Source organism: Bubalus kerabau, chromosome 23, assembly GCF_029407905.1.
Source record: "Bubalus kerabau isolate K-KA32 ecotype Philippines breed swamp buffalo chromosome 23, PCC_UOA_SB_1v2, whole genome shotgun sequence".
NCBI classification, from domain to species: Eukaryota; Metazoa; Chordata; class Mammalia; order Artiodactyla; family Bovidae; genus Bubalus; species Bubalus kerabau.
The window spans coordinates 36,618,901-36,749,238 of record NC_073646.1 but is presented as its reverse complement, the minus strand read 5'-3'; the positions used below and the strand labels follow the sequence as shown (position 1 = coordinate 36,749,238).

The 130,338-nt window shown below is 55.2% G+C and overlaps 3 protein-coding genes across 3 annotated transcripts; all 3 read left to right on the top strand.

The window, feature by feature from the left end:
* Positions 1-25,331: 25,331 nt before the first annotated feature.
* Positions 25,332-30,424, top strand: LOC129637674 (mucin-3B-like). Its single transcript, XM_055561889.1, is given in 11 exon segments — positions 25,332-25,485; positions 25,587-25,688; positions 26,614-26,729; positions 26,846-26,904; positions 27,513-27,661; positions 28,045-28,110; positions 28,467-28,629; positions 28,801-28,992; positions 29,070-29,152; positions 29,453-29,505; positions 29,673-30,424. Coding segments are annotated over 11 exon segments (1,179 nt in total). The 3' UTR covers positions 29,715-30,424.
* A 30,907-nt stretch (positions 30,425-61,331) lies between these two features.
* On the top strand, positions 61,332-66,040 carry LOC129637673 (mucin-3B-like). Its single transcript, XM_055561888.1, is given in 11 exon segments — positions 61,332-61,485; positions 61,587-61,688; positions 62,614-62,729; positions 62,846-62,904; positions 63,513-63,661; positions 64,045-64,110; positions 64,467-64,629; positions 64,801-64,992; positions 65,070-65,152; positions 65,453-65,505; positions 65,673-66,040. Coding segments are annotated over 11 exon segments (1,179 nt in total). The 3' UTR covers positions 65,715-66,040.
* Positions 66,041-67,161: 1,121 nt separating this feature from the next.
* LOC129637672 (mucin-12-like) lies at positions 67,162-129,785 on the top strand. The gene is made up of 14 exons (XM_055561887.1): positions 67,162-67,218; positions 67,528-67,621; positions 75,869-75,917; positions 76,644-76,795; positions 121,314-121,415; positions 121,874-122,001; positions 122,331-122,395; positions 125,180-125,331; positions 125,693-125,764; positions 125,869-126,031; positions 126,761-126,922; positions 127,543-127,622; positions 129,246-129,334; positions 129,524-129,785. The coding sequence occupies exons 1-14, from the start codon at positions 67,162-67,164 to the stop codon at positions 129,563-129,565; spliced, it is 1,407 nt and encodes a 468-aa protein (XP_055417862.1). The 3' UTR covers positions 129,566-129,785.
* The last annotated feature ends 553 nt before the right edge of the window (positions 129,786-130,338 follow it).

Sequence of the window (130,338 nt, the reverse complement as noted above, 5' to 3'; positions counted from 1 at the left end):
CCTCGGCCAGCACGCCGGCCGCCCCCTCCATCTTCACCACTCCCCGCAGCACGGCGGCTCCCTTCCGCTCCAGCGCCATTCCCGCCACATCGCTAGGCGCCTCCGCCCCGGCCTCCGGCCGTACCAGGGCCAGTACCACTCCGGCCGAGGGTGCCAGCCCACCTGCCCCGAGCGCCAGTGTGCCGCCCCCGCACCCCACCACCACGGGGACTCCTCCCAGTGACACCTCTAGCCAGCCTGTCGCCACGGGGGCGCCCTCTCCGCCGTCGGTCACATCCTCCGCCACGCCCAGCAGCACACTCTATGCTCCCGCGTCCACCACCTCCACTCCCGTGGCCACCAATAGCCCGACCGCGTCCACGGGGGTGCCTCGCTCCCCTCCACCTGCCCCCAGCACAGAGCCCGCCTCCGCCTCCACCCCGAACACCAGCCCTCTGCCCACCGACACGACCACACTCCCCACCACCCACACCACTGCCGGCCCCTCGCCTCCCGCCAGCACGCCCACCCCGCTCCACCACGCAGGTCGCCACTCCCAGGGACACCGCAGCCCCGGCCACCTCCCTCACGGCCACTCTGCCCTCTGCCGCCGCCGCACACACCACCGGGGCTGCTAGCACCCTCCTGGTGACCACGCCCAGGCCCACCGCACGGCCCAGCGCTCCGGCCCTCACCTCTTCCACCATCTACTCCAGCGGGGGCACCCTCACTTCCGCATTCACCTCACCCCTCCCGGCCTCCGCCACGCTGCACACATCCACGACTCTCCCTCCCTCCTCGGTCAGGACGGGAGCCCCCAGCTCCACGCCCGCCACCACCGAGGCCGCATCCACCGGCCCCGCGGCTCCATCCACCACCGCCCCCTCCGCCGTGGCCCTCGGCTCCACACTCGCTCTGGCCAGCACCTCAGCCACCCCCGCCCCCGCCCCCGCCCCCGCGGCCACGGCCACGCCCACGGCCACCCCCGCCACCGGGATCATCTCCTCCGGCCCCACCACCCACCGCACACACAGCACCTTCCCTGTCCAGGCAACCTCGGCCAGCACGCCGGCCGCCCCCTCCATCTTCACCACTCCCCGCAGCACGGCGGCTCCCTTCCGCTCCAGCGCCATTCCCGCCACATCGCTAGGCGCCTCCGCCCCGGCCTCCGGCCGTACCAGGGCCAGTACCACTCCGGCCGAGGGTGCCAGCCCACCTGCCCCGAGCGCCAGTGTGCCGCCCCCGCACCCCACCACCACGGGGACTCCTCCCAGTGACACCTCTAGCCAGCCTGTCGCCACGGGGGCGCCCTCTCCGCCGTCGGTCACATCCTCCGCCACGCCCAGCAGCACACTCTATGCTCCCGCGTCCACCACCTCCACTCCCGTGGCCACCAATAGCCCGACCGCGTCCACGGGGGTGCCTCGCTCCCCTCCACCTGCCCCCAGCACAGAGCCCGCCTCCGCCTCCACCCCGAACACCAGCCCTCTGCCCACCGACACGACCACACTCCCCACCACCCACACCACTGCCGGCCCCTCGCCTCCCGCCAGCACGCCCACCCGCTCCACCACGCAGGTCGCCACTCCCAGGGACACCGCAGCCCCGGCCACCTCCCTCACGGCCACTCTGCCCTCTGCCGCCGCCGCACACACCACCGGGGCTGCTAGCACCCTCCTGGTGACCACGCCCAGGCCCACCGCACGGCCCAGCGCTCCGGCCCTCACCTCTTCCACCATCTACTCCAGCGGGGGCACCCTCACTTCCGCATTCACCTCACCCCTCCCGGCCTCCGCCACGCTGCACACATCCACGACTCTCCCTCCCTCCTCGGTCAGGACGGGAGCCCCCAGCTCCACGCCCGCCACCACCGAGGCCGCATCCACCGGCCCCGCGGCTCCATCCACCACCGCCCCCTCCGCCGTGGCCCTCGGCTCCACACTCGCTCTGGCCAGCACCTCAGCCACCCCCGCCCCCGCCCCCGCCCCCGCGGCCACGGCCACGCCCACGGCCACCCCCGCCACCGGGATCATCTCCTCCGGCCCCACCACCCACCGCACACACAGCACCTTCCCTGTCCAGGCAACCTCGGCCAGCACGCCGGCCGCCCCCTCCATCTTCACCACTCCCCGCAGCACGGCGGCTCCCTTCCGCTCCAGCGCCATTCCCGCCACATCGCTAGGCGCCTCCGCCCCGGCCTCCGGCCGTACCAGGGCCAGTACCACTCCGGCCGAGGGTGCCAGCCCACCTGCCCCGAGCGCCAGTGTGCCGCCCCCGCACCCCACCACCACGGGGACTCCTCCCAGTGACACCTCTAGCCAGCCTGTCGCCACGGGGGCGCCCTCTCCGCCGTCGGTCACATCCTCCGCCACGCCCAGCAGCACACTCTATGCTCCCGCGTCCACCACCTCCACTCCCGTGGCCACCAATAGCCCGACCGCGTCCACGGGGGTGCCTCGCTCCCCTCCACCTGCCCCCAGCACAGAGCCCGCCTCCGCCTCCACCCCGAACACCAGCCCTCTGCCCACCGACACGACCACACTCCCCACCACCCACACCACTGCCGGCCCCTCGCCTCCCGCCAGCACGCCCACCCGCTCCACCACGCAGGTCGCCACTCCCAGGGACACCGCAGCCCCGGCCACCTCCCTCACGGCCACTCTGCCCTCTGCCGCCGCCGCACACACCACCGGGGCTGCTAGCACCCTCCTGGTGACCACGCCCAGGCCCACCGCACGGCCCAGCGCTCCGGCCCTCACCTCTTCCACCATCTACTCCAGCGGGGGCACCCTCACTTCCGCATTCACCTCACCCCTCCCGGCCTCCGCCACGCTGCACACATCCACGACTCTCCCTCCCTCCTCGGTCAGGACGGGAGCCCCCAGCTCCACGCCCGCCACCACCGAGGCCGCATCCACCGGCCCCGCGGCTCCATCCACCACCGCCCCCTCCGCCGTGGCCCTCGGCTCCACACTCGCTCTGGCCAGCACCTCAGCCACCCCCACCCCCACGGCCACGGCCACGCCCACGGGCCACCCCCGCCACCGGGATCATCTCCTCCGGCCCCACCACCCACCGCACACACAGCACCTTCCCTGTCCAGGCAACCTCGGCCAGCACGCCGGCCGCCCCCTCCATCTTCACCACTCCCCGCAGCACGGCGGCTCCCTTCCGCTCCAGCGCCATTCCCGCCACATCGCTAGGCGCCTCCGCCCCGGCCTCCGGCCGTACCAGGGCCAGTACCACTCCGGCCGAGGGTGCCAGCCCACCTGCCCCGAGCGCCAGTGTGCCGCCCCCGCACCCCACCACCACGGGGACTCCTCCCAGTGACACCTCTAGCCAGCCTGTCGCCACGGGGGTGCCCTCTCCGCCGTCGGTCACATCCTCCGCCACGCCCAGCAGCACACTCTATGCTCCCGCGTCCACCACCTCCACTCCCGTGGCCACCAATAGCCCGACCGCGTCCACGGGGGTGCCTCGCTCCCCTCCACCTGCCCCCAGCACAGAGCCCGCCTCCGCCTCCACCCCGAACACCAGCCCTCTGCCCACCGACACGACCACACTCCCCACCACCCACACCACTGCCGGCCCCTCGCCTCCCGCCAGCACGCCCACCCGCTCCACCACGCAGGTCGCCACTCCCAGGGACACCGCAGCCCCGGCCACCTCCCTCACGGCCACTCTGCCCTCTGCCGCCGCCGCACACACCACCGGGGCTGCTAGCACCCTCCTGGTGACCACGCCCAGGCCCACCGCACGGCCCAGCGCTCCGGCCCTCACCTCTTCCACCATCTACTCCAGCGGGGCACCCTCACTTCCGCATTCACCTCACCCCTCCCGGCCTCCGCCACGCTGCACACATCCACGACTCTCCCTCCCTCCTCGGTCAGGACGGGAGCCCCCAGCTCCACGCCCGCCACCACCGAGGCCGCATCCCCCGGCCCCGCGGCTCCATCCACCACCGCCCCTCCGCCGTGGCCCTCGGCTCCACACTCCGCTCTGGCCAGCACCTCAGCCACCCCCAGCCCCCGCCCCCGCCCCCGCGGCCACGGCCACGGCCCACGGCCACCCCCGCCACCGGGATCATCTCCTCCGGCCCCACCACCCACCGCACACACAGCACCTTCCCTGTCCAGGCAACCTCGGCCAGCACGCCGGCCGCCCCCTCCATCTTCACCACTCCCCGCAGCACGGCGGCTCCCTTCCGCTCCAGCGCCATTCCCGCCACATCGCTAGGCGCCTCCGCCCCGGCCTCCGGCCGTACCAGGGCCAGTACCACTCCGGCCGAGGGGTGCCAGCCCACCTGCCCCGAGCGCCAGTGTGCCGCCCCCGCACCCCACCACCACGGGGACTCCTCCCAGTGACACCTCTAGCCAGCCTGTCGCCACGGGGGCGCCCTCTCCGCCGTCGGTCACATCCTCCGCCACGCCCAGCAGCACACTCTATGCTCCCGCGTCCACCACCTCCACTCCCGTGGCCACCAATAGCCCGACCGCGTCCACGGGGGTGCCTCGCTCCCCTCCACCTGCCCCCAGCACAGAGCCCGCCTCCGCCTCCACCCCGAACACCAGCCCTCTGCCCACCGACACGACCACACTCCCCACCACCCACACCACTGCCGGCCCCTCGCCTCCCGCCAGCACGCCCACCCGCTCCACCACGCAGGTCGCCACTCCCAGGGACACCGCAGCCCCGGCCACCTCCCTCACGGCCACTCTGCCCTCTGCCGCCGCCGCACACACCACCGGGGCTGCTAGCACCCTCCTGGTGACCACGCCCAGGCCCACCGCACGGCCCAGCGCTCCGGCCCTCACCTCTTCCACCATCTACTCCAGCGGGGGCACCCTCACTTCCGCATTCACCTCACCCCTCCCGGCCTCCGCCACGCTGCACACATCCACGACTCTCCCTCCCTCCTCGGTCAGGACGGGAGCCCCCAGCTCCACGCCCGCCACCACCGAGGCCGCATCCACCGGCCCCGCGGCTCCATCCACCACCGCCCCCCTCCGCCGTGGCCCTCGGCTCCACACTCGCTCTGGCCAGCACCTCAGCCACCCCCGCCCCCGCCCCCGCCCCCGCGGCCACGGCCACGCCCACCGGCCACCCCCGCCACCGGGATCATCTCCTCCGGCCCCACCACCCACCGCACACACAGCACCTTCCCTGTCCAGGCAACCTCGGCCAGCACGCCGGCCGCCCCCTCCATCTTCACCACTCCCCGCAGCACGGCGGCTCCCTTCCGCTCCAGCGCCATTCCCGCCACATCGCTAGGCGCCTCCGCCCCGGCCTCCGGCCGTACCAGGGCCAGTACCACTCCGGCCGAGGGTGCCAGCCCACCTGCCCCGAGCGCCAGTGTGCCGCCCCCGCACCCCACCACCACGGGGACTCCTCCCAGTGACACCTCTAGCCAGCCTGTCGCCACGGGGGGCGCCCTCTCCGCCGTCGGTCACATCCTCCGCCACGCCCAGCAGCACACTCTATGCTCCCGCGTCCACCACCTCCACTCCCGTGGCCACCAATAGCCCGACCGCGTCCACGGGGGTGCCTCGCTCCCCTCCACCTGCCCCCAGCACAGAGCCCGCCTCCGCCTCCACCCCGAACACCAGCCCTCTGCCCACCGACACGACCACACTCCCCACCACCCACACCACCGCCGGCCCCTCGCCTCCCGCCAGCACGCCCACCCGCTCCACCACGCAGGTCGCCACTCCCAGGGACACCGCAGCCCCGGCCACCTCCCTCACGGCCACTCTGCCCTCTGCCGCCGCCGCACACACCACCGGGGCTGCTAGCACCCTCCTGGTGACCACGCCCAGGCCCACCGCACGGCCCAGCGCTCCGGCCCTCACCTCTTCCACCATCTACTCCAGCGGGGGCACCCTCACTTCCGCATTCACCTCACCCCTCCCGGCCTCCGCCACGCTGCACACATCCACGACTCTCCCTCCCTCCTCGGTCAGGACGGGAGCCCCCAGCTCCACGCCCGCCACCACCGAGGCCGCATCCCCGGCCCCGCGGCTCCATCCACCACCGCCCCCTCCGCCGTGGCCCTCGGCTCCACACTCGCTCTGGCCAGCACCTCAGCCACCCCCGCCCCCGCCCCCGCCCCCGCGGCCACGGCCACGCCCACGGCCACCCCCGCCACCGGGATCATCTCCTCCGGCCCCACCACCCACCGCACACACAGCACCTTCCCTGTCCAGGCAACCTCGGCCAGCACGCCGGCCGCCCCCTCCATCTTCACCACTCCCCGCAGCACGGCGGCTCCCTTCCGCTCCAGCGCCATTCCCGCCACATCGCTAGGCGCCTCCGCCCCGGCCTCCGGCCGTACCAGGGCCAGTACCACTCCGGCCGAGGGTGCCAGCCCACCTGCCCCGAGCGCCAGTGTGCCGCCCCCGCACCCCACCACCACGGGGACTCCTCCCAGTGACACCTCTAGCCAGCCTGTCGCCACGGGGGTGCCCTCTCCGCCGTCGGTCACATCCTCCGCCACGCCAGCAGCACACTCTATGCTCCCGCGTCCACCACCTCCACTCCCGTGGCCACCAATAGCCCGACCGCGTCCACGGGGTGCCTCGCTCCCTCCACCTGCCCCCAGCACAGAGCCCGCCTCCGCCTCCACCCCGAACACCAGCCCTCTGCCCACCGACACGACCACACTCCCCACCACCCACACCACTGCCGGCCCCTCGCCTCCCGCCAGCACGCCCACCCGCTCCACCACGCAGGTCGCCACTCCCAGGGACACCGCAGCCCCGGCCACCTCCCTCACGGCCACTCTGCCCTCTGCCGCCGCCGCACACACCACCGGGGCTGCTAGCACCCTCCTGGTGACCACGCCCAGGCCCACCGCACGGCCCAGCGCTCCGGCCCTCACCTCTTCCACCATCTACTCCAGCGGGGGCACCCTCACTTCCGCATTCACCTCACCCCTCCTGGCCTCCGCCACGCTGCACACATCCACGACTCTCCCTCCCTCCTCGGTCAGGACGGGAGCCCCCAGCTCCACGCCCGCCACCACCGAGGCCGAATCCACCGGCCCCGCGGCTCCATCCACCACCGCCCCCTCCGCCGTGGCCCTCGGCTCCACACTCGCTCTGGCCAGCACCTCAGCCACCCCCACCCCCACGGCCACGGCCACGCCCACGGCCACCCCCGCCACCGGGGATCATCTCCTCCGGCCCCACCACCCACCGCACACACAGCACCTTCCCTGTCCAGGCAACCTCGGCCAGCACGCCGGCCGCCCCCTCCATCTTCACCACTCCCCGCAGCACGGCGGCTCCCTTCCGCTCCAGCGCCATTCCCGCCACATCGCTAGGCGCCTCCGCCCCGGCCTCCGGCCGTACCAGGGCCAGTACCACTCCGGCCGAGGGTGCCAGCCCACCTGCCCCCGAGCGCCAGTGTGCCGCCCCCCGCACCCCACCACCACGGGGACTCCTCCCAGTGACACCTCTAGCCAGCCTGTCGCCACGGGGGTGCCCTCTCCGCCGTCGGTCACATCCTCCGCCACGCCCAGCAGCACACTCTATGCTCCCGCGTCCACCACCTCCACTCCCGTGGCCACCAATAGCCTGACCGCGTCCACGGGGGTGCCTCGCTCCCCTCCACCTGCCCCCAGCACAGAGCCCGCCTCCGCCTCCACCCCGAACACCAGCCCTCTGCCCACCGACACGACCACACTCCCCACCACCCACACCACTGCCGGCCCCTCGCCTCCCGCCAGCACGCCCACCCGCTCCACCACGCAGGTCGCCACTCCCAGGGACACCGCAGCCCCGGCCACCTCCCTCACGGCCACTCTGCCCTCTGCCGCCGCCGCACACACCCACCGGGGCTGCTAGCACCCTCCTGGTGACCACGCCCAGGGCCCACCGCACGGCCCAGCGCTCCGGCCCTCACCTCTTCCACCATCTACTCCAGCGGGGGCACCCTCACTTCCGCATTCACCTCACCCCTCCCGGCCTCCGCCACGCTGCACACATCCACGACTCTCCCTCCCTCCTCGGTCAGGACGGGAGCCCCCAGCTCCACGCCCGCCACCACCGAGGCCGCATCCCCCGGCCCCGCGGCTCCATCCACCACCGCCCCCTCCGCCGTGGCCCTCGGCTCCACACTCGCTCTGGCCAGCACCTCAGCCACCCCCGCCCCCGCCCCCGCCCCCGCGGCCACGGCCACGCCCACGGCCACCCCCGCCACCGGGATCATCTCCTCCGGCCCCACCACCCACCGCACACACAGCACCTTCCCTGTCCAGGCAACCTCGGCCAGCACGCCGGCCGCCCCCTCCATCTTCACCACTCCCCGCAGCACGGCGGCTCCCTTCCGCTCCAGCGCCATTCCCGCCACATCGCTAGGCGCCTCCGCCCCGGCCTCCGGCCGTACCAGGGCCAGTACCACTCCGGCCGAGGGTGCCAGCCCACCTGCCCCGAGCGCCAGTGTGCCGCCCCCGCACCCCACCACCACGGGGACTCCTCCCAGTGACACCTCTAGCCAGCCTGTCGCCACGGGGGTGCCCTCTCCGCCGTCGGTCACATCCTCCGCCACGCCCAGCAGCACACTCTATGCTCCCGCGTCCACCACCTCCACTCCCGTGGCCACCAATAGCCCGACCGCGTCCACGGGGGTGCCTCGCTCCCCTCCACCTGCCCCCAGCACAGAGCCCGCCTCCGCCTCCACCCCGAACACCAGCCCTCTGCCCACCGACACGACCACACTCCCCACCACCCACACCACCGCCGGCCCCTCGCCTCCCGCCAGCACGCCCACCCGCTCCACCACGCAGGTCGCCACTCCCAGGGACACCGCAGCCCCGGCCACCTCCCTCACGGCCACTCTGCCCTCTGCCGCCGCCGCACACACCACCGGGGCTGCTAGCACCCTCCTGGTGACCACGCCCAGGCCCACCGCACGGCCCAGCGCTCCGGCCCTCACCTCTTCCACCATCTACTCCAGCGGGGGCACCCTCACTTCCGCATTCACCTCACCCCTCCCGGCCTCCGCCACGCTGCACACATCCACGACTCTCCCTCCCTCCTCGGTCAGGACGGGAGCCCCCAGCTCCACGCCCGCCACCACCGAGGCCGCATCCCCCGGCCCCGCGGCTCCATCCACCACCGCCCCCTCCGCCGTGGCCCTCGGCTCCACACTCGCTCTGGCCAGCACCTCAGCCACCCCCGCCCCCGCCCCCGCCCCCGCGGCCACGGCCACGCCCACGGCCACCCCCGCCACCGGGATCATCTCCTCCGGCCCCACCACCCACCGCACACACAGCACCTTCCCTGTCCAGGCAACCTCGGCCAGCACGCCGGCCGCCCCCTCCATCTTCACCACTCCCCGCAGCACGGCGGCTCCCTTCCGCTCCAGCGCCATTCCCGCCACATCGCTAGGCGCCTCCGCCCCGGCCTCCGGCCGTACCAGGGCCAGTACCACTCCGGCCGAGGGTGCCAGCCCACCTGCCCCGAGCGCCAGTGTGCCGCCCCCGCACCCCACCACCACGGGGACTCCTCCCAGTGACACCTCTAGCCAGCCTGTCGCCACGGGGGTGCCCTCTCCGCCGTCGGTCACATCCTCCGCCACGCCCAGCAGCACACTCTATGCTCCCGCGTCCACCACCCTCCACTCCCGTGGCCACCAATAGCCCGACCGCGTCCACGGGGGTGCCTCGCTCCCCTCCACCTGCCCCCAGCACAGAGCCCGCCTCCGCCTCCACCCCGAACACCAGCCCTCTGCCCACCGACACGACCACACTCCCCACCACCCACACCACCGCCGGCCCCTCGCCTCCCGCCAGCACGCCCACCCGCTCCACCACGCAGGTCGCCACTCCCAGGGACACCGCAGCCCCGGCCACCTCCCTCACGGCCACTCTGCCCTCTGCCGCCGCCGCACACACCACCGGGCTGCTAGCACCCTCCTGGTGACCACGCCCAGGCCCACCGCACGGCCCAGCGCTCCGGCCCTCACCTCTTCCACCATCTACTCCAGCGGGGGCACCCTCACTTCCGCATTCACCTCACCCCTCCCGGCCTCCGCCACGCTGCACACATCCACGACTCTCCCTCCCTCCTCGGTCAGGACGGGAGCCCCCAGCTCCACGCCCGCCACCACCGAGGCCGCATCCACCGGCCCCGCGGCTCCATCCACCACCGCCCCCTCCGCCGTGGCCCTCGGCTCCACACTCGCTCTGGCCAGCACCTCAGCCACCCCCGCCCCCGCCCCCGCCCCCGCGGCCACGGCCACGCCCACGGCCACCCCCGCCACCGGGATCATCTCCTCCGGCCCCACCACCCACCGCACACACAGCACCTTCCCTGTCCAGGCAACCTCGGCCAGCACGCCGGCCGCCCCCTCCATCTTCACCACTCCCCGCAGCACGGCGGCTCCCTTCCGCTCTAGCACCATTCCCGCCACATCGCTAGGCGCCTCCGCCCCGGCCTCCGGCCGTACCAGGGCCAGTACCACTCCGGCCGAGGGTGCCAGCCCACCTGCCCCGAGCGCCAGTGTGCCGCCCCCGCACCCCACCACCACGGGGACTCCTCCCAGTGACACCTCTAGCCAGCCTGTCGCCACGGGGGTGCCCTCTCCGCCGTCGGTCACATCCTCCGCCACGCCCAGCAGCACACTCTATGCTCCCGCGTCCACCACCTCCACTCCCGTGGCCACCAATAGCCCGACCGCGTCCACGGGGGTGCCTCGCTCCCCTCCACCTGCCCCCAGCACAGAGCCCGCCTCCGCCTCCACCACGAACACCAGCCCTCTGCCCACCGACACGACCACACTCCCCACCACCCACACCACTGCCGGCCCCTCGCCTCCCGCCAGCACGCCCACCCGCTCCACCACGCAGGTCGCCACTCCCAGGGACACCGCAGCCCCGGCCACCTCCCTCACGGCCACTCTGCCCTCTGCCGCCGCCGCACACACCACCGGGGCTGCTAGCACCCTCCTGGTGACCACGCCCAGGCCCACCGCACGGCCCAGCGCTCCGGCCCTCACCTCTTCCACCATCTACTCCAGCGGGGGCACCCTCACTTCCGCATTCACCTCACCCCTCCCGGCCTCCGCCACGCTGCACACATCCACGACTCTCCCTCCCTCCTCGGTCAGGACGGGAGCCCCCAGTTCCACGCCCGCCACCACCGAGGCCGCATCCCCCGGCCCCGCGGCTCCATCCACCACCGCCCCCTCCGCCGTGGCCCTCGGCTCCACACTCGCTCTGGCCAGCACCTCAGCCACCCCCGCCCCCGCCCCCGCCCCCGCGGCCACGGCCACGCCCACGGCCACCCCCGCCACCGGGATCATCTCCTCCGGCCCCACCACCCACCGCACACACAGCACCTTCCCTGTCCAGGCAACCTCGGCCAGCACGCCGGCCGCCCCCTCCATCTTCACCACTCCCCGCAGCACGGCGGCTCCCTTCCGCTCCAGCGCCATTCCCGCCACATCGCTAGGCGCCTCCGCCCCGGCCTCCGGCCGTACCAGGGCCAGTACCACTCCGGCCGAGGGTGCCAGCCCACCTGCCCCGAGCGCCAGTGTGCCGCCCCCGCACCCCACCACCACGGGGACTCCTCCCAGTGACACCTCTAGCCAGCCTGTCGCCACGGGGGTGCCCTCTCCGCCGTCGGTCACATCCTCCGCCACGCCCAGCAGCACACTCTATGCTCCCGCGTCCACCACCTCCACTCCCGTGGCCACCAATAGCCCGACCGCGTCCACGGGGGTGCCTCGCTCCCCTCCACCTGCCCCCAGCACAGAGCCCGCCTCCGCCTCCACCCCGAACACCAGCCCTCTGCCCACCGACACGACCACACTCCCCACCACCCACACCACCGCCGGCCCCTCGCCTCCCGCCAGCACGCCCACCCGCTCCACCACGCAGGTCGCCACTCCCAGGGACACCGCAGCCCCGGCCACCTCCCTCACGGCCACTCTGCCCTCTGCCGCCGCCGCACACACCACCGGGGCTGCTAGCACCCTCCTGGTGACCACGCCCAGGCCCACCGCACGGCCCAGCGCTCCGGCCCTCACCTCTTCCACCATCTACTCCAGCGGGGGCACCCTCACTTCCGCATTCACCTCACCCCTCCCGGCCTCTGCCACGCTGCACACATCCACGACTCTCCCTCCCTCCTCGGTCAGGACGGGAGCCCCCAGCTCCACGCCCGCCACCACCGAGGCCGCATCCCCCGGCCCCGCGGCTCCATCCACCACCGCCCCCTCCGCCGTGGCCCTCGGCTCCACACTCGCTCTGGCCAGCACCTCAGCCACCCCCGCCCCCGCCCCCGCCCCCGCGGCCACGGCCACGCCCACGGCCACCCCCGCCACCGGGATCATCTCCTCCGGCCCCACCACCCACCGCACACACAGCACCTTCCCTGTCCAGGCAACCTCGGCCAGCACGCCGGCCGCCCCCTCCATCTTCACCACTCCCCGCAGCACGGCGGCTCCCTTCCGCTCCAGCGCCATTCCCGCCACATCGCTAGGCGCCTCCGCCCCGGCCTCCGGCCGTACCAGGGCCAGTACCACTCCGGCCGAGGGTGCCAGCCCACCTGCCCCGAGCGCCAGTGTGCCGCCCCCGCACCCCACCACCACGGGGACTCCTCCCAGTGACACCTCTAGCCAGCCTGTCGCCACGGGGGTGCCCTCTCCGCCGTCGGTCACATCCTCCGCCACGCCCAGCAGCACACTCTATGCTCCCGCGTCCACCACCTCCACTCCCGTGGCCACCAATAGCCCGACCGCGTCCACGGGGGTGCCTCGCTCCCCTCCACCTGCCCCCAGCACAGAGCCCGCCTCCGCCTCCACCCCGAACACCAGCCCTCTGCCCACCGACACGACCACACTCCCCACCACCCACACCACCGCCGGCCCCTCGCCTCCCGCCAGCACGCCCACCCGCTCCACCACGCAGGTCGCCACTCCCAGGGACACCGCAGCCCCGGCCACCTCCCTCACGGCCACTCTGCCCTCTGCCGCCGCCGCACACACCACCGGGGCTGCTAGCACCCTCCTGGTGACCACGCCCAGGCCCACCGCACGGCCCAGCGCTCCGGCCCTCACCTCTTCCACCATCTACTCCAGCGGGGGCACCCTCACTTCCGCATTCACCTCACCCCTCCCGGCCTCCGCCACGCTGCACACATCCACGACTCTCCCTCCCTCCTCGGTCAGGACGGGAGCCCCCAGCTCCACGCCCGCCACCACCGAGGCCGCATCCACCGGCCCCGCGGCTCCATCCACCACCGCCCCCTCCGCCGTGGCCCTCGGCTCCACACTCGCTCTGGCCAGCACCTCAGCCACCCCCGCCCCCGCCCCCGCCCCCGCGGCCACGGCCACGCCCACGGCCACCCCCGCCACCGGGATCATCTCCTCCGGCCCCACCACCCACCGCACACACAGCACCTTCCCTGTCCAGGCAACCTCGGCCAGCACGCCGGCCGCCCCCTCCATCTTCACCACTCCCCGCAGCACGGCGGCTCCCTTCCGCTCCAGCGCCATTCCCGCCACATCGCTAGGCGCCTCCGCCCCGGCCTCCGGCCGTACCAGGGCCAGTACCACTCCGGCCGAGGGTGCCAGCCCACCTGCCCCGAGCGCCAGTGTGCCGCCCCCGCACCCCACCACCACGGGGACTCCTCCCAGTGACACCTCTAGCCAGCCTGTCGCCACGGGGGTGCCCTCTCCGCCGTCGGTCACATCCTCCGCCACGCCCAGCAGCACACTCTATGCTCCCGCGTCCACCACCTCCACTCCCGTGGCCACCAATAGCCCGACCGCGTCCACGGGGGTGCCTCGCTCCCCTCCACCTGCCCCCAGCACAGAGCCCGCCTCCGCCTCCACCCCGAACACCAGCCCTCTGCCCACCGACACGACCACACTCCCCACCACCCACACCACCGCCGGCCCCTCGCCTCCCGCCAGCACGCCCACCCGCTCCACCACGCAGGTCGCCACTCCCAGGGACACCGCAGCCCCGGCCACCTCCCTCACGGCCACTCTGCCCTCTGCCGCCGCCGCACACACCACCGGGGCTGCTAGCACCCTCCTGGTGACCACGCCCAGGCCCACCGCACGGCCCAGCGCTCCGGCCCTCACCTCTTCCACCATCTACTCCAGCGGGGGCACCCTCACTTCCGCATTCACCTCACCCCTCCCGGCCTCCGCCACGCTGCACACATCCACGACTCTCCCTCCCTCCTCGGTCAGGACGGGAGCCCCCAGCTCCACGCCCGCCACCACCGAGGCCGCATCCCCCGGCCCCGCGGCTCCATCCACCACCGCCCCCTCCGCCGTGGCCCTCGGCTCCACACTCGCTCTGGCCAGCACCTCAGCCACCCCCGCCCCCGCCCCCGCCCCCGCGGCCACGGCCACGCCCACGGCCACCCCCGCCACCGGGATCATCTCCTCTGGCCCCACCACCCACCGCACACACAGCACCTTCCCTGTCCAGGCACCCTCGGCCAGCACGCCGGCCGCCCCCTCCATCTTCACCACTCCCCGCAGCACGGCGGCTCCCTTCCGCTCCAGCGCCATTCCCGCCACATCGCTAGGCGCCTCCGCCCCGGCCTCCGGCCGTACCAGGGCCAGTACCACTCCGGCCGAGGGTGCCAGCCCACCTGCCCCGAGCGCCAGTGTGCCGCCCCCGCACCCCACCACCACGGGGACTCCTCCCAGTGACACCTCTAGCCAGCCTGTCGCCACGGGGGTGCCCTCTCCGCCGTCGGTCACATCCTCCGCCACGCCCAGCAGCACACTCTATGCTCCCGCGTCCACCACCTCCACTCCCGTGGCCACCAATAGCCCGACCGCGTCCACGGGGGTGCCTCGCTCCCCTCCACCTGCCCCCAGCACAGAGCCCGCCTCCGCCTCCACCCCGAACACCAGCCCTCTGCCCACCGACACGACCACACTCCCCACCACCCACACCACCGCCGGCCCCTCGCCTCCCGCCAGCACGCCCACCCGCTCCACCACGCAGGTCGCCACTCCCAGGGACACCGCAGCCCCGGCCAACTCCCTCACGGCCACTCTGCCCTCTGCCGCCGCCGCACACACCACCGGGGCTGCTAGCACCCTCCTGGTGACCACGCCCAGGCCCACCGCACGGCCCAGCGCTCCGGCCCTCACCTCTTCCACCATCTACTCCAGCGGGGGCACCCTCACTTCCGCATTCACCTCACCCCTCCCGGCCTCCGCCACGCTGCACACATCCACGACTCTCCCTCCCTCCTCGGTCAGGACGGGAGCCCCCAGCTCCACGCCCGCCACCACCGAGGCCGCATCCCCCGGCCCCGCGGCTCCATCCACCACCGCCCCCTCCGCCGTGGCCCTCGGCTCCACACTCGCTCTGGCCAGCACCTCAGCCACCCCCGCCCCCGCCCCCGCCCCCGCGGCCACGGCCACGCCCACGGCCACCCCCGCCACCGGGATCATCTCCTCCGGCCCCACCACCCACCGCACACACAGCACCTTCCCTGTCCAGGCAACCTCGGCCAGCACGCCGGCCGCCCCCTCCATCTTCACCACTCCCCGCAGCACGGCGGCTCCCTTCCGCTCCAGTGCCATTCCCGCCACATCGCTAGGCGCCTCCGCCCCGGCCTCCGGCCGTACCAGGGCCAGTACCACTCCGGCCGAGGGTGCCAGCCCACCTGCCCCGAGCGCCAGTGTGCCGCCCCCGCACCCCACCACCACGGGGACTCCTCCCAGTGACACCTCTAGCCAGCCTGTCGCCACGGGGGTGCCCTCTCCGCCGTCGGTCACATCCTCCGCCACGCCCAGCAGCACACTCTATGCTCCCGCGTCCACCACCTCCACTCCCGTGGCCACCAATAGCCCGACCGCGTCCACGGGGGTGCCTCGCTCCCCTCCACCTGCCCCCAGCACAGAGCCCGCCTCCGCCTCCACCCCGAACACCAGCCCTCTGCCCACCGACACGACCACACTCCCCACCACCCACACCACCGCCGGCCCCTCGCCTCCCGCCAGCACGCCCACCCGCTCCACCACGCAGGTCGCCACTCCCAGGGACACCGCAGCCCCGGCCACCTCCCTCACGGACACTCTGCCCTCTGCCGCCGCCGCACACACCACCGGGGCTGCTAGCACCCTCCTGGTGACCACGCCCAGGCCCACCGCATGGCCCAGCGCTCCGGCCCTCACCTCTTCCACCATCTACTCCAGCGGGGGCACCCTCACTTCCGCATTCACCTCACCCCTCCCGGCCTCCGCCACGCTGCACACATCCACGACTCTCCCTCCCTCCTCGGTCAGGACGGGAGCCCCCAGCTCCACGCCCGCCACCACCGAGGCCGCATCCCCCGGCCCCGCGGCTCCATCCACCACCGCCCCCTCCGCCGTGGCCCTCGGCTCCACACTCGCTCTGGCCAGCACCTCAGCCACCCCCGCCCCCGCCCCCGCCCCCGCGGCCACGGCCACGCCCACGGCCACCCCCGCCACCGGGATCATCTCCTCCGGCCCCACCACCCACCGCACACACAGCACCTTCCCTGTCCAGGCAACCTCGGCCAGCACGCCGGCCGCCCCCTCCATCTTCACCACTCCCCGCAGCACGGCGGCTCCCTTCCGCTCCAGCGCCATTCCCGCCACATCGCTAGGCGCCTCCGCCCCGGCCTCCGGCCGTACCAGGGCCGGTACCACTCCGGCCGAGGGTGCCAGCCCACCTGCCCCGAGCGCCAGTGTGCCGCCCCCGCACCCCACCACCACGGGGACTCCTCCCAGTGACACCTCTAGCCAGCCTGTCGCCACGGGGGCGCCCTCTCCGCCGTCGGTCACATCCTCCGCCACGCCCAGCAGCACACTCTATGCTCCCGCGTCCACCACCTCCACTCCCGTGGCCACCAATAGCCCGACCGCGTCCACGGGGGTGCCTCGCTCCCCTCCACCTGCCCCCAGCACAGAGCCCGCCTCCGCCTCCACCCCGAACACCAGCCCTCTGCCCACCGACACGACCACACTCCCCACCACCCACACCACCGCCGGCCCCTCGCCTCCCGCCAGCACGCCCACCCGCTCCACCACGCAGGTCGCCACTCCCAGGGACACCGCAGCCCCGGCCACCTCCCTCACGGCCACTCTGCCCTCTGCTGCCGCCGCACACACCACCGGGGCTGCTAGCACCCTCCTGGTGACCACGCCCAGGCCCACCGCACGGCCCAGCGCTCCGGCCCTCACCTCTTCCACCATCTACTCCAGCGGGGGCACCCTCACTTCCGCATTCACCTCACCCCTCCCGGCCTCCGCCACGCTGCACACATCCACGACTCTCCCTCCCTCCTCGGTCAGGACGGGAGCCCCCAGCTCCACGCCCGCCACCACCGAGGCCGCATCCCCCGGCCCCGCGGCTCCATCCACCACCGCCCCCTCCGCCGTGGCCCTCGGCTCCACACTCGCTCTGGCCAGCACCTCAGCCACCCCCGCCCCCGCCCCCGCCCCCGCGGCCACGGCCACGCCCACGGCCACCCCCGCCACCGGGATCATCTCCTCCGGCCCCACCACCCACCGCACACACAGCACCTTCCCTGTCCAGGCAACCTCGGCCAGCACGCCGGCCGCCCCCTCCATCTTCACCACTCCCCGCAGCACGGCGGCTCCCTTCCGCTCCAGCGCCATTCCCGCCACATCGCTAGGCGCCTCCGCCCCGGCCTCCGGCCGTACCAGGGCCAGTACCACTCCGGCCGAGGGTGCCAGCCCACCTGCCCCGAGCGCCAGTGTGCCGCCCCCGCACCCCACCACCACGGGGACTCCTCCCAGTGACACCTCTAGCCAGCCTGTCGCCACGGGGGCGCCCTCTCCGCCGTCGGTCACATCCTCCGCCACGCCCAGCAGCACACTCTATGCTCCCGCGTCCACCACCTCCACTCCCGTGGCCACCAATAGCCCGACCGCGTCCACGGGGGTGCCTCGCTCCCCTCCACCTGCCCCCAGCACAGAGCCCGCCTCCGCCTCCACCCCGAACACCAGCCCTCTGCCCACCGACACGACCACACTCCCCACCACCCACACCACCGCCGGCCCCTCGCCTCCCGCCAGCACGCCCACCCGCTCCACCACGCAGGTCGCCACTCCCAGGGACACCGCAGCCCCGGCCACCTCCCTCACGGCCACTCTGCCCTCTGCCGCCGCCGCACACACCACCGGGGCTGCTAGCACCCTCCTGGTGACCACGCCCAGGCCCACCGCACGGCCCAGCGCTCCGGCCCTCACCTCTTCCACCATCTACTCCAGCGGGGGCACCCTCACTTCCGCATTCACCTCACCCCTCCCGGCCTCCGCCACGCTGCACACATCCACGACTCTCCCTCCCTCCTCGGTCAGGACGGGAGCCCCCAGCTCCACGCCCGCCACCACCGAGGCCGCATCCACCGGCCCCGCGGCTCCATCCACCACCGCCCCCTCCGCCGTGGCCCTCGGCTCCACACTCGCTCTGGCCAGCACCTCAGCCACCCCCGCCCCCGCCCCCGCCCCCGCGGCCACGGCCACGCCCACGGCCACCCCCGCCACCGGGATCATCTCCTCCGGCCCCACCACCCACCGCACACACAGCACCTTCCCTGTCCAGGCAACCTCGGCCAGCACGCCGGCCGCCCCCTCCATCTTCACCACTCCCCGCAGCACGGCGGCTCCCTTCCGCTCCAGCGCCATTCCCGCCACATCGCTAGGCGCCTCCGCCCCGGCCTCCGGCCGTACCAGGGCCAGTACCACTCCGGCCGAGGGTGCCAGCCCACCTGCCCCGAGCGCCAGTGTGCCGCCCCCGCACCCCACCACCACGGGGACTCCTCCCAGTGACACCTCTAGCCAGCCTGTCGCCACGGGGGCGCCCTCTCCGCCGTCGGTCACATCCTCCGCCACGCCCAGCAGCACACTCTATGCTCCCGCGTCCACCACCTCCACTCCCGTGGCCACCAATAGCCCGACCGCGTCCACGGGGGTGCCTCGCTCCCCTCCACCTGCCCCCAGCACAGAGCCCGCCTCCGCCTCCACCCCGAACACCAGCCCTCTGCCCACCGACACGACCACACTCCCCACCACCCACACCACCGCCGGCCCCTCGCCTCCCGCCAGCACGCCCACCCGCTCCACCACGCAGGTCGCCACTCCCAGGGACACCGCAGCCCCGGCCACCTCCCTCACGGCCACTCTGCCCTCTGCCGCCGCCGCACACACCACCGGGGCTGCTAGCACCCTCCTGGTGACCACGCCCAGGCCCACCGCACGGCCCAGCGCTCCGGCCCTCACCTCTTCCACCATCTACTCCAGCGGGGGCACCCTCACTTCCGCATTCACCTCACCCCTCCCGGCCTCCGCCACGCTGCACACATCCACGACTCTCCCTCCCTCCTCGGTCAGGACGGGAGCCCCCAGCTCCACGCCCGCCACCACCGAGGCCGCATCCACCGGCCCCGCGGCTCCATCCACCACCGCCCCCTCCGCCGTGGCCCTCGGCTCCACACTCGCTCTGGCCAGCACCTCAGCCACCCCCGCCCCCGCCCCCGCCCCCGCGGCCACGGCCACGCCCACGGCCACCCCCGCCACCGGGATCATCTCCTCCGGCCCCACCACCCACCGCACACACAGCACCTTCCCTGTCCAGGCAACCTCGGCCAGCACGCCGGCCGCCCCCTCCATCTTCACCACTCCCCGCAGCACGGCGGCTCCCTTCCGCTCCAGCGCCATTCCCGCCACATCGCTAGGCGCCTCCGCCCCGGCCTCCGGCCGTACCAGGGCCAGTACCACTCTGGCCGAGGGTGCCAGCCCACCTGCCCCGAGCGCCAGTGTGCCGCCCCCGCACCCCACCACCACGGGGACTCCTCCCAGTGACACCTCTAGCCAGCCTGTCGCCACGGGGGCGCCCTCTCCGCCGTCGGTCACATCCTCCGCCACGCCCAGCAGCACACTCTATGCTCCCGCGTCCACCACCTCCACTCCCGTGGCCACCAATAGCCCGACCGCGTCCACGGGGGTGCCTCGCTCCCCTCCACCTGCCCCCAGCACAGAGCCCGCCTCCGCCTCCACCCCGAACACCAGCCCTCTGCCCACCGACACGACCACACTCCCCACCACCCACACCACCGCCGGCCCCTCGCCTCCCGCCAGCACGCCCACCCGCTCCACCACGCAGGTCGCCACTCCCAGGGACACCGCAGCCCCGGCCACCTCCCTCACGGCCACTCTGCCCTCTGCCGCCGCCGCACACACCACCGGGGCTGCTAGCACCCTCCTGGTGACCACGCCCAGGCCCACAGCACGGCCCAGCGCTCCGGCCCTCACCTCTTCCACCATCTACTCCAGCGGGGGCACCCTCACTTCCGCATTCACCTCACCCCTCCCGGCCTCCGCCACGCTGCACACATCCACGACTCTCCCTCCCTCCTCGGTCAGGACGGGAGCCCCCAGCTCCACGCCCGCCACCACCGAGGCCGCATCCCCCGGCCCCGCGGCTCCATCCACCACCGCCCCCTCCGCCGTGGCCCTCGGCTCCACACTCGCTCTGGCCAGCACCTCAGCCACCCCCGCCCCCGCCCCCGCCCCCGCGGCCACGGCCACGCCCACGGCCACCCCCGCCACCGGGATCATCTCCTCCGGCCCCACCACCCACCGCACACACAGCACCTTCCCTGTCCAGGCAACCTCGGCCAGCACGCCGGCCGCCCCCTCCATCTTCACCACTCCCCGCAGCACGGCGGCTCCCTTCCGCTCCAGCGCCATTCCCGCCACATCGCTAGGCACCTCCGCCCCGGCCTCCGGCCGTACCAGGGCCAGTACCACTCCGGCCGAGGGTGCCAGCCCACCTGCCCCGAGCGCCAGTGTGCCGCCCCCGCACCCCACCACCACGGGGACTCCTCCCAGTGACACCTCTAGCCAGCCTGTCCCCACGGGGGCGCCCTCTCCGCCGTCGGTCACATCCTCCGCCACGCCCAGCAGCACACTCTATGCTCCCGCGTCCACCACCTCCACTCCCGTGGCCACCAATAGCCCGACCGCGTCCACGGGGGTGCCTCGCTCCCCTCCACCTGCCCCCAGCACAGAGCCCGCCTCCGCCTCCACCCCGAACACCAGCCCTCTGCCCACCGACACGACCACACTCCCCACCACCCACACCACCGCCGGCCCCTCGCCTCCCGCCAGCACGCCCACCCGCTCCACCACGCAGGTCGCCACTCCCAGGGACACCGCAGCCCCGGCCACCTCCCTCACGGCCACTCTGCCCTCTGCCGCCGCCGCACACACCACCGGGGCTGCTAGCACCCTCCTGGTGACCACGCCCAGGCCCACCGCACGGCCCAGCGCTCCGGCCCTCACCTCTTCCACCATCTACTCCAGCGGGGGCACCCTCACTTCCGCATTCACCTCACCCCTCCCGGCCTCCGCCACGCTGCACACATCCACGACTCTCCCTCCCTCCTCGGTCAGGACGGGAGCCCCCAGCTCCACGCCCGCCACCACCGAGGCCGCATCCCCCGGCCCCGCGGCTCCATCCACCACCGCCCCCTCCGCCGTGGCCCTCGGCTCCACACTCGCTCTGGCCAGCACCTCAGCCACCCCCGCCCCCGCCCCCGCCCCCGCGGCCACGGCCACGCCCACGGCCACCCCCGCCACCGGGATCATCTCCTCCGGCCCCACCACCCACCGCACACACAGCACCTTCCCTGTCCAGGCAACCTCGGCCAGCACGCCGGCCGCCCCCTCCATCTTCACCACTCCCCGCAGCACGGCGGCTCCCTTCCGCTCCAGCGCCATTCCCGCCACATCGCTAGGCGCCTCCGCCCCGGCCTCCGGCCGTACCAGGGCCAGTACCACTCCGGCCGAGGGTGCCAGCCCACCTGCCCCGAGCGCCAGTGTGCCGCCCCCGCACCCCACCACCACGGGGACTCCTCCCAGTGACACCTCTAGCCAGCCTGTCGCCACGGGGGCGCCCTCTCCGCCGTCGGTCACATCCTCCGCCACGCCCAGCAGCACACTCTATGCTCCCGCGTCCACCACCTCCACTCCCGTGGCCACCAATAGCCCGACCGCGTCCACGGGGGTGCCTCGCTCCCCTCCACCTGCCCCCAGCACAGAGCCCGCCTCCGCCTCCACCCCGAACACCAGCCCTCTGCCCACCGACACGACCACACTCCCCACCACCCACACCACCGCCGGCCCCTCGCCTCCCGCCAGCACGCCCACCCGCTCCACCACGCAGGTCGCCACTCCCAGGGACACCGCAGCCCCGGCCACCTCCCTCACGGCCACTCTGCCCTCTGCCGCCGCCGCACACACCACCGGGGCTGCTAGCACCCTCCTGGTGACCACGCCCAGGCCCACCGCACGGCCCAGCGCTCCGGCCCTCACCTCTTCCACCATCTACTCCAGCGGGGGCACCCTCACTTCCGCATTCACCTCACCCCTCCCGGCCTCCGCCACGCTGCACACATCCACGACTCTCCCTCCCTCCTCGGTCAGGACGGGAGCCCCCAGCTCCACGCCCGCCACCACCGAGGCCGCATCCCCCGGCCCCGCGGCTCCATCCACCACCGCCCCCTCCGCCGTGGCCCTCGGCTCCACACTCGCTCTGGCCAGCACCTCAGCCACACCCGCCCCCGCCCCCGCCCCCGCGGCCACGGCCACGCCCACGGCCACCCCCGCCACCGGGATCATCTCCTCCGGCCCCACCACCCACCGCACACACAGCACCTTCCCTGTCCAGGCAACCTCGGACAGCACGCCGGCCGCCCCCTCCATCTTCACCACTCCCCGCAGCACGGCGGCTCCCTTCCGCTCCAGCGCCATTCCCGCCACATCGCTAGGCGCCTCCGCCCCGGCCTCCGGCCGTACCAGGGCCAGTACCACTCCGGCCGAGGGTGCCAGCCCACCTGCCCCGAGCGCCAGTGTGCCGCCCCCGCACCCCACCACCACGGGGACTCCTCCCAGTGACACCTCTAGCCAGCCTGTCGCCACGGGGGTGCCCTCTCCGCCGTCGGTCACATCCTCCGCCACGCCCAGCAGCACACTCTATGCTCCCGCGTCCACCACCTCCACTCCCGTGGCCACCAATAGCCCGACCGCGTCCACGGGGGTGCCTCGCTCCCCTCCACCTGCCCCCAGCACAGAGCCCGCCTCCGCCTCCACCCCGAACACCAGCCCTCTGCCCACCGACACGACCACACTCCCCACCACCCACAGCATTGGCAGCCCTTCACTTCCCACCAGGTATACCTTGTTATTGTCCCCTAAGGTACCTTCATTCACTCATACCACAAGCACAGATTCATGCTCCAGTTCCACCAGCAATAGAAATTGCCTATCCACGTTTACCCTCAATATCGTTTCTCCCTATGCCACTTCTCTTCTTTCACCTCCTACCCGTTCTGTCCTCACTTCCTCGACAGCAATCACCGGTCTGACAGACACTTCAAATTTAACCACCTCAATCACAGCCCCTCTGCCCTTGCTCTCCACTGCAGAAACCAACCAGTCTGATAGCATTCACTTGGTGACCACAGTCATCCCCACAAAACACCAAAGTGCTCTGAACATCACCTCTTCAACCACCTCGTTTCCTGGGAACATTTCCAGGTCGGCTTTCACTGCATCTGTTTCTAGCTCCACTATTGTGCAGACATCCACGACTGTACCTGCCTCCTCTGACAGTATAGAAGTGTCTACCCTGTCACCAGCCTCAATCCAGTCCACATTCATGAATTCTGCTGGTTCTCCCACCTCCAAGGCCGACCTCAGCTGGACACTTTCCCTGTCTGGCACCTCCCCCCTCCACCACAGATAATATCCCATCTTCTCCCCCTACCCATAATACAGGAACAACCTCTAATATCGTGACAACCTTGGCCACTAGGCCCAGTGAGACACCTGTGTTCTCTAACATCCAAAGTACAGCAACTCCCTTCCTCTCTACCAGCATTCCAGGTCCATCTTTAGGTCGTTCTCTCATGCCTAGCAGCAGTACCTGGACCACTCAGGCAGACAATACCACCTCATATGCAATTAGCATGTCTAATTCAATGCAGGAAACCGCTGAAAGCACTTTGGCACCCACCAGCACTGATCTATACCTGTATCAGTCCAGTTCCATGGGACTGTCCTCCGCTGCAGCTTCTAAAGAAACAGCCACGATGAGGGACACAACCCTGCTTGCTTCATCCACTTTGAGAACCACAGTTACTCCTATCAGTACCCTTTCTGTAGAGTCTCTGACAACAGACATTACTTCTGTTTCTCCCATCACATCCTCAGCCACTCAAACAAGTACAGTCCATTTTCAGACATCTCCAGTCTCTATGCCAGTGACCAGTAGTTCCTTGACAGCATCCAGTTCGCCTGTATCATTTCCATCTTTCCCAACCACAGAACCAGTACCCACTGAACCCACAGCCTCCACCCATCTGTTTACCCTACCCACGATCCCTGCCACCCAGTCCACGTCCACCCCTTCATCTCTGACTGGGACGTTTACCACAACCAGAACTGAGGTCACCACTCCCACGCATATGTCTCCCCCTGCCACATTGATCACAGCATCCTCGAGCACTCCCTCAACCACAGAAGTTGCCAAGACTGGGACCACAAACATGGCAACAACACCCACCTCCATAACAGCTCTCAGGACTTCAGGTGTTTCTCCCTCTTCAGCTTTCCCTATATTGAGTACTTCTACTAATGCGATAAGTACCCCTTTTGGTACCATCATCTCCTCTTCAATACCTGCAATAATGTCATCTTCCATTAGCCCAAGTTCAGAGGTCTCTGCGACAAGTAGTTCTTTTTCTATCTCCTCTCATATGTCCAGTGCAGAGAACACAGGCCCTTCCTCTCTCACTGCTTTTCCCACCTTTTCATCAACTGAAACGACAAAAACTTCTTCCACCATGACTTCCATAATGACATCTCCTACCCAGACGACCACCATGCTGACTCTGTTTTCCACCACCCCGTGTCCAGAATCCATATCAGTTACAATAGTGTCTGCTTCTCCCACTACACCATGTGTCGAAGTGGGTCCAAATGCTGAAGTTACCTCTATGCCCACTGTCCCATTATCAGTTTTTACCTCTACTACTGAGATGGTCACCTCTCCCAATTCCACAAGTATGACAACTCTGTTCCCTGATAAACTGGGTACTTCTTCTCCCAAGCTGGACACTAACCCCTCCAACAAGACTGCTGCTCCTAGTTCTATCAACACTGGAAGAATTCCCATCAACACGGTTTTCCCAAGCAAACTAAGGCCTAATAGTGGGACCTGGATCAACTCCAACTTTGTAAATACTCGGCCTGTGCCTGGCCTCATTACCTCCCCATGCATCGTGAAACGCAGAAGGAGATCTTCATCTTCCATGATGGCTACACGCAAGTTGACACCTCAAAGCCTACCAATCACCAGAGTTCCACGGATACTGGTGGACACCAAGACTCTCTCTACGCATACATCTCGCTGGACAACTTTGACGACTACTCAGATGACCACACAGTCCAGGTTTACCAGCAGCCCAGGTTGGAGCTCCTGCCTCCTTTTTACGCCTTCTCATTCCCTTGCTGAATCCCATGACCATGGTCAGTCCTGGCCTGAACTTCCCTTTTCACTCGCCACCCAGGCGCTTGTGACAATGGTGGCAGCTGGACGCAGGGCCAGTGCTTCTGTCCCCGAACTTTCTATGGCTCCCACTGCGAGTTGGCTGCCAGAGAGATATATCTGGGTGAGTTGCTTTTTGCACTTTCTCTTGGGAGGTGTCACTTTAATGAGACCAACCATTTTGCCAAATCTCTTTATCCCTGTTTTCTCCCTCATGCTCTCTTCTACCCCATACCATACCTATCCTCCACTCTTACCTCCAGGAGGTCACTGGGGCCACTCTCTTTCCTAGGACCTCCTCCCAGTCTGTGTTGCTAATTTCTGCTGTATCAAATTACCACAAACTCAGCAGATGAACCATGCAAATGTATTACTGTAGAATTTTGTAGAAGTCCAACCTGAGTCTTTCAGGGCTAAAATCAAGGTGTTGGCTAGGGCTGGGTTCTTTTTGGTAGCCCTAGGGGAGAATCCATTTCTTTGCCCTTTCCACATTCTCCAGCCTCCTACATTTCTTCCTCAAGGCCCCCTGGCTACATCTTTGATGCCAGCCACATTGCATGTCTGTTCCTTTTTTCCATACTTAACATCATCCCCTGAGTGGTTCTCATTTCTTCTGAGTCCCTCTTCCCCTGCTAAGGACTCTTGTGATTACACTGGGCTCAATCATATATTCCACGTTAATTTTCCCATATTAAAGTCAGCTGATTAGTACCCTTAATTCTTTCTGCCACTTTAGCTCCTCCTTGTCATGTAGCATAATATATTTCCAGGTTCTGGGGATTATACATAGACATCTTTGGGGCCACTATTCTTCTTCCCACTGGGGCAGACTAGAGAGGGACTACAGAACTGACTGTGGGACATCCCACTTCCAGTATTTCTCACATCTCAGGACAACACATCCCAGAAATCCTACCTCCTTCCTTCTGCTATTCATTCAGTCCTCAGGGAACATGGAGAGGGGCAGTGGGAGCAGCTTCTGGGTTAGGGTGGTGACGTCAGACAGGAATGGACGTTGAAGTGACCAGAGCAGGGCATGTTGTGTACAGATATGGTGGACAGTGAAGTGGGCATGGAGGTGTCTGTCAACCAGGAGTTTTCCCTGGACCTCAATGACAACAGTTCCAAGGTCTACAGGGATTTCACGAACACCTTCCGGGATCAGGTGAGGAGGAAGGGGTGGGGGAATTCAAAACTCAAATGACCTTGGAGTGGAGCTTGGGCCTGGGGGTGCCCTCTGATTGGAGGTTCAGATGTGAGCCAGGATCCTTCACATTTCAGATAAAGAAGATTTACCAAAATGTGCAGGGGTTCAAGGAGGTGCAGATCCTTTCTCTGAGGTAGGACCCCTTTCCAGGGCTATGGAAGCAGTGTCAAGTGTGTGTGGTGGTGGGTGGAGAGCACAAAGAAGGGCCAAAGAAGCCATCCCTTGCTTTTGGAATCATTCAATGTCATAAAGAGAGGGATGGACGGAGGAGGCAAGGAAACTACTCCATGGAGGGTGTTTGGGGATCACTTTCAGGATTCATTCCTCTGTAGGAGGGATGGCTCCCCTCTCCTTGAAGCATGCTGGATGCAGAATGATTGGGATCTACAGGGAGGTGGTGCCTGAGGCTTGGTGCCTGGTGTCTGAACCATAGCTGGTCTCTCTGGTTGGCAACTGGCCTAGTGGATGGGTCAGCAAGAGGGAGGCAGAGAGCCCAGAAGGGCCTGGTTTGATTATGGCTTGAGGGAACACAAAGAGAATGTTAATCATTCCTTGTCCCGCCTACCCAGGCTAGCAGCCCCTTCTGGACATAATCAGTCTGGAATCCCATCTCATTGCCTCTGCCCCTTCCTGCCAACACCTGCATAGCTGTGGCTGGTCCGGAAATGCCCTTCTACAGTTGTATGGTGGCTTGGGCCTGGGCCCCTTTTAAGGCTCTCTGCACCCCACCCCTGCCCCCAGGAATGGCAGCATCGTGGTGGAATATCTAGTCCTGCTGGAGTTACCCTTCAGCCTCCAGCTGGAGGAGGAGTATGAGAAGGTGAAGGTGGCCTTGAAGGAGGAGCTCCAGAATGTCAGCCAGGATGGGAACAGCTGCCAGAATGACCAAGGTGAACAGAGGCTGGGGGCCTGGGGCTGGAAGGAGGGGTCAGGGTCACAGCCACCATCCCAGCCTGCTCCAACTCACACAGGGGTCTTCGGGGGGCAGGTGTCAGCCCTGTGGTACCTCAGGCAGGATAGGAGAAGAGAGACAGGTCCACAGAAAACCGGGTCAAGGGTGAGCCTAAGGAAGGGTTGTCAGAACCCAGGAGCTGCAGAAGAGAGAGTTGCTCAAGGTCTCCCGGGTGGCTGAGGACCCCTGGCTATTCAGGGGACATGAGGGAGGCCCAAGGAGCCTTCCTTCATGGCCCATCCAAACCTCCCCCATACTGACAGAGCGCTCTCTGTCCCTTCCTGTGCCTCCCCCGATTCCACCTGTGCCTGTGCCCCCCAGTCCTGTGTTTTAAGCCTGACTCCATCAAGGTGAACACCACCACCAGGACGGAGCTGTCACCTGAAGGTGAGAGGTGGGGCAAAGGGCTGAGTGGCCCCAGGTGGCCGGGACCCGTCCCACAAGGGACATCTGTCATTGAAATTCCCAAGGAGGAGGGGGAGACCTTTTGGGGACGCAAGTGGTACCGACCTGGCAGGGCTGCCTCTCAGGTCCTTGTTGGTAGCTTCCGCGTGGGCAAGGATCAACAGGGAAGGTGAGGAGAGGGTGACGAGCCTACCCTGCACTCATAATCCCACGGTCTACCCGCTGACACGCCACCCGCGGAAATGCAGTCCTCTATCGATTTTCAGAATTACCATAGCCAGGCCCCAGAGTAGAATGGATGAGGTCTTTACATCTGCAACCCCCTACCTACCCCCCAGCCATCTGTCGCCGTGCTGCTGCCGAAGGTTTTAAGGATTTCTACTTCCCTTTACTGGAGGAGAACCAGCTCCGCTGTGTCACCAAATGCACGGCAGGCGTGAAAGGCGCCATTGACTGCCATCAGGGCCAATGCGTTCTGCAGAGGAGTGGTCCTTCTTGCCGGTGAGGCCCCGCCCACAGCCAGCTGGGCCAATCATCTGGCCCCTCCGGCACCGCCCCCTCGTCTCCTGGTGGAGCCCCTCCCACTTGCCAGGACCTGGGTTGTCTAGGGGCACTTATTGTCCTGGCGCGGGAGGTGGTGAGGTGGTGTTGACCTGTGACCCCGTCCTCCAGCTGCTTCTCCACGGACACGCACTGGTTCTTGGGCCCGCGCTGCGAGGTGGCCATCTCCTGGAAGGCGCTGGTCGGGGGCCTGGCGGGAGCTGGGGCCCTGCTTCTGCTGCTGCTGGTGGTGGCGCTGAGCGTGTTCGTTGTGTGCTCCCAGAGGAGGGACAGGCAAGGCCGAGGCAGGTGAGTGAGCTGGGGGTGGATGGGTGAGGGGAAAGGCGTCCCAGACCAGGTTACCCTGCTCTGACAACGCGGCGCCCTTCTGGCAGGTCCAGGGACGACAGGAAGTGGTTCGAGACCTGGGATGAGAGTGCAAAACCGGCTTTTTCTAACTTTGCCTTCCAGGATGACAGAAGAGGTGAGTCTTGTCTCCTGGAGAAGGTGGGGGCTGGAGGGTGCTTCCCTGGGCACCATTTTGGTCTGGGCAGACCAGAGGACTTCTCTTGTCCAAGACAGGCGTCTACCTCCTGCCCTAGAGTTTACTTCGCTGCTTCCACGCACCCCTCTAAGGCCCAGGTCCTGCACAGGACCTCCCTGCAGGGCAGGCCCAGGGGCCCAGGAACGCCCTGAGGCCCTGCCTTCCTCACTTTCCTTCCCTCCCCCTTTTACTCCCCACCTCTTCCTCTTCCTCCCCCTGTTCTCTTTTCTCTCTCTCTAGTTAACGAAGAAAACTTCCCTGTGGCCTTGGACACCGTGGACACCAATGCCAGGGTGAGGGGTCGGGATGGGTTGATGGGAAGGAGCTGTCACAGGTCCAGCTCCTGATGCCCCTCTCCCAGGGCAGAGGGCTGGCTGGGACAGGAGGCAGTAACCTCCTAGCCAGGCCCCTGCAGGATGGTTCCTTATTCTCACTACCCGTCTTGTGAATTCTATGGCAGGTGCATATTCACAGACCTGAGGTGGTCTCGTCCTCACTGTGAGCCCACACAGCCCTCTCCACCTGCCCGGACAGCAGAGAGAACCATCTGCACTGCCTTTGGAGAGATGGCCACGGGCTCGTGAGGCTCAGTCTCCTGGTTTCCTAGGGCATAACAGACCTCCGCCTACCCTCATCCTTCCCCCAACTTGGGTGAAACCCACCTGGAGACCCAGTTCATATCCATGCTCTTCCACTGTGGGACCTTGGGCAAGTCAGTAACTTCTCTGAACTTTGGTTTTGTCACCTGCAAAATGCAAGTGGCCCACTCCTCCTGGTACTTCCTGTTGGTTATAGTGAAACCAGATGTCTTGGGTCTGACCTCTGTCCCAATGCACCTTCCTGTGTCGGCCTTCATGCTCATATGGCTTCACTCACATCCCCAGTCCCCGTGTCCTTCCCTGAGGCTCAGGCCTCTGCCTCTCCTTTTCCCGTGTGCATCCCTACTGCCAGCCAGGTCTTCCCCCCATACCTGTAAGCAGCCTGCAGCCTGTCCCAGCCTCCTACCCTGTCCTTCTGTAACTCCCTGCTGCACCCCTCCACCACTTCTTAACCCTCTCCCCTCTGAAGCTGCTGCTGCTGCTAAGTCGCTTCAGTCATGCCCGACTCTGTGTGACCCCATAGAGAGCAGCCAACCAGGCTCCTCCATCCCTGGGATTCTCCAGGCAAGAATCCTGGAGTGGGTTTCCATTTCCCTCTGAACCCACTTCTTCTTAAGTCCCTCCTCCCCCACACTCCCGCCGTGTGTCTCCCTGTTTCCATACTTTCCCCTTCCTCATCTTTCTACCCTCAATCCTAAATCCCCCCTGCCCCCCACATCTCCATGCCCCACTGCTAAATCCTCCCTCCTCCCCACCCCCTCTCCCTAGGTAGGTACAGATGCCCTCTGCATCTTAGGACCCCCAACTGGGGTTCCCTAGGCCAGGTCCCCCATTCTGAGTCCCCATCCTTCCTGTCACCCCTAAGGGCCCTGGATCCCGGTGGGTGGGGGGTGGCAGGTAGGTTCCCAGGCCCCTGAAGATGAGGGGAAGAGGGGACCTGAGGTGGGAAAGCTCCCTCAGCACCCCCTCCCCATTCCCCTAACTCTCCCTCCTCTCCCTTCATGGCCCCCACTTCCTACCCCTCCCCCACCTCTCCTCACCCTTCCTCTCCCTGGCTCACCCCCATCTCTGCTGTAACCTGTGAAGCCAGAAGCCCAGCCTCCTTTGCAGGAAGACCTCACCTGGGGACAGGAAGTCTGCAAGTCTCCAGTTCACCCAATTGATCATAATATAGCATTGTGGTTTAATATAGCATTTTCAAAGAAACTGCTGTATGTCTTTTTATTTCTAATGGTCTGGTCTCTTCACTCAGTTGAGGAACAAGGATATCAGAGGATATGTCTAGGGGCCTCAGAGTGCTGGTTTCTCCCTGGAAGGAAGGGGTCCATGGCTGGCTCTCTGGGTCCATGACCATCCTCAAAGGGAACATCAAGGTTGGAGGACTCATTTTTCTCAAGGAGCGGGTGGGAGCAGGGGGTGGGAGTCTATTGGGTTTGTTGTCTGTTCCCCCAGACGTTAAGAGTTCAGGGCTGGCTCAAGGAGGTGGGTGACTCTGGCTAGGTCAGCTTCCATTGGTTCTGATGGGTAAGCCTAGCTCCTCCAAAGACCTGGAGACTCCATAAGACCTTGGGGTCAGGGTGAGAGCTGCTAGGGTATTGCCCCAGCATTCTGAGGGGCGAGAGCCAGGGCAGGATGAACTCTGGGGGAGAAGGAAGGTGATGCTGTCTGCAGTTTCCAGGAACCTCACACCTCCACCCCACTCCTACATCCAGAGAACTCTCCAGACGGCAGGAGATGACAGCAGGATACTGCCCTCCTCTGCCAGGCCAGGGCCTGAGGGCATGGGATTCCCAGACCTCGGCTGTGGTCAGAGAAGGTTAGCGTTTTCTGAGCAGTTCACAGGACCCACAGTCCAGCACAGCCCCAGGCCCCAACTCTCTGACCACTAATGCAATACTGCCTAGTTCTTTTGGTTTAGAGAGATATGTGTTCTCTTTCTTTGGTCTAATGCATGGTAATGTTTGTGCTGTTGTATTGGCAGCTGCTAAGGAGATCTATTCTCTGTTTTCAGGACGCAGTATTCATTATATAGATCGATTGGACTTGGCCTATCGTGTTATTTAGGCTCTTGTGATTCTGTCAAACCCTTTCTACATTTCTTTCTTTTTAGATCCATTTGATTTTTCCTGGGCTAAGAGGAATGAATTAGTTTTCTATTGTTCATATGCTTCTGTCTGTTCCTTCTTCTATTTTGTATAAGTATAGTTCTAAAAACATGAATGCTTTGCAAATTGGTACATAGATAACTTTCTTATCATCATTGTGAACTGTACACCCTGCATTAGAACGCAGACCCAAAATGCCATCTGTAGAAGGAAAAAATTGATAAATTGGGCTTTGTTAAAATTAAAAGCTTTGGTCTCTGACAGACACTGTTAAGAGAATGAAATAAACTACAAAATGGGAGAAAATATTCACAGATCATGTATCTGACAAGGGGCTTGTATTCAGAATACATAAAGCACTCTCAAAATTCAACTGTAAGAAAATACTAAAAAATGAGTAAGACGTGAACATATACTTCACCAAAGAGGATATATAGGTAGTAAGTAAGAATATCACAAGATGTTCAACATCACTAGTCATTAAGGAAGTGCAAATTAAAACCACAATGAAGCACCACTACACGCCTATGAGAATGGTAAAATTAAAAAGCGCTGACAGTTGGTAAAGTGTTAATGGGGATGAGGAGCAAAACGCCTATACATCGCTGCCAAGGCGCAAAATGCTGCAGCCACACTCTGGAGAAGAGCTTGGCAGTTTCTCACCAAGTGTCATCTTAAAAAAAATTCACCATCTAAACGTCGAGAGTTATGTTTTATTCGGTGGGAATTTTTAGAGGACTACAAGCCTGGGAGACAGCATCTCAAGTAACCTGAGAGATGGTTCTTGAGAGAACCTGAGAGAACTTCTCCCAGGAGGTTAAGGGAGGAGCCAGGTTATATAGAAGTTTTGCAACAAAGGGCAGGTAGTCTCAACAACAAAAGATTATTGTTAATTAAAGGAAGCCAGAGATCCCAAGTTAGGGACGTTAGCGCTTTTCTAGGTATGGGAAGATGCAAGAGTCTGGGCTCCCTGGAATCATTCCTCTTATATCCATCTCAGCAATCCAGGGCCAGTAGCCTGTTTCTGTTTTGTTTTACAGCCTGAGCTCCCTTGGGGGTCGCTGGTAGGGATGGCTGCAGTCTGCGATGACTGCTAAGTCTCAGGTAGTTTTCTCCTTTCTGAGTGTCCTTAGGGCTCCAGGTTAGACATTTACAACTGGCCTTCTGTTTGCATTTCATGGGACATGAAGAAGTGAGCTTCAGCCTGGATACTTAAAACTGTTAGAATTTCCTGAGACAAGAGTTAAATGGGCTCCAGTTAAGGCATTTACAATCAGCCTCCTATTTGCCCTCTGAAAAGGAAGTAACAACAGAAACTGGGTAAATAGCTAGCCTTTTTTTCTTGTAAACATCCTAAGGTAATAGTCATGGCAGGGACAATGAGGGGCAAAACTCTGTTTGAGTAAAGGGTTAAGGAATCTCCACTTACCCCCTTTTGGGGACAAGGCTCCTTGGAGGTCAAAAGTCAGGATATCTCCAGGCCATAATGAGTCTTGCTCCTCCCAGAAGCCGTCACTTTGAGACCCATCCTGGCTGAGGGGTAGGTGCCCACCCAGCAGGGTAAATCAGATGTGGAAAAATAAACCAGATAACTAGCCTGAAGGAAGACAAAGATCCAGAAGAACTGACCTACATAAACGACTTAACTGCTTCTTTAGGGCTTCCTTAATAGCTCAGTTGGTAAAGAATCCTCCTGCAATGCAGGAGACCTGGGTTCGATCCCTGGGTTGGGAAGATCCACTGGAGAAGGGATAGGCTACCCACTCGAGTATCCTGGCGTGGAGAATTCCATGGACTGTATAGAGCCCCCAAACTCACAAAGAGTCGCACACAACTGAGCCATTTTTACTTTTCAACCGCCTTTATACAGCGCTCCCCCTCGCTAGCAGTGACACCCACACCCTTTCTCTCTAGGTGTGCCTCTCTGCCTTTTGTTCCTATTTTAACTGAACAAACTGTTTTTCTATGTGCTCTCCCACTTGTTGTGCTATGTCTCAGGTAATGAACTTGGTACCTGCATTTACAGTTTCTGCCTCTGTGATAAATGCATTTTTCATTAGGGGCAAAGGTTCAGGGAAAAACAGCTTCTAGCCTCTGGCCCTTGCTAGTCTGGTGGCTAGGATTCCTGGTTTTCATCCAGGCTGAGAGTGAAAGTGTTAGTAGCTCAGTCATGTCCGACTCTTTGCGATTCCATGGACCGTAGCCCGCCAGGCTCCTCTGTCTATGGGATTTCCCAGGCAAGAATACTGAAGTGGGTTGCCATTTCCTTCTTCAGGGGATCCTTCCAACCCAGGGACTGAACCCTGGTCTCCTGCATTGCAAACAGATTCTTTTTTTTTCTTTTTTTAAAATTTTATTTTATTTTTAAATTTTACATAATTGTATTAGTTTTGCCAAATATCAAAATGAATCCGCCACAGGTATACATGTGTTCCCCATCCTGAACCCTTCTCCCTCCTCCCTCCTCCCTCCTCCCTCCCCATACCATCCGTCTGGGTCGTCCCAGTGCACCAGCCCCAAGCATCCAGTGTCGTGCATCGAACCTGGACTGGCAACTCGTTTCATACATGATATTTTACATGTTTCAATGCCATTCTCCCAAATCTTCCCACCCTCTCCCTCTCCCACAGAGTCCATAAGACTGTTCTATACATCAGTGTCTCTTTTGCTGTCTCGTACACAGGGTTATTGTTACCATCTTTCTAAATTCCATATATATGCGTTAGTATACTGTATTGGTGTTTTTCTTTCTGGCTTACTTCACTCTGTATAATAGGCTCCAGTTTCATCCACCTCATTAGAACTGATTCAAGTGTATTCTTTTTAATGGCTGAGTAATACTCCATTGTGTATATGTACCATAGCTTTCTTATCCATTCATCTGCTGATGGACATCTAGGTTGCTTCCATGTCCTGGCTATTATAAACAGTGCTGCGATGAACATTGGGGTACACGTGTCTCTTTCCCTTCTGGTTTCCTCAGTGTGTATGCCCAGCAGTGGGATTGCTGGATCATAAGGCAGGTCTATTTCCAGTTTTTTAAGGAATCTCCACACTGTTCTCCATAGTGGCTGTGCTAGTTTGCATTCCCACCAACAGTGTAAGAGGGTTCCCTTTTCTCCACACCCTCTCCAGCATTTATTACTTGTAGACTTTTGGATCGCAGCCATTCTGACTGGTGTGAAATGGTACCTCATAGTGGTTTTGATGTGCATTTCTCTGATAATGAGTGATGTTGAGCATCTTTTCATGTGTTTGTTAGCCATCTGTATGTCTTCTTTGGAGAAATGTCTATTTAGTTCTTTGGCCCATTTTTTGATTGGGTCATTTATTTTTCTGGAGTTGAGCTGTAGGAGTTGCTTGTATATTCTCGAGATTAGTTGTTTGTCAGTTGCTTCATTTGCTATTATCTTCTCCCATTCTGAAGGCTGTCTTTTCACCTTGCTAATAGTTTCGTTTGATGTGCAGAAGCTTTTAAGGTTAATTAGGTCCCATTTGTTTATTTTTGCTTTTATTTCCAATATTCTGGGAGGTGGGTCATAGAGGATCCTGCTGTGATGTATGTCAGAGAGTGTTTTGCCTATGTTCTCCTCTAGGAGTTTTATAGTTTCTGGTCTTACATTCAGATCTTTAATCCATTTTGAGTTTATTTTTGTGTATGGTGTTAGAAAGTGTTCGAGTTTCATTCTTTTACAAGTGGTTGACCAGATTTCCCAGCACCACTTGTTATGCAAACAGATTCTTTACCATCTGAGCCACTGGGGAAGCCCTACCCAGGTTCAGTTCCTGGGCAGGGAATTGATCTTGCTTCAGGCCACCACTCACTGCTGCCCCACCAAGATCAATATGGCAGGAAATATTTCATTTCTCACAAGTAAATTAAATATGCACTAACCATATAACCCCCATCAATCCATCTCCTGGGTGTTTGCAATAGAGAAGTAAAATCTTCAGTTCTCAAAGAAATGCCACACACTGGAAACAATTCATATGTCCATCCAGCAGTGAATGAATGAACTGTGGTATATCCATATTGTAGACTACAACAGCGATAAAATGAGAGATCTAATATTGACACAGCTTTCCAGGTGCTCAGTGGTAAAAAATCTGCCTGCCAAGCAAGAGATGAGGGTTCAATCCCTGGGTCAGGAAGATCCCCTGGAGAAGGAAATGGCAATCCATTCCAGTATTCTTGCCTGGGAAATTCCATGGACAGAGGAGCCTGGCAGGGTACAGTCCATGGGATCACAAAGAGTCGGACTTGATTAGTGATTAAACAACGAAATTTTAATATAAGAATTATAACCAGGATACACTTCAGTCCTTGGATTTTTTTCCTCTTTTCCTTTGTACTGCAACTATATCTGTGATCAACACACTGGATCTTTGCTCCTTTCAAAATATTGTGCTCTAAGCATATTCAAGAGCAGAGACATTACTTTGCCAACAAAGGTCCATCTAGTCAAGGCTACGGTTTTTCCAGAGGTCATGTATGGACGTGAGAGTTGGACTGTGAAGAAGGCTGAGCGCCAAAGAATTGATGCTTTTGAACTGTGGTGTTGGAGAAGACTCTTGAGAGTCCCTTGGACTGCAAGGAGATCCAACCAGTCCATTCTGAAGGAGATCAGCCCTGGGATTTCTTTGGAAGGAATGATGCTAAAGCTGAAACTCCAGTACTTTGGCCACCTCATGCGGAGAGTTGACTCATTGGAAAAGACTCTGATGCTGGGAGGGATTGGGGGCAGGAGGAGAAGGAGACAACAGAGGATGAGATGGTTGGATGGCATCACTGACTCGATGGACGTGAGTCTGGGTGAACTCTGGGAGTTGGTGATGGACAGGGAGGCCTGGGGTGCTGCGATTCATGGGGTCGCAAAGAGTCGGACACGACTGAGTGACTGAACTGAACTGAACTGCTCACACTCAGATTGCCAAAACTGTTAGCCTTGGATGCCCTGGCAGATATTCCAGAGAAAAATAATAAAAATTTATAAAAAGAAATGAAAGAATAAAAGAAGAAGAAGAAATCAGTTAATATTATGACCGTTGCTTTCTTGTTTGCGTTTGTCTAGGAAACGTTTGGCCATCAAAAGTTTCTGAATCTAAAAAAACAATGGTGTATGTATATGTGTAACTGAATCCCTTTGCTGTACACCTGACACTACACAGCATTGTAAATTGACTATACTCCAATCAAATTAAAGTACTTTTTAAAAAGTTTCTGAATCACTTTGTCTGAGATGTTTCTTTGGTATACAATAGAGTTGAATTTTCCTTTGTGTGCCAATATTAAAGTCTTTTAAAAAAGTGTGTGAACGTGTAGTCACTCAGTAATGTCTGACTGCGACCCCACAGACTGTAGCCTGCCAGGCAAGAATACAGGAGTGGGTAGCCATTTCCCTTCTTCCTGACCCAGGGATCGAACCTGGGTCTCCTACATTGCAGGTGGATTTTTTTTACCATCTGAGCCACCAGGGAAGCACCTAATCTAAATTCATTTTCTTTTATTTATGGGACAGCTGTTTTGTTTCCTCGCATTTTTCCCCCCTATGCTTTATAACTTAAAAACACGTTTATTGTTTGGATTCTGCTTTCTTTTCTGTATGTGTCTTCTGACAATTTGGAATATCAGGCAATGTTACTATGGTCACTATTATAGGATATGGAACTTATATGTAATTCTGTTTCTTTAGGATTTAATTCCCCACTATGAGCAATAATGACATCAATATATTGATCTCATTCTTCTGGCCTCCCATCCTTCACTTCCTTTGCTTGTATATATTATATTCTCACTTTCTAATTTTTTAGTTCTTTTAGTATAGTTGATTTACAATGTTGGTTTAGATTCTAGTGTACTGGAAAATGATTCAGTTATATATATATATATATTCTTTCTCACATTCTCTTTCATTATAGGCTATTACAAGGTAGTGAATATAGCTCCCTGTGCCATACACTAGGATTGTACTGTTTATCTTATTACCTTTCTTAATATTTACCTTTGTATTGTTAGAGACTTTTGTAAGTTTATTACTCATTAGTTTTAAATGATGTGTATAAATCTCTGGCTGTAAAAGGTAAGGAAGTCATGCCTCCTCTTCCCCTCCCAATTAACAAAACATTATTTCTATGCCGTTTGGTTTTATAATAGAAGCACTGTCTTTTAACCATAGCCCTCACATTGATTTTAGTTTTACTTCATCAATTAGAGAGATTCAGTGATCAGAGTTAGTCGTTTATCCACTCATCTCTTGGCTGACTTTCAGTTGACTGATTTTTTTCTTTAAGTATTTTCAAAAAAGGCTCATGAGAACAGTATTTTCTAATATTTTCCTCACTCCCATCCCCATCCAATATTTACTAGTTTTTAAAAACATTTATTTATTGAGCTGGACTATATAATTCAGCTTTTTAATGTGTACAATTCAGTGGGTTTTAGTATATTCACATAGCTGTGCAACTGTTGAAAGCTTTAATTGCTCAGTCATGGCCAGCTCTTTGCAACCCCATGGAATGTAGCTCACCAGGGTCCTCTGTCCATGGGAATTTTCAAGGCAAGAATACTAGAGTGGGTTTCCATTTCCTTCTTCAGGAGATCGTCTCTACCCAGGGACAGAACCCAGGTCTCCTGTACTGCAGGCAGATTCTTTACTGTCTGAGCCACCAGGGAAGCCCCGTGCAACTATTACCCCAGTCAAATACAAAGAAATGCAAAAGCATAGCTACAGCACCACCAGACAGGGTTGCAGGGTGGGGGAGATGCCCCCAATTCAGGAAACTTTCATGCTGACAGAATACACACCTGCTGAGCTTATGGATATAGGTGCTAAATTCTAGCCAAAGACTAGGGAAAGCTAGCAGAGTTAGCAGGCATGGGATCTGAGGAGCAATGGTTTCACTGATCCAAAGGAGGCAGAGACAAAGTACAGAATCAATCAATATCATCTGACAAACACGCAAGCTGCTGACAGTGAGGTTCAAGGTCCTCACTTCCTATAGATCAGATTATTCTACCCCGAAGGGAGGCTTGCCCAATAACAGGGACTTTCCTGGGCATGTGGGACCCTGGAAATCTATAGAAGAGGTACAACAAATACATAAAGAGTTGGGAATGGGACAGGCAGCCTATGCCCCTGTCTTCAAAGGCCCTGATTGGGCCACCTTCACTGCAGGAATGAGAGCTAGGATGCTCCCGTCCACCCTCTACCTGGTGTGGGAAGGGTTAGCCATGCTGAGTCCAGTTGTGACTCACGATATTTATGATGTTGGGCCACCCTTTGCTGATCTGGGGGAAACTGACAAATCCCAGGAATGGGTGCAGGCTGGGGGAAAGACCAGAGATGGAGAAGCGGCTCAGAAAGCCAAAGGGGCTATCCTAATGGGCTCTAAAGGGTCAGGGGAAAATGACCTGGAAGCACATGTGGTTTGACCTCATAGATGCGGGGACCCCACCTGAACAGCTGGACCAACACATTGTTGAGTCGGTCAACCTGTGGAAAGTCTTAAAACCCAAACAGCAGCTGAGATCTGCCCCCTCTGCTCCAACCGTCCCTCCCCCATGGACTGAGAAGGGAAAGAGTGAGGGTGGAGGGAGTGAAGAACAAGTTTCCATATCGGTACCCCTCCCCGCTGCAGCTGGAAATGAAACTGAGGCCAGGCCCCAGACTCCAAAGTCCAAGGTCTTGGCCAAGTGAGTTCTCTGTCCAGTCTTGCAAGTTCTTGGTGGGGGGCCGGCAGAGGGAAGGGCAATGTCCTAGGAACTGCTCTGAGTGGCCCAGGCAGCCCAGGGTTGGAGCTTTTCCCTGCTGACTCCTCCTGGGCTTGTCTTATCTTCTAGGTAGTCCACCCTCCCTGCAGCAACATCAGATCCAGAGAGGGGGTGGGGGGAAAGGGGGAAGGTGGAGCCCTGCAAAGGTGAAGTTATGCTTAGCTACCACGCCCAGCAGGGCAGATAACTTCATCTGGTGCCGCCTCCCCGCTGCAGTCCCCTGTCCTGGTGCTGGCCCTGCTCCCAGCCTCCGCGGCGCCTCCAGACCCATGCAGCTGTTCAGGGTGCTGCATCTCCTCTGGATGCTCAAGGCCTTCCTGGGGTCCACAGGTGAGGAGGCATGGTGGGGGAGGGCTGCGGAGACTCTCCTGATGTCCCAGGGCAGAGTGTGTGTGTGTTTGCGGGGTGGAGTCGGGTGGGGGGGGCACTCTGAGGTCTAAAGAGCCTGAGGAGGGGTCCCTCAGAGCTCTCTGTGCAGGCAGAACCGAGGCGGGGGAAGGGAGGGAAGCTGGGTCCCAGGGGTGCTGCTCTTTCCCCTGGGACCAAGCAGGTTTGCAGGAGTCCACGTGCATCAGTTGGAGGGGATAACCTCTTTCTGGAAGAGTGCTCTTCCCACCTGGACTCAGTTTTCGGAGCCCCCTAGTCCTGTTGCTCCTGCTCCCCCAGCTCTGATGCTTCCTCCAGCCTGGATTCTCTCTCTCTCTTTGTGTGTGCCTGCTCAGTCGCTTCAGTGTTGTCTGCCTCTTGGTGACCCCATGGACTGTAGCCCGTTAGGCTCCTCTGTCCATGGGATTTCGCAGGCAAGAATACTGGAGTGGGTTGCCATTTCCTTCTCCAGGGGATCTTCCCAGCAGGGATTGAACCCACACCTTCTGCGTCTCCTGCATTGCAGGCAGATTCTTTTACCACTGAGTCCCTGGGGAAGCCCCATCCCTCCCTTTACTTCCGTCCATTCACCCCTCCTGAGGGACCTGAATGAGAACCTGAGGTTCCCTGTCTGCCTTGGGAACCCCTCTTTTCTCTGGGGCATCCCAACTTTTGGTCACAGTGGCCCCTCCTCGAGCTCTGCCCCTGATTCTCCCATCCCAACCCAGCCCATGTTTCTGGACACAGATGTCCTGGCAGGGTGGTGGGGAGAGATCCTGATGGCTCCCAAAGGGTGCTTCTGAGACCACCTGGTATGGGGTCTCTCCCTCTCCTTAGGAACCTTGGAATTCCTTTGCACTTCCCTTCCCTCTGCTCCTGCCCCAGGGTCTACTCCTGAGCCCCAATCCTAGACCTTCCCAACACAGAGGTCCCCCCAGTCCACCCTCTCACTCATCTCCAGAGTTGGCTCTTGGTGACAAGGGGTCTGGGCCAGGAATCTTCAGAATGCCCTGCCTTACCTCTGTGACACCCCAGCAAAGCTGAGAAGTGAAATCAGCTCTCAGAGCAAAGACGTGATGAGTCTAGTGGAGGACACTAACCCCGAGAGGGCAGGAGGTCTGGGTGTTTCCTGCTTGTAACTGCTGTGTCTTCTGGTCGTCCTCAGCATTATGAGATCTTTGACCCTCACTCTTAGCACCTACAGGGTGGGGTTCACAATATCTGTAGGGAGGGACTAATTAATCCCTTGGCTTACATGGAATAAATGATAGAAAGTGTATCTGTGTTTATTATCAACACTCAAGGCTGCACCTTAAAGTCTCGAGGACTCATGCCTGCCTGCTGAGGGGTCTCTTTCTGGAAGTTTCCTTTCTGTCCTGACCCTCAGCAGCATGTGGTCCAGTCTCCTTGCCCCTCAAACTCAATGAAGTCTGAGCTTCAGTCTGTTTTCCCCTTTGGTATTCTCTTTGAGATCGCTGCTCTCTGACCCCTCGTCTCTTGAATTCCATGATGTGTCCCCACCCCCGGTTTGGCTGGGTTCTCTGTCTCTCCCTCTCCAAAGAGGAGAGTCAGCGTAGACAGCAGTGGGTCACAGGGAGAGGGGCAGAGGTGGGCCAGAGGGTGGGGCACAGAACCAGAAGGGACGAAGACTTTGGGCAGCAGGAGAAGGTGGGAGGAGGGAGCAGAGTAAGGGGAACAAGGGTGTGTGAGGAGGAAGGGATGGGAGAGGCGATGGGATGAGGTAGCACGCTGAACCTGCGTGCTCATCACTGCCATCCTGATACTGACCAGGGTTCTTGGGTTTCTCCAATCCATAGAAATTGACAAGAGGCCAGACCAAAATTTCAGGCAAGACTTTGCTGGGGCCTCTGCTGCAGAAGGGGGAAGCGAGAATAAATAGCAGGTTCCCTTGCTTGCTATTAATAACTCCCTGAGGAGGGGGAGGCGAGCTTGCACCTTATGTGGGGTGATGGTACATGTGTGTCCAGGGGATGGGCCAGAGGGGTGGTTTAGGTGTTTTGCCCACCGTGTAAGTGGCGTTGTGTGAAGGTGGCACGCACAGTACCCTGCTCTTTGCTCCTGACTCCCTGCTTTGGCTTCTTTGTTCTGGGCTCTTTAAAAATGGCGCTTGAGTTTTTGGTCTCTTTGTATCTTTTGCCCATAATATTGCCCCAACTGCCAATGCAAGCAGTTATTTTAGTTCCATATAATAGTCCCATATGGGCTTCCCTGGTAGCTCAGACAGTAAAGAATCCACCTGCAAGGTGGGAGACCTGGATATGATCCCTGGGTCAGGAAGATCCCCTGGAGGAGGACATGGCAACCCACTCCAGTATTCCCGCCTGGAGAATCCCATGGACGGAGGAGCCTGGAAGGCTATAGTCCATGGGGTCCACAAAGAGTCAGACCCGACTGAGTGACTAAGCACAGCATAGCACGGTAGTCCCATATACTTTCTCCATATTTTGTTGCCCAGGGAGAGGTGTGTCTAGGTGAAGTCATTGCAGCACTGCACTGAAGGGTCCCCGGTCCCTGTCTGTCTCAATCCCAAGGCTGGAAGACAAGTGGGCAAAGGATTAAGGTTTCCTTCCCATCCCAATTCCCCTTGGTGAGGCTGCCCTGGGGAGCAGACAGATGTTGGCCTTTAGAACCTGGAAGGACCCGGCCCCAAAGTGCTCTGATGGGGGAATAACTGGTGGCACTTCCTACCTTTTGTGACACGTACCTGGAACATGGGGAAGTGAGTAAATATGTGGTGTTAAGGTGATGGGCCGACCTACCACTGAGTTCCTCTGTTCTACCGCCAATACAGGAACTTCAGCCATGGCCACATCCACCTCTAATGAGCTTTGGCACACTGCTCTGAGGAATTCCCCACACTCCAAAGGCACAGCAAAGTGGCCACTGAACACCCCCCAAACTTCTCCCAGTCCTGATGCTAGGGAAAACATACCCAAGACTATCAGCACCTCCCCCCACTCGAAATCCCTGTCTGAAACATTGCTCAAATCACCCATCAATTCCAACCCCCCACCAAGCCCCACGTCCAAATTTGTCTTCAAGGTTGAAACCACCCCACCTACCATGATCGTCTATACGGGCTCGACAGAGTGCACCAATCCAACGAGCCTCATAGTCACCACCACTTACCCCACCACCACCTGCGTGAGCCAGACCCAGGTGTCCTTCCCCAGCTCTCACACCACCACACCTGGGACAGAGACACCACGGACAACCATCACCAGTACTTATCCCATGTCAACAACCAAGAGAGTCACCTCCGCCATGACCAGTCCCCCCACAGTCACCACTGCAGGGAAAACTCCCACAACCACGGCCCCACCCTCCACCACTGTAGCCACTGAAGAAATAGGCGAGACAAGGGACCCAACATCTCATGCTTCTTCCACCAGGAAAACCACCTTTATTACTACGACTGTTGTTTCTAAAGAATCTGTAACGACAGAGATTACTTCTACTCCCCCAACTACATCATCAGACACACCTACAAATACAATTATCCGACAACCATTACTTCCACTTCAGTGACTACCAATACCTTGACATCACTCATCAGTAAGCCTCAGTCTTCACCTGCTCTGACCACAGAACCAGTCCTAACTACATCCTCAAACACTTCCCCTCTATCCACTTTGATAATAACGACTACCCAGGCTACGTCCACCCCTCCATTTCCCACTACTACTCTGACCACGACCCCAAAAGAAATCACCACTCCCACCTATATTTCAAACCCAGTCACCTCAATTACAGCAACATTGCCAACCACTTCAATTACAGAAATAGACAAGACTGGGACTACAAACATAGTAACACCCACATCAATAGCAACACAAAGAACACCAGGTATCACATCTTCAACCAGCTTCTCCACAGGAAGGAAAACCACGCTAGCCACAACCGAGTCCACATCCAGGAGTACCACTGTCTCACTGACCTCTACCACCAACCTCAGCTCCACACTGACTTTCTCTAGCACCTCACCTACAAGCGGAGACACAAATGTCATTTCATCTTTTGCCACTACCCCAAAAAATGACACAACCTTCAGTGTCGAAGCCACTTCAGCCACCAGGCCGAGTACAACATCCATGTTCATGAGTGTGCACAGCACAGCGACTCCCTTCCTCACGACCAGCATTCCAGCTACATCTCCAGGCACTTCTTCCACGTCTACCAGCACTACCAGGATGGATCAGGGAACAAGTACCACCTCACCTGCCACAGGCACCAGTGCACTGCACACAACCACAGCAACTCCTCCCAGTGACACCTCCAGCCAGCCTGTCACCACGGAGGTGTCCTCTCCTCCGTCAGTCACATCCTCTGCCACTCCCACCAGCACACTCCATTCTCCGGCATCCACCACCTCGACTCCCATTGACACCAGTACCCTGACATTGTCCACGAGTGTGCCTTCATCCACTCCTACCTCAAGCACAGAGCCAGCCTCCACTTCCACCAGAATCATGAGCCCTGCATCCAGTATCCCCACTCCCTACCCTATTTCCATCCCGTCACCTCCCACCACTACTTCCACTAGGCCCACGACAGAAATCACCACTCCCACGGACACTGCAGCCCCCACCTCGACCACAGCCCCTCTGCCCTGGCTCTCCACTACAGAAACCACCCAGGCTGCCAGCACACACGTGGTGACCACACTCACCCCCACAACAGTCCATACCACTGCGATCCTCTCCTCTTCAGTCACCGACTCCACCGGAAGCACGGCCACATCTGCATTCACTGCATCCCTCCCTGGCTCCACCATCGTGCAGACATCCACGACTGTACCTCCCTCCTCTGTCAGTACCGAAGCCCGTATTGTAACACCAGCCACCACCCCGTCCATATCCATGAATCCCGTTGGATCCTCAACCTTCAAGCCTGACCTCAGCTCCACACTTGCACCGTCTAGCCCCTCCCCCACTAGCACAAATATCATCCCTTCTTCCCCCACCACCCATAATACAGACACAGTCTCTAATATTGTCACAACCTTGGCCACTAGGCCTAGTGACACATCCGTGTTCCCTTCCACCCAAAGTACAGCAAGTGCCTTCCTCTCTACCAGCATTCCAGCTACATCTTTAGGCCCTTCTCTCGTGCCTACCAGCAGTACCGGGACCTCTCAGGCAGACAGTACCACCTCATCTGCCTTGAGCACGTCTAATTCAATGCAGGAAACAGCTGAAACCACTTTGGCACCCACCACCACTGATACAGACACGTATCAGTCTAGTTCCATGGGACTGTCCTCCACTACAGCTTCTACACAAACAGCCAAGACGAGGGACACAACCCTGCTTGCTTCATCTGCTTTGAGAACCACAGTTACTCCTATTGGTACCGTTTCTGTAGAGTCTCTGACAACAGATATTACTTCTATTTCTCCCATCACATCCTTAGCCACTCAAACAAGTACAGTCCATTTTCAGACATCTCCAGTCTCTATGCCAGTGACCAGTATTCACTGGTCAACTGTATACTTGACAGCATCCAGTTCGCCTGTATCATTTCCATCTTTCCCAACCACAGAACCAGTACCCACTGAAACCACAGCCTCCACCCCTCCGTTTACCCTACCCACGATCCCTGCCACCCAGTCCACGTCCACCCCTTCATCTCCGACTGGGACATTTACCACAACCAGAACTGAGGTCACCACTCCCACACATACGTCTCCCCTTGCCACCTTGATCACAGCATCCTCGAGCACTCCCTCGACCACAGAAGTTGCCAAGACTGGGACCACAAACATGGCAACAACACCCACCTCCATAACAGCTCTCAGGACTTCAGGTGTTTCTCCCTCTTCAGCTTTCCCTATATTGAGTACTTCTACTAATGCGATAAGTACCCCTTTTGGTACCATCATCTCCTCTTCAATACCTGCAATAACAATATCATCCCTATCTTCTACTAGCCCAAGTTCAGGGGTCTCCATGACAAGTAGCTCTTTTTCTACCTCCTCTCATATGTCCAGTGCAGAGAACACAGGCCCTTCCTCTCTCACTGCTTTTCCCAACTTTTCATCAACTGAAATGACAAAAACTTCTTCCACCATGACTTCCCTAATGACATCTCCTACCCAGACAACCACCATGCTGACTCTGTCTTCCACCACCCCGTGTCCAGAATCCATATCAGTTACAATAGTGTCTGCTTCTCCCACTACACCATGTATTGAAGTGGGTTCAAATGCTGAAGTTACCTCTACACCCACCGTCCCATTGTCTGTTTTTACCTCTACTACTGAGATGGCCACCTCTCCCAGTTCCACAACCATGACAACTCTGTTCCCTGTAAAACCGGACAGTTCTACTTCCATTCTGGAAACTCACCCCACCAACCAGACTGCTGCTCCTAGTTCTATCAGCACTGGGATCACTCCCACTAGCACAGTTTTCCCGAGCAAAAAAGATCCACCACTGGGACCTGGATCAGCACCAACTTTGTAACTACCCCACGTGTAACAGGCTTCACTAGCCTCCCACTGACCACGAAATCAAGTAGCAGCTCTTCATCTTCCATGGTGACTACAAGTGAGTTGACAACTCCCAGCCCACCCAGAAGAAGTTCCTCAGAGACACCAGCGGACACCACCAAGACTCTCTCCACCGTTACGTCATCCAGGACAACTTCAACCACAACCCAGATGACCACACAGTCCAGGGAGACCACCACCCCAGGTTTGGATCACCTGCTTCCTTGTTGCCTCTCCTCCTTCTCCTGCTAAATTCCCATGACTAAGGAGAGTCGTGGCCTGAACTTCCCCTTTTTGCTTGCTACCCAGGCACTTGTGATAATGGTGGCACCTGGACGCAGGACCGCTGCTCCTGCCTTAGCACTTTCAATGGCCCCCAATGCGAGTTCGCTGTGGAAGAGATAAGTATGGGTGAGTTGGTCTCTGCTCTTTCTCTCAGGAGGTGCCACCGCCTCAAACGGGCCCAATCATTTTGCCAAATCTCTTCTGCTTTCTCCCTCGTGCTCTCCTCAACCCCAGACCATGACTACTCTCCACTCTTACCTCCAGGAGGTCGCTGGGGTCACTCTCTTTTCTGACATCTCCTCCCAGTTTGTGTTGCTTGGAGTTGTATTAGGTTCTAATTTCTCCTGTACCAAATTACCACAAACTTAGCAGATGAACAATACAAGTTTATTATTTTGCAATTCTGTTGATTAGAAGCCCGACATGAGTCTTGAAGGGCTAAAATTAAGGTGTTGCCTAGGACGGTTCTTTCTGGTGGCCTTGGGGAGAATCTATTCCTTTGCCCTTTCCCAGACTTGAGAGCTGCCCATCTTCTTTGTCACAAGGCCCCCTGGCTCCCTTTGATGCCAGAAGCATTGCATGTCTGTTCCTTATTTCCATACTTACATCATTCTTTGAGTGATTCTGACTTTTCTGCCTCCCTCCTCCTCTCTCTATGGACCTGATGATTATACTAGGTGCACCAGATAGTCCTTGTTAATTTTCCAATATTAAATCAGCAGAGTAGTACGTTTAGTTCTATCTGCCACTTTGATTGCTCCCTGTCATGTAGCGTAAACATATTCCCAGGCTTTGGGATTAGACATAGGCACCTTTGTTATTCTGCTTCACACTGGGAGAGCTGAGAGACTACAGAACTGACTGCTGGACACCCCCACTTCCAGTGTTTCTCACATCTTGGAACAACACCTTCCAGAATTCCTACCTCTCTCTCTCCTGCTATTCAGTCAGTCCTCAGGGAACATGGAGAGGGTCCATGGGAGCAGCTTCTGGGTTAGGGTGCTGGCAGTGATGTTAGACAGGAAGGGATCGTGAAATGACCAGAGCAAGGCATGTTGTGCAGACAAAGTGGATGCCGAAGTGGGCATGGAGGTGTCTGTCAACCAGGAGTTCTCCCCGGACCTCAATGACAACAGTTCTCAGGTCTACAAGGATTTCACGAAAGCCTTCCAGGATCAGGTGAGGAGGAAGGGGGCAAAATTCAGGGGTATGCCCTTGGAGTGTAGCTTGGGCCCCGGGGTGCCCTCTGGTTGGAGGTTAAGACGGGATCCTTGGCATTTCAGATAAAGAAGATTTACCAAAATGTGCAGGGGTTCAAGGAGGTGCAGATCCTTTCTCTGAGGTAGGACCCCTTTCCGGGGCTGTGGAGGCAAGTGTCAAGTGTGTGTGGTGGTGGGTGGAGAGCACAAAGAAGGGCCAAAGAAGCCATCCCTTGCTTTCAGAATCATTCGATGTCATAAAGAGAGGGATGGACGGAGGAGGCAAGGAAACTACTCCATGGAGGGTGTTTGGGGATCACTTTCAGGATTCATTCCTCTGTAGGAGGGATGGCTCCCCTCTCCTTGAAGCATGCTGGATGCAGAATGATTGGGATCCACAGGGAGGTGGTGCCTGAGGCTTGGTGCCTGGTGTCTGAACCATAGCTGGTCTCTCTGGTTGGCAACTGGTCTAGTGGATGGGTCAGCAAGAGGGAGGCAGAGAGCCCAGAAGGGCCTGGTTTGATTATGGCTTGAGGGAACACAAAGAGAATGTTAATCATTCCTTGTCCCGCCTACCCAGGCTAGCAGCCCCTTCTGGACATAATCAGTCTGGAATCCCATCTCATTGCCTCTGCCCCTTCCTGCCAACACCTGCATAGCTGTGGCTGGTCCAGAAATGCCCTTCTACAGTTGTATGGTGGCTTGGGCCTGGGCCCCTTTTAAGGCTCTCTGCACCCCACCCCTGCCCCTAGGAAAGGCAGCATCGTGGTGGAATATCTAGTCCTGCTGGAGTTACCCTTCAGCCTCCAGCTGGAGGAGGAGTATGAGAAGGTGAAGGTGGCCTTGAAGGAGGAGCTCCAGAATGTCAGCCAGGATGGGAACAGCTGCCAGAATGACCAAGGTGAACAGAGGCGGGGGCCTGGGGCTGGAAGGAGGGGTCAGGGTCACAGCCACCATCCCAGCCTGCTTCAACTCACACAGGGGCCTTCGGGGGGCAGGTGTCAGCCCTGTGGTACCTCAGGCAGGATAGGAGAAGAGAGACAGGTCCACAGAAAACCGGGTCATGGGTGAGCCTAAGGAAGGGTTGTCAGAACCTAGGAGCTGCAGAAGAGAGAGTTGCTCAAGGTCTCCCGGCTGGCTGAGGACCCCTGGATATTCAGGGGACATGAGGGAGGCCCAAGGAGCCTTCCTTCATGGCCCATCCAAACCTCCCCCATACTGACAGAGCGCTCTCTGTCCCTTCCTGTGCCTCCCCCGATTCCACCTGTGCCTGTGCCCCCCAGTCCTGTGTTTTAAGCCTGACTCCATCAAGGTGAACAACACCACCAGGACGGAGCTGTCACCTGAAGGTGAGAGGTGGGGCAAAGGGCTGAGTGGCCCCAGGTGGCCGGGACCCGTCCCACAAGGGACATCTGTCCATTGAAATTCCCAAGGAGGAGGGGGAGACCTTTTGGGGACGCAAGTGGTACCGACCTGGCAGGGCTGCCTCTCAGGTCCTTGTTGGTAGCTTCCGCGTGGGCAAGGATCAACAGGGAAGGTGAGGAGAGGGTGACGAGCCTACCCTGCACTCATAATCCCACGGTCTACCCGCTGACACGCCACCCGCGGAAATGCAGTCCTCTATCGATTTTCAGAATTACCATAGCCAGGCCCCAGAGTAGAATGGATGAGGTCTTTACGTCTGCAACCCCCTACCTACCCCCCAGCCATCTGTCGCCGCGCTGCTGCCGAAGGTTTTGAGGATTTCTACTTCCCTTTCCTGGAGGAGAACCAGCTCCGCTGTGTCACCAAATGCACGGCAGGCGTGAAAGGCGCCATTGACTGCCATCAGGGCCAATGCGTTCTGCAGAGGAGTGGTCCTTCTTGCCGGTGAGGCCCCGCCCACAGCCAGCTAGGCCAATCCTCGACCCCTAACCGCCGACCCCGCCAGAGGCCCCACCCACTTGCTCCAGGATGGAGTCCCACCCACTGGCTCCAGGATGGAGTCCCACCCACCTGCCAGGACCAGGATGGTCCAGCAGCGCGATGGAATAGACCCAGGAGGTGGTGAGATGGTGTTGACCTGGGACCCCTCTCCTCCAGCTGCTTCTCCACGGACACGCACTGGTTCTCGGGCCCGCGCTGCGAGGTGGCCATTTCCTGGAAGGCGCTGGTCGGGGGCCTGGCGGGAGCCGGGGCCCTGCTTCTGCTGCTGCTGGTGGTGACGCTGAGCGTGTTCGTTGTGCGCTCCCGGAGGAGGGATAGGCAAGGCCGAGGCAGGTGAGTGAGCTGGGGGTGGATGGGTGAGGGGAAAGGCGTCCCGGACCAGGTTACCCTACCCTGATGACGTGGCGGCCTTCTGGAAGGTCCAGGGATGACAGGAAGTGGTTCGAGACCTGGAATGAGAACTCTACGGGGACTTTTTCTAACTCAAGCTTCGTAGATGACAGTGAGTCTTGACTCCTGGCAAAGGTGGGGGGTGCTTCCCTGGGCATCATTTCCTCCCCGGGAGACTAGAGGACTTCTCTTGTCCAAGATAGGCATTTACCTCCTGCCCTTGCTGCTTCCATGCGCCCCCCTCTAAGGCCCAAGTCTTGCACAGGCCATCCCTGCAGGGCAGGCCCAGGGGCCCAGGAATGCCCTGAGGCCCTGCCTTCCTCACGTTCCTTCCCTCCCCCTTTTACTCCCCACCTCTTCCTCTTCCTCCCTCTGTTCTCTTTTCTCTCTAGTTAATGAAGACAACTTCCCTGTGGCCTTGAACACCGTGGACACCATTGCCAGTGTGAGGGGTCGGGATGGGTTGATGGGAAGGAGCTGTCACAGGTCCAGCTCCTGATGCCCCTCTCCCAGGGCAGAGGGCTGGCTGGGACAAGAGGCAGTGACCTCCTAGCCAGGCCCCTGCAGGATGGTTCGTTATTCTCACTGCCCGTCTTGTGAATTCTATGGCAGGTGCATATTCACAGACCTGAGGTGGTCTTGTTCTCACTGTGAGCCCACACAGCCCTCTCCACCTGCCCGGACAGCGGAGAGAACCATCTGCACTGCCTTTGGAGAGATGGCCACGGGCTCGTACGGCTCAGTCTCCTGGTTTCCTAGGGCATAACAGACCTCCGCCTACCCTCATCCTTCCCCCAACTTGGGTGAAACCCACCTGGAGACCCAGTTCAAATCCACGCTCTTCCACTGTGGGACCTTGGGCAAGTCAGTAACTTCTCCGAACTTCGGTTTTGTCACCTGCAAAATGCAAGTGGCCACTCCTCCTGGTACTTCCTGTTGGTTATAGTGAAACCAGATGTCTTGGGTCCGACCTCTGTCCCGATGCACCTTCCTGTGTCGGCCTTAGTGCTCATATGGCTTCACTCACATCCCCAGTCCCCGTGTCCTTCCCCGAGGCTCAGGCCTCTGCCTCTCTTTTTCCTGTGTGCATCCCTACTGCCAGCCAGGTCCTCCCCCCGTACCTGTAAGCAGCCTGCAGCCTGTCCCAGCCTCCTACCCTGTCCTTCTGTAACTCCCTGCTGCGCCCCTCTACCACTTCTTAACCCTCTCCCCTCTGAAGCTGCTGCTGCTGCTAAGTTGCTTCACTCATGCCCGACTCTGTGCGACCCCATAGAGAGCAGCCAACCAGGCTCCTCCGTCCCTGGGATTCTCCAGGCAAGAATCCTGGAGTGGGTTTCCATTTCCCTCTGAACCCACTTCTTCTTAAGTCCCTCCTCCCCCACACTCCCGCCCTGTGTCTCCCTGTTTCCATACTTTCCCCTTCCTTATCTTTTTACCCTCAACCCTAAATCCCCCCTGCTCCCCACATCTCCATGCCCCACTCCTAAATCCTCCCTTCTCCCCACTCCCTCTCCCTAGGTAGGTACAGATGCCCTCTGCATCTTAGGACCCCCAACTGGGGTTCCCTAGGCCAGGTCCCCCATTCTGAGTCCCCATCCTTCCTGTCACCCGTAAGGGCCCTGGATCCAGGTGGGTGGGGGGTGGCAGGTAGGTTCCCGGGCCCCTGAAGATGAGGGGAAGAGGGGACCTGAGGTGGGAAAGCTCCCTCAGCACTCCCTCCCCATTCCCCTAACTCTCCCTCCTCTCCCTTCGTGGCCCCCACTTCCTACCCCTCCCCCACCTCTCCTCACCCTTCCTCTCCCTGGCTCACCCCCATCTCTGCTGTAACCTGTGAAGCCAGGAGCCCAGCCTCCTTTGCAGGAAGACCTCACCTGGGGACAGGAAGTCTGCAAGTCTCCAGTTCAACCAGCTGTACATAATGTAATATTTGTTGTAAACAAAACAAAACAAAACAGAAAACCTGCTCTGTGCCTTTTTTTTCCTCGTGCTCCCATCGGTTGAGGAGCAAGTACATTGGAAGAGATGCTGTGGGGGGCGCCTGGGAGTGCTGGTTTTTCCCATGAGGAAGGAAGGGTTCTTTGGCCAGCTCTCAAGGGCCACGATTTCAAAGGGAATGTAAAGACTGGAGGACCCATGTTTTCAGGGAGTGGGTGGGAGCAGGGGGCGTGAGCCTGTGGAGTTTGTCATCTGTGCCCCTTAATGTTAAGAGCTCAGAGCTGGCTTTGGGTGGTGGGTGACTCTGGTGGGGTCACCCACTAGAGTGGTGACTGCTGCCACTGGCCACAATGGTCAGAGCCACCTTTGGCTCTGATGGGTAAAGCCAAGCATTTCGGAACATACAGGTTCCGAAAGAAGTGAAATGTGTAATTTAATTCACAGTAAATACATTTAGCCCCAGGTTATCATTTATCTGCTCTGTCAGAATCCTGAAGGAACTCAGGATCTAGGAGCGTGACTCAGCACTCATCTGATGGATCCTGGAGCACTGACCTGTTGCCTTCTCAGGTCCTGGTTTCAAACAGGCTCCAGCCAACCCTGATGATGGCTTTGGTTTAAATGTTAGCAGCGCATCTTAGCTGACTCCTTGGGAACAGCTGGCGAGGTTGAACGAGGTACCATCTATGTCTGACACCCAGGGAGTTCCTGTAAGTGTTCCCAGCCGCTCCTGGCTGCCTGCAGGTATTAGCCAGCCAGTGAGAGTCAGCCCAAAGCAGAGGTTTCTTGAATGAACCTGGCTATGGCCCACCGACACTGAGCATTGGACCCAGGAGTGGTGCAGAGGACAGCAGGGCCTGCTGGGGCTGACTGCAGAGTTAGCCGCATGGCCAGTGGTCCTTTGGACAGCTGGAGTCCCAAGTTGAACGTCCACAACATCGGGGACACCAGAGTGGGGTTGGTGAGTAGCCCAAACTCAGCATTACTTCCACATCAGCATTTACTGGGGGCTTGTTTGCTAGCCACTGGCCTGACCGCTTGGCAAAACACCATCGTATTTAATTCTTGCTCACAACATCCCAAAGGGATACATCCTGTAATCCTTACAAGGTAACAGACAGGAAACTGAAATTGACAGAGAGGTTAAGCGTTTGCTTCCTTTCATGAGCTGGTAAGGGGAGGCCCTGGGTTTTGGGTGGGAACTCTGGCCTGTGATGGAGTTGGCATGCTTTGGAGCCAGCCTCCTCTTCTGTGACTTACCGTATGACACATCGATCCCTCTCCTGGGTGTTGGCATTAGAAAAGTGAAATTTTCTGTTCTCATAGAAATGCCACACATTGAAAATGATCCAAATGTTCATCCAGCAGTGAATGACTAAATAAACTGTGTAGCTACACCACAGAATAAGTCCGCAATAAAATGAAAGAACTATTGTGCCCAGTCAGTCATGTCTGACTCTTTGCGACCCCAGGGACTGTAGCCTGCCAGGCTCCTCTGTCCATGGGATCTCCCAGGCAAGAATACCCGAGTGAGTTGCCATTTCCTACTCCAGGGGATCTTCCCCACCCAGGGATCGAGCCCGTGTCTCTTGCATCTCCTGCACTGGCAGGCGGATTCTTTACCACTAGTGCCACCTGGAAAGCCCGAATTGATACACCAATAACTTGGGTGACTCCGAAAGGCATTATGCGGAATGAAAGAAGCCAAACTCAAACGCTTCATTTATATGACTTCTCACAAAGACAAAGCTGCGGGAATAGCGGGCAGATTAGTAGTTTTCAGAAGCTCCGGGTGGGAAGAGGTTGTGACACAAGGAGTGCTGGAGGGAGGTCTTTGTTTGAGTTTTTTCGCCATGTGCCATGTGGCATCCTAGTCCCCCATCAGGGATTGAACCTGCAACTCCTCTCACCATAATTTTAATGTAAGAGTTGTAACCAGGATACTCTTTGGTTCTTAGATTCTTCCTCTTTTCCTCTGTATTGCAACTGTGTCTGTAAATCCACACACTGGATCTTTGCTGTTTTCAAAACATTGTGCTCTAACTGCTGGCGCACAGATTGTCAAAACTCTTAGCCTTGGATACCCTGGCAGATATTCCAAAGGAAAAAAATATATAGGAAGGAAATAAGGAATAAGAGGATTATAATAAACGAGAATAATATTATGACCTTCACTTTCTCATTGGCATTTGCCTATGGATGGAGGAGCCTGGTAGGCTGCAGTCCATGGGGTCCCGAAGAGTCGGACACGACTGAGCAACTTCACTTTCACTTTTCACTTTCATGCATTGGAGAAGGAAACGGCAACTCACTCCAGTGCTCTTGCCTGGAAAATCCCAGGGACGGGGGAGCCTGGTGGGCTGCCGTCTATGGGGTCGCACAGAGTCGGACACGACTGAAGCGACTTAGCAGCAGCAGCAGCAGCAGGAAACTTTTGGCCATCAAAAGTTTCTGAATCGAGAAAAGAATTTCAAAATAGTGAGCATATGTATTTACGTAACTGAATCGCGTTGCTGTACACTTGAAACTAACACAACATTGCAAATCAACTGTACTCCAATAAAATTAAAATATTCAAAAAAGTTTCTGAATCACTTTGAGATGTATCTTTTATAAATAGCAGAGTTGGGTTTTTCTTTGTGTGCCAGTGTTAAACTCTTTGAAATATAGGTGAACTCAATTCATTTTCTTTTATTATTTGACAGCTTTTTTGTCTTACATTTTCTCCCCTATTTTTTATAACTTAAAAACACTTTTATTGTTTGGACTATGCTTTATTTTGTGTATGTTTCTTCTGATAATTTGGAATATTAAGTTATTTAACAATGGTTAGTGTTATAGAATATGTAACTTATAGCTGTAATTCTGTTTCTTTAGGAATTAATTCCCTACTGTGAGCAATAATCTTGATACTTTTCTTCTTCTGCCTTCCCGCCCTTCCTTTGTTTCTATTTATTATCTTTTTATCTTATAATTTTTTAGTTTTTCTTTAGTATAGTGGTTTTACAGTGTTGTGTTAGATTCTCGTGTACAGCAAAGTGATTCACACACACACACACATATATATATATACACACACACATATATTTTCATATTCTTTTTCATTATAGGCTATTACAAGATACTGAATATAGTTCCTTGTGCCTTATAGTAGGACCTTATTGTTTATCTTCTTACCTGTTTTAACATTTTCCTTTGAACTGTTATGTAGTTTTATAAGTTTAGTACTTGTTAATTAGTTTTAAATGACATGTATCCAGGAAATGTTCGTGGTGAAAGAATACACACCCACTGAGCTTTGGATATAGGTGCCAAATTTCAGCTAAAGGCCAGGGAAAGTTAGCAGGCATGGTTGGTGTGGCCATGGGATATGAGAGGTGATGGTTTCCCTGACCTGGTGGAGGCAGAAAAAAAGTACAGCACCAGACACTGTAGCCTCCGACAAGCCTGCAGGAGGTTCAGGGTCCTCACTCCCTTAGAGACTGGATTATTCTATCTGGCAGGGAGGCTTGCTCAATGACAGGGACCTTCCTGGGCCTGTGGGACCCCGGAAATCTATAGAGGAGGTGCAACAAATTCATAGGAAGTTGGGAACGAGGCAGGAAATCTATGTGCCCCCGCCCTTTTAAAATGTGTTTTTTATTTGCCTGTACCGGGTCTTAGTTGCAGCATGCATGATCTTCAGTTGCAGCACATGGGGGTCTAGTTCCCTGACCAGGGAGTGAGCCCAGGGCCCCTGCATTGGGAGTATGGAGTCTTAACCACTGGACCACCTGGGACATCCATTATTTATTTGGCTGCACTGGGTCTTAGTTGCACATTGCCCCTGTCTTCAAAGGCCCTGATTTGGCCACCTTCACTGCAGGAATGAGAGCTAGGATGCTCCCGTCCACCCTCTACCTGGTGTGGGAAGGGTTGGCCATGCTGAGCCCAGTTGTGACTCACGATATTTATGACTTGGGCCACCCTTTGCTGATCTGGGGGAAACTGACAAATCCCAGGAATGGGTGCAGGCTGGGGGAAAGACCAGAGATGGAGAAGCGGCTCAGAAAGCCAAAGGGGCTATCCTAATGGGCTCTAAAGGGTCAGGGGAAAATGACCTGGAAGCACATGTGGTTTGACCTCATGGCTGCGGGGACCCCACCTGAACAGCTGGACCAACAACACATTGTTGAGTGGGTCAACCTGTGGAAAGTCTTAAAACTCGAACAACAGGAACTTCCCTGAAGGTCCAGTGGATAAGACTCCATGTTCCCAGTGCAGAGGGTCTGGGTTCGATCACTGGTCAGGAAACTAGATCCCACATGCCACGACTAAAGATCTGTGTGCCCCAACTGAGACCTGGTGCAGCCAAATAAACAACAAAACCCGAACAACAGATCAGACCTGCCCTCTCCGCCCCCACCATCCCTGAGGCCCCGCCTACTCCAGCAGAGCCTTCAGGGGTACAGTCTTGTTCTTTTCTCCTAATGCACAGAACATGGTAGCTCAGCTGGTAAAGAATCCACCTGCAGTGCAGGAGACCTGGGTTCGATCCCAGGGTTGGGAAGATCATCTGGAGGAGGGCGTAGCAACTCACTCCAGTATTCTTGCCTGGAGAATCACCATGGACAGAGGAGCCTGGCAGGCTGCAGCCCATGGGGTCTCAAATAGACACAACCGAGCAACACAACACACAATACAAAGAACATATCCTTTGGCATCCTTCAAGGTCAGACTCTGCCACCTCTATCAGTGAATTCTGCCTCTGGGTTTATCAAACCAGAGCTGAAGGAAAATAGCAACTGGGAGCTGGTAGGCTTGTCCCTCCTTGTGCTGCCAGGTAAAGAAAGGTACATATGGAACTGGGGATCAGAGCAGAGAACCACTTTTGAGAAGGCAAAATACTAGTGAAATAGCTCAGGGTATCTCTCTAGCAGGGCTGCCGTTTGCATTAGATGGGTCTGCGACTCCGGAAGGTATGGCTCAGACATTGTGGCACAGACAGCAGGAGGGGAGGAGTCCCCTAGGATTTTGGTCCCAGCTCTGGAAGGGGACAGAACCCCATCCACTCCCGCAGTCACAGCTCCTAGCAGTGCACACGTGCTTCTTCAGGTGGAGCTCTCAGAAGGGAGTAAACCAGCCACCAACAGGCTGACCTCAGAGTGGTCTGGCTGGTGATGGCTCATGAACCCTGGTTGTTAGCTCTTTGAGCTGGTCTGTTCTAAAGAGACTAACCCTATGGCTTGGACAATGGGAAGCCAAGAGGTGGATGATTCGTGAGTGGGCACTTGTTGGGGTCAGGGTGTGTGGTGGGAAAGTGAAACGGAGCAGGACTCTGTGGTCCTTGCCATGTCTTCTGCCTGCCTTTTGCTTGTGGAAAACTTTAGTCAAAAAATAAGTTTAATCAGAGAAGTGAAAAATGATGAAATAAAGGAAAACAGTCCAAGGAGACTCAGTTCAGTTCAGTTCAGTCACTCAGTCGTGTCTGACTCTTTGAGACCCCATGAACCACAGCACGCCAGGCCTCCCTGTCCATCACCAACTCCCGGAGTCTACCCAAACCCATGTCCGCTGAGTCGGTGATGCCATCTAACCATCTCATCCTCTGTTGTCCCCTTCTCCTCCTGCCCTCAATCCCTCCCAGCATCAGGGTCTTTTCAAATGAGTCAGCTCTTTGCATCAGGTGGCCAAAGTATTGGAGTTTCAGCTTCAACATCAGTGCTTCCAATGAATTTCCAGGACTGACCTCCTTCAGGATGGACTGGTTGGATCTCCTTGCAGTCCAAGGGACTCTCAAGAGTCTTCTGCAACACCACAGTTCAAAAGCATCACCCACACCACTGCCGGCGCCTTGACTCCCGCCAGCACGCCCACCGGCTCCACCACACAGGTCGCCACTCCCAGGGACACCGCAGCCCCGGCCACCTCCCTCACGGCCACTCTGCCCTCTGCCGCCGCCGCACACACCACCGGGGCTGCTAGCACCCTCCTGGTGACCACGCCCAGGCCCACCGCACGGCCCAGCGCTCCGGCCCTCACCTCTTCCACCATCTACTCCAGCGGGGGCACCCTCACTTCCGCATTCACCTCACCCCTCCCGGCCTCCGCCACGCTGCACACATCCACGACTCTCCCTCCCTCCTCCGTCAGGACGGGAGCCCCAAACTCCACGCCCGCCACCACCGAGGCCACATCCACCGGCCCCGCGGCTCCATCCACCACCGCCCCCTCCGCCGTGGCCCTCGGCTCCACACTCGCTCTGGCCAGCACCTCAGCCACCCCCACCCCCACCCCCGCGGCCACGGCCATGGCCTAGGCCACGCCCACGGCCACCCCCACCACCGGGATCATCTCCTCCGGCCCCACCACCCACCGCACACACAGCACCTTCCCTGTCCAGGCAACCTCGGCCAGCACGCCGGCCGCCGCCTCCATCTTCACCACTCCCCGCAGCACGGCGACTCCCTTCCGCTCCAGCGCCATTCCCGCCACATCGCTAGGCGCCTCCTCCCCGGCCTCCGGCCGTACCAGGGCCAGTACCACTCTGGCCGAGGGTGCCAGCCCACCTGCCCCGAGCGCCAGTGTGCCGCCCCCGCACCCCACCACCACGGGGACTCCTCCCAGTGACACCTCTAGCCAGCCTGTCGCCACGGGGGTTCCCTCGCCGCCGCCAGTCACATCCTCCACCACCTCCAGCAGCACACTCTATGCTCCCGCATCCACCACCTCCACTCCCGTGGCCACCAATAGCCCGACCGCGTCCACGGGGTGCCTCGCTCCCCTCCACCTGCCCCCAGCACAGAGCCCGCCTCCGCCTCCACCCCGAACACCAGCCCTCTGCCCACTGACATGACCAGACTCCCCACCACCCACACCACTGCCAGCCTTTCACTTCCCACCAGATATACCTTGTTATTGTCCACTAGGGTACCTTCCTTCACTCCTACCGCAACCACAGATCCAGTCTCCAGTTCCACCAGCAATAGAAATCGCCTGTCCACGTTGACATCCAATATCCTCTCACCCTACACCACTTCTCTTTGTTCACCTCCTATCTATTCTGTCCTCACTTCCTCGACAGCAATCACCAGTCTGACAGACTGCAAATTTAACCACCTCAATCACAGCCCCTCTGCCCTTGCTCTCCACTGCAGAAACCACCCAGTCTGATAGCACACACTTGGTGACCACACTCATCCCCACAAAACACCAAAGTGCTCTGCACATCACCTCTTCAACCACCTCGTCTCCTGGGAACATTTCCAGGTCGGCTTTCACTGCGTCTGTGTGTAGCTCCACTATTGTGCAGACATCCACGACTGTACCTGCCTCCTCTGACAGTATAGAAGTGTCTACCCTGTCACCAGCCTCCACCCAGTCCACATTCATGAATTCTGCTGGTTCCTCCACCTCCAAGGCCGACCTCAGCTGGACACTTTCCCTGTCTGGCACCTCCCCCCTCCACCACAGATAATATCCCATCTTCTCCCCCTACCCATAATACAGGAACAACCTCTAATATCGTGACAACCTTGGCCACCAGGCCCAGTGAGACATCTGTGTTCCCTAACATGCAAAGTACAGCAACTCCCTTCCTCTCTACCAGCATTCCAGGTCCATCTTTAGGTCATTCTCTCATGCCTAGCAGCAGTACCTGGACCACTCAGGCAGACAATACCACCTCATATGCAATTAACATGTCTAATTCAATGCAGGAAACCGCTGAAAGCACTTTGGCACCCACCAGCACTGATCTATACCTGTATCAGTCCAGTTCCATGGGACTGTCCTCCACTGCAGCTTCTGTAGAAACAGCCACAATGAGGGACACAGCCCTGCTTGCTTCATCCACTTTGAGAACCACAGTTATTCCTATCAGTACCCTTTCTGTAGAGTCTCTGACAACAGACATTACTTCTGTTTCTCCCATCACATCCTCAGCCACTCAAACAAGTACAGTCCATTTTCAGACATCTCCAGTCTCTATGCCAGTGACCAGTAGTACCTTGACAGCATCCAGTTCGCCTGTATCATTTCCATCTGTCCCAACCACAGAACTAGTACCCACTGAACCCACAGCCTCCACCCCTCCATTTACCCTATCCACAATCCCTGCCACCCAGTCCATGTCCACCTCTTCATCTCCGACTGGGACGTTTACCATAACCAGAACTGAGGTCACCATTCCCATGCATACGTCTCCCCCTGCCACCTTGATCACAGCATCCTCGAGCACTCCCTCGACCACAGAAGTTGCCAAGACTGGGACCACAAACATGGCAACAGCAGCCACCTCCATAACAGCTCTCAGGACTTCAGGTGTTTCTCCCTCTTCAGCTTTCCCTATATTGAGTACTTCTACTAATGCGATAAGTACCCCTTTTGGTACCATCATCTCCTCTTCAATACCTGCAATAACAATATCATCCCTATCTTCTACTAGCTCAAGTTCAGGGGTCTCCACGACAAGTAGCTCTTTTTCTACCTCCTCTCATATGTCCAGTGCAGAGAACACAGGCCCTTCCTCTCTCACTGCTTTTTCCACCTTTTCATCAACTGAAACGACAAAAACTTCTTCCACCATGACTTCCATAATGACATCTTCTACCCAGACGACCACCATGCTGACTCTGTCTTCCACCACCCTGTGTCCAGAATCCATATCAGTTACAATAGTGTCTGCTTCTCCCACTACACCATGTATCGAAGTGGGTCCAAATGCTGAAGTTACCTCTATGCCCACTGTCCCATTATCAGTTTTTACCTCTACTACTGAGATGGTCACCTCTCCCAATTCCACAAGTATGACAACTCTGTTCCCTGATAAACTGGGTACTTCTCCCAAGCTGGACACTAACCCCTCCAACAAGACTGCTGCTCCTAGTTCTATCAACACTGGAAGAATTCCCATCAACACGGTTTTCCCAAGCAAACTAAGGCCTAATAGTGGGACCTGGATCAACTCCAACTTTGTAAATACTCGGCCTGTGCCTGGCCTCATTACCTCCCCACGCATCGTGAAACGCAGAAGGAGATCTTCATCTTCCATGATGGCTACACGCAAGTTGACACCTCAAAGCCTACCAATCACCAGAGTTCCACGGATACTGGTGGACACCAAGACTCTCTCTACGCATACATCTCGCTGGACAACTTTGACGACTACTCAGATGACCACACAGTCCAGGTTTACCAGCAGCCCAGGTTGGAGCTCCTGCCTCCTTTTTACGCCTTCTCATTCCCTTGCTGAATCCCATGACCATGGTCAGTCCTGGCCTGAACTTCCCTTTTCACTCGCCACCCAGGCGCTTGTGACAATGGTGGCAGCTGGACGCAGGGCCAGTGCTTCTGTCCCCGAACTTTCTATGGCTCCCACTGCGAGTTGGCTGCCAGAGAGATATATCTGGGTGAGTTGCTTTTTGCACTTTCTCTTGGGAGGTGTCACTTTAATGAGACCAACCATTTTGCCAAATCTCTTTATCCCTGTTTTCTCCCTCATGCTCTCTTCTACCCCATACCATACCTATCCTCCACTCTTACCTCCAGGAGGTCACTGGGGCCACTCTCTTTCCTAGGACCTCCTCCCAGTCTGTGTTGCTAATTTCTGCTGTATCAAATTACCACAAACTCAGCAGATGAACCATGCAAATGTATTACTGTAGAATTTTGTAGAAGTCCAACCTGAGTCTTTCAGGGCTAAAATCAAGGTGTTGGCTAGGGCTGGGTTCTTTTTGGTAGCCCTAGGGGAGAATCCATTTCTTTGCCCTTTCCACATTCTCCAGCCTCCTACATTTCTTCCTCAAGGCCCCCTGGCTACATCTTTGATGCCAGCCACATTGCATGTCTGTTCCTTTTTTCCATACTTAACATCATCCCCTGAGTGGTTCTCATTTCTTCTGAGTCCCTCTTCCCCTGCTAAGGACTCTTGTGATTACACTGGGCTCAATCATATATTCCACGTTAATTTTCCCATATTAAAGTCAGCTGATTAGTACCCTTAATTCTTTCTGCCACTTTAGCTCCTCCTTGTCATGTAGCATAATATATTTCCAGGTTCTGGGGATTATACATAGACATCTTTGGGGCCACTATTCTTCTTCCCACTGGGGCAGACTAGAGAGGGACTACAGAACTGACTGTGGGACATCCCACTTCCAGTATTTCTCACATCTCAGGACAACACATCCCAGAAATCCTACCTCCTTCCTTCTGCTATTCATTCAGTCCTCAGGGAACATGGAGAGGGGCAGTGGGAGCAGCTTCTGGGTTAGGGTGGTGACGTCAGACAGGAATGGACGTTGAAGTGACCAGAGCAGGGCATGTTGTGTACAGATATGGTGGACAGTGAAGTGGGCATGGAGGTGTCTGTCAACCAGGAGTTTTCCCTGGACCTCAATGACAACAGTTCCAAGGTCTACAGGGATTTCACGAACACCTTCCGGGATCAGGTGAGGAGGAAGGGGTGGGGGAATTCAAAACTCAAATGACCTTGGAGTGGAGCTTGGGCCTGGGGGTGCCCTCTGATTGGAGGTTCAGATGTGAGCCAGGATCCTTCACATTTCAGATAAAGAAGATTTACCAAAATGTGCAGGGGTTCAAGGAGGTGCAGATCCTTTCTCTGAGGTAGGACCCCTTTCCGGGGCTGTGGAAGCAGTGTCAAGTGTGTGTGGTGGTGGGTGGAGAGCACAAAGAAGGGCCAAAGAAGCCATCCCTTGCTTTTGGAATCATTCAATGTCATAAAGAGAGGGATGGACGGAGGAGGCAAGGAAACTACTCCATGGAGGGTGTTTGGGGATCACTTTCAGGATTCATTCCTCTGTAGGAGGGATGGCTCCCCTCTCCTTGAAGCATGCTGGATGCAGAATGATTGGGATCTACAGGGAGGTGGTGCCTGAGGCTTGGTGCCTGGTGTCTGAACCATAGCTGGTCTCTCTGGTTGGCAACTGGTCTAGTGGATGGGTCAGCAAGAGGGAGGCAGAGAGCCCAGAAGGGCCTGGTTTGATTATGGCTTGAGGGAACACAAAGAGAATGTTAATCATTCCTTGTCCCGCCTACCCAGGCTAGCAGCCCCTTCTGGACATAATCAGTCTGGAATCCCATCTCATTGCCTCTGCCCCTTCCTGCCAACACCTGCATAGCTGTGGCTGGTCCGGAAATGCCCTTCTACAGTTGTATGGTGGCTTGGGCCTGGGCCCCTTTTAAGGCTCTCTGCACCCCACCCCTGCCCCCAGGAATGGCAGCATCGTGGTGGAATATCTAGTCCTGCTGGAGTTACCCTTCAGCCTCCAGCTGGAGGAGGAGTATGAGAAGGTGAAGGTGGCCTTGAAGGAGGAGCTCCAGAATGTTAGCCAGGATGGGAACAGCTGCCAAAATGACCAAGGTGAACAGAGGCTGGGGGCCTGGGGCTGGAGGGAGGGGTCAGGGTCACAGCCACCATCCCAGCCTGCTCCAACTCACACAGGGGTCTTCGGGGGGCAGGTGTCAGCCCTGTGGCACCTCAGGCAGGATAGGAGAAGAGAGACAGGTCCACAGAAAACCGGGTCAAGGGTGAGCCTAAGGAAGGGTTGTCAGAACCCAGGAGCTGCAGAAGAGAGAGTTGCTCAAGGTCTCCCGGGTGGCTGAGGACCCCTGGCTATTCAGGGGACATGAGGGAGGCCCAAGGAGCCTTCCTTCATGGCCCATCCAAACCTCCCCCATACTGACAGAGCGCTCTCTGTCCCTTCCTGTGCCTCCCCCGATTCCACCTGTGCCTGTGCCCCCCAGTCCTGTGTTTTAAGCCTGACTCCATCAAGGTGAACAACACCACCAGGACAGAGCTGTCACCTGAAGGTGAGAGGTGGGGCAAAGGGCTGAGTGGCCCCAGGTGGCCGGGACCCGTCCCACAAGGGACATCTGTCATTGAAATTCCCAAGGAGGAGGGGGAGACCTTTTGGGGATGCAAGTGGTACCGACCTGGCAGGGCTGCCTCTCAGGTCCTTGTTGGTAGCTTCCGCGTGGGCAAGGATCAACAGGGAAGGTGAGGAGAGGGTGACGAGCCTACCCTGCATTCATAATCCCACGGTCTACCCGCTGACACGGCACCCGCGGAAATGCAGTCCTCTATCGATTTTCAGAATTACCATAGCCAGGCCCCAGAGTAGAATGGATGAGGTCTTTACATCTGCAACCCCCTACCTACCCCCCAGCCATCTGTCGCCGCGCTGCTGCCGAAGGTTTTAAGGATTTCTACTTCCCTTTACTGGAGGAGAACCAGCTCCGCTGTGTCACCAAATGCACGGCAGGCGTGAAAGGCGCCATTGACTGCCATCAGGGCCAATGCGTTCTGCAGAGGAGTGGTCCTTCTTGCCGGTGAGGCCCCGCCCACAGCCAGCTGGGCCAATCATCTGGCCCCTCCGGCACCGCCCCCTCGTCTCCTGGTGGAGCCCCTCCCACTTGCCAGGACCTGGGTTGTCTAGGGGCACTTATTGTCCTGGCGCGGGAGGTGGTGAGGTGGTGTTGACCTGTGACCCCGTCCTCCAGCTGCTTCTCCACGGACACGCACTGGTTCTTGGGCCCGCGCTGCGAGGTGGCCATCTCCTGGAAGGCGCTGGTCGGGGGCCTGGCGGGAGCTGGGGCCCTGCTTCTGCTGCTGCTGGTGGTGGCGCTGAGCGTGTTCGTTGTGCGCTCCCAGAGGAGGGACAGGCAAGGCCGAGGCAGGTGAGTGAGCTGGGGGTGGATGGGTGAGGGGAAAGGCGTCCCAGACCAGGTTACCCTGCTCTGACAACGCGGCGCCCTTCTGGCAGGTCCAGGGACGACAGGAAGTGGTTCGAGACCTGGGATGAGAGTGCAAAACCGGCTTTTTCTAACTTTGCCTTCCAGGATGACAGAAGAGGTGAGTCTTGTCTCCTGGAGAAGGTGGGGGCTGGAGGGTGCTTCCCTGGGCACCATTTTGGTCTGGGCAGACCAGAGGACTTCTCTTGTCCAAGACAGGCGTCTACCTCCTGCCCTAGAGTTTACTTCGCTGCTTCCACGCACCCCTCTAAGGCCCAGGTCCTGCACAGGACCTCCCTGCAGGGCAGGCCCAGGGGCCCAGGAACGCCCTGAGGCCCTGCCTTCCTCACTTTCCTTCCCTCCCCCTTTTACTCCCCACCTCTTCCTCTTCCTCCCTTTGTTCTCTTTTCTCTCTCTCTAGTTAACGAAGAAAACTTCCCTGTGGCCTTGGACACCGTGGACACCAATGCCAGGGTGAGGGGTCGGGATGGGTTGATGGGAAGGAGCTGTCACAGGTCCAGCTCCTGATGCCCCTCTCCCAGGGCAGAGGGCTGGCTGGGACAGGAGGCAGTGACCTCCTAGCCAGGCCCCTGCAGGATGGTTCCTTATTCTCACTGCCCGTCTTGTGAATTCTATGGCAGGTGCATATTCACAGACCTGAGGTGGTCTCGTCCTCACTGTGAGCCCACACAGCCCTCTCCACCTGCCCGGACAGCGGAGAGAACCATCTGCACTGCCTTTGGAGAGATGGCCACGGGCTCGTGCGGCTCAGTCTCCTGGTTTCCTAGGGCATAACAGACCTCCGCCTACCCTCATCCTTCCCCCAACTTGGGTAAAACCCACCTGGAGACCCAGTTCAAATCCACGCTCTTCCACTGTGGGACCTTGGGCAAGTCAGTAACTTCTCCGAACTTCGGTTTTGTCACCTGCAAAATGCAAGTGGCCCACTCCTCCTGGTACTTCCTGTTGGTTATAGTGAAAGCAGATGTCTTGAGTCTGACCTCTGTCCCAATGCACCTTCCTGTGTCGGCCTTCATGCTCATATGGCTTCACTCACATCCCCAGTCCCCGTGTCCTTCCCTGAGGCTCAGGCCTCTGCCTCTCCTTTTCCCGTGTGCATCCCTACTGCCAGCCAGGTCTTCCCCCCATACCTGTAAGCAGCCTGCAGCCTGTCCCAGCCTCCTACCCTGTCCTTCTGTAACTCCCTGCTGCGCCCCTCCACCACTTCTTAACCCTCTCCCCTCTGAAGCTGCTGCCTCTGCTGCTAAGTCGCTTCAGTCATGCCCGACTCTGTGCGACCCCATAGAGAGCAGCCAACCAGGCTCCTCCATCCCTGGGATTCTCCAGGCAAGAATCCTGGAGTGGGTTTCCATTTCCCTCTGAACCCACTTCTTCTTAAGTCCCTCCTCCCCCACACTCCCGCCCTGTGTCTCCCTGTTTCCATACTTTCCCCTTCCTCATCTTTCTACCCTCAATCCTAAATCCCCCCTGCCCCCCACATCTCCATGCCCCACTGCTAAATCCTCCCTCCTCCCCACCCCCTCTCCCTAGGTAGGTACAGATGCCCTCTGCATCTTAGGACCCCCAACTGGGGTTCCCTAGGCCAGGTCCCCCATTCTGAGTCCCCATCCTTCCTGTCACCCCTAAGGGCCCTGGATCCCGGTGGGTGGGGGGTGGCAGGTAGGTTCCCAGGTCCCTGAAGATGAGGAGAAGAGGGGCCCTGAGGTGGGGAAAGCTCCCTCAGCCCCTCCTCCTCATTCCCCTAACTCTTCCTCCTCTCCCTTAGTGCCCCCCACTTCCTACCCCTCCCCCACCTCCCCTCCCCACTCCTCTCCCTGGCTCACCCCCATCTCTGCTGTAACCTGTGAAGCCAGAAGCCCAGCCTCCTTTGCAGGAAGACCTCACCTGGGGACAGGAAGTCTGCAAGTCTCCAGTTCACCCAATTGATCATAATATACCATTGTGGTTTAATATAGCATTTTCAAAGAAACTGCTGTATGTCTTTTTATTTCTAATGGTCTGGTCTCTTCACTCAGTTGAGGAACAAGGATATCAGAGGATATGTCTAGGGGCCTCAGAGTGCTGGTTTCTCCCTGGAAGGAAGGGGTCCATGGCTGGCTCTCTGGGTCCATGACCATCCTCAAAGGGAACATCAAGGTTGGAGGACTCATTTTTCTCAAGGAGCGGGTGGGAGCAGGGGGTGGGAGTCTATTGGGTTTGTTGTCTGTTCCCCCAGACGTTAAGAGTTCAGGGCTGGCTCAAGGAGGTGGGTGACTCTGGCTAGGTCAGCTTCCATTGGTTCTGATGGGTAAGCCTAGCTCCTCCAAAGACCTGGAGACTCCATAAGACCTTGGGGTCAGGGTGAGAGCTGCTAGGGTATTGCCCCAGCATTCTGAGGGGCGAGAGCCAGGGCAGGATGAACTCTGGGGGAGAAGGAAGGTGATGCTGTCTGCAGTTTCCAGGAACCTCACACCTCCACCCCACTCCTACACCCAGAGAACTCTCCAGACGGCAGGAGATGACAGCAGGATACTGCCCTCCTCTGCCAGGCCAGGGCCTGAGGGCATGGGATTCCCAGACCTCGGCTGTGGTCAGAGAAGGTTAGCGTTTTCTGAGCAGTTCACAGGACCCACAGTCCAGCACAGCCCCAGGCCCCAACTCTCTGACCACTAATGCAATACTGCCTAGTTCTTTTGGTTTAGAGAGATATGTGTTCTCTTTCTTTGGTCTAATGCATGGTAATGTTTGTGCTGTTGTATTGGCAGCTGCTAAGGAGATCTATTCTCTGTTTTCAGGACGCAGTATTCATTATATAGATCGATTGGACTTGGCCTATCGTGTTATTTAGGCTCTTGTGATTCTGTCAAACCCTTTCTACATTTCTTTCTTTTTAGATCCATTTGATTTTTCCTGGGCTAAGAGGAATGAATTAGTTTTCTATTGTTCATATGCTTCTGTCTGTTCCTTCTTCTATTTTGTATAAGTATAGCTCTAAAAACATGAATGCTTTGCAAATTGGTACATAGATAACTTTCTTATCATCATTGTGAACTGTACACCCTGCATTAGAACGCAGACCCAAAATGCCATCTGTAGAAGGAAAAAATTGATAAATTGGGCTTTGTTAAAATTAAAAGCTTTGGTCTCTGACAGACACTGTTAAGAGAATGAAATAAACTACAAAATGGGAGAAAATATTCACAGATCATGTATCTGACAAGGGGCTTGTATTCAGAATACGTAAAGCACTCTCAAAATTCAACTGTAAGAAAATACTAAAAAATGAGTAAGACGTGAACATATACTTCACCAAAGAGGATATATAGGTAGTAAGTAAGAATATCACAAGATGTTCAACATCACTAGTCATTAAGGAAGTGCAAATTAAAACCACAATGAAGCACCACTACACGCCTATGCGAATGGTAAAATTAAAAAGCGCTGACAGTTGGTAAAGTGTTAATGGGGATGAGGAGCAAAACGCCTATACATCGCTGCCAAGGCGCAAAATGCTGCAGCCACACTCTGGAGAAGAGCTTGGCAGTTTCTCACCAAGTGTCATCTTAAAAAAAATTCACCATCTAAACGTCGAGAGTTATGTTTTATTCGGTGGGAATTTTTAGAGGACTACAAGCCTGGGAGACAGCATCTCAAGTAACCTGAGAGATGGTTCTTGAGAGAACCTGAGAGAACTTCTCCCAGGAGGTTAAGGGAGGAGCCAGGTTATATAGAAGTTTTGCAACAAAGGGCAGGTAGTCTCAACAACAAAAGATTATTGTTAATTAAAGGAAGCCAGAGATCCCAAGTTAGGGACGTTAGCGCTTTTCTAGGTATGGGAAGATGCAAGAGTCTGGGCTCCCTGGAATCATTCCTCTTATATCCATCTCAGCAATCCAGGGCCAGTAGCCTGTTTCTGTTTTGTTTTACAGCCTGAGCTCCCTTGGGGGTCGCTGGTAGGGATGGCTGCAGTCTGCGATGACTGCTAAGTCTCAGGTAGTTTTCTCCTTTCTGAGTGTCCTTAGGGCTCCAGGTTAGACATTTACAACTGGCCTTCTGTTTGCATTTCATGGGATATGAAGAAGTGAGCTTCAGCCTGGATACTTAAAACTGTTAGAATTTCCTGAGACAAGAGTTAAATGGGCTCCAGTTAAGGCATTTACAATCAGCCTCCTATTTGCCCTCTGAAAAGGAAGTAACAACAGAAATTGGGTAAATAGCTAGCCTTTTTTTCTTGCAAACATCCTAAGGTAATAGTCATGGCAGGGACAATGAGGGGCAAAACTCTGTTTGAGTAAAGGGTTAAGGAATCTCCACTTACCCCCTTTTGGGGACAAGGCTCCTTGGAGGTCAAAAGTCAGGATATCTCCAGGCCATAATGAGTCTTGCTCCTCCCAGAAGCCGTCACTTTGAGACCCATCCTGGCTGAGGGGTAGGTGCCCACCCAGCAGGGTAAATCAGATGTGGAAAAATAAACCAGATAACTAGCCTGAAGGAAGACAAAGATCCAGAAGAACTGACCTACATAAATGACTTAACTGCTTCTTTAGGGCTTCCTTAATAGCTCAGTTGGTAAAGAATCCTCCTGCAATGCAGGAGACCTGGGTTCGATCCCTGGGTTGGGAAGATCCACTGGAGAAGGGATAGGCTACCCACTCGAGTATCCTGGCGTGGAGAATTCCATGGACTGTATAGAGCCCCCAAACTCACAAAGAGTTGCACACAACTGAGCCACTTTTACTTTTCAACCGCCTTTATACAGCGCTCCCCCTCGCTAGCGGGGACACCCGCACCCTTTCTCTCTAGGTGTGCCTCTCTGCCTTTTGTTCCTATTTTAACTGAACAAACTGTTTTTCTATGTGTCTCCCACTTGTTGTGCTATGTCTCAGGTAATGAACTTGGTACCTGCATTTACAGTTTCTGCCTCTGTGATAAATGCATTTTTCATTAGGGGCAAAGGTTCAGGGAAAAACAGCTTCTAGCCTCTGGCCCCTGCTAGTCTGGTGGCTAGGATTCCTGGTTTTCATCCAGGCTGAGAGTGAAAGTGTTAGTAGCTCAGTCGTGTCCGACTCTTTGCGATTCCATGGACCGTAGCCCGCCAGGCTCCTCTGTCTATGGGATTTCCCAGGCAAGAATACTGGAGTGGGCTGCCGTTTCCTTCTTCAGGGGATCCTTCCAACCCAGGGACTGAACCCTGGTCTCCTGCATTGCAAACAGATTCTTTTTTTTTCTTTTTTTAAAATTTTATTTTATTTTTAAATTTTACATAATTGTATTAGTTTTGCCAAATATCAAAATGAATCCACCACAGGTATACATGTGTTCCCCATCCTGAACCCTCCTCCCTCCTCCCTCCCCATACCATCTGTCTGGGTCGTCCCAGTGCACCAGCCCCAAGCATCCAGTATCGTGCATCGAACCTGGACTGGCAACTCATTTCATACATGATATTTTACATGTTTCAATGCCATTCTCCCAAATCTTCCCACCCTCTCCCTCTCCCACAGAGTCCATAAGACTGTTCTATACATCAGTGTCTCTTTTGCTGTCTCGTACACAGGGTTATTGTTACCATCTTTCTAAATTCCATATATATGCGTTAGTATACTGTATTGGTGTTTTTCTTTCTGGCTTACTTCACTCTGTATAATAGGCTCCAGTTTCATCCACCTCATTAGAACTGATTCAAATGTATTCTTTTTAATGGCTGAGTAATACTCCATTGTGTATATGTACCACAGCTTTCTTATCCATTCATCTGCTGATGGACATCTAGGTTGCTTCCATGTCCTGGCTATTATAAACAGCGCTGCGATGAACATTGGGGTACACGTGTCTCTTTCCCTTCTGGTTTCCTCAGTGTGTATGCCCAGCAGCGGGATTGCTGGATCATAAGGCAGGTCTATTTCCAGTTTTTTAAGGAATCTCCACACTGTTCTCCATAGTGGCTGTACTAGTTTGCATTCCCACCAACAGTGTAAGAGGGTTTCCTTTTCTCCACACCCTCTCCAGCATTAATTACTTGTAGACTTTTGGATCGCAGCCATTCTGACTGGTGTGAAATGGTACCTCATAGTGGTTTTGATTTGCATTTCTCTGATAATGAGTGATGTTGAGCATCTTTTCATGTGTTTGTTAGCCATCTGTATGTCTTCTTTGGAGAAATGTCTATTTAGTTCTTTGGCCCATTTTTTGATTGGGTCATTTATTTTTCTGGAGTTGAGCTGTAGGAGTTGCTTGTATATTCTCGAGATTAGTTGTTCGTCAGTTGCTTCATTTGCTATTATCTTCTCCCATTCTGAAGGCTGTCTTTTCACCTTGCTAATAGTTTCCTTTGATGTGCAGAAGCTTTTAAGGTTAATTAGGTCCTATTTGTTTATTTTTGCTTTTATTTCCAATATTCTGGGAGGTGGGTCATAGAGGATCCTGCTGTGATGTATGTCAGAGAGTGTTTTGCCTATGTTCTCCTCTAGGTGTTTTATAGTTTCTGGTCTTACGTTGAGATCTTTAATCCATTTTGAGTTTATTTTTGTGTATGGTGTTAGAAAGTGTTCGAGTTTCATTCTTTTACAAGTGGTTGACCAGATTTCCCAGCACCACTTGTTATGCAAACAGATTCTTTACCATCTGAGCCCCTGGGGAAGCCCTACCCAGGTTCAGTTCCTGGGCAGGGAATTGATCTTGCTTCAGGCCACCACTCACTGCTGCCCCACCAAGATCAATATGGCAGGAAATATTCCATTTCTCACAAGTAAATTAAATATGCACTAACCATATAACCCCCATCAATCCATCTCCTGGGTGTTTGCACTAGAGAAGTGAAATCTTCAGTTCTCAAAGAAATGCCACACACTGGAAACAATTCAAATGTCCATCCAGTGGTGAATGAATGAACTGTGGTATATCCATATTGTAGACTACAACAGCGATAAAATGAGAGATCTAATATTGACACAGCTTTCCAGGTGCTCAGTGGTAAAAACTCTGCCCGCCAAGCAAGAGATGAGGGTTCAATCCCTGGGTCAGGAAGATCCCCTGGAGAAGGAAATGGCAATCCACTCCAGTATTCTTGCCTGGGAAATTCCATGGACAGAGGAGCCTGGCAGGCTACAGTCCATGGGATCACAAAGAGTCGGACTTGATTAGTGATTAAACAACGAAATTTTAATATAAGAATTATAACCAGGATACACTTCAGTCCTTGGATTTTTTTCCTCTTTTCCTTTGTACTGCAACTATATCTGTGATCAACACACTGGATCTTTGCTCCTTTCAAAATATTGTGCTCTAAGCATATTCAAGAGCAGAGACATTACTTTGCCAACAAAGGTCCATCTAGTCAAGGCTACGGTTTTTCCAGTGGTCATGTATGGATGTGAGAGTTGGACTGTGAAGAAGGCTGAGCACCGAAGAATTGATGCTTTTGAACTGTGGTGTTGGAGAAGACTCTTGAGAGTCCCTTGGACTGCAAGGAGATCCAACCAGTCCATTCTGAAGGAGATCAGCCCTGGGATTTCTTTGGAAGGAATGATGCTAAAGCTGAAACTCCAGTACTTTGGCCACCTCATGTGGAGAGTTGACTCATTGGAAAAGACTCTGATGCTGGGAGGGATTGGGGGCAGGAGGAGAAGGGGACAACAGAGGATTAGATGGTTGGATGGCATCACTGACTCAATGGACGTGAGTCTGGGTGAACTCCGGGAGTTGGTGATGGACAGGGAGGCCTGGGGTGCTGCGATTCATGGGGTTGCAAAGAGTCGGACACGACTGAGCGACTGAACTGAACTGAACTGAACTGCTCACACTCAGATTGCCAAAACTGTTAGCCTTGGATGCCCTGGCAGATATTCCAGAGAAAAATAATAAAAATTTATAAAAAGAAATGAAAGAATAAAAGAAGAAGAAGAAATCAATTAATATTATGACCGTTGCTTTCTTGTTTGCGTTTGTCTAGGAAACGTTTGGCCATCAAAAGTTTCTGAATCTAAAAAACAATGGTGTATGTATATGTGTAACTGAATCCCTTTGCTGTACACCTGACACTACACAGCATTGTAAATTGACTATACTCCAATCAAATTAAAGTACTTTTTAAAAAGTTTCTGAATCACTTTGTCTGAGATGTTTCTTTGGTATACAATAGAGTTGAATCTTCCTTTGTGTGCCAATATTAAAGTCTTTTAAAAAAGTGTGTGGGGTGTGGAGAAAAGGGAACCCTCTTACACTGTTGGTGGGAATGCAAACTAGTACAGCCACTATGGAGAACAGTGTGGAGATTCCTTAAAAAACTGGAAATAGACCTGCCTTATGATCCAGCAATCCCACTGCTGGGCATACACACTGAGGAAACCAGAAGGGAAAGAGACACGTGTACCCCAGTGTTCATCGCAGCACTGTTTATAATAGCCAGGACATGGAAGCAACCTAGCTGTCCATCAGCAGATGAATGGATAAGAAAGCTGTGGTACATATACACAATGGAGTATTACTCAGCCATTAAAAAGAATACATTTGAATCAGTTCTAATGAGGTGGATGAAACTGGAGCCTATTATACAGAGTGAAGTAAGCCAGAAAGAAAAACACCAATACAGTATACTAACGCATATATATGGAATTTAGAAAGATGGTAACAATAACCCTGTGTACGAGACAGCAAAAGAGACACTGATGTATAGAACAGTCTTATGGACTCTGAGAGAGAGGGAGAGGGTGGGAAGATTTGGGAGAATGGCATTGAAACATGTAAAATATCATGTATGAAACGAGTTGCCAGTCCAGGTTCGATGCACGATACTGGATGCTTGGGGCTGGTGCACTGGGACGACCCAGACAGATGGTATGGGGAGGGAGGAGGGAGGAGGGTTCAGGATGGGGCACACATGTATACCTGTGGCAGATTCATTTTGATATTTGGCAAAACTAATACAATTATGTAAAGTTTAAAAAATAAAATAAAATTAAAAAAAAAAAAGTGTGTGAACATGTAGTCACTCAGTAATGTCTGACTGCGACCCCACGGACTGTAGCCTGCCAGGCAAGAATACAGGAGTGGGTAGCCATTTCCCTTCTTCCTGACCCAGGGATCGAACCTGGGTCTCCTACATTGCAGGTGAATTTTTTACCATCTGAGCCACCAGGGAAGCACCTAATCTAAATTCATTTTCTTTTATTTATGGGACAGCTGTTTTGTTTCCTCGCATTTCCACCCCGCCATGCTTTATAACTTAAAAACACGTTTATTGTTTGGATTCTGCTTTCTTTTCTGTATGTTTCTTCTGACAATTTGGAATATAAGGCAATGTTACTATGGTTACTATTATAGGATATGGAACTTATATGTAATTCTGTTTCTTTAGGATTTAATTCCCCACTATGAGCAATAATGACATCAATATATTGATCTCATTCTTCTGGCCTCCCATCCTTCACTTCCTTTGCTTGTATATATTATATTTTCATTTTCTAATTTTTTAGTTCTTTTAGTATAGTTGATTTACAATGTTGGTTTAGATTCTAGTGTACTGGAAAATGATTCAGTTTTATATATATATATATTCTTTCTCACATTCTCTTTCATTATAGGCTATTACAAGGTAGTGAATATAGCTCCCTGTGCCATACACTAGGCCCGAACTGTTTATCTTATTACCTTTCTTAATATTTACCTTTGTATTGTTAGAGACTTTTGTAAGTTTATTACTCATTAGTTTTAAATGATGTGTATAAATCTCTGGCTGTAAAAGGTAAGGAAGTCATGCCTCCTCTTCCCCTCCCAATTAACAAAACATTATTTCTATGCCGTTTGGTTTTATAATAGAAGCACTGTCTTTTAACCATAGCCCTCACATTGATTTTAGTTTTACTTCATCAATTAGAGAGATTCAGTGATCAGAGTTAGTCGTTTATCCACTCATCTCTTGGCTGACTTTCAGTTGACTGATTTTTTTCTTTAAGTATTTTCAAAAAAGGCTCATGAGAACAGTATTTTCTAATATTTTCCTCACTCCCATCCCCATCCAATATTTACTAGTTTTTAAAAACATTTATTTATTGAGCTGGACTATATAATTCAGCTTTTTAATGTGTACAATTCAGTGGTTTTTAGTATATTCACATAGCTGTGCAACTGTTGAAAGCTTTAATTGCTCAGTCATGGCCAACTCTTTGCAACCCCATGGAATGTAGCTCACCAGGGTCCTCTGTCCATGGGAATTTTCAAGGCAAGAATACTAGAGTGGGTTTCCATTTCCTTCTTCAGGGGATCGTCTCTACCCAGGGACAGAACCCAGGTCTCCTGTACTGCAGGCAGATTCTTTACTGTCTGAGCCACCAGGGAAGCCCCGTGCAACTATTACCCCAGTCAAATACAAAGAAATGCAAAAGCATAGCTACAGCACCACCAGACAGGGTTGCAGGGTGGGGGAGATGCCCCCAATTCAGGAAACTTTCATGCTGACAGAATACACACCTGCTGAGCTTATGGATATAGGTGCTAAATTCTAGCCAAAGACTAGGGAAAGCTAGCAGAGTTAGCAGGCATGGGATCTGAGGAGCAATGGTTTCACTGATCCAAAGGAGGCAGAGACAAAGTACAGAATCAATCAATATCATCTGACAAACACACAAGCTGCTGACAGTGAGGTTCAAGGTCCTCACTTCCTATAGATCAGATTATTCTACCCCGAAGGGAGGCTTGCCCAATAACAGGGACTTTCCTGGGCATGTGGGACCCTGGAAATCTATAGAAGGAGTACAACAAATACATAAAGAGTTGGGAATGGGACAGGCAGCCTATGCCCCTGTCTTCAAAGGCCCTGATTGGGCCACCTTCACTGCAGGAATGAGAGCTAGGATGCTCCCGTCCACCCTCTACCTGGTGTGGGAAGGGTTAGCCATGCTGAGCCCAGTTGTGACTCACGATATTTATGACTTGGGCCACCCTTTGCTGATCTGGGGGAAACTGACAAATCCCAGGAATGGGTGCAGGCTGGGGGAAAGACCAGAGATGGAGAAGCGGCTCAGAAAGCCAAAGGGGCTATCCTAATGGGCTCTAAAGGGTCGGGGAAAATGACCTGGAAGCACATGTGGTTTGACCTCATAGATGCGGGGACCCCACCTGAACAGCTGGACCAACAACATATTGCTGGGTGGGTCAACCTGTGGAAAGTCTTAAAACCCAAACAGCAGCTGAGATCTGCCCCCTCTGCTCCAACCATCCCTCCCCCATGGACTGAGAAGGGAAAGAGTGAGGGTGGAGGGAGTGAAGAACAAGTTTCCATATCGGTACCCCTCCCTGCTGCAGCTGGAAATGAAACTGAGGCCAGGCCCCAGACTCCAAAGTCCAAGGTCTTGGCCAAGTGAGTTCTCTGTCCAGTCTTGCAAGTTCTTGGTGGGGGGCCGGCAGAGGGAAGGGCAATGTCCTAGGAACTACTCTGAGTGGCCCAGGCAGCCCAGGGTTGGAGCTTTTCCCTGCTGACTCCTCCTGGGCTTGTCTTATCTTCTAGGTAGTCCACCCTCCCTGCAGCAACATCAGATCCAGAGAGGGGGTGGGGGGAAAGGGGGAAGGTGGAGCCCTGCAAAGGTGAAGTTATGCTTAGCTACCACGCCCAGCAGGGCAGATAACTTCATCTGGTGCCGCCTCCCCGCTGCAGTCCCCCGTCCTGGTGCTGGCCCTGCTCCCAGCCTCCGCGGCGCCTCCAGACCCATGCAGCTGTTCAGGGTGCTGCGTCTCCTCTGGATGCTCAAGGCCTTCCTGGGGTCCACAGGTGAGGAGGCATGGTGGGGGAGGGCTGCGGAGACTCTCCTGATGTCCCAGGGCAGAGTGTGTGTGTGTTTGCGGGGTGGAGTCGGGTGGGGGGGGCACTCTGAGGTCTAAAGAGCCTGAGGAGGGGTCCCTCAGAGCTCTCTGTGCAGGCAGAACCGAGGCGGGGGAAGGGAGGGAAGCTGGGTCCCAGGGGTGCTGCTCTTTCCCCTGGGACCAAGCAGGTTTGCAGGAGTCCACGTGCATCAGTTGGAGGGGATAACCTCTTTCTGGAAGAGTGCTCTTCCCACCTGGACTCAGTTTTCGGAGCCCCCTAGTCCTGTTGCTCCTGCTCCCCCAGCTCTGATGCTTCCTCCAGCCTGGATTCTCTCTCTCTCTTTGTGCGTGCCTGCTCAGTCGCTTCAGTGTTGTCTGCCTCTTGGTGACCCCATGGACTGTAGCCCGTTAGGCTCCTCTGTCCATGGGATTTCGCAGGCAAGAATACTGGAGTGGGTTGCCATTTCCTTCTCCAGGGGATCTTCCCAGCAGGGATTGAACCCACACCTTCTGCGTCTCCTGCATTGCAGGCAGATTCTTTACCACTGAGTCCCTGGGGAAGCCCCATCCCTCCCTTTACTTCCGTCCATTCACCCCTCCTGAGGGACCTGAATGAGAACCTGAGGTTCCCTGTCTGCCTTGGGAACCCCTCTTTTCTCTGGGGCATCCCAACTTTTGGTCACAGTGGCCCCTCCTCGAGCTCTGCCCCTGATTCTCCCATCCCAACCCAGCCCATGTTTCTGGACACAGATGTCCTGGCAGGGTGGTGGGGAGAGATCCTGATGGCTCCCAAAGGGTGCTTCTGAGACCACCTGGTATGGGGTCTCTCCCTCTCCTTAGGAACCTTGGAATTCCTTTGCACTTCCCTTCCCTCTGCTCCTGCCCCAGGGTCTACTCCTGAGCCCCAATCCTAGACCTTCCCAACACAGAGGTCCCCCCAGTCCACCCTCTCACTCATCTCCAGAGTTGGCTCTTGGTGACAAGGGGTCTGGGCCAGGAATCTTCAGAATGCCCTGCCTTACCTCTGTGACACCCCAGCAAAGCTGAGAAGTGAAATCAGCTCTCAGAGCAAAGACGTGATGAGTCTAGTGGAGGACACTAACCCCGAGAGGGCAGGAGGTCTGGGTGTTTCCTGCTTGTAACTGCTGTGTCTTCTGGTCGTCCTCAGCATTATGAGATCTTTGACCCTCACTCTTAGCACCTACAGGGTGGGGTTCACAATATCTGTAGGGAGGGACTAATTAATCCCTTGGCTTACATGGAATAAATGATAGAAAGTGTATCTGTGTTTATTATCAACACTCAAGGCTGCACCTTAAAGTCTCGAGGACTCATGCCTGCCTGCTGAGGGGGTCTCTTTCTGGAAGTTTCCTTTCTGTCCTGACCCTCAGCAGCATGTGGTCCAGTCTCCTTGCCCCTCAAACTCAATGAAGTCTGAGCTTCAGTCTGTTTTCCCCTTTGGTATTCTCTTTGAGATCGCTGCTCTCTGACCCCTCGTCTCTTGAATTCCATGATGTGTCCCCACCCCCGGTTTGGCTGGGTTCTCTGTCTCTCCCTCTCCAAAGAGGAGAGTCAGCGTAGACAGCAGTGGGTCACAGGGAGAGGGGCAGAGGTGGGCCAGAGGGTGGGGCACAGAACCAGAAGGGACGAAGACTTTGGGCAGCAGGAGAAGGTGGGAGGAGGGAGCAGAGTAAGGGGAACAAGGGTGTGTGAGGAGGAAGGGATGGGAGAGGCGATGGGATGAGGTAGCACGCTGAACCTGCGTGCTCATCACTGCCATCCTGATACTGACCAGGGTTCTTGGGTTTCTCCAATCCATAGAAATTGACAAGAGGCCAGACCAAAATTTCAGGCAAGACTTTGCTGGGGCCTCTGCTGCAGAAGGGGGAAGCGAGAATAAATAGCAGGTTCCCTTGCTTGCTATTAATAACTCCCTGAGGAGGGGGAGGCGAGCTTGCACCTTATGTGGGGTGATGGTACATGTGTGTCCAGGGGATGGGCCAGAGGGGTGGTTTAGGTGTTTTGCCCACCGCATAAGTGGCGTTGTGTGAAGGTGGCACGCACAGTACCCTGCTCTTTGCTCCTGACTCCCTGCTTTGGCTTCTTTGTTCTGGGCTCTTTAAAAATGGCGCTTGAGTTTTTGGTCTCTTTGTGTCTTTTGTCCATAATATTGCCCCAACTGCCAATGCAAGCAGTTATTTTAGTTCCATATAATAGTCCCATATGGGCTTCCCTGGTAGCTCAGACAGTAAAGAATCCACCTGCAAGGTGGGAGACCTGGATATGATCCCTGGGTCAGGAAGATCCCCTGGAGGAGGACATGGCAACCCACTCCAGTATTCCCGCCTGGAGAATCCCATGGACGGAGGAGCCTGGAAGGCTATAGTCCATGGGGTCCACAAAGAGTCAGACCCGACTGAGTGACTAAGCACAGCATAGCACGGTAGTCCCATATACTTTCTCCATATTTTGTTGCCCAGGGAGAGGTGTGTCTAGGTGAAGTCATTGCAGCACTGCACTGAAGGGTCCCCGGTCCCTGTCTGTCTCAATCCCAAGGCTGGAAGACAAGTGGGCAAAGGATTAAGGTTTCCTTCCCATCCCAATTCCCCTTGGTGAGGCTGCCCTGGGGAGCAGACAGATGTTGGCCTTTAGAACCTGGAAGGACCCGGCCCCAAAGTGCTCTGATGGGGGAATAACTGGTGGCACTTCCTACCTTCTGTGACACGTACCTGGAACATGGGGAAGTGAGAAAATATGTGGTGTTAAGGTGATGGGCCGACCTACCACTGAGTTCCTCTGTTCTACCGCCAATACAGGAACTTCAGCCACGGCCACATCCACCTCTAATGAGCTTTGGCACACTGCTCTGAGGAATTCCCCACACTCCAAAGGCACAGCAAAGTGGCCACTGAACACCCCCCAAACTTCTCCCAGTCCTGATGCTAGGGAAAACATACCCAAGACTATCAGCACCTCCCCCCACTCGAAATCCCTGTCTGAAACATTGCTCAAATCACCCATCAATTCCAACCCCCCACCAAGCCCCACGTCCAAGTTTGTCTTCAAGGTTGAAACCACCCCACCTACCATGATCATCTATACGGGCTCGACAGAGTGCACCAATCCAACGAGCCTCATAGTCACCACCACTTACCCCACCACCACCTGCGTGAGCCAGACCCAGGTGTCCTTCCCCAGCTCTCACACCACCACACCTGGGACAGAGACACCACGGACAACCATCACCAGTACTTATCCCATGTCAACAACCAAGAGAGTCACCTCCGCCATGACCAGTCCCCCCACAGTCACCACGGCAGGGAAAACTCCCACAACCACGGCCCCACCCTCCACCACTGTAGCCACTGAAGAAATAGGCGAGACAAGGGACCCAACATCTCATGCTTCTTCCACCAGGAAAACCACCTTTATTACTACGAGTGTTGTTTCTAAAGAATCTGTAACGACAGAGATTACTTCTACTCCCCCAATTACATCATCAGACACACCTACAAATACAGACAATTATCCGACAACCATTACTTCCACTTCAGTGACTACCAATACCTTGACATCACTCATCAGTAAGCCTCAGTCTTCACCTGCTCTGACCACAGAACCAGTCCTAACTACATCCTCAAACACTTCCCCTCTATCCACTTTGATAATAACGACTACCCAGGCTACGTCCACCCCTCCATTTCCCACTACTACTCTGACCACGACCCCAAAAGAAATCACCACTCCCACCTATATTTCAAACCCAGTCACCTCAATTACAGCAACATTGCCAACCACTTCAATTACAGAAATAGACAAGACTGGGACTACAAACATAGTAACACCCACATCAATAGCAACACAAAGAACACCAGGTATCACATCTTCAACCAGCTTCTCCACAGGAAGGAAAACCACGCTAGCCACAACCGAGTCCACATCCAGGAGTACCACTGTCTCACTGACCTCTACCACCAACCTCAGCTCCACACTGACTTTCTCTAGCACCTCACCTACAAGCGGAGACACAAATGTCATTTCATCTTTTGCCACTACCCCAAAAATTGACACAACCTTCAGTGTCGAAGCCACTTCAGCCACCAGGCCGAGTACAACATCCATGTTCATGAGTGTGCACAGCACAGCGACTCCCTTCCTCACTACCAGCATTCCAGCTACATCTCCAGGCACTTCTTCCACGTCTACCAGCACTACCAGGATGGCTCAGGCAACAAGTACCACCTCACCTGCCACAGGCACGAGTGCACGGCACACAACCACAGCAACTCCTCCCAGTGACACCTCCAGCCAGCCTGTCACCACGGAGGTGTCCTCTCCGTCATCAGTCACATCGTCGGTCACTCCCACCAGCACACTCCATTCTCCGGCATCCACCACATCGACTCCCATTGACACCAGTACCTTGACATTGTCCACGACTGCACCTCCCTCCTCTGTCAGTACTGAAGTGTCTACCCCGACACCAGCCACCACTGAGTCCACAGCCACGAGTACCACTGGCTCACTGAGTTCCACAAGTGACCTCAGCTCCACACTTGTGCTCACAAGCACCTCACTCACCACCACAAACAACATGCCATCTTCCCCCACCACCCATAATACAGATACAACCTTCAGTGTGGTCACAAACTCAGTCACTGTGCCTACTGAGACATCCACGTCCGCTACCAGCCACAGCACAGTGACTCCCTTCGTCACGACCACCTTTCCAGATACATCTCTAGGCAGTTCTTCCATGTCTACAAGCACTACCAGGACCACTCAGGCAACGAGTACCACCTCACCTGCCACAGGCACCAGTGCACTGCACACAACCACAGCAACTCCTCCCAGTGACACCTCCAGCCAGCCTGTCACCACGGAGGAGTCCTCTCCGTCATCAGTCACATCGTCGGTCACTCCCACCAGCACACTCCATTCTCCGGCATCCACCACATCGACTCCCATTGACACCAGTACCTTGACATTGTCCACGACTGCACCTCCCTCCTCTGTCAGTACTGAAGTGTCTACCCCGACACCAGCCACCACTGAGTCCACAGCCACGAGTACCACTGGCTCACTGAGCTCCACAAGTGACCTCACCTCCACACTTGCGCTCACAAGCACCTCACTCACCACTACAAACAACATGCCATCTTCCCCCACCACCCATAATGCAGATACAACCTTCAGTGTGGTCACAAACTCAGTCACTGCGCCTACTGAGACATCCACGTCCACTACCAGCCACAGCACAGTGACTCCCCTCTTCACGACCAGCACTCCAGCTACATCTCTAGGCAGTTCTTCCATGTCTACAAGCACTACCAGGACCACTCAGGCAACGAGTACCACCTCACCTGCCACAGGCACCAGTGCACTGCACACAACCACAGCGACTCCTCCCAGTGACACCTCCAGCCAGCCTGTCACCACAGAGGTGTCCTCTCCTCCGTCAGTCACATCCTCTGCCACTCCCACCAGCACACTCTATACTCCCGCATCCACCACCTCAAATCCCATCACCACCAATACTCTGACCTTGTCTACATGGGCGCCTCACTCCTCTTCACCTGCTCCCAGCACTGAGCCCACCTCTCCCTCAAAACCGAACACCAGCCCTCTGCCCACCAAGACAACCACACTGCCTCCCACCCACACCACTGCTGGCACATCGCCTCCCACAAGCACTCCCACTGGGTCCACCACCCAGGTCGCCACTGCCACGGACACCTCATCCACCTCCATCACTACTGTGCCCACTATCTCTACCAAAGAAACCACCCAGGGCTCTAATACTCATTCGGTAACCTCATTCATCCCAACAGCATCACAAACCACCACAGCCCTCACCTCTTCAACCACCTACTCCACCAGGAGCACAGCCACGTCTGCAGTCACTGCATCCCTCCCTGCCACCACCATCGTGCAGACATCCACGACTTCACCTCCCTCCTCTGTCAGTACCGAAACCCCCACCCCGACACCAGCCACCACTGAGTCCACAGCCACGAGTACCACTGGCTCACTGAGCTCCACAAGTGACCTCAGCTCCACACTTGCGCTGTCTAGCCCCTCACTCACCACCTCAAATAACATCCCTTCTTCCCCCGCCATCCATAATACAGATACAACCTTCAGTGTGGTCACAAACTCAGTCACTGCGCCTACTGAGACATCCACATCCGCTACCAGTCACAGCACAGTGACTCCCCTCCTCACGACCACCATTCCAGCTACATCTCTAGGCAGTTCTTCCCTGTCTACAAGCACTACCAGGACCACTCAGGCAACGAGTACCACCTCACCTGCCACAAGCACAAGTGCACTGCACACAACCACAGCAACTCCTCCCAGTGACACCTCCAGCCAGCCTGTCACCACGGAGGAGTCCTCTCCATCATCAGTCACATCATCGGTCACTCCCACCAGCACACTCCATTCTCCGGCATCCACCACATCGACTCCCATTGACACCAGTACCTTGACCTTGTCCACGACTGCACCTCCCTCCTCTGTCAGTACTGAAGTGTCTACCCCGACATCAGCCACCACTGAGTCCACAGCCACGAGTACCACTGGCTCACTGAGCTCCACAAGTGACCTCACCTCCACACTTGCACTCACAAGCACCTCACTCACCACCACAAACAACATGCCATCTTCCCCCACCACCCATAATACAGTTACAACCTTCAGTGTGGTCACAAACTCAGTCACTGCGCCTACTGAGACATCCACGTCCGCTACCAGCCACAGCACAGTGACTCCCTTCGTCACGACCACCTTTCCAGATACATCTCTAGGCAGTTCTTCCATGTCTACAAGCACTACCAGGACCACTCAGGCAACGAGTACCACCTCACCTGCCACAAGCACAAGTGCACTGCACACAACCACAGCAACTCCTCCCAGTGACACCTCCAGCCAGCCTGTCACCACGGAGGAGTCCTCTCCGTCATCAGTCACATCGTTGGTCACTCCCACCAGCACACTCCATTCTCCGGCATCCACCACATCGACTCCCATTGACACCAGTACCTTGACATTGTCCACGACTGCACCTCCCTCCTCTGTCAGTACTGAAGTGTCTACCCCGACACCAGCCACCACTGAGTCCACAGCCACGAGTACCACTGGCTCACTGAGCTCCACAAGTGACCTCACCTCCACACTTGCGCTCACAAGCACCTCACTCACCACTACAAACAACATGCCATCTTCCCCCACCACCCATAATGCAGATACAACCTTCAGTGTGGTCACAAACTCAGTCACTGCGCCTACTGAGACATCCACGTCCACTACCAGCCACAGCACAGTGACTCCCCTCTTCACGACCAGCACTCCAGCTACATCTCTAGGCAGTTCTTCCATGTCTACAAGCACTACCAGGACCACTCAGGCAACGAGTACCACCTCACCTGCCACAGGCACCAGTGCACTGCACACAACCACAGCGACTCCTCCCAGTGACACCTCCAGCCAGCCTGTCACCACAGAGGTGTCCTCTCCTCCGTCAGTCACATCCTCTGCCACTCCCACCAGCACACTCTATACTCCCGCATCCACCACCTCAAATCCCATCACCACCAATACTCTGACCTTGTCTACATGGGCGCCTCACTCCTCTTCACCTGCTCCCAGCACTGAGCCCACCTCTCCCTCAAAACCGAACACCAGCCCTCTGCCCACCAAGACAACCACACTGCCTCCCACCCACACCACTGCTGGCACATCGCCTCCCACAAGCACTCCCACTGGGTCCACCACCCAGGTCGCCACTGCCACGGACACCTCATCCACCTCCATCACTACTGTGCCCACTATCTCTACCAAAGAAACCACCCAGGGCTCTAATACTCATTCGGTAACCTCATTCATCCCAACAGCATCACAAACCACCACAGCCCTCACCTCTTCAACCACCTACTCCACCAGGAGCACAGCCACGTCTGCAGTCACTGCATCCCTCCCTGCCACCACCATCGTGCAGACATCCACGACTTCACCTCCCTCCTCTGTCAGTACCGAAACCCCCACCCCGACACCAGCCACCACTGAGTCCACAGCCACGAGTACCACTGGCTCACTGAGCTCCACAAGTGACCTCAGCTCCACACTTGCGCTGTCTAGCCCCTCACTCACCACCTCAAATAACATCCCTTCTTCCCCCGCCATCCATAATACAGATACAACCTTCAGTGTGGTCACAAACTCAGTCACTGCGCCTACTGAGACATCCACATCCGCTACCAGTCACAGCACAGTGACTCCCCTCCTCACGACCACCATTCCAGCTACATCTCTAGGCAGTTCTTCCCTGTCTACAAGCACTACCAGGACCACTCAGGCAACGAGTACCACCTCACCTGCCACAAGCACAAGTGCACTGCACACAACCACAGCAACTCCTCCCAGTGACACCTCCAGCCAGCCTGTCACCACGGAGGAGTCCTCTCCGTCATCAGTCACATCATCGGTCACTCCCACCAGCACACTCCATTCTCCGGCATCCACCACATCGACTCCCATTGACACCAGTACCTTGACCTTGTCCACGACTGCACCTCCCTCCTCTGTCAGTACTGAAGTGTCTACCCCGACATCAGCCACCACTGAGTCCACAGCCACGAGTACCACTGGCTCACTGAGCTCCACAAGTGACCTCACCTCCACACTTGCACTCACAAGCACCTCACTCACCACCACAAACAACATGCCATCTTCCCCCACCACCCATAATACAGTTACAACCTTCAGTGTGGTCACAAACTCAGTCACTGCGCCTACTGAGACATCCACGTCCGCTACCAGCTACAGCACAGTGACTCCCTTCGTCACGACCACCTTTCCAGATACATCTCTAGGCAGTTCTTCCATGTCTACAAGCACTACCAGGACCACTCAGGCAACGAGTACCACCTCACCCGCCACAAGCACAAGTGCACTGCACACAACCACAGCAACTCCTCCCAGTGACACCTCCAGCCAGCCTGTCACCACGGAGGAGTCCTCTCCGTCATCAGTCACATCGTTGGTCACTCCCACCAGCACACTCCATTCTCCGGCATCCACCACATCGACTCCCATTGACACCAGTACCTTGACATTGTCCACGACTGCACCTCCCTCCTCTGTCAGTACTGAAGTGTCTACCCCGACACCAGCCACCACTGAGTCCACAGCCACGAGTACCACTGGCTCACTGAGCTCCACAAGTGACCTCACCTCCACACTTGCGCTCACAAGCACCTCACTCACCACTACAAACAACATGCCATCTTCCCCCACCACCCATAATGCAGATACAACCTTCAGTGTGGTCACAAACTCAGTCACTGCGCCTACTGAGACATCCACGTCCACTACCAGCCACAGCACAGTGACTCCCCTCTTCACGACCAGCACTCCAGCTACATCTCTAGGCAGTTCTTCCATGTCTACAAGCACTACCAGGACCACTCAGGCAACGAGTACCACCTCACCTGCCACAGGCACCAGTGCACTGCACACAACCACAGCGACTCCTCCCAGTGACACCTCCAGCCAGCCTGTCACCACAGAGGTGTCCTCTCCTCCGTCAGTCACATCCTCTGCCACTCCCACCAGCACACTCTATACTCCCGCATCCACCACCTCAAATCCCATCACCACCAATACTCTGACCTTGTCTACATGGGCGCCTCACTCCTCTTCACCTGCTCCCAGCACTGAGCCCACCTCTCCCTCGAAACCGAACACCAGCCCTCTGCCCACCAAGACAACCACACTGCCTCCCACCCACACCACTGCTGGCACATCGCCTCCCACAAGCACTCCCACTGGGTCCACCACCCAGGTCGCCACTGCCACGGACACCTCATCCACCTCCATCACTACTGTGCCCACTACCTCTACCAAAGAAACCACCCAGGGCTCTAATACTCATTCGGTAACCTCATTCATCCCAACAGCATCACAAACCACCACAGCCCTCACCTCTTCAACCACCTACTCCACCAGGAGCACAGCCACGTCTGCAGTCACTGCATCCCTCCCTGCCACCACCATCGTGCAGACATCCACGACTTCACCTCCCTCCTCTGTCAGTACCGAAACCCCCACCCCGACACCAGCCACCACTGAGTCCACAGCCACGAGTACCACTGGCTCACTGAGCTCCACAAGTGACCTCAGCTCCACACTTGCGCTGTCTAGCCCCTCACTCACCACCTCAAATAACATCCCTTCTTCCCCCGCCATCCATAATACAGATACAACCTTCAGTGTGGTCACAAACTCAGTCACTGCGCCTACTGAGACATCCACATCCGCTACCAGTCACAGCACAGTGACTCCCCTCCTCACGACCACCATTCCAGCTACATCTCTAGGCAGTTCTTCCCTGTCTACAAGCACTACCAGGACCACTCAGGCAACGAGTACCACCTCACCTGCCACAAGCACAAGTGCACTGCACACAACCACAGCAACTCCTCCCAGTGACACCTCCAGCCAGCCTGTCACCACGGAGGAGTCCTCTCCGTCATCAGTCACATCATCGGTCACTCCCACCAGCACACTCCATTCTCCGGCATCCACCACATCGACTCCCATTGACACCAGTACCTTGACCTTGTCCACGACTGCACCTCCCTCCTCTGTCAGTACTGAAGTGTCTACCCCGACATCAGCCACCACTGAGTCCACAGCCACGAGTACCACTGGCTCACTGAGCTCCACAAGTGACCTCACCTCCACACTTGCACTCACAAGCACCTCACTCACCACCACAAACAACATGCCATCTTCCCCCACCACCCATAATACAGTTACAACCTTCAGTGTGGTCACAAACTCAGTCACTGCGCCTACTGAGACATCCACGTCCGCTACCAGCCACAGCACAGTGACTCCCTTCGTCACGACCACCTTTCCAGATACATCTCTAGGCAGTTCTTCCATGTCTACAAGCACTACCAGGACCACTCAGGCAACGAGTACCACCTCACCTGCCACAAGCACAAGTGCACTGCACACAACCACAGCAACTCCTCCCAGTGACACCTCCAGCCAGCCTGTCACCACGGAGGAGTCCTCTCCGTCATCAGTCACATCGTTGGTCACTCCCACCAGCACACTCCATTCTCCGGCATCCACCACATCGACTCCCATTGACACCAGTACCTTGACATTGTCCACTACTGCACCTCCCTCCTCTGTCAGTACTGAAGTGTCTACCCCGACACCAGCCACCACTGAGTCCACAGCCACGAGTACCACTGGCTCACTGAGCTCCACAAGTGACCTCACCTCCACACTTGCGCTCACAAGCACCTCACTCACCACTACAAACAACATGCCATCTTCCCCCACCACCCATAATGCAGATACAACCTTCAGTGTGGTCACAAACTCAGTCACTGTGCCTACTGAGACATCCACGTCCACTACCAGCCACAGCACAGTGACTCCCCTCTTCACGACCAGCACTCCAGCTACATCTCTAGGCAGTTCTTCCATGTCTACAAGCACTACCAGGACCACTCAGGCAACGAGTACCACCTCACCTGCCACAGGCACCAGTGCACTGCACACAACCACAGCGACTCCTCCCAGTGACACCTCCAGCCAGCCTGTCACCACAGAGGTGTCCTCTCCTCCGTCAGTCACATCCTCTGCCACTCCCACCAGCACACTCTATACTCCCGCATCCACCACCTCAAATCCCATCACCACCAATATTCTGACCTTGTCTACATGGGCACCTCACTCCTCTTCACCTGCTCCCAGCACTGAGCCCACCTCTCCCTCGAAACCGAACACCAGCCCTCTGCCCACCAAGACAACCACACTGCCTCCCACCCACACCACTGCTGGCACATCGCCCCCCACAAGCACTCCCACTGGGTCCACCACCCAGGTCGCCACTGCCACGGACACCTCATCCACCTCCATCACTACTGTGCCCACTACCTCTACCAAAGAAACCACCCAGGGCTCTAATACTCATTCGGTAACCTCATTCATCCCAACAGCATCACAAACCACCACAGCCCTCACCTCTTCAACCACCTACTCCACCAGGAGCACAGCCACGTCTGCAGTCACTGCATCCCTCCCTGCCACCACCATCGTGCAGACATCCACGACTTCACCTCCCTCCTCTGTCAGTACCGAAACCCCCACCCCGACACCAGCCACCACTGAGTCCACAGCCACGAGTACCACTGGCTCACTGAGCTCCACAAGTGACCTCAGCTCCACACTTGCGCTGTCTAGCCCCTCACTCACCACCTCAAATAACATCCCTTCTTCCCCCGCCATCCATAATACAGATACAACCTTCAGTGTGGTCACAAACTCAGTCACTGCGCCTACTGAGACATCCACATCCGCTACCAGTCACAGCACAGTGACTCCCCTCCTCACGACCACCATTCCAGCTACATCTCTAGGCAGTTCTTCCATGTCTACAAGCACTACCAGGACCACTCAGGCAACGAGTACCACCTCACCTGCCACAAGCACAAGTGCACTGCACACAACCACAGCAACTCCTCCCAGTGACACCTCCAGCCAGCCTGTCACCACGGAGGAGTCCTCTCCATCATCAGTCACATCGTCGGTCACTCCCACCAGCACACTCCATTCTCCGGCATCCACCACATCGACTCCCATTGACACCAGTACCTTGACCTTGTCCACGACTGCACCTCCCTCCTCTGTCAGTACTGAAGTGTCTACCCCGACATCAGCCACCACTGAGTCCACAGCCACGAGTACCACTGGCTCACTGAGCTCCACAAGTGACGTCACCTCCACACTTGCACTCACAAGCACCTCACTCACCACCACAAACAACATGCCATCTTCCCCCACCACCCATAATACAGTTACAACCTTCAGTGTGGTCACAAACTCAGTCACTGCGCCTACTGAGACATCCACGTCCGCTACCAGCCATAGCACAGTGACTCCCTTCGTCACGACCACCTTTCCAGATGCATCTCTAGGCAGTTCTTCCATGTCTACAAGCACTACCAGGACCACTCAGGCAACGAGTACCACCTCACCTGCCACAAGCACAAGTGCACTGCACACAACCACAGCAACTCCTCCCAGTGACACCTCCAGCCAGCCTGTCACCACAGAGGTGTCCTCTCCGTCATCAGTCACATCGTCGGTCACTCCCACCAGCACACTCCATTCTCCGGCATCCACCACATCGACTCCCATTGACACCAGTACCTTGACATTGTCCACGACTGCACCTCCCTCCTCTGTCAGTACTGAAGTGTCTACCCCGACACCAGCCACCACTGAGTCCACAGCCACGAGTACCACTGGCTCACTGAGCTCCACAAGTGACCTCACCTCCACACTTGCGCTCACAAGCACCTCACTCACCACTACAAACAACATGCCATCTTCCCCCACCACCCATAATGCAGATACAACCTTCAGTGTGGTCACAAACTCAGTCACTGCGCCTACTGAGACATCCACGTCCACTACCAGCCACAGCACAGTGACTCCCCTCTTCACGACCAGCACTCCAGCTACATCTCTAGGCAGTTCTTCCATGTCTACAAGCACTACCAGGACCACTCAGGCAACGAGTACCACCTCACCTGCCACAGGCACCAGTGCACTGCACACAACCACAGCGACTCCTCCCAGTGACACCTCCAGCCAGCCTGTCACCACAGAGGTGTCCTCTCCTCCGTCAGTCACATCCTCTGCCACTCCCACCAGCACACTCTATACTCCCGCATCCACCACCTCAAATCCCATCACCACCAATACTCTGACCTTGTCTACATGGGCGCCTCACTCCTCTTCACCTGCTCCCAGCACTGAGCCCACCTCTCCCTCGAAACCGAACACCAGCCCTCTGCCCACCAAGACAACCACACTGCCTCCCACCCACACCACTGCTGGCACATCGCCTCCCACAAGCACTCCCACCGGGTCAACCACCCAGGTCGCCACTGCCACGGACACCTCATCCACCTCCATCACTACTGTGCCCACTACCTCTACCAAAGAAACCACCCAGGGCTCTAATACTCATTCGGTAACCTCATTCATCCCAACAGCATCACAAACCACCACAGCCCTCACCTCTTCAACCACCTACTCCACCAGGAGCACAGCCACGTCTGCAGTCACTGCATCCCTCCCTGCCACCACCATCGTGCAGACATCCACGACTTCACCTCCCTCCTCTGTCAGTACCGAAACCCCCACCCCGACACCAGCCACCACTGAGTCCACAGCCACGAGTACCACTGGCTCACTGAGCTCCACAAGTGACCTCAGCTCCACACTTGTGCTGTCTAGCCCCTCACTCACCGCCATAAACTACATGCCATCTTCCCCCACCACCCATAATGCAGATATAACCTTCAGTGTGGTCACAAACTCAGTCACTGTGCCTACTGAGACATCCCCGTCTGTTACCACACACAGCACAGTGACTCCCTTCCTCACTACCAGCACTCCAGCTACGTCTCTGGGCAGTTCTTCTGTGTCTACCAGCACTACCAGGATGCCTCAGGGAACAAGTACCACCTCACCTGCCACAGGCACCAGTGCACTGCACACAACCACAGCGACTCCTCCCAGTGACACCTCCAGCCAGCCTGTCACCACAGAGGTGTCCTCTCCATCATCAGTCACATCGTCTGCCACTCCCACCAGCACACTCTATACTCCTGCATCCACCACCTCGACTCCCATTGACACTAGTACCCTGACATTGTCCATGAGTGTGCCTTCATCCACTCCTACCACAAGCAGAGAGCCAGCCTCCACTTCCACTAGAATCACGAGCCCTGCATCCAGTATCCCCACTCCCTACCGTACTTCCTTCCCATATCCTCCCTCCAGTACTTCCACCAGGCCCACAACAGAAATCACCACTCCCACAGACACTGCAGCCCTCACCTCGACCACAACCCCTCTGCCCTTGCCCTCCACTGCAGAAACCACCCAGGCTGCCAGCACACACGTGGTGACCACACTCACCCCCACAACAGTCCATACCACTGCGATCCTCTGCTCTTCAGTCACTGACTCCACTGCGAGCACGGCCACATCTACATTCACTGCATCCCTCCCTGGCTCCACCATCGTTCAAACATCCATGACTGTACCTCCCTCCTCTGTCAGTACTGAAGCCCGTACCCTGACACCAGCCACCACCCCATCCACATCCACGAATCCCGTTGGATCCTCAACCTTCAAGCCTGACCTCAGCTCCACACTTGCACCGTCTAGCCCCTCCCCCACAAGCACAAATATCATCCCTTCTTCCCCCACCACCCATAATACAGACACAGTCTCTAATATTGTCACAACCTTGGCCACTAGGCCTAGTGACACATCCGTGTTCCCTTCCACCCAAAGTACAGTAAGTGCCTTCCTCTCTACCAGCATTCCAGCTACATCTTTAGGCCCTTCTCTCGTGCCTACCAGCAGTACCGGGACCTCTCAGGCAGACAGTACCACCTCATCTGCCTTGAGCACGTCTAATTCAATGCAGGAAACAGCTGAAACCACTTTGGCACCCACCACCACTGATACAGACACGTATCAGTCTAGTTCCATGGGACTGTCCTCCACTACAGCTTCTACACAAACAGCCAAGACGAGGGACACAACCCTGCTTGCTTCATCTGCTTTGAGAACCACAATTACTCCTATCAGTACCGTTTCTGTAGAGTCTCTGACAACAGATATTACTTCTATTTCTCCCATCACATCCTCAGCCACTCAAACAAGTACAGTCCATTTTCAGACATCTCCAGTCTCTATGCCAGTGACCAGTAGTACCTTGACAGCATCCAGTTCGCCTGTATCATTTCCATCTTTCCCAACCACAGAACCAGTACCCACTGAAACCACGGCCCTCACCCTTCCGTTTACCCTATCCACGATCCCTGCCACCCAGTCCACGTCCACCCCTCCATCTCTGACTGGGATGTTTACCACAACCAGAACTGAGGTCACCACTCCCATGCATACGTCTCCCCCTGCCACCTTGATCACAGCATCCTCGAGCACTCCCTCAACCACAGAAGTTGCCAAGACTGGGACCACAAACATGGCAACAACACCCACCTCCATAACAGCTCTCAGTACTTCAGGTGTTTCTCCCTCTTCAGCTTTCCCTATACTGAGTACTTCTACTAATGCGATAAGTACCCCTTTTGGTACCATCATCTCCTCTTCAATACCTGCAATAACAATATCATCTCTATCTTCTACTAGCCCAAGTTCAGGGGTCTCCACGACAAGTAGCTCTTTTTCTACCTCCTCTCAAATGTCCAGCACAGAAAACACAGGCCCTTCTGTCACTACCTTTCCTACTTTTTTATCAACTGAGACGACAAGAACTTCCCCCACCACAACTTCCCTAATAACCTCTCCTACCCGAACGACCACCATGCTGACTCTGTCTTCCACCACCCCGTGTCCAGAATCCATATCAGTTACAATAGTGTCTGCTTCTCCCACTACACCATGTATTGAAGTGGGTTCAAATGCTGAAGTTACCTCTACACCCACCATCCCATTGTCTGTTTTTACCTCTACTACTGAGATGGCCACCTCTCCCAGTTCCACAACCATGACAACTCTGTTCCCTGTAAAACCGGACACTTCTGCTTCCATTCTGGAAACTCACCCCACCAACCAGACTGCTGCTCCTAGTTCTATCAGCACTGGGATCATTCCCACTAGCACGGTTTTCCCAAGCACACAAAGATCCACCACTGGGACCTGGATCAGCACCAACTTTGTAACTACCCGACGTGTAACGGGCTTCACTAGCCTCCCACTGACCACGAAACCAAGTAGCAGCTCTTCATCCTCCATGGTGACTACAAGCGAGTTGACAACTCCCAGCCCACCCAGAAGAAGTACTTCAGAGACACCAGAGGGCACCACCAAGACTCTCTCCACCATTACGTCATCCAGGACAACTTCAACCACAACCCAGATGACCACACAGTCCAGGGAGACCACCACCCCAGGTTTGGATCACCTGCTTCCTTGTTGCCTCTCCTCCTTCTCCTGCTAAATTCCCATGACCAAAGAGAGTCATGGCCTGAACTTCCCCTTTTCACTTGCTACCCAGGCACTTGTGAACATGGTGGCACCTGGACGCAGGGCCGCTGCTCCTGCCTTAGCACTTTCAATGGCCCCCAGTGCGAGTTCGCTGTGGAAGAGATAAGTATGGGTGAGTTAGTCTCTGCACTTTCTCTCAGGAGGTGCCACTGCCTCAAACGGGCCCAATCATTTTGCCAAATCTCTTCTGCTTTCTCCCTCGTGCTCTCCTCAACCCCAGACCATGACTACTCTCCACTCTTACCTCCAGGAGGTCGCTGGGGTCACTCTCTTTTCTGACATCTCCTCCCAGTTTGTGTTGCTTGGAGTTGTATTAGGTTCTAATTTCTCCTGTACCAAATTACCACAAACTTAGCAGATGAACAATACAAGTTTATTATTTTGCAATTCTGTTGATTAGAGGCCCAACATGAGTCTTGAAGGGCTAAAATTAAGGTGTTGCCTAGGACGGTTCTTTCTGGTGGCCTTGGGGAGAATCCATTCCTTTGCCCTTTCCCAGACTTGAGAGCTGCCCATCTTCTTTGTCACAAGGCCCCCTGGCTCCCTTTGATGCCAGAAGCATTGCATGTCTGTTCCTTATTTCCATACTTACATCATTCTTTGAGTGATTCTGACTTTTCTGCCTCCCTCCTCCTCTCTCTATGGACCTTATGATTATACTAGGTGCACCAGATATTCCTTGTTAATTTTCCAATATTAAATCAGCAGAGTAGTACGTTTAGTTCTATCTGCCACTTTGATTGCTCCCTGTCATGTAGCGTAAACATATTCCCAGGCTTTGGGATTAGACATAGGCACCGTTGTTATTCTGCTTCACACTGGGAGAGCTGAGAGACTACAGAACTGACTGCTGGACACCCCCACTTCCAGTGTTTCTCACATCTTGGTACAACACTATCCAGAATTCCTACCTCTCTCTCTCTCCTGCTATTCAGTGAGTCCTCAGGGAACATGGAGAGGGTCCATGGGAGCAGCTTCTGGGTTAGGGTGCTGGCAGTGATGTTAGACAGGAAGGGATCATGAAATGACCAGAGCAAGGCATGTTGTGCAGACAAAGTGGACGCCGAAGTGGGCATGGAGGTGTCTGTCAACCAGGAGTTTTCCCTGGACCTCAATGACAACAGTTCTCAGGTCTACAAGGATTTCACGAAAGCCTTCCAGGATCAGGTGAGGAGGAAGGGGGCAAAATTCAGGGGTATGCCCTTGGAGTGTAGCTTGGGCCCCGGGGTGCCCTCTGGTTGGAGGTTAAGACGGGATCCTTGGCATTTCAGATAAAGAAGATTTACCAAAATGTGCAGGGGTTCAAGGAGGTGCAGATCCTTTCTCTGAGGTAGGACCCCTTTCCAGGGCTGTGGAGGCAAGTGTCAAGTGTGTGTGGTGGTGGGTGGAGAGCACAAAGAAGGGCCAAAGAAGCCATCCCTTGCTTTCAGAATCATTCGATGTCATAAAGAGAGGGATGGACGGAGGAGGCAAGAAAACTACTCCATGGAGGGTGTTTGGGGATCACTTTCAGGATTCATTCCTCTGTAGAAGGGATGGCTCCCCTCTCCTTGAAGCATGCTGGATGCAGAATGATTGGGATCTACAGGGAGGTGGTGCCTGAGGCTTGATGCCTGGTGTCTGGACCACAGCTTGTCTCTCTGGTTGGCAACTGGTCTAGTAGATGGGTCAGCAAGAGGGAGGCAGAGAGCCCAGAAGGGCCTGGTTTGATTATGGCTTGAGGGAACACAAAGAGAATGTTAATCATTCCTTGTCCCGCCTACCCAGGCTAGCAGCCCCTTCTGGACATAATCAGTCTGGAATCCCATCTCATTGCCTCTGCCCCTTCCTGCCAACACCTGCATAGCTGTGGCTGGTCTGGAAATGCCCTTCTACAGTTGTATGGTGGCTTGGGCCTGGGCCCCTTTTAAGGCTCTCTGCACCCCACCCCTGCCCCCAGGAATGGCAGCATCGTGGTGGAATATCTAGTCCTGCTGGAGTTACCCTTCAGCCTCCAGCTGGAGGAAGAGTATGAGAAGGTGAAGGTGGCCTTGAAGGAGGAGCTCCAGAATGCTAGCCAGGATGGGAACAGCTGCCAGAATGACCAAGGTGAACAGAGGCTGGGGGCCTGGGGCTGGAAGGAGGGGTCTGGGTCACAGCCACCATCCCAGCCTGCTCCAACTCACACAGGGGTCTTCGGGGGGCAGGTGTCAGCCCTGTGGCACCTCAGGCAGGATAGGAGAAGAGAGACAGGTCCACAGAAAACCGGGTCAAGGGTGAGCCTAAGGAAGGGTTGTCAGAACCTAGGAGCTGCGGAAGAGAGAGTTGCTCAAGGTCTCCCGTGTGGCTGAGGACCCCTGGCTATTCAGGGGACATGAGGGAGGCCCAAGGAGCCTTCCTTCATGGCCCATCCAAACCTCCCCCATACTGACAGAGCGTTCTCTGTCCCTTCCTGTGCCTCCCCCGATTCCACCTGTGTCTGTGCCCCCAAGTCCTGTGTTTTAAGCCTGACTCCATCAAGGTGAACACCACCACCAGGACGGAGCTGTCACCTGAAGGTGAGAGGTGGGGCAAAGGGCTGAGTGGCCCCAGGTGGCCGGGACCCGTCCCACAAGGGACATCTGTCATTGAAATTCCCAAGGAGGAGGGGAGACCTTTTGGGGACGCAAGTGGTACCGACCTGGCAGGGCTGCCTCTCAGGTCCTTGTTGGTAGCTTCCGCGTGGGCAAGGATCAACAGGGAAGGTGAGGAGAGGGTGACGAGTCTACCCTGCACTCATCTAATCCCATGGTCTACCCGCTGACACGCCACCCGCGGAAATGCAGTCCTCTATCGATTTTCAGAATTACCATAGCCAGGCCCCAGAGTAGAATGGATGAGGTCTTTACGTCTGCAACCCCCTACCTACCCCCCAGCCATCTGTCGCCGCGCTGCTGCCGAAGGTTTTGAGGATTTCTACTTCCCTTTCCTGGAGGAGAACCAGCTCCGCTGTGTCACCAAATGCACGGCAGGCGTGAAAGGTGCAATTGACTGCCATCAGGGCCAATGCGTTGTGCAGAAGAGTGGTCCTTCTTGCCGGTGAGGCCCCGCCCACAGCCAGCTAGGCCAATCCCCGACCCCTAACCCCCGACCCCGCCAGAGACCCCGCCCACTTGCTCAGGATGGAGCCCCGCCCACCTGCCAGGACCAGAATGGTCCAGCGGCGCGATGGACCAGACCCGGGAGGTGGTGATGTAGTGTTGACCTGGGACCCCCTCCTCCAGCTGCTTCTCCACGGACACGCACTGGTTCTCGGGCCCGCGCTGCGAGGTGGCCATCTCCTGGAAGGCGCTGGTCGGGGGCCTGGCGGGAGCTGGGGCCCTGCTTCTGCTGCTGCTGGTGGTGGCGCTGAGCGTGTTCGTCGTGCGCTCCCGGAGGAGAGATAGGCAAGGCCGAGGCAGGTGAGTGAGCTGCGGATGGATGGGTAAGGGGAAAGGCATCCCGGACCAGGTTACCCTACGCTGACGACGCGGCGCCCTTCTGTCAGGTCCAGGGATGACAGGAAGTGGTTCGAGACCTGGGATGAGAACACTGCGGGGACTTTTTCTAACTCAGGCTTTGAAGATGACAGTGAGTCCTGGCGAAGGTGGGGGGTGCTTCCCTTGGCACCATTTCCTCCCCTGGAGACTAGAGGACTTCTCTTGTCCAAGATAGGCATTTACCTCCTGCTCTTGCTGCTTCCATGCGCCCCCCTCTAAGGCCCAGGTCCTGCACAGGCCCTCCCTGCAGGGCAGGCCCAGGGGCACGGAAGCCCCCTGAGGCCCTACCTTCCTCACTTTCCTTCCCTCCCCTTTACTCCCCACCTCTTCCTCTTCCTCCCTCTGTTCTCTTTTCTCTCTCTCTAGTTAACGAAGAAAACTTCCCTGTGGCCTTGGACACCGTGGACACCAATGCCAGGGTGAGGGGTCGGGATGGGTTGATGGGAAGGAGCTGTCACAGGTCCAGCTCCTGATGCCCCTCTCCCAGGGCAGGGGACTGGCTGGGACAGGAGGCAGTGACCTCCTAGCCGGGCCCCTGCAGGATGGTTCCTTGTTCTCACTTCCCGTCTTGTGAATTCTATGGCAGGTGCATATTCACAGACCTGAGGTGGTCTCGTCCTCACTGTGAGCCCACACAGCCCTCTCCACCTGCCCGGACAGCGGAGAGAACCATCTGCACTGCCTTTGGAGAGATGGCCACGGGCTCGTGCGGCTCAGTCTCCTGGTTTCCTAGGGCATAACAGACCTCCGCCTACCCTCATCCTTCCCCCAACTTGGGTGAAACCCACCTGGAGACCCAGTTCAAATCCACGCTCTTCCACTGTGGGACCTTGGGCAAGTCAGTAACTTCTCTGAACTTCGGTTTTGTCACCTGCAAAATGCAAGTGGCCACTCCTCCTGGTACTTCCTGTTGGTTATAGTGAAACCAGATGTCTTGGGTCCGACCTCTGTCCCGATGCACCTTCCTGTGTCGGCCTTCATGCTCATATGGCTTCACTCACATCCCCAGTCCCTGTGTCCTTCCCCGAGGCTCAGGCCTCTGCCGCTCCTTTTCCCGTGTGCATCCCTACTGCCAGCCAGGTCCTCCCCCCATACCTGTAAGCAGCCGGTAGCCTGTCCCAGCCTCCTACCCTGTCCTTCTGTAACTCCCTGCTGTGCCCCTCCACCACTTCTTAACCCTCTCCCCTCTGAACCTGCTGCTGCTGCTGCTAAGTCGCTTCAGTCATGCCCGACTCTGTGCGACCCCATAGAGAGCAGCCAACCAGGCTCCTCCATCCCTGGGATTCTCCAGGCAAGAATCCTGGAGTGGGTTTCCATTTCCCTCTGAACCCACTTCTTCTTAAATCCCTCCTCCCCCACACTCCCGCCCTGTGTCTCCCTGTTTCCATACTTTCCCCTTCCTCATCTTTTTACCCTCAACCCTAAATTCCCCCTACCCCCCACATCTCCATGCCCCACTCCTAAATCCTCCCTTCTCCCCACTCCCCCTCCCTAGGTAGGTACAGATGCCCTCTGCATCTTAGGACCTCCATCTGGGGCTCCCTAGGCCAGGTCCCCCATTCTGAGTCCCCATCCTTCCTGTCACCCCTAAGGGCCCTGGATCCCGGTGGGTGGGGGGTGGCAGGTAGGTTCCCAGGCCCCTGAAGATGAGGGGAAGAGGGGACCTGAGGTGGGAAAGCTCCCTCAGCACCCCCTCCCCATTCCCCTAACTCTCCCTCCTCTCCCTTCGTGGCCCCCACTTCCTACGCCTCCCCCACCTCTCCTCACCCTTCCTCTCCCTGGCTCACCCCCATCTCTGCTGTAACCTGTGAAGCCAGGAGCCCAGCCTCCTTTGCAGGAAGACCTCACCTGGGGACAGGAAGTCTGCAAGTCTCCAGTTCAACCAGCTGTACATAATGTAATATTTGTTGTAAACAAAACAAAACAAAACAAAACAGAAAACCTGCTCTGTGCCTTTTTTCCCCTCGTGCTCCCATCGGTTGAGGAGCAAGTACATTGGAAGAGATGCTGTGGGGGGCGCCTGGGAGTGCTGGTTTTTCCCATGAGGAAGGAAGTGTTCTTTGGCCAGCTCTCAAGGGCCATGACTTCAAAGGGAATGTAAAGACTGGAGGACCCATGTTTTCAGGGAGTGGGTGGGAGCAGGGGGCAGGAGCCTGTGGAGTTTGTCATCTGTGCCCCTTAATGTTAAGAGCTCAGAGCTGGCTTTGGGTAGTGGGTGACTCCGGTGGGGTCACCCACTAGAGTGGTGACTGCCGCCACTGGCCACAATGGTCAGAGCCACCTTTGGCTCTGATGGGTAAAGCCAAGCATCCCCAAAGACCTTGAGACTAGAAGCCTTGGTAGCAGACACACTCCTGCCAGAGCCTGCCATACCTGGGGCCCTCTCATTCCCACTATTGTGGGCAGCCAGGCCCGTCAGACCAGAGCTGAGGTGGGTCAGGGCTGGCACAACCTGCTTCCTTGGGTGGGGCTGTCAGAAAGCCCCTGGGACTTTTGTTCAGGACAGAAGAGGGTACTGGCAGTGGCCACTGTGAGGGTGGAGACCAGGACCATAAAGCCTCAGGTGTGAGAGGCAGCCCTACCCAGGAGAGGCACTAGTGGTCAGAGGTGGCCTGGGGGAAGAAGCCACTGCCCTTCTGCAGAAGGGGCCAGCATTGGGTGGATGACGGGGAAAGAAGACCAGAAGGGAAGCTTCTCGGGGGCAAAGGTGGAGGGTTCTTCCCTCTGCCTGGCCTGTCCCGCAGCTCCTGCCAGGGCTCTGGTACCCCTCCCTCCACAGTCACCATCTTCCTGGCATTAGTTGGCCCCTGCCTCTTGGCAACCGTCATGTACTCTGACACCTCTGACTGCCTGTCCCTCCCTCCTGCCCTGCCCAACCCGTGACTCTGGCTTTCGTTGTCTAGAGACCCTGCGGAGGCTGGTTCTGGTCTCTTAAAGAGGAGGAGGGTGGCCCAACTGCCCTTTGACCACCTCCCTGTGGTCACGATGTATCACACTCATCTCCACCCTGGGCCAGACACTGTCCTTCCCAAAGCAAAGGTCTCCAGGGTGCTTTATATAGCTGAGTCCTCCCTGGGAAGCATTCATTTCTTAGTCTCTCCTGATGTGGGCAGACCCTACAGCCAGGGCCTCATGCTCAGGGAGATGCTGGTGACCTGGATCCTGCCGATGGTTTTCTGGCTCTGGGTACCCATCACTGCCTCATCCACGGCCACTGCCACATTCGTACCATCGGGTGAGTGAGACCCGTCCCTGGTTCCCAGTGGTCCTGATGTGTGCTGGCCTCAGGCAGGGCTTCAGGGGGCTAACCTCCCTTTTTTCTTCCCTCCCTTTCTTTTCAGGGGAGGGGCTGCTCAAGGGATGGACACCCCGGCCATGACCTCATCCTGTCTTTGGGAGCTAAAAGGGTCACCCTGGAGACCCACGGGTGCAAAGGGAGGGGCCTGGGCTGTGCTATGTTGTTGATGGTTTGCTGGAATCCACCCTCCCCAAGGGGGCTTTTTCTTCATCTGGACGGTGGTCTCTGCCTGCCTTCATCCTGGGGGTTGCATCGGCCCAAGTGTCGGGTCAGCTCTTTCTAAACTTCATGGAGACACTGCACAGGCTGCTGGCCCTGGCCGGGAGGGCAGGAGCCCACAGGGTGTCCAGTAGCTTCCCTCCTGGCCTGGGGAGAGCCTCAGAGGGCCAGGGATAGCCCCTCTAGTTAGAGATCGTGGAAGGGCTTGGAGGGGGAGGCAGGCTCTGAGGTCCTTGTTATACCTTGTCATGGAGGGACTGCCCTGGTAGTCCAGTGGTTAAGACTCTGGGCTTCCACTGCTGGGGGCACAAGTTCAGTCCCTAAGTAGAGAAGCAAGATCCAGAAAGCCACGCAAGGCAGCCAGAAAGCAAAGAGATAAACAAAAAAACCTTGTCACGGCCATTTGTCTGGGAAGAGACTGATTATAAGCTGATTCCCATGGGTTCAGACTTTCTGATTCCCTAGCAACAGGGAAGCACCCCTGGGGGAAGGGGTGGGAAAAGTGGGTGCTCCCGTGAGGGGTACTGGGGGAGTGAGCCAAAGGTGCCAGCCAGTTGAAAGTGGCATCACTTGAGCTGAAGGGTCTGCAGGGTATGTGGTGAGGGGTCACGGTGGGTTTAGGGTGGGGGCTGCAGGTGGGGGAGTCTCTGGAGGTCTTCAAGGGCAGCTGTGAGATAGCCCACATGGGAACTTAGGTCCTTAGGGGCGACCTCAGTCCACCATGCCTTGATGCACTTGCCTCTCCTCTACCAGGACATGTTGGAGGTAGTAGCTCTAGCTGGGAGAACCTGAGGAGAGAGGAGGCAGGACTAGGGGTGTAAACTTTGTGGATTTAGGGACATTATGAAAATATGTTAATTACAGACATATTAGCTCTAAAGAAGCTACGGCGGGGGTCAGCCTTAGGAGGGGTCCGCCCATCCCAGCTCCCCAGGCAGAAGCTGAGGACAATGATGATGAGGAAGGATCCAGAAGTCTGCAAGTGTGTTGCCTCTGTGACTCCTGCCATGCCTTAGAGATCCCACCCACACAAGCAAAGACCCCTGTTGGCAAGATGCTCATAACTGCAAGGAAAAACATCATGTTGGATCCATTAGCACACTAAGGAGTCAAAAAGTGTCTATCTCTGATAAGTGCAGACAGCTGTCAGGCGTGAAGAGGTCAGGCAAGTAGGGCCATTCCAGGGGACTCCAGGTCTGAGGACACCCCACGACCCACTGCCCCCGACTCAAAGAAGGATCTGCTATTTACAAAGACATTTCACAGCATGGAGTCTGTATGACTTTTATTAGGAAGATTGTGAAAGGAAAGGAAGGCAGATAGGAAAGCAAGGGTCAGAGAGGGTGAGTGACTTACCTGGGAACAGTGTGACCAGTAATCATATGATGATCACCATGACCTCACTCATCTGACTCTAGGTTTGTGCTGCCCTTGAGCCCACACTGGAGGCCCTCAGCCCTCTGCAATACCTCCACCCCCCGGAATGTATTCTGGGTTCTCAGAGAGGGGTTCAGGCATCAGAGCAGACACCAGGGGTGTCATCTGTGGTTTTCTTTGTTTTTCATCTGCTCCCTCCTCCGGGTTCCCCAGTTCCCACCATGAAGACTGATGAGGTCTTGGACAAGTGAACAGTAGGGACAAGGAATGGCAGCCGGAGAAAGTAGAAAAACACTGCAGGGCTGTGTAGGGGAGTCAAGGTGTAGGAATGCCCTGAAGGCGAGGGGCACGTGCCCAGTGGGGAAAGCGTGCTTGTGCGAGAGCATCTTCAGGCAACAGGAGCATTAAAACCAGGTGGAGACACCAGAGAATGTCCAAGGACAGAGCAGGGGTGGGTCACCCTGGTAAGACAGATACATTGAGAACCAACCTGGTTTTGCAGGAAGGGAGACCCCTTCCAGGGCCTGAGAGTGGGCTCCTGTTTATCACTCAGAATTGAATTGCTTGAGGAGACACACGATCTAACAAAGCAAAAGACTGCATTGGGAAGCGGCATCCGGGTGCAGAGCAGTAGGGTAAGGGAACCCAGGAGGACTGTTCTGCCACATGGCTCCCTGGCTCGGGTTTTTTGGTGATGGGATTAGTTTCCAGGCTGTCTTTGGCCAACCATTCTGACTCAGGGTCCTTCCTAGTGGCTCAGCCAAGATGGATGCCAGAGAGAAGGATTCTGAGAGATGATTGGACCTGTGGTGTCTCCTTTTGACCTTTCCCTAATTCTTCTGGTTGGTGGTGGCTTGTTAGTTCCATGTTCCTTACCAGGACCTCCTGTCATGAAATAACATGCAAATACTTACTATGGTGTATGGCCAGGGTGGGTGGTTTCTGTGAGTGTGCTTCCCCTAGCACTGGCAGGAGGCCTTGAGGGCCCTTCTGGGAACCCAACTCCCCTAGAAATGGAGAGGTGTTTCCTCTCGAGGATGGGCTGTGGAGGCACCAAAATAGATGGTTCTAGAGCCTGTGTGACTCAAGAAGCAAGAGACTCTTTTTGGTGGTTGACAATGGGGTCCAGGCAGGCCTGTTGAGCTTGGGTGAGCATGGAATTTCTGGATGGAGCTTTCCTAGAGGTCTGGGCTCAGGAAGGAGGACAAAGACAGGGACACGGTCTAGATTCTCCATTCTCCATTGCTTCAGGGGCCACAAAGTTCCTACGATGAGGACTGGAGTCTGTCCTGTCCCGCAGACGCGAAGTTCCAAAGTGTTCTTAGGAAGGGTGGGGGAGGGGAGCTGCTTGGAATGGCAGCGGGGAACAGGGACTGAGTGTCTCTCTTGGAAGGGCTGCTGCAGGGGCCCCAAGTGGTCCAGGGAGTTCTGGAACCTAGAAGGGCCAAAGTGGAAGTGGAAACATTCGATGTATAAAACTGTGGTGAAGACCAGAATGGATCTGTTCACAATAGCCAAAGGGGTAACCTTTGGAATGTAGGTGATGTAAATTTAGAGCAATTAAAAAGAAGTGATGTTTTATGCAGAGTAATAAACTTACTCATTCTGCAAACACAGGAGGCTTGGCTCTGCCCAGGCAGGTGCTCTGAACCAGACAGGATGAATAAGCCAGTTTATAGTCTTGTTTATTAGACGGAAACACGAGAATTGGGCAGAAAGAACCACAACCTAAGGCTGGTGGTGAGACTCGGCCTGGAGAGTGGCCGCAAAGAGTTGGACACAACTTAATGACTAAACGACAACAACAGTAATAGATATTCAAACACTTTAGACAATTTCAGGACTGACAAAGCCATACATAGCTACGGACGTAACTGGAATACTGACAACTGAATCTTCTGGGTCTAACAATTCGGAAAGCCACAACTCCTTGTAGCCTGTGCTCAGCTGCTTAGTCCTGTCTGACTCTTCGCGACCCCACAAACTGTAGCCTGCCAGGCTCCTCTGTCCATAGGATTTTCCAGGCAAGAATACTGGAATGGGATGCCATTTTCTTCTCCACCCCGTAGCCTGAGTATGACCCTAATGCTCAAAATTTCTGGTGTTCATTGAGGGCCTACAATGTGCTAAACAGTGTTCTAAATGATATCTGTTATTTAAATTTCCCAGCAACCCTGAAAAGAAGTACCATTACTGATTTCCATTTTATACATGGGGAAACTGAGGCATGGAGACATGAACTAAGTAATTTAAGGTTTCCATCCATCAGGTGGAGAAGTCAGGATGGGAACCCACAGAGTCAGGCTCCAGAGCCCACTTTCTTTACCACTTGCTCTAAGTGGGGGTGCCTGTGTGTGTGTGTTTCTTGGGGCTGCTGTAACAAATTACCATAAACTTGTGGTTTCAAACAACAGAAGTGTATTCTCTCATAGTGATGGAGGCCGGAAGTCTGAAACGAGATACCACCAGGGTCCGGTCCCTCCAAGGGTTCTCATTGCCTCCTCTGGATTCCGGTGCTTCGTGGCATTCCTTGGCTGTGTGGCATCGCTCTAGTCTCTGCCTGTCTTCTCATGGCCTTCTCCCCTGAATTTGTGTCAAATGCCCCTTACCTTTCTCTTATAAGGATGCCAGTCATTGGATTTAAGGCCCAACCTAAATCTAGAAGGATCTGATTTTGAGATTCTTAACTCAATTATATCTATAACGACTATATTTCCAAATAAGGTCACACTCAAGCATACAAGTGTTAGGACTTGGACATATCTTTTATTGTTGTTGTTTAGTGGCTAAGTTGTGTCCAACTCTTTGTGACCCAGTGGACTGCAGCCCACCAGGCTCCTCTGTCCATGGGATTTCCCAGGCAAGAATATTGGAGTGGATTGCCATTTCCTTCTCCAGGGGATCTTCCCAACCCAGGGATTGAACCCACATTTCCTGCATTGGCAAAACACAATTCAACCCTCTATACCATGCTTCTGCAGCAATCAGAACAATTGCTGTCTTTTCAGGGAGGCAGTGGGCAGGGGCAGGTGGCACTGGCTGCTGATGCTAGAAAATCAGGAAGCCCATTCATTCCCCACAGGTGTGTGCAGGGCGGGGGGGCAGGGACAGAGCCAAGGTGGCCCCTACCCAGTGTCACCTCTGTGGTGACTCTGCCAGGTGGGAATGACTTTACAGAAAAGGAGATGGCCCCAAATCACTGAGGTTGTGAGTGGCAGGGCTGAAAGTACACCCAGGGCTGAGTGACACAGCCTAGTGGTCACCGCACTGCTTCTCTTGGAGAATATTCTAGAATGAGCAGAGTGGTGAAGGCAGGCATCAGTCATCTCCGTTTTCTGGAGGAAATGGAAGCTTAGAGAGGTTAACTATATGAGATCCCGGACCTGGGTAGCACCTGCCCTGACAGGTGTGCCCCCCACTCCACACTCCACCCTTCAGGACTGTTCCCATGGGCCTCATTGAGTCATCATAAGCAGAAATGTGTTTTGAAGATATTATAGTAGGAGGGGACCATCTTATATCAAGGTGGTGGTCTTCAGACTTGTCCCAAGGTGCTTTTGAGGGCTCTTCCTCAAGAATGTCACAGAGTGAAAAACTTGCCTGGCAAACCAGCTGCCTAACTTAAATGATTATCTTTTAAAAAATAATTTAGTTTATTATAATTTTTTTGGCTGAACTGGATCTTCTTTGTGGCGTGTGGGCTTAGTTGCCCCGTGGCATGTGGGAGTCTTAGTTTGCAACCAGGCATTGAACCTGAGTCCCCTGCATTGGAAGATGAACTCCTAACCACTGGACCACCAGAGAAGTCCCTAAAATGATTATGTTTGAAATAAAGAGGCAATAAGAACTGTACACAGGGCAAGAAATTTTATCAAACAAATTTTACTTGTTTGATAGGAGACCTGATGTCTTACATGGCTAGTGTAACACAAAAATGACATCAAGATCACTTTTGTTAAGCATTTTGACCACAAGAGTGTGGGGAATCCCAGCTTGGGAATTATTAGTGATTTTGCCTGGGTTCTCCAAGGTTTGGGGTGCACCTAAGGTTTTATTTTTATAGCATATACCTTTACTGTATTTAGGAGAAGGCAATGGCACCCCACTCCAGTACTCTTGCCTGGAAAATCCCATGGATGGAGGAGCCTGGTAGGCTGTGGTCCATGGGGTCGCTGAGTCAGACATGACTGAGCGACTTCCCTTTCACTTTTCACTTTCATGCATTGGAGGAGGAAATGGCAACCCACTCCAGTGTTCTTGCCTGGAGAATCCCAGGGGCAGGGGAGCCTGGTGGGCTGTCGTCTATGGGGTCACACAGAGTCGGACACGACTGAAGCGACTTAGCAGCAGTAGCAGTTACTGTGTTTAAATATTATATCAGGAATGCCTATTTATGGTACAACATTCAGAAAATATAGACAGACCAAAGGAGGAAACTCTCCCTTAAGCCTGCCACTCAGATAAACACTGTTAACATTTTAGTCTTTTTCCAAATAACTATTTAGATTTATTCTATGGACAGTTTCTATTTTAATGACTGATCAATATTCAATTGTATGGAATACCCTAGCCATCTAACCAGTCTCCTATTCTTCTATTCTTAGACAGGCTTTCCCCGAGTTTTCATTATAATAGATAATGATGTAATAAACATTGCTGTAAAGAAATTTTTTTAACAAAAATCTGCGTCAGGCTCCTTTTCTTCAGGGTTAGTAACTAGAAGAGGAATCATTGAAATGGTATGACTCAGCCCATGATCCCTAAGGTACATTTTCAAATTATCTTTTAGAAATAAGATACTCAGTAAACATCCATTAGCATCTTATTCCCCAACCAATACCAGCTACATCAGTTAACATCACAGAGAGGATGCCATGTGATAAGTAAAGATAAATAGTAACTTGCTTTGTTTTGAAAATCTTTGCTTTCTAGTGAAGTTGACCATTTTCTTCTTGTAGACTTATTGGCCATGTAAATTGTTTCTTTGGAGAACTTCTGTGTTTTTCCTTGGCTCAGCTTCCTAGTGGAACACCCCTGACCCTGGAGGTTGACTCTGGGAAGACTTTGCTCAAGTTCTCTGCCACATCCTTTGGAGATGTGGCCACCAGAATTTTGGGCTGGGAGGGTTCTGAACCACTTCACCAGGACAGCGCTGTCTAGGGGGCCTACTTCCCTTTTAAAAAATATTTATATTTATATATTTATTTTATTTGGCTGGGCTGGGTCTCAGTTGCAGCACTTGGGATCTTTAGTTGTGGCATGTGGGATCTAGTTCCCTGACCAAGGATTGAACCTGGGACCCCTGCATTGGAAGCAGGGAATCTTAGCCATTGAACTACCAGAGAAGTTCCCTATGGTGCCTTTTCCTTGTCCCTCCCAGAAATGAGTTAAAGCCTTGGGCACAGAGGGGATTGCTGCTGGGAAGATGAGGGATACGGTGGAGCCTTTATCTTGAGGGTTTCACTTAGATGTTGTTGTTGTTCAGTCACATCCAACACTTTGCGACACCATGGACTGCAGCACCCAAGGCTCCTCTGTCCTTCACTATTTCCTGGAGTTTGCTCAAATTCATGTCCACTTAGTCAGTGATGCTATCTAACCATCTCATCCTCTGCTGCTCCCTTCTCCTTTTGACTTCAATCGTTCCCAGCATCAGAGTCTTTTCTACTCTGCTCACTTAGATACTGAACAGGAAAGAACAGCACAAGGGAGGAGAAAAAGGGTGATTAGGAGGCAGTGGTGTCTTAGAATCTGAAGGAGATGAGAGATTCCAGGAGCAAGGGCAAACTGGTGAAATGGACAGGGATTGGGGTGCTCAAGCTGGTCACAGCTATAGTGGACACGTGAGTGGCAGAAAACTGGAGTAAATGGTGCGGATTCAGGAATGAAGATAAAAGAAAGCCTGTTCAGAGACTGTGCCAGCGTGTGTCCTGGCCTTCACCGGGACCCCCAGTGAAGGTGCTACCGTGGGCTCATCAATCGTCCCCTGCCCTCACCATCCCTTCTCTCCAGGTTCTGCTCCTAACGCACAGTTGTGACCATGGCCTTTTCTGGACACTCTTCACTATTGCTGAGTCAAGTCCAGAGCTGGCTTCACATTCACCTTGACAACCTTCTCTCTGCCTCCTCTGGTCTCTCAACATCCAGCTTCAATCCAAACATGTACTCTGAGCCTCCACACATGCTGTTCCCTAGACTTGAAACCTTTTCCTTGTTCTTCTCCTCTTTGCAAACCCCTTCCTTATGCTGAAAGTAAAAGCTACCTTCAGATTGTGCTTGAATTCTATCTTACCAGTTGGGTGAACTTGGAAGATATTTAACCCTTAGAACCTCAATTCAGTTGTGAAACAGGAATAGTCACGTCTTCCTCCTGAGATGACACTAAATAACTAACAAAAAGTATCAGACAGAATTTTCAGTGTTCATTCACTCCTTTATCCAAGACCTCCTTGTGGAGCATCTGCTCTGGGTCCAGCTGAATATGGCAGAAATGTTTCCTCTGTTATCAGTAAGGAGCAAAGGCAATTACATACACGGTCATTGAATTACAGTGTGATACGATTACTCAGGAATTTGATAGGCAGCCAATAAATGTCACCTCTCTCCACCTCTACTCATTCTTATGCTTCAGTTAGGGATCATAAATTGCCTTTATATGCTTTCTCATTCTTGACGTGTCACAACAAAAATAGTCTACTTTTATAACTTTAAAAGCCCGTTAAAACGTATAATACCTAAGTCCACAAAACCCTTTCTTTTTAAAGAAGGAAGCAAAAAGATAGCTTGGCTTTTACTTTCATTTTGAAGCCTTCCGAGAAAGGCAGATGGACAGTTCCCTCCCTCCTCCTCCTCCTCTCCACCCCCGTTGACTTCTGTGTCCCTTAAATGGGCCTTGATGCTCTAGAATTGCACTGGTCGGGGGAGGGCCAGGAGCGTCCTTGAGGGGTGGGGGCCCATTTGTCCACCAGCCTGGGTTTACTCTGAGCCGTGTTACAGTTTGTTTTGGGTTGACTCAAGCCCTCAATGTGTACTCCCTCTTTCTGATCCTTCCTATACCCAAGACTCAAGGATGCCCCCACCTCCACCCTTCGCAGCCTCTCAGCTCAGCCCCTTCTCTTTCACTTGGTAAGCAAGTTGTTGTTCAACTGCTCAGTCGTGTCCAACTCTTTGCGACCCCATGGACTGAAGCACACCAGGCTTCCCTGTCCTTCACTATCTCCCAGAGCTTACTCAAACTCATGTCTATTGAGTTGGTGATGCCATCCGACCATCTCATCCTCTGTCATCCCCTTCTCCTCCTGCCTTCACTCTTTCCCAGCATCGGGATCTTTTCTAATGAGTCAGCTCTGTGCAAGAGAACTGGACAAAACAAACATGTCTACTGACTTAAAAAGAACCAAGTAACCTTGTCAAGTTTTTTACATTAATTAATTTTTTTCTTTTTTTAAAAAAATATACATTTATTTATTTTAATTGGAGGTTAATTACTTTACAATATTGTATTGGTTTTGCCATACATCAACATGAATCCACCACAGGTATACACCTGTTCCCCATCCTGAACCCTCCTCCCTCCCTGTACCATTCCTCTGGGTCATCTCAGTGCACCAGCCCCAAGCATCCAGTATCATGCATTTAGAATCCTACAAATCATAGGCATTATGGCACCTTTGACTTGAACTACCTTAATCAACAATTTGATATCACTTTTCCCCTAAAGTTCTGATGGAAGCTCTGCAAAGCCAATGATCCAGAACCATTGGTGTGAATGACATGTCTTCACTAATGGTCCACTCCCATGGCCTCCAGTCCTGGTCCAGCTCCTGGTCTCACCCTGAGACTGTCTGCCTCTTTAAGGACCCTCTGAAAATGGGAGCATCTGTGATGGAAGAGGGTGCTGCTGCCCTAATGGCTTCCACTGTCCCTTCTGCCAGGGGCCAAAGACCACCTTCCTGGGAGATGAGAAACATGCAGCCCCAGGGTATCTGCAGAGGAGTGGGGGACTGATAGGAGGGATGAGAGGCCACATTTCCTGACCTCTCTAGGAAGTTTCCTGTACACTATCCTGTGGAATTCCTAATAATCCCTAGATGTATGGTGTAACTGTCTCAAAGATCCTTTCCATATTTGATCTTATTCGCCTTACAGGCACAGTGAAGAGGAGCCAGGGGTTATAGTTCCATCTTACATAGGAAAATAGAGTTCCACACATGCAGCCACATGTTCTAAGTGGCCCAGGGAACACAAAAGAAGCCCTCCAGCCCCAGGGTGCAAGCCCTGCTCCCATTATTAGAGAGTTGCAACTCGTTGAGTGGGCTGTGGGACCAGCTGGGGGGAGGAAGAGCTTACCTGGGCAGTTGTGATGAACACAGGACAGCCAGGTAGAGGTGGCAGCATTCCAGTAGAGTGGCTAGTCCCTGTGTAAGTGTATCTGGAGAGAGAGGACAGGCGATGAATTGTCCAGGGTAACAGCTCTCCTATTCCTTCAGGGTCAGTAGGAAGTATTGGGGTAGAGGAGGAACCTCAGATGTAAAGGATGGGAAGAGAGACTTCTCTGACTAAGTACTGGCCAGAGGATGGAAGGGGATCATGTGGCCTGAAGATCACAAAATGTGAGGGGCAAAAGGAATGTGCAGGGGGCATTTGTGTGAGTACAACTATCCGCTAGAATTTATGCCAGGTACCCAAGGAGACGCACATGTCCCAGGGTGCCCAGGGAGGAATGCACAGGCAATATTGGGCAAAAGTAGACATATATACTTGAAGTGGAGGCATTCTCAGTTCAAGTGTTTGCAGATGACACTATGGATTGAGAAAAATGATATATAAGTATGTGTGTGTGTGTGTGTGTGTGTGTGTGTGTGTGTATGAATATAGGCTTCCCTAGTGGCTCAGCAGTAAAGAATCTGCTGCAGTGCAGGAGTTGCAGGAGATACAGTTTCCATCCCTGGATCAGGAGGAGGACATGGCAACCCACTTCAGTATTCTTGCTGGGAAAATCCCTAGGACAGAGGAGCCTGGCAGGCCATGGTACATAGGGTCACATAGGGTCAAACACGGCTGAAGTCATTGAGCATGCACACGTGTATATATATGTGTGTGTATATATATGTACAAACATGCGTATTTGTCAAAATCCACAGCCACAGCCATAACTAACAATTCAAGTCATAAATCACAATCAACTCTCAGAACATTAGCTAGTGATATTAATATCTTGCTCTATAAAATTTTCTATATTTAACAGAAGATACCAAATTTCAAGATTACCATTGGTAAATTGTCCAAATCTACAGATGCCCTAACACTTCCTAAACCCTTGGAAAGGAAAGCCATGCTTCAGTGTAACAGACAGAGCAGCTATGTCCCAGGCTTCCTGGGACAGACTGCCACTAAATGCAATAACAAAATCATAGACCATAGTAGCGTCATCTCTGAGTTTTCCCAACTCGTGCTTAAGATGTAGTTTTCTCTACAAGTATCTTAACCAAAAATGCCCCATCAAGTCCTGCTGACACCTACACGTCTAGGGTGATGGACCATCAGCCATATTTACTAGAAGGCAATTCGTTTTTCCTAAAACAATCTAAGAATTATCAAGTCTTTCAGTTCCATCTGCCTCCTTAAATACCACTGATAATATAAAAGCTTCAGTATATTCTGGTCCTGGTGAATCAAGCACCACTCAAGACTCTAGACAAACAGCAACAATATTTAATAAAGACACTCTCTAAACACATTTCATATTTGTTCAAAATAATAGTTCTTTGAAACCGCATACATCAAAGATGAAAGAACTGCATCCCTTTCAAGTCCTGACAAACTACAACTTCTTTTATTTCAGGGATGACAACAAAAGATTACACAAAAAATTCTGCTAACACCACAGTCTCTGAAAACTCCATCACCACTTCTGGTCCATTTGAATCTTCAGCCTCTTCTGCAAGTTCCATCACCGCCATACTGGGGAGTACCAGCACCACTTCTGGTTTGTCTGAATCCAAACTCTCCTCTGTGGGATCACACACCACAGTCCTTGGGACCTTTACCAGCACACCTGGTCAGTCTGAATCCACAGTGTCTTCTGAGGGTGCCAAAACAACAGCCCAACTGAGCTCCACCACATTTGATCAATCTGAAACCACCAACTCTTTTGCTAGTTCCCATATCACATCTGGTCAGTCTGAATCCACAATCTCATCTGATGGTTCACTCACCACAGTCTTTGAGAGTTCACCCATTACTTCTGGCCAGTCTGAACCCACAGTTTCTTCTGAGACTTCTCCCACCACAGTCCCTGGGAGCTCCACCACCACATCAGCTCCATCAGAATCCATTGTGTCATCTGAGGGTTTCCAAACCACAGTCCTACTGAGCTCCACCACCCCATTTAATCAGTCTGAAACCACAGTCTCTTTTGAGAGTTCCCACACCACATCTGGACAGTCTGAATCCACAGTCTCTTCTGAGGTTTTCCTCACCACAGTACTTGGTAGTTCCCCAACTACTTCTGGTTGGTCTGAATCCATAGTCTCTTCTGTGGGTATCCCCACCACATCTAGTGAGTCAGAATCCACAGTCTCTTCTGAGGATTCACATAGCACAGTTCCTGGGAGTATACTCACCACATCTGGTCAATCTGAATCCACAGTCTTTTCTGAGGGATCTTCCACCACAGTCCCTGGTAGCTACTCAGGTCCACCTAAATCCACAGTGTCTTCTGAGAGTTCCCACACCATATCTGCTCAGTCTGAATCCACAATCTCTTCTGCGTCTTCCCCCACTACAGTCCCTAGAAGTTTTATCACCACATCTGGTCAGTCTGAATTCACAGTCTCTTCTGAGGGTTCCCCCACCACAGTCCCTGGGAGCTCCAGCACCACATCAGGTCTGTCAGAATCCACAGTGTCTTCTGAGGGTTCCTCCACGACAGTCACTGGAAGTTCCACCACCACATCAGGTCTGTCAGAATCCACAGTGACTTCTGAGGGTACCCAAACAACAGTACTACTGAGCTCCACCACCACATTTGATCAATCTGAATCCACAGTCTCTTCTCAGAGTTCCCACACCACATCTGGTCAGTCTGAGTCCACAGTCTCTTCTGAGGGATCCCCCACCACAGTCCCTGGGAGCTTTACCACCACATATGTTCAGTATAAATCCACAATATCTTCTGGGAGTTCCCACACCACATATGGTGAGCCTGAATCCACAATCACTTCTGAGGGTTCCCCCACCACAGTCCCTGGAAGCTACACCACCACATCAGGTCTCTCAGAATCCACAGTGTCTTCTGAGGGTTCCCAAACCACAGTCCCACTGAGCTCCACCACAACATTTCATCAGTCTGAATCCACTGTCTCTTCTGAGAATTCCCAAAACACATCAGGTCAGTCTGTACACACAGTCTCTACTGAGGGTTCCCCCACCACAGTCCCTGGAAGCTACACCACCACATCAGTTCTGTCAGAATCCACAGTGTCTTCTGAGGGTTCCCAATCCACAATCCTACTGAGCTCAACCACTGCATTTGATCAGTCTGAATCCACTGTCTCTTCTGAGAATTCCCAAAACACATCAGGTCAGTCTGTACACACAGTCTCTACTGAGGGTTCCCCCACCACAGTCCCTGAAAGCACCACATCAGATCTCTCAGAATCTACAGTGTCTTCTGATGGTTCCCAAACTACAGTCCTACTGAGCTCCACCACCACATTTGATCAGTCTGGATCCACAGTCTCTTCTGAGGCTTCCTCCACTACAGTCCCTGTGAGTTTTGTCTCCATACCTGGTCAGTCTGAATCCACAGTCTCTACTGAGGGATCCCCCACTGCAGGCCCTTGGAGCTCCACCACCACATCAGGTCTGTCAGAATCCACAGTGTCTTCTGAGGGTTCCCAAACCACAGTCCTACTGAGCTCCACCACCACATTTAATCAGTTTGAATCCACAGTGTCTACTGAGAGTTCACATACCACATCAGGTCAGTCTGAATACACAGTCTCTTCTGAGGCATCACCCACTACAGTCCCTGGGAGTTTTGTCTCCACATCTGGTCAGTCTGAATCCACAGTCTCTACTGAGGGATCCCCCACTGCAGGCCCTGGGAGCTCTACCACCACATCAGTTCTGTCAGAATCCACAGTGTCTTCTAAGAGTTCCCACACCACATCTGGTCAGTCTGAATATACAGACCCTTCAGAGGCTTCTCCCACCACAGACCCTGGGAGTTTTATCACCACATCTGGCCAGTTTGAACCCACAGCCTCTTCTGTAAATTCTCCCACCACAGTCCGTGGAAGCTCCATGACCACATCAGTTCTTTCAGACTCCACAGTGTCTTCTGATGGTTCCCTAACCACAGTTCTACTGAGCTCCACCACCAAATTTGATCAGTCTGGACCCACAGTCTCTTCTGAGAGTTCCCACACCACATCAGGACAGTCTGATTCCACAGTATCTACTGAGGGTTCCCCCACTGAAGGGCCTTGGAGCTCCACCACCACATCAGTTCTGTCAGAATCCACAGTGTCTTCTGAGAGTTCCCACACCACATCTGGTCAGTCTGAATCCACAGTCTCTTTTGAGGCTTCTCCCACCACAGGCCCTGGAAGCTCCAACACCACATCAGGTCTCTCAGAATCCACAATGTCTTCTAAGGATTCCCAAACTACTGTCCCACTGAGCTCAACCACAACATTTGATCAGTCTGAATCCACTGTCTCTTTTGAGAATTCCCACACCACTTCTGGTCAGTCTGCATACACAGTTTCTACTGAGGTTTCCCCCACCACAGTCCCTGGGCACTCCACCACCACATCTGTTCAGTCAGAATCCACAGTGTCTTCTGAGGGTTCCCAAACCACAGTCCTATTGAGCTCCACCACCACATTTGATCAATCTGGATCCACAGTCTCTTCTGAGAGTTCCTCCATTACAGTCCCTGGGAGTTTTATCTCCACATCTAGTCAGTCTGAATCCACAGTCTCTTCCGAGGTTTCTCCCACCAGAGTCCCTGGAAGCTCCACCACCACATCAGCTCTCTCAGAATTTACAGTGTCATCTGATGGTTCCCAAACCACAGTCCTACTGAGGTCCACAACCACATTTGATCAGTCTGGATCCACAGTCTCTTCTGAGAGTTCCCACACCACATCTGGTCATTCTGAATCCACAGTCTCTTCAGAAGCTTCTCCCACCACAGTCCCTGGGAGTTTTATCACCACATCTGGTCAGTCTGAACCAACAGTCTCTTTCGAGGCTTCTCCCACCACAGTCCCTGGAAGTTCCATCACCACATCAGTTCTGTCAGAATCTACAGTGTCTTCTGAGGGTTCCCACACCACAGTCCTACTGAGCTCCACCACCACATTTGATCAGTCTGAATCCACAGTCTCTTCTGAGGGATCCTCCACTGCAGTCCTTGGGAGCTCCACCACCACATCAGTTCTGTCAGAATCCACAGTGTCTTCTGAGAGTTCCCACACCACATATGGTCAGTCTGAATCCACAGTCTCCTCTGAGGGTTCCCAAACAGCAGTACTACTGAGCTCCACCACCACATTTGATCAGTCTGAACCCACATTCTCTTCTGAGAGCTCCCACACCACATCTGGTCAGTCTGAATCCACAGTCTCTACTGAGGCTTCTCCCACCACAGTCCCTGGGAGTTTTATCACCACATCTGGTCAGTCTGAACCCACAGTTTCTTCTGAGACTTCTCCCACCACAATCCCTGGGAGCTCCACCACCACATTAGTCCTGTCAGAATCCACAGTGTCTTCTGAGAGTTTCCACACCACATCTGGTCAGTCTGAATCCACAGTCTCTACTGAGGCTTCTCCCACCACAGTCCCTGGGAGTTTTATCACCACATCTGGTCAGTCTGAACCCACAGTTTCTTCTGAGACTTCTCCCACCACAGTCCCTGGAAGCTCCATCACCACATCAGGTCTCTCAGAATCCACAGTGTCTTCTGAGGCTTCCCAAACCACAGTCCTTCTGAGCTCCACAACCACATTTGATCAGTCTGAATCCACAGTCTCTTCTGAGAGTTCCTACACCACATCTGGTCAGTCTGAATCCACAGTCTCTTCTGAGAGTTCCTACACCACATCTGGTCAGTCTGATTCCACAGTTTCTTCTGAGAGTTCTACCACCACAATCCCTGGGAGCTCCACCACAACATCAGTCCTGTCAGATTCCACAGTGTCTTCTGAGAGTTTCCACACCACATCTGGTCAGTCTGAATCCACAGCCTCTTCTGAGGTTTCTCCCACCACAGTCCCTGGGAGTTTTATCACCACATCTGGTCAGTCTGAACCCACAGTTTCTTCTGAGACTTCTCCCACCACAGTCCCTGGAAGCTCCATCACCACATCAGGTCTCTCAGAATCTACAGTGTCTTCTGAGGGTTCCCAAACCACAGTCCTTCTGAGCTCCACCACCACATTTGATCAGTCTGAACCCACATTCTCTTCTGAGAGCTCCCACACCACATCTGGTCAGTCTGAATCCACAGCCTCTTCTGAGGTTTCTCCCACCACAGTCCCTGGGAGTTTTATCACCACATCTGGTCAGTCTGAACCCACAGTCTCTTCTGAGACTTCTGCCACCACAGTCCCTGGAAGCTTCATCACCACATCAGGTCTCTCAGAATCCACAGTGTCTTCTGAGGGTTCCCAAACCACAGTCCTATTCAGCTCCACAACCACATCTGGTCAGTCTGATTCCACAGTCTCTTTTGAGGGATCTCCCACCACAGTCATTGGGAGCTTTATCACCACATCTGATCAGTCTGAATCCACAGTTTCTTCTGAGAGTTCTACCACCACAATCCCTGGGAGCTTCACCACCACATCAGTCCTTTCAGAATCCACAGTGTCTTCTGAGAGTTCCCAAACCACATCTGGTCAGTCTGAATCCACAGCCTCTTCTGAGGTTTCTCCCACCACAGTCCCTGGGAGTTTTATCACCACATCTGGTCAGTCTGAATCCACAGTCTCTTCTGAGACTTCTGCCACCACAGTCCCTGGAAGCTTCATCACCACATCAGGTCTCTCAGAATCCACAGTGTCTTCTGAGGCTTCCCAAACCACAGTCCTTCTGAGCTCCACAACCACATTTGATCAGTCTGAATCCACAGTCTCTTCTGAGAGTTCCTACACCACATCTGGCCAGTCTGATTCCACAGTTTCTTCTGAGAGTTCTACCACCACAATCCCTGGGAGCTCCACCACAACATCAGTCCTGTCAGATTCCACAGTGTCTTCTGAGAGTTTCCACACCACATCTGGTCAGTCTGAATCCACAGCCTCTTCTGAGGTTTCTCCCACCACAGTCCCTGGGAGTTTTATCACCACATCTGGTCAGTCTGAACCCACAGTTTCTTCTGAGACTTCTCCCACCACAGTCCCTGGAAGCTCCATCACCACATCAGGTCTCTCAGAATCTACAGTGTCTTCTGAGGGTTCCCAAACCACAGTCCTTCTGAGCTCCACCACCACATTTGATCAGTCTGAACCCACATTCTCTTCTGAGAGCTCCCACACCACATCTGGTCAGTCTGAATCCACAGCCTCTTCTGAGGTTTCTCCCACCACAGTCCCTGGGAGTTTTATCACCACATCTGGTCTGTCTGAATCCATGGTTTCTTCTGCGAGTTCCCCCACCACAGCCCCTGGTAGCTCCAGTACCACATCAATTCTGTCAGAATCCATAGTCTTTTCTGATAGTTCCCACACCATATCTGGTCAGTCTGGATCCACAGTCTCTCCTGAGGTTTCCCCCACTACATTCCCTGGAAGCTCTACCACCACATCAGGTCTGTCAGAATCCACAATGTCTTCTGAGGGTTCCCAAACCACAGTCCTACTGAGTTCCACCACCACATTTGATCAGTCTGGATCCACAGTCTCTTCTGAGAGTTTCCTCACCACAAACCTGGGGAGTTTCCCCACTATATCCAGTGTGTCTGAATCCACAGTGTCTTTTGAGGATTCCCATACCACAGTCCCTGCGAGTTTTCTCACCACATCTGGTCAGGCTGAACCCACAATCTCTTCTGAGGGTTCCCTCCCCACAGTCCTTTGGAGTTCCACTACCTTATCTGATCTCACTTTATCTACAGTGTCTTCTGATAATTTCCACACCACATCTGGACAGTCTGAATTCACTGTCTCTTCGGAGGGTTCCCTCATGACAGGGCTTGGGAGTTCCCCCACTCCTTCTGTTCAGTCAGAATCTACAATCTCTTCTGAGAGTTTCCATTCAACAATCTATGGGAGCTTAACCACCTCATCTGGTCAGTTTGAATCCACAATCTCTTCTCAGGGTGCCCATACCGTAGCCCCTGGGAGCTCCACCTTCACTTCTGCTCAGTCTGAATCTACAATCTCTTCTGAGGGTTCCCTCATCACTATTCCTTTGAGCTCTGTCAGCACATCTGGTCAGACTGAATATACAGTCTCTTCTGAGAACTCCCACACCACATCTGGTCTGTCTGAATCCACAGTCTCTTCAGAGGGTTACCTCACCACATATGGTCAGTCAGAATCCACAGTCTCTTCAGAGGGTTCCCACACCACATCTCATCAGTCTGAATTCACAGTCTCTGTGGAGGGTTTTCACACAACATCTGGTCAGTCTGAATCCACAATCTCTTCTGAAGGTTCCCACACTACAGTCCTTGGGACTTCCACCACTATTTCTGGTCAGTCTGAGTCTACTGTATCTGCTGAGGGTTCCCTCACCACAGTCTCTTGGAATTCTACCACATCTGGTTGGTCTGAATCCATAGTCTCTTCAGAGAGTTCCCACACCACGTCTGGTCATTCTGAATCCACAATTTCTTCTGAAGGTTCCCTCACCACAGTCCTTGGGAGTTCCCCCACTCCTTCTGTTCAGTCAGAATCCACAGTCTCTTCTGAGGGTTCCCACACTACAGTTCCTGGGAACTTAATCACCACATCTTCTCAGTCTGAATCCACAGTCTCTCTGGATGGTTCCCATACCACAGTTTCCATGCCCTACCCAACCACTTCTGGTCTGTCTAAATCCACAGTCTCCTCTGAGGATTCCCACACCACAGTCCCTGGGAGCTCCACCACTTTATCTGGTGGGTCTGACTTCACAGTGTCTTCTGAGGCTTCCCTCACCACAGTCCTTTGGAGTTCCCCCACTACTTCTGGTGGATCTGAATCCACAGTCTCTTCTGAGAGTTCCCAAACCACGTCTGTTCAGTCTGAATCCTCAGTCTCTTCTGAGAGTTCCTACACCACAGTCCCTGGGAGCACCATCACCACATCTGGTCAGTCTGAATCCACAGTCTCTTCTGAGGGTTCCTACACCACATCTGGTCAGTCTGAATCCTCAGTGTCTTCTGCAGGTTCCCATACCACAATTACCTTGTCCTCCCCAACCACTTCTGGTCTGTCTGAATTCACCATGTCTTCTGAGGGTTCCCTCACCACACGCCCTGGGAGTTTTGCCACTACTTCTGGGTGGTCTGCATCTAGTGTTTCTTCTGAGAGTTCCCACACAGGAGTTTCTGAGAACTCTACAGCCCCATCTAGCACTGGAGAGACATTTTCCAGCTCGTCTGGTTCAGTACAGTCTACCACTTTTGTCACTCAGAAATCCACAGATCACAACACCATATCTGATTTTTCTCAAGTCACGGACTTACCTACATCAACAATTTCTCAAGAGGATGGAAGTCCTGTGTCCACTTCAAGTCCAGCTGAATCCATTACCTCCTCCACTGGTGATGAAGAAAGGACCACGTATTCTACTCCTGAAGCCACTGTGTCCACAATAGTCTCAGCACCATCAACAGATACAGTCTCCTCTTACACCTCAACATTTTACATACCTTCAAACTCTGAGGGACTTTCTACCACTACCTCCAGGACTGGACTCAGTACAACAATAATTACTGAAATGTCCTCTGTCCTTTCAACCATTTCCAAATCTTCTATGACAACTTCCTATCCCAGCCATAGTAGTAGCCTGGCTTCCTCTTCAATTCCTACCCTGCTGTCTTCCACCCCCTCTGTCTCCACACAGACAATCACAGGCCTCACAGAGGAACTCATTCTTACTACTTCCACCCCTGATTCATCAAAACCTACAGGCACCTTGAACAGCACTGTTACTGTAGGGAATGAAGTTTCTGCTTCGACATCAAGGCCTGGAGAATCCTTAACCACTTCCGTTGGTGATGGACACATGACCACATCTTCTTCTCTGGGATCCACTCTATACACCAGCTCCTCAGATGGGTCCATGCCATCATTCTCTACCCATTCTTTGCACGGTACAAACAGTGCAAGTCCTTCCCTGTCAAGCCCCAGTGAGATCTCCACCCACACTGTGGTCTCACAACATACCACCACGACTGCCAAAGAGGAGTCGACTTCTGGCTTTTCTCCTCCTGTGTCCTCCACTTCACCTGGCTCCACTGGTACTCCAGTCCCTGGATTCAGTACCACTTCAACCCTGCGTCCCCCTCTCACTAGGACACAGACAACTGTGAGGACAACCCACTCTTCAACTACGACACCATGTAAGTCTACTTGTATGTCAATCTAAGGGCTCCTCCTGCTCATCTCCCTTATCAGCTAATCAGTTTTGTCCTCCTTGTGGTCTTGTTCCACACTTCCAGTACCATCTTGTCGCCAGTATACATCATCCAAGTGGATGGTGTGCCCGTCTTTTGAGTTGTAGGACTCTTGATTTCTTTGAGTGTCCTCTTTCGTCTGTTGCTTCCTTCCATTCTGTTGTTCCTTCTCCTTTCCCCACTATCTCCTGGGGATTGAAATGGTGGCAGAGGGCTCTCAGTTACAGCATGATTATCTAGTCCCATTTCTATCTTTCAGTGCAATGTCTGAATGATGGGACTTGGAACGAGAGTTGATGTTTTGTGTCTTGGGCTTCCATGGTAACCCCTGGAATGTTCTACCTCTTTGCAGGGCAGTGCCACAATGGGGGCACTTGGAACGGAAAAGAATGTATCTGTGCCCAAGGCTACTCTGGTTACCAGTGTAAATTCCTCACGGAATACTTCTTCATAGGTAAAGACCTTTTTTGAGACTTGTAGGTCATTTCCACATCCCTTAACCATTCAAAATAGGAGGGCAACATTGGAAGGCTCATTTGCTACCATTGCCTAATTGTGCAGGTAGAGAAGAAAATGTGACTTTCACCCAGGCCAAAATGCAGGTAGAGCATGGATTTCCTGCATCCCACTTCTGAGCCCTTTTCACTAGTTAACTTGCCTCTCTCATCTGAATGATCATCTGGTGCCCTCCAGTCAGGTCTCACTGAATCAAGATTCTGACCAGTAGCTCCTCCTGGTATTCAGAGATAAGGGGCAGATGTTTCAGCTACTCCTACCTGCCTTTTGAGTTTCCGTCTGCCTCCCTACACACTTTCTCCTCTCCCACAAAGCCAACAAATGAAGAATTAGCCATTCCTGGAAGGCATTACTGTGAGGTTGCTGTCTCATGCATAATATGCCCTGTTTCCATAGAGACCCCCCAAAAAATCAATGCCACTGTAGACCTGAAAGTGAAAGTGACTAACAGGAATTTCACAGATGACCTAAAGAACAAATCCTCTGCTGCATACAAGAACTTCGTTCAAGTATTCAAGAGGCAGGTAAGAGGAGAGGAAGCCTAGATTCCCTGATGTGAATCCTGGAAGAGGGGACATCACTATGCACCCCCTTCCTTCTTTCCTATGGGCAGATGGCATCACCGACTCAATGGACATGGGTTTGGGTGGACTCTAGGAGTTAGTGATGGACAGGGAGGCCTGGCATGCTGCAGTTCATGGGGTCGCAGAGAGTCGGACGTGACTGAGTTGACTGAACTGAATACAGGGACTCCTTGGGGAAAGGAGGTTCTGAGGGACTGCCCACAGCACAGAGAACAGGGGCTGCTGCACACTCCAGGCTTCTATGAACTCAGCTGTCTTGTTTCTTTCAGATGGATAAAGTTTACAGGGGCAACAACTTTCCCCAATACAGAGGCGTGAATGTCAAAAGACTGCTGTGAGTATGGGGGTAGGAAGGTTTATAGACTGTGGGAAGCTCTTCTCTCTTGTCTGCTCTCCTGCCTCCTCCTATCATAAATGGTTAGAGTATCAGTACCTGGCTGAGTCAAAAAAAGCAACACCTGAGGGCTCTGAGACCATGCATTCATTCATTCAGCATTCATCCATTTATCAAGCTAATATTGGAAGTCTACCCTGTGCTAGGTGCTGGGAACATTGGGTTCTGCTCTTCATGGTGCTTAGAAAGGCAGAGCACAGGTAGCTAGAGTTATGGTAGTTATGATAACTCAGTTACTGAGGTTAGAGTTATAAGAGACACACGAGGCACAGAGGGAGAGGTCCTGAACGCAGGGTCAGTGAGACTGAGGGAAATCTTCCTGGAGGAAGATACAGCTAAGCTGAGGCTTGAAGGATGAGGAATGGGCCAACTGAGGCAAGGGAGTGGGAGAGTGTTACAAGAGGAAATCCACGATGTGCCTACAGGTAAGAGAAAGGAGCGCAGATTCTAAGAACATAAAGCACATTTGGCTTCTTAAAGACAAAGGGGCTGTGGTGGGAGAGGAGGTTGGAAAAGTGACACGTGCTCATTTACATGTGAAGCATTAGCAGTTGTGGCCCATGTGGCAGAGTAAATGCTTTGCACTGCAGATCGTGCAATCTGTTTGCAGGGTTGAGAATGGATGAACAGAGGAGGAAGACAATAGTAGCCTGGGCCTGAGAGGTGTTAATGAAGAAGGAAAGTAGTTCAGTGTGAAAGGTCTTTAAGAGGCAGGACCAGCAGATCATTGGGTTTTGATGGGTGTTTGGAGAAAAGGAGGAATGACACCAGATTTCTGGGCTCCTGAGAGTGTGGGTTGCCCTTGGCTGAGATGAGGAGCATAAGAAAGAGCAGGACGATAGAAGAAGATGATGAGTTTGACATGGGCCTTGTTAAGCCTCAAGTGTCTGGGGCCCAGCCATGTTGAGTGATGGAGCAGCTGGTGGTCAAATGTATGATAGTAAGGGTCTATAGCAGAGACATCAGCATTGACGTCCCCAGACAGGCATCACTGGAAGCTCGGGGAGTAGACCAGATGGCTGGGGCAATTGTCACAGCATGGAAGTGAAGCTGTCCCTGGACAGAAGCATGGGAAGCATCCATATTTAATAGATGGGCAGGAAAAGCAGAGCCCCCAGAGGAGGATGGGAAGAAGCAGACAGAAGGGTGAGGAGGGAGCCTGGGGCATGTCAGTTACCAACATATCAAGAACCCATGGTGTTCCCTAACCCAGCATCCTCCACCCACACCCAGCCTCAGAGCCATGGTCTCTGTCTCCATTCTGACCCAGGATTTTATTGGGTTAGGTCCTCCTGGGTCCCGCTTCTGACTTCTTTGTCACAAGGACTGTGGGTAGTGATGGACCTTGTCTCGGGAGCTCTCTGCTCAGAGCATTGCTGACCATCTAACAAGAAGCTTCTGGGTTGGAATCCAACATTTCTAAAGTGCCCTCATGTTTCTTCTTATCTAAAAGTTTACTTATTTGGTTTTCAAAATACAATCCATTAGCTTCTGTCTTAAATTTTTAAATTTAAAATATTTTCATTGTGGTGAAATACCCATAACATAAAATCTGTCATTAGCCACTGAATTCACCATGTTAAGTATATGGTTTAGCAGCATTAAGTAAATTCACACTGTTGTACAACCACCACCACTGTCCATCTCTAGAACTTTTTAATTTTTTTTTTTTTTGGCTGCACTGGGTCTTCGTTGCTGTGGGGGACTCTCTAGTTGAGGCAAGCAGGGTCTGCTGTCTCATCATGACACATGTGCTTCTCATCGCATGACTTCTGTTGCTGAGCATGAACTCTAGCACAAGCAAACTTGAGTAGTCTCGGGCTTAGTTGCCCCACAGCATGTGGAATCTTCCCAGGCCAGGGATTGAACCTGTGTCCCTGGCACAGGCAGATGGACTCTTAACCATTGGACCACCAGGGAAGTCCTCCAGAACCTTTTCATCTTCCCAAACTGAAACTCTGTACCCATTAAACAGTAACTCCCAATTCCACCTCATCCCACCTTTGACAATCACCATGCTGCCTTCTGCCTCTATTCTGAATTTGATTACTTCAGGGATCTCATATTACTACTCATAAATACTCATCCAGTATTCATCCTTTTTGGACTGGCCTATTTCACTTAGCATAATGTCCTCAAGGTTCATGCATGTTGCAGCATGTCTCAGAATTTCCTTTCTTTTAGACACTGAATAATATTCCATTGTATGTAATATTTCATTCCATTTTGTTAATTCAGTCATCCGCTGATGGGCACTTAGATTGATTGGTTCCACTGTTTAGTTATGAATAAGATGGCTATGAACATGGGTGTACAAATATTTCCTCCTGCCCCTGCTCTCAATTCTTTGAGGTGGATACCCAGAGGTGGAATTGCTGGATCACATGATCATTCTATATTTCATTTTTTGAGGAACCATCATACTGTTTTCCACAGTAGCTATATCAGTTTGCTTTCCCACCGATGCACAAGGGTTCCATTCCTCCACATCTTTGCCCAACAGCCTCCATTTTTAGGAATGAATTTCACCCATTGGCATATATTGTAATCCCAGGCTTATATTGTAGCCTCCCTCTCGGTTGTTAACTGCTGGAGGGAAGAGTCTATATTCTGTCCCACCCCTGGGTCACATGACTATTTGTTTCTCATCACCCTTCTTGCTTCTTGGGCCCCACTTGCTGGGAGAGCGGGCAACAAGGGTTGACTGATGACTCCCGGTTCCAGTCCTGGCAGCATCATGGTGGAACACGAAGTCATCATGGAGGCCAACTATACTTCGGGGTACCTGGAGCTGTTTGAAAACCTCACTAAGATTGTAAGGGCCAAGATTATGAATGAGACCGGACAGCTACATGGGAATTCTGAAGACTGCAAAAGTAAGCCCCCCGAAAAACCCCTTGATGTTGGTGGTGAAAGGATGGGTGGGGCCCCTTAGGGAGGTCTCAGGCCCACCCCCACGTCCTGCATCTCTCATCTCTTCTGGAACTCCAGAGATCTCCCTCGAGGAATCCAGATGTCAAGCCTGGGTACCTTCCCCATATTCTGCGCTGCTCCTAGCAGCCCCTCTCAGTCCTGGGCTGAGGTGGTCAGCAGCCCCAGTGACCCCCTCAGAGCCAGCCCACAGCCTCAGCTGCATCTACTAGTCTTGGCCACAGCAAGGAGGAAAGGGGAGGCTGACTGCTTCCAGCGGGCAGGGGGAGGCACATCTGTTTTTCTCTTTTTCACCACTCTGGGCAGACCTCTCACTCCTGTGCTACGATGAGACAGCCACCTCTGTGGACCCCGTGAAGGTCAACTTTGACCCGCAAGGTGAGCAGCTCCATGGAGAGTGGACGGTAAACCTGCAGGGTGGGGGTGCCTAGGGACGGGTTCATCTGGCTGACACTTCCTGCTGGCCCCCCACCTGCCCCCAGAGCAATGCACTAAGAATGCTGCGAAGGAATTCGCCCAGTTCTACTACATGGATGAGCTGGATGGGAAGCTGGCCTGTGTGACCAAGTGCACCCCAGGGACGAAGTCGGAAATGGACTGTCACCACGGCAGGTGCGAGCTGCAGCAAAGCGGCCCCCGTTGTCTGTAAGTGCTCATTCCCTCTAGGCCAGCATCTGCCCTCTCTAGTAGTAGGGTCCCACTCTCCCCGAAGGTCATCCAAGGGTGCAGGGTGAGGGTGGACAGAGTTCACAAGGCACCTCCAGCCCAGCCTCTACATCCCTCTTTCCTCTACCCAGGTCTCCCACCTCCCACTCCCATATACCATGGGAGCAGGAGGTACAGATTACATACACAGGCCTCATAGAACCAAGCAGTCCCCTTTCTGAAAAAGTTCTAGTTATCAATTGCAAATCTGTATCTATGGACCTCTCTCTTCATCTATCATTCATGTCCCTAACAACATCCCAGCCACCATGCCACCATGCCATTATCACCTCCTTGCTGGCGTGCTACATCTTAAACTAAAGTACAAAATATAAAACATGGTGACAGGCCATCCAAGTGCCAGCTGCTTAACGATTACTGTGCTTAGTGATTACATGCTTAGCGATTACGTGGGTGAACATTATGTGCATGGGATGAGGTGCCCGGCCCTCTCAGATTCTGCTCTGTGGATCTGCGGTCCCTGCACCCACTCACCAACCCTTAGACTTGGGGAGTCAGGGAGGGTGCCCAGCAACTACTCTCAGTGGGTGAGATGGTTTCCTGTGCTTTGACATTGATCTTTTTTTTCAGGGGCAGGGGGCAGGGGGGGCAGAAATTGGGTGGGTGAGGGAAGCTGGTAGACTGGCCTGAGCTTGTGTGTGTCCCCAGATGCCTGAACTCAGACACACATTGGTACTCGGGGGAGACCTGTGAATCCAGCACCAGCAAGAGCATGGTATATGGGATTGTGGGGGCCGTGGTGGCGCTCCTGGTGGTCTTGGTGGTGGTCCTGATCGTCTTACTCAGCCGATCCCAGAGAAAACTGCACAGGTAAGCTTCCAAGGCTGGGCCTAGGGGAGAGGTGACCATAGTCAGAATATCCTGAGGCCCTGCTGAGGCCCAATAGGGGTGGGTGAGGCCCTGCCCCACACCCTCGAGTCCCTCCTAGTTCCTGCTGGTCCCTCCCAGCTCTGTGTCTAGCAGAGGGCAGCCTGCGATCTGATAAGACATATCCGCTTGGCAGAGAAATGGAAACAGAGACTTATGTACTGAAACTGGATTGTGTAATGAAATTACCTGGTGCTTATCACCTTGGCTGCCACAGAGCAACACTGTCACACTAGGACGCTGGGAATGATCGCTCTCTTCCCAGCCATAAGAGACTGAGTAACGTTCTGTACAGAGCCCGGCCGGCAGGCAAAGGAAACTGCCCTGACTCTAGTCCGATGCCCCCAGCTCACAGATGAGGTCACTGAGGGGTGGGGTGGGGGGCAGGCGATGGGGACATCTCCAGGATGTCTATTCGGTTTCTACCCCTGCCACTGGGGGCAGGCCCCTCCCTCCCTGACTCAGGGCTTGGCCAGAGCAGACTCTTCTGGAGGCCGAGGTCAGAGGTCTCTGAGTCCTTTCCCTACCTCTCCGTCATCAGCTGCTCACGTCATTTCTGTCAGCAGGCAAGAGTACGACGGGTCTCGAGAGTGGCAAGATGCAGGCTACCCTGGCAGTTTTGAGAACACAAGCCTCTGGGAAGGTAGATCTTATCAGGGGCCAAGGCGGGGCAGGATGGTGGGGGCGGGGGTGGCGTGGAGAAGTGCCAGTCAGACTCCCAGTGGTTGTGGGTGACACGCACACACGTCCTGCCAGCCAGTCCTGCGTCTGCCGTAACAGCCAGACAGTCTGCAGCCTCCTGACCCCGAGTCCCCATGGGCAGCCCTGCTGACCCTCCAGCCTTTACTTGGCTTCTCCCCATCAAGTTCCCTGCACTCCAGTCTGTGGCCCACCGCTTTGCAGAGACTGTGCTGCTTCTGGTCGTCTGAATCTCTGCACATCCCCATCCCACTGTTTCCAAGATCCAGTTCACACGCGGTCCTTCCACAGAGCTTCTCGTGGGTTCAGCCCACTCTGGCTGCCAGAGCCGCTCACAACGACTGAAAGCCTGATCCTACCCCAGAGCCCAGCCCCAGTGTGTCTCACACACAGTGGGATGACAGGCCATGGCCAAGTGAGGCCTTGTCCCAGGACGGGAAGGGAGAGGGGCTTTCCAGGCAAGGGTCCCTGCTGAAGAAAGGGCGTGGAGGTGGAGAAGAAGTGGCCTGTAGGGAACCAAGGGCGGGTCAGTGGGGCGGGAGAGTGACAGAGCTAGGTCAGGACTGGTCAGTGGCCCATGGTGGGGGCACCCATTAGAGGAGCTTGAAGGGAGGGGGACCAGACGTGCATTTTGGGTGGCTCATTCAGGAAGATTTGAGGGGGACGCACGAAAGTGGGGAGTTCAGGGAGCGAACGGCTCACTAACCAGGCCAGAGATGATGAGGCTGAGTGGGGGGACGGTGGGGACCAGGAGGTGTGGACAGCACCTCCTGGTTCAGATGCCAGTGAGCTAGCTGGGCAGGGCCTGTCGTTTGCAGGCTCTGGGAGGGGATGACGGAGACGGGTGGGCAGTGGGGAGAAGCCACAGGTGGGGCATACTGGAGGGGGGGCAGTTAAGTGCGGAGGGGAAGATACCCCAGATCAGGCCAGTCTGAAGTCTGCAGAGAGGCCTGTGGCCTACGGGCAGTGCTGGGGAGTCAGCTCAGCTCAGCCCACGTTGTTGGGGAGAGTGGGCGAGGAGGGCAGACGGTGGGGGAGGATCTTGAGGGAGGGAGCAAAGGAATGATCAGGAAGATGCCAGGTGGACCTGGAACCCGATTCTGAAGGTTGAGGAGCGAGTTTCTCTGCATGATGGAGACAGGGGGTGCTGGACTCATGCCAACTCACACAAGAAGATTCCAGGCACAGTTGCTTCTGTCTGTTGTCGCTACCGTTGCTATGAGGAAGTGTGCCCGTTGACCCCAGGCAGTCTCGCCCTCCTACCCCACCTAAACCAAGTGACTCCTTGGGGACCCACTCACCAGGCCTCGACTTTTGCCCGTGGCGCATGTCGGAAGGCAGCTCCCATCCCCTCCTGTCCCTGAGTCATCCCGGGCCACCTCCCAGCCCCTCTTCGGCATCCCTGATGAGCTGGGCTGGGGGGAGGATGGATGGGCAGTGGGAAAGGAGTTTAGCACAGCTCTGGGGCCGACTCCCCAAGCCCATCCTTTTTACTGCAAACAATCCATCCTGTGTGTCTCTTCTGCTTCCCCCAGGCTCACTCTCACCCCAGTACCTCTCTTCACAGGTCAGGATCTGAAGGGGGACACATTTGGCCTTGAAAACATCTACAGAAACTTCCAGCCCTCCTTGCAGAGCGTGGACCCCACTACAGAGGTGACTCAGGAACCCCCAAGTCCCCGCACCCTTCCCCCTCCCCAGCTAGGGACTTCTCCCCTCTGTCCACTGCCTGGGGCTGCCTGGGGAGGGTGGGCCTCCCTTGGCCCAGAGGCTGTTCACTCCCCCTGGACACGGCCATTACTGGGGCCCGCATTGGTCTCAGCTCCTCTCTCCCACCCTCCCCAGCTCCACATTCAGAGGCCCTCAGTGGTGGCAACTGCTCGGTGATGGGGACAGGGACTGCCACCCCACTCAGATCTGGGTGATGAGGCTGCGGCCGACAGAGCCCTCCACGGCCCAGGCAGCCAAGAGGAACCTAAAGTCTGAAGTCGGCAGGCCCGAGGATGACCCTGTCAGAGCGAGCGGACTTGCCCCGTCCTCATTGCCGGGACGAACGCCCTCTGCTCCCTTGCCCTCCAGCCAGGAGCCCGGAGGCATCTTGTTTACTCCACTTGTGTTTACTCCACTTGTGTTTACTCCAATTGTTTACGCCACTTGTGTCACCCACGCAGGAATTTCCTGCCAATAAAGGACAAGTCTTATAGAGCTAAGCGTGGCCAGAGCAGTCTCTTCCCCTCCCCTGCAGGGAGGCCTGCGAGTCTGGGAAGGTCCTTCTTGGAAGAGCACTGCAGGGTTGGACACCACGTCTGGGCCCCTTCCTGTGCCCTCGTCTGCTCCAAGCCCGGGCTGGATCAGGCCCACCTCTGCCAAAGGGTTCTGCGGCAGCTGAGCTTGGAGTCACATCCGGGAGTGGACCTCGGGCCAAGGGAAGGAGGAGTGGGAGTCCCCAGAAGGCAGAAGAGTGAGCATGTTGCCCTTCTGACCTTGAGAGGGGCCAAGGTCACTTCAGATGACCCCAGGGGCTGTGCTTACCTGCGAACCCCTCAGACCTGAGAACTCTCAGCCCTCCTGGGGCTGGGCACTGGCTTGCACCCATGACCTGTTGGGGTACCCTGAGCAGAAGTAAAGCCAGCTTGAGAAGAGGGGAGGAGGTCTCCACT

Excerpts from the sequence above, each read along its gene's own strand:
- LOC129637672 (XM_055561887.1), top strand. The coding sequence starts at position 67,162 with ATGACCATCCTCAAAGGGAACATCAAGGTTGGAGGACTCATTTTTCTC. Across the intron at positions 121,416-121,873 it reads CACGGAATACTTCTTCATAG|AGACCCCCCAAAAAATCAAT; the intron begins GTAAAGACCTTT and ends CTGTTTCCATAG. Across the intron at positions 122,002-122,330 it reads TTCAAGTATTCAAGAGGCAG|ATGGATAAAGTTTACAGGGG; the intron begins GTAAGAGGAGAG and ends TGTTTCTTTCAG.